This window comes from Spermophilus citellus (genome assembly GCF_964194105.1).
Source record: "Spermophilus citellus genome assembly, chromosome: 6".
NCBI classification, from domain to species: Eukaryota; Metazoa; Chordata; class Mammalia; order Rodentia; family Sciuridae; genus Spermophilus; species Spermophilus citellus.
Genome location: NC_138187.1, coordinates 32,445,862 through 32,567,757, shown reverse-complemented (window position 1 = coordinate 32,567,757; position 121,896 = coordinate 32,445,862). Strand labels below are relative to the sequence as shown.

Below are 121,896 nucleotides of genomic sequence, written 5' to 3'. Positions count from 1 at the left end.
ATGCTGTTTTCCCAACTGCTTGCTTTATTTATTGGTACTGGGGATTGAATCCAGGGGTGCTTCACCACTGAGCCACATCCCCAGCCCATTTTAAAATATTTTATTTAGAGACAGGGTCTCACTGAGTTGCTTAGGCCCTCACTAAATTGCTAAGGCTGGCTTTGAACTTGTGATCCTCCTGCCTAAGCCTCCCAAGCTGCTGAGATTACAGGTGTGGGACACTGCACCCTTACCCACTTCAAAACCAGCCTTCACAGTTACTTCCTTCTCACGTCTGTGAATTCATTCCTACTCGTGTTTCTTCTTTAATATTTCTTAAATAAGGACAATGGCTTCTCAACTCTGCCTGTGCTTTCTGTTTAACAGCCAGAATGCGCTCTCTCTCTCTCTCTCTCTCTCTCTCTCTCTATATATATATATATATATGGCAGCACTGGCATAGTTTACAGACATTGGACTTTATTATAAGATAGGATGGAGACCCACGTGCGGTGGTGCAGGTCTGTAATCCCACCTATGCTGAGGGAGGAGGATCACAAATTTGAGGTCAGTCTGGGCAGTTTAGCAAGACTCTCTGTCTCGAAAAATAAAAAGGGCTGGGCATGTAGCTTAGTGGTAGAGAGTTTGCCTAGCAAAGACCCCGGGTTCAATCCCCCTAGGGATCAGAGACAGAATATGGAGAAATATCGGACATGTTTTATAAGTCTCCGCTCCCCCCGGGTTAATAACACACACTAAAATCATGTGGCTTGTTTTGGCGACAGCTTCTCATTCAACCCAGACAGGAGATAAGGTGGGGCCTTATCTCCGCTCCGAGGCTGAATGACAGGCCCGCACTCCTCTCTCCGCTCACTCTGCAGACAACCCCCCCCCCCCCCAGGACCGGCGCCGGTGTCCCCAAGCCCTCTGGGAAGTGGAGTCCTTCCGCCCGGACCCCCAACCCGGCGCTGTCGCCTCCAAGTGCGCAGATGCGACTCCAGGCGGAGCGGCGTCGAGCTCGAGCCTTTTGTGTCCCCGCGCTCCGTGGTTCTGGCCGGCGGCCCCGTCCGCTCCTTCAGCCGTCCGGGAGAGCGCAGCCCATGAGGACCCAGCCCCGTGGCCAGAGCGGGGCCCGGAGCAGGTCCGGGGGTAAGTGAACTCGGGGGTGCCACCCGTTTATGCGCGCGGCTCTAACGCTCCTGCCGTAGCCCCAGAGGCTTTTCAGGTTCCAGCCGGGGTAAAGCTGGGCCGCCCCAGCTTCCCGCCCAACCGCGGGGGCCGGGCGCGCACCTCCGGGGTCTCCATCCCGGGCGCGCAGGAATATCCGGGCTCCGCTAGGAGCTTGGGGCCCGCTGGGGCGGGGCTGCCGCTAAGGCCTCTGGGAAGTGGAGTCAGCTCTCGGAGGATTCTGGGAGCCAGCGTGTGGTGGGCGGAGCCCTCAGGCTGGCGTAGCGGGGGACCGCGAGCACCTGTCTCTGCTCTTGGACCGGAGCGGCGGCGTTCTGCACCTAGGCGGCCTGTGTCTTGCCCATCCCCCTTCTGTGCTCTGCTTTGTCAGAGTTTTGGGGTCTCCCTGTACTGGGGGACCATTGTCAGCAGCCGTTTGGCTCTGAATGTTCAAGGAGTCCTCAGCTTGTACTTATCAGGATCTTAAATTAAAAAGCGAGTGAGAAATCTGAACTATAAGGATCCCATTTACTGCTTCGTGTTGGTGAATATGAAGGATGAACCAACTGTAGCGCCATAGAGATATTGCTACCATAATGACAGGCCACCTTCTTGCTGCTTCTGTGCTTTAGAGTCTTGTAGGAGGTATTTTTGTGCTTTTTTTTTTTTTTAAATTCTTTCTTGTTTTTTGTGATGCTGGGGATAATCGAACCCAGGGCCTTCAGCGTGCTAGGCAGGTGCGCCACCATTGAGCGATACCCTTAGCTCTCATAGGCATTTCTGAAGGTTTTGGAAATAGGTGTGTGACTGAGGCTCACTGCCCTGATCCCTCCTGGTATTGTCTTGATACTCCAGAGGATGGTTTTCCCAACCGTGGAGATTAATTTCCTCCAATAATAAAGATTCCAAGCAAAGTTGAAGTACGTATTAGGCATTAGGACTTAAATGCATAGGAACGAATTTACCGGGACTGGAAATAGAGTATCTCCCTCTGTTCCACAGGGAGCAGGAATGAGTTCTAGAGGAAGGCAAACCTGACCTCAAAAATCTCTCTGTAGAGTTTCACAGCGGAGTTGGGTGATTTACAGGAAGAAGAAGGTTATGTGTTGCTGAAAAGTCCATTTTCATCTCATCAGAAACAGTATATACTGAGAAAGAAATATCAGGACAAGGAAGAAAAGCTGATCATGGATTATCTTACCATTGAAGTTGAGCCAACAGGTAAGAACTATGGAAAAAAAACATGAAGTTGAAAGTGAGAAGTGGGAGAACTACCTCTTATGCAATGAGAAGGCCCCACATGATAGAAAAGAGAAGCAGATATCTGTCAGAGAAGGCTCCAGAGTAAATATTATCACAATTAGAAATAATTAGTAGGGCTAGTCATGGTGCCTATATCTGTAATCACAGCTTCTTGGGAGGCTGAGGCAGGAAGATCACAGGTTCATGACGAGTGTAGGTAATTTAGCAAGACCTTGTCTCAAAATTAAAAAAAATGAAAAGGGCTGGGGACATAGCTCAGTGGTAGAGAGCCCCTGAGTTCAATTCCCAGTAACACACACATGCGCAAAATAAATCATTGATTGGCTCCTGTAGCATGTTCTCCAGTCCCCTCCTCCTCTTTCTGCACTGCTGGACTCATCCACATCCCCTCTAAAAGCTGTAGAAGGGAGAATATTCCATAGTGTTTGCATTCATGAAAAGCACAGGTAGCACTTTTCTACCCCTGATAGGCTCTTCCAAAAAGATGATATGTTTGGGTACTGTGAGTTTAATTTTTTTTTTGGGGGGGATTGAACTCTGGGGTGCTTAACCACTGAGTTCCCTCCCCAACCACTTTTTTTTTGGCTGGTTTCACTGCTGAGGCTAGTCTTGAACTTGGGATCCTCCTTCCTCAGCACCCTGAGTTGCTGGGATTACAGGTGTGCACCACCATACCTGGGAAATTTAACCTTTTTTTTTTTTTATTAAAGGACTTTCACTTTGTTGTCCTACACTATCCCAAACTGAGAATTTTTAGTTAACAAGAATAGTCTTATTATATAGTTAGCTTTTTTTCTAGTGAATTTGGGAAAATGGATGTTATCTCCTTCATGGTTTGTTTGCTGTTCCTTCCAGCCATGACTACTGATGCTTCTCTAACCCCAAAACAGAGCACAGAAGAAATGGAACCTACTGTTGAACTTCTTCCTGTTGAGTTCCAGGTGAATTTGAGTTTAATTTCATTTTGCTAAAATCTTGGTACAATGTGTCCTTGTTCCTTTCTTTCATGTTTCAGAGATCAAAGGAAATCCTATTTAGAGAATAGCACAAAAATAATTTTTTCTTAAAAACTTGAAGCTCTGGGGAGAGCTCAGGTTGGAGGTTTGAATTTGAGTAATCTATATGGACCATATTTAAAACTATGAAACTGTGATCATTAAGAGAATGAGTATAGAAAGAAAAGAGGCAAGATATCGTGACTGACTGCTTAGCTCTCCAACATTAGAGGTCAGAAAGATGGAGGGAAGCAGCAAAGGAGACTGAGAAGATGTGACCACTGAGGTGGAGGGAAAGTATGGCATCCCGGTCACCAATTGAAGAGAGTGTTGTAAGGAGGAAGGAGTGTTAAATCAGCTGTGTTAAATGCTGCTTCTCAATCAAGAAAGACAAGGCCTGGGAATTGGATTTAAAGATAGGAAGATTACTGGTGATTTCGAATGGCAATTTCATGGAATGATAGCGTGGGAATAAGTTAAAAAAATAATGGAGAGATATTAGAGCCACAGACGATATACAACTATTTTAGAGAGTTCTACTTTAAATGAAAAGAGTTGGGGTGATAATTGAAGACTAAAGCGGTGTTTGATCATTTGTGAGAGTTTTTGATACGGAGGGTTGAACTCAGGGGCACTTGACCTCTGAGCCACATCCCCAGTCCTATTTTGAATTCTATTTAGAGATAGGATCTCCCTGAGTTGCTTAGTGCCTCATGATCATTTGTTCTTTAAAGATAGGAAAAATATATTATTTATAGGTACATGAAAGTAGGTGGAGAAGAAAAGATGCTTCAGGATTGAGCCCTGAGAACTCAAAATTTAGAGCCATTTTTCAAATATTACTAAATTTTTTTAAAAATAAGTAATTGGGAGAGTTAGGGAAAATACTTACAGATGAAGAAACTGAGACTCCTTGTAACTTGTTCAGAACCATCAAATAGTGGATCAGAATTGAGATATGTCTCGTTCTCAATTCTGTTCCTCTAGCCAGTATAATCTATTTTTAAAGAAAATTTTTTTCATAATACCTTTATTCTACTTATTTATTTTTATGTGGTGTTGAGGATTGACCCCAGGGCCTCACATGTGCTAGGCAAGTGCTCTACCACTGAGCTATAGCCCAGCCCCAGTCTAATCTGTTGAGTGACTTTTCCAGAAAGAATTCTGCAGGTAAGTCTGGTTAATAAAGTACATGTATGACTATCAGCATACATAGAATTTGAATCTTAGCCAGGCTCAGTGGTGCAGGCCTGTAATCTCAGCAGCTCAGAAGGCTGAGGCAGGAGAATCACAAGTTCAAAGCCAGCCTGGGCAAAAGTGAGGCACTAAGCAACTCAGTGAGACCCTATCTCTAAACGAAATACAAAATAGGATGAGGATGTAGCTCAGTGGTTGAGTGCCCCTGAGTTCAATCTCTAGTACCTCCTCCCCACCAAAAAGAAGAATATGAAACTTACCTTGGAACAGTAGATAATTTTCAACTTAAGTTAGTAAATTCACTCACTCAGAGAAAGTTTAACTACCAAAGTATAACTGAATAAATCTAAAAGTCATGACCCCAAATCCAGAGCAAAAAGAGGCCTGCCTGTTAGAATAGCACTACTATCTACATACATTCAAAATATCAACTTGAATTTCTTTAAAATCTCAGAATATACTTGGGATCAGTGTAAGTTCCATATTTGAGCCTTATCTCATCAACAACAGTGATTAACATTGGGTTATCATTCAGTGATTAATTTACATTAGATCATTTAGTAAAATATAAGAGGCAGAAGACTATAGTTAGAGGAGTATAGCTTTGGAGTCATTATTGCCTGGTCCAAATCTCAGATCTGACCCTAACATCTGTAGATGATATTAATAATAGTACTTAATATTGTATTATATGATTGTTCTTATGAGATAGTGCAAAGGACTTAGTCCAAGTAAGTAAATTTTTATAAATCTTAGGTTTTTATTATTATGTTTCTTAACAGACTAATATTTAGTAATTTGGTAAAGTTTAACCTTCAGATTGAAAAGGATTTTCTCTTCTAGATTATTTCCTCCCCTCAGGATTAACAACCCCTGATTTAATGTGCTTGATCTTCCAGGAATTGATGACAGTCAAAGATGAGGAAATAGACTTCACGCATGAAGAGCTGGAAGAGCTGAATTCTGCCCACAGGTACATGGGCATGGATATGAAGGTGGATAATTATGGAAGCCTAGTATTTTGGGGTAAGGAAATATAATTTTGTGTTGCAAACTGCTTTTTAGGACACCAGTATCTCAGCCAATTTGAGCTGCTATAACAAAATAGGATAAACTGGGTGGCTGATAAACAACAAAAGTTTACTTCTATGTTTCTGGAGGCTAGGAATTCTGGGATCAAGGTGCTAGCATGTCTGGTATTTGGACCCACTTTCTGGTTCATAGATGGTGCCTTTTCATTGTTCATATAGCAGAAGGGTCTTTCTGGGGCCTTTTTTTTTCCTGTTGAAGATGGAAACAATACATTTATTTTGTTTATTTATTTTTATGTGGTGCTGAGGATTGAACCCAGTGCCTCACAGGTGCAAGGCAAGCATTCTACCGATGAGCCACAACCCCAGCCCCTAGGGCCTTTTTTTATAAGGCCTTTTAATTGTATTCCTGAGGGCTGTTTTCTCATTATATAATCATCTACCAAAGTCCCCACTTTGGAATACTATCAATGTGGGGGTTAAGATTTCAATACATGGGGCTGGAGTTGTGGCTCAGCGGTAGAGCGCTTGCCTAGCATGCATGAGGTGCTGGGTTCTATCCACAGCACCACATAAAAATAAATGAAGAAAGGTATTATGTCCAACTAAAATATTAAAAAAAAAAGATTTCAATACATGAATTTTGGGGGGATGCAAACATTCAGACCATGACTGAAAGCTTCCTCAATAATTAACAGAATATAAAATGCCATAGTTTTGCACAAGATTCAAAGACCCCCTCATCCTCTAGGGGATCTCTGGCCATTCTGGGCTTCTCTCTCTCTCTCTCTTTCTCTCTCTCTTTAATATTTTTAGTTGTAGATGGATATAATACCTTTATTTATTTATTTTTATATGGTGCTGAGGATCAAACCCAGAGCCTCATATGTGTGAGGCAAGCGCTCTACCACTGTGCCACAACCCCAGCCCCAAAGTTTTCTCTTTTGAAAAGTAAAAGTTCTTTCTAGTGAAACTGAAAAAGGATAGCTTTATTATATTGATATTAAGACTTACAGGGCTGGGGATATAGCTCAGTTGGTAGAGTGCTTGCCTCTTATGCACAGAGCCCTGGGTTCAATTCCCAGCACCACACACACACACACACACACACACACACACACACACAGAAAAGACTTGTAAAGCTACAATAATCATAATGGTATGATACTGATGAAAGCATATATATAAATAATGGAACAAAATAGTCCAGAAATAGACATACATATATATAGTCAATTTCTGGCAAAAGTTCAAAAGTAATTTAGTGGAGAAAGGAGAGTGTATTTTTTTATGCTTTTTATTTTTTGGTGCTGGGGATTGAACCCAGGGCCTTGTGCATGTGAAGCAAGCACTCTACCAACTGAGCTGTATCCCCAGCCTCTTTTTTATGCTTTTTTTAAAAAAAAATTTTTATTAGTGCATTGTAGTTATGCATAATAGTGGGGTTCATTTTGACCCAGCCATACATGCATATATGGGCTGGGGTTGTGGTGCAATGGTAGAGTGCTTGCCTAGCATGCATGAGGCACTGGGTTCAATCCTCAGCACCATATAAATATAAAATAAAGATATTGTGTTCACCTAAAACTTAAGAATATTTAAAAAATATATATGTATACCATAGTGAATTTCATATATATTTATATATAAAGTTTCCATTTAAAAAACAGTAAATAAATAGGAAGATCAAGTATTGAGTCGAGGAAGGAGAACCAGGGTTTGGGAAAGAAGGAGACTCTTCTTTCCAATTGTTCAGCTGGATATTGATAAGAAAGAAAGAAAGAAAGAAAGAAAGAAAGAAAGAAAGAAAGAAGAGGGAGAGAGAGAGAGAGGGGGGGGAGGGAGGGAGGGAGGGAGGGAGGGAGGGAAGGAAAGAAATAAAATAAAAATAAAAAACCTTCATGGGCTGGGGATGTGGCTCAAGCGGTAGTGTGCTTGCCTGGCATCCGCAGGGTACTGAGTTTGATCCTCAACACCACATAAAAATAAAATAAAGATATTGTGTCCACCTCAAACTAAAATAAATATTTAAAAAAACCCTTCAATCCATACCTCCTGCCATATTTAATAAATATAAAAACTCTACAAGAAAACTTTTAAGAACGGTCTTTGTGACTTTTTGTAAGGCAAACTTCGATTAGCTATAACTCTAAATGCTTGGTCCAGTAAAGCCATCTGAGCCTGGCATTTGCTTTGTTGGAAAATTTCTGTCTTTTTTTTTTAAATAGAGGGATTAAAAAATATTTTTAGTTGTAGATGGACACAGTAACATTATTTTGTTTATTTAGTTTTTTTTATGTGGTGTTGGGGATTAAACCCAGGGCCTCACACATGCTAGGCTCTGAGCTACAACCCCAGTACCTCCCTGCTCCCATTTTTTTTAATTGGTCCTAGGGATTGATCCCCAGGGGTGCTTAACTATTGAGCTACATCCCTAGCCCTCTTTATTTTTTTATTTTGAGACAAGATCTAAGTTGCTTAGGGCCTCACTAAGTTGCTGAGGCTGGCATTGAAATTGTGATCCTTCTGCCTCATCCTCCCAAATTGCTAGGATTACAGGTGTGCATCACCATGCCTGGCTCTATAGTTGAATTTAAGACTTGTCCTTTATCTTTGGTTTTCAGTGGTTTGAATGTGATCATCTGGGTAGGGGTGTGTGTTTCTGTGTGTGTGTGTTTTCATCCTACACTGGGATTCTTTGAGCTTCCTTGCATCTTCAATTTGATGTCTTTCATTAGTTTAGTAAATTTCTCAGTTGCTAACTCATCAGATACTGTTTCTTCCAATTCTACCAATTCTTGTCTCATCTCTTTCTAGGATTTTAGGTACATGTATGTTAGAGCATTTGGTTTTGTCCCACAGTTTTTAGGTGCGCTGTTCTGATTTGCTAGTTTGTTTTTCACTCTTTTTTCTTCTTTGTATTTAGTTTGGTGATTTCTGTTGACCTATTTGCAAGTTTATTCTTTTTCTTAACTATGTCAAGTACATAGTTAGAAAGACATTGTTCATCTCTGTTACCATGTTTCTTTATTTCTGGTATTTCCATTTTACTTTTTCTTATACTTTCCATCTCTCTGCTAAAATTCCCCAACTGTTCATGCATGTTGTCCACCACTTTATGTAACAATCATAGTAATTTTCAATTTCTCACAGTTCTACTCTCTGGGTAATCATTCATTTTTATCTGTTGATTACTCTATGGTGCACTCAATCTTGAGTAGTGTTGAGAAGTGGTGCATGGAGCATGGTTGCAAGCTGATCCATACTCATATGTATACATAATTTGGTGTGATCAGTTTCATTCCAGAGTTGAAATTGAGGCTGTTGCATTAGTGTAGGTGAGAGAGGATGGTGGCTGAATTGGGGTGACAATCATGGGGAGGGAGAGTTCATAATGGATCTGAGAGAGCTTTGGGAGGTATGATCCATAAAACTTGGTGATTTATATTTTGTGGTTGGTAGGATGTAGGGAAGAATCCAGTGGGATTCTCAGTTCTCTGACTTTCAGCTTCAACAACTTCATGGTTTTGTATTTGTATATTTAACCCTTTAGAATAGCAGAATAGCAGCTTATGGGGCTGGGGGTGTAGCTCTGTGGTAGAGTCTTTCTTAGTGTGTGCAAGGTCCTATTTTGATCCCTATCACCACACACACACACACACACATGCACACACACACACACACACACAGGATAGCAGCTTACACATAATGAATAGTGTTTTAGTCAGTTTTTTTAATACTGTGATGAAAGGACCCAACTAGAACAACTATAGAGGAGGAAAAATTTATTTGGGGGCTCAGAGTTTCAGAGGTCTCAATCCACAGGTAGCAGGCTCCATTCCTTGGGGCTCTAGGTGAGGCACAACATCATGGTGAAAGAGCATAGTGGAGGAAAACAGCTCACATGATGATCAGAAAGCAGAGAAAGAGAGAGGGGGAGAGAGAGAGAGAGAGAGAGAGAGAGAGAGAGAGAGAGAGAGAGACATTCCACTTGCCAGATAGAAATATATACCCCAAAGCTATGCCTCCAATGCCCACCTCCTTCAGCCACACCCCACTTGCCTTCAGTGTTCACTCAATTAATCCCATCATGTAATTAATTTACTAATTGGGTTAAGGCTTTCATGACTGTCATTTCTTCTTTGAACTTTCTTGCATTGTTTCACACATGAGCTTTTGGGGGACACCTCACATCCAAACCATAACAAATACCATGAGAGTGTTTAATCTAAATTTAAGTTCATATTATATGTTGAATTTCATTTATTCTGATATTGTCAATTTCTGAAACTTATGACAACATTAAGAATATATTTGCCTGAAATATCAGGTATGTTTTCATAATGGGATAAAAGAATCTTAAGAATTGCCCTCCAGAGTTGCTTCATTACTTATATTATTTGTGTCCACTTCATACGAGCTATTAATGCATGCTTTCTCTCTACCAGCACTGTAATAGGCCCTGGGTAATATCAGTGAACAAGAGAGGTGTTATTCCTTCCCTAACATAACTTGCCTTTTGGTGACAAAGTTTATATTCTTATATTAAAATCTTTTTGTTAACAAGAATGATGGCATTGTTATTTTCTTAGATGGGAAAATATATAGTGGAATGTATATATTTATAAATGTATAAAGTTGAGAGAGGAGATGAATCAAGGTATAAGTAATTTTAAGTTTGTGGTACAGGTAACATTAAACTCGAGATTTTCAAATGCATACATAATATAGATAGTTGAATATATGGATGTGGGAGAGAGAGAATTAATGTGGTAATTAATTCTGGAAAAATGGATTTGGAATCATTGGTCTATAGCAGGTTATTAAAACCATGGTGTAGATAGGTCTTTAAAGTAGAGAAAGTAGGTAGAGGGGCAAGAAGAAGGGAACTGAGACTGATTGCTAAGAATTATTAACATTTAAGAAGAAGAAACACCAGGAAAAGTTCCAAAGAAGTAGCAGAGATTAGGAAGGCTGGATGCAGTGACTGCAGGAGGCCGAAGTGAGAGAATCTCAAGTTCAAGACCAGCCACAGCAATTTAGTGAGACCCTGTCTCAAAATCAAAAAGAAAAAGAGCTAGGGGTGGGGCTCATGGATAAAGCTGCCTTGGGTTTAATGTCCAGTACTGAAAAAAAAAAGTTTAGGAGAAAACCCTGGAGAGCATTTATGTTATGTTAGTCAGCATTCCATTACTGTAACACATACCTGAGATAATACATTTATAAAGAAAAAAGATTTATTTTGATTCACAGTTTTGGAGGTTACAGTCCACGGTCAGTTGGCCCGATAGTTTTTGGGCTTGTGGTTACACAGTGCCTCATGACAGGTAGCATGTGGCTGAGCAGAACTGTTCACCTCATGACTGGGATGCAAAAGTTGAGAGAGAAAGAGACTAGAGTCCCACAGCACCTTTGAAGGCACATACACAGTGACCTAAAACCTAACAGTAAGCCTCACCTCTTAGAGTTTCCATCCCCCTAATAGTGCCAAGATGGGGAACCAAGCCTTTAACCCTTTGGCCTCTGAGGGATATTCCAGATCCAGACTGTAGCAGCATAGAATCAAGAATGTCAGGAGAGAGAGTCAGGAGAGGAGGGCTTGGCCCCAGTGTCAAGTGCTGCCTAGATACCACACTACACAGGACTGAAAAGGATCCTCTGGATTTATGCACGGTAGAAATGGTTAGTGACTTCAGTGAGAGAACTTTCAACTGAATGGTCGGGAGAGAAGCCAGAATGCAGCAAGCACAGGAGCAAGCTTGTGATGAAAAGAAGGTGCAGAATCTGCTTGAGAAGTTTGGCTGTGACAAAAGGAAGGAAAAGAAGGAAGGGAGGAAGGGAGGGAGGGAGGAGAAGGAGACTCAAAATCATATGTAAAACAGATAGAAAACAAACAAAAATTCTGTGTCTTTATAAAGGGACTTGAGAGGGCTGGGGTTGTGGCCCAGCGGTAGAGTGCTCATATAGCATGTGTGAGGCCCTACATTCGATCCTCAGCACCACATAAAAATAAATAAACAAAATAGAGATATTGTGTCCAACTGCAACTAAAAAATAAATATTAAAAAAAAAAAATAAAAGGACTTGAAAGCCACAGTGGCACATGTCTGTAGTCCTAGCTACTGAGGAGGCTGAGACTGGAGGATTAGTTGAGCCCGAAAGTTCAAGACCAGCCTGATAACAGAGCAAAATATCAATACACACACACACACACACACACACACACACATCAGGTGGGGAGGGCGGAAGAGAGCTATATAAAAAGCCACATGTGCTGGTCTTCAGGTAGTATCATTTTGAGTGATTTATTTTTAAAAACCTTCAAGTCTCAATCTGTGTTGTAATCTTTCCATCTTTCCTCAGTTCTTTTATGTTAGCATTTATTCTCATTCCTCTGTTCATCCTCTTCCCTGGTTTCTATGTACAGTTTTCTATTCTATTAGATACAGCATCCTCATCGTCTGACCTTTTATTAGTATAATGCCTTTTATTAGTCATTCAAATATGTTTTTCCCCCATATTTTTTATTGGTGCATTATAATTATACATGGTAGTGGGATTCCTTACTACACATTTATACATGTACCTGATATACATATATGTTTTTATAGGCATCGTTTTAATTTTTCCTTAGCAGTTTTTGTTTCCTCAACACAGAAATCACACACATTTTTTATTTTTATTTATTTCAGATTCTGAATCTATGCCTAAAACTAAAGAGTTTTTTTCAAAGCAGGAAGTTTATGAAGAGGAATCACCTGAAAGGGAACTGGTAATAGAAAGACTTGAAAAGGATGATTCCTGGGGCTCCACATTGTTAGAAGCCTGGGAATGTGAACACTCATTAGAAAGGCATCCAGGAAATCTGAAGAAAGATTTAAGGCCAGTTATAATCAAACGTAAGAGAAAAACTGCAGAGCATTATCATGAAATTGGGGAGAGCTCCAACCCAATTAAACATCAGAAAGTTTACCGGGCGAAAAAGCGATGGGAATGCAATGTATGTGGGAAGTGCTTCAGCTACTGCTCAGCCTTTGTCTTACATCAGAGGATTCATACTGGAGAGAAGCCCTTTGAGTGTAGTGAGTGTGGAAAGGCCTTTAGCCGGAGCTCATCACTTATTCAGCACCAGAGGACTCACACTGGAGAGAAGCCTTATGAGTGCAGTGAATGTGGGAAAGCCTTCAGTCACCGGTCTGCCCTTATTCAACATCATATCATTCACACTGGAGAAAAGCCCTATGAGTGCAATGAGTGTGGGAAGGCCTTCAACCAAAGCACATACCTCATTCAGCACCATAGAATACATACTGGCGAGAAACCCTACAAGTGTAAGGAATGTGGGAAAGCTTTCAATGACACTTCTTCCCTCATTAAACATCAAAGGGTTCATACTGGAGAAAAACCCTATGACTGTAAAGAGTGTGGGAAAGCCTTCAGTGACCGGTCAGGTCTTATTCAACATCAGAGAACTCATACGGGGGAAAAGCCATATGAATGTAGTGAATGTGGAAAAGCATTTAGTTATTGCTCAGCTCTCATTCAACACCAAGGAACACACACTGGGGAGAAACCTTACAAATGTATTGAGTGTGGGAAAGCTTTCAGTGACCGGTCAGCTCTTGTGAGACATCAGAGAATTCATACTGGAGAGAGACCTTACAAATGTCAAGAATGTGAGAAAGCCTTCAGCCAGAGCTCATCCCTTACAAAGCACCTGAGAACACACACTGGAGAGAAACCATATAAATGCAACAATTGTGAGAAAGCCTTCAGCCAGAGTTCATCTCTTATTCAACACCAGAAAATTCACACAGGAGAAAAGTCCTACAAATGTAAGAAATGTGAGAAAACCTTCAGTGTCCGTTCAGCCTTCCATCAACATAAAAAAATTCATGATGGATAGAATGTACTCAATTCACAAAACATTCATTTTCTCCTGATTGTATAGATTTGTTTAAAATATTCCACGGCATATTAAAAAACATAATGAGGCTTCTCTGGAGGCTGAGGCAGGAGGACCACGAATTTGGGGTGAGCCTCAGAAATTTAGCAAGAGACCCTGAGTCAAAATTTTAAAAAGGGATAGAGTTGTAGCTTAGTGGTAGAGTCCTGTTGGGTTCAATCCTCAGTATCACAAACGAACAAAATACAAAAAAAAAAAAAAAAAAATCAAAGAAAACAAACAAGGGCTGTGTTGCATAGTCACTAGCCCTCTTCCTTGAAATGTTGCTATGTATGGAAAAGACCAAGAAGGAGTAAATGTGAATATCTATGATCTTTTTAAAGAATACTATTAGAGGAGCTGGGGATATAGCTCAGTTGGTAGAGTCTTGCCTTGCATGTACAAGGTCCTGGGTTCAATCCCTGGCACCACACACACACACACACACACACACACACAGCCATTAGAAAATGGAACATCTGAGCATGAGATGAATGCCATTACCTAGAAAGAGGACAGTGATTAGGTGGCAACAAGGCCAAGGTATTTTTGGTACAGTTGGAGGATTGTTGGTTTTGCTGAGGCAGGGGAACATGAAGTTGTGAAAAGCTGAAGATACTTCCCATTAAAATTGTGGGGCATGCCAGGCATTTGTTAACCTAGACTTCCTAACCTCAGGAAGGAAGACCATGAGTTCAAGGCCAGCCTCAGCAACTTAGCAAGCCTTGTGTCAAAATAAAAAGGGCTGGGAAGTAGCTTAGGTGTAGAGTGCCCCAGTACCAAAAAAAAAAAAAAAATGTAAATGCTGGGGATGTGGCTCAGTGGTTGAGCACTCCTGAGTTCAATTCCTGGTACCCCCCACCTCCAAAAAAAAAGCAGATTGAAAAATCCTTACAAAAATTTGGAAAAGTGAAATTGCACCAGAAATTTTAAAAGATACCTGATTTCCAGCTCCAGTTTGCAAATGAAACCTGATATGTTAGTACAACCTGGGCACCAGGAATTTTTAAACTCCTCGGGTAATTCTAATAAATAGCCAAGATTAAGAACCATTGATTTAGACTATGCACAAGGATTAGATGCAGCTGAACAAATAACACTCAACATAAGCTCTTAAGATTCTTTTGCCTCCTTGTTTCTGTTTTTGCTTCTTTTTGCTAATTACATAACATCTCTGACCTGGTTTTTTGATCCCGTCACTTGGATCTTTTTTTGTTCTGACTTCACAGGGACTGACCTACTTGAAACTAACTTTGTTTCTGCCCCGTACTGACTATCGCCAATATGCTCTTTCAAACCTGTTTATAGCCCTCAACCACATCTGTGTACCAAACTGGGCTTGCTACACATGATCTAGTGGTGGCAAATGTTAACCATGAAAAACAGCTTAGAGGGAGACCTACAAACTAGAAATCAGTAAAGAAGACAAAGTGACTGGAAGGGACTTTTGGAGTTAAAAATTTGATTCCAGCTACATAGTTTTTGTTGTAGCATTCCATGAAATTATAATAAAATTTAGTTGTGTACACAAATGAATATAGGATTTCAAGGAAGGCATGTGGTAGGAAGGGCAAATCAAGAAAACAATGGAGCTAGACACGATAGTTCATGCCTGTAATCCCTGTGGCTAGGGAGTATTGCAAGTTCAAAGCCAGCCTTAGCAACTTGGGAGACCCTAAGCAACTGAATGAGAACTTCTCTCTAAATAAAATACAAAATAGGGCCTGGGATGTGCTCAGTGGCTGAGTACCCCTGAGTTCAATCCCCAGTACCAAAAAAATGAGAAGAAAAAAATGGAAAAGGTCAACATCTATTTTTATAATCTTACAGGAATGAGCAAAATCTTACTTCAAATCGTTTTACTCACACAGCTGCTCTGCTAGACACGGGGGAGTGGAGTAATTTTTTTTTTTTTTTTTTTGCATGGCTCCTACACTCAGGGAACTTGCAGTTGGTTTCATTGTAAACCTACCATCATATTCCAACATCAGAGGGTGTGTTGGTAAGAGCCCTTCTGGGTCCATCATTCTGTCTCCCATGGTTTCTCTGCAGTGCAGGAAATTCTTTTTAAACAGAATGTTTTTCTTCAACAATACTCATTATGTTCAAATTATTCCTTAACAGGACTGGGGATATAGCTTAGTTGGTAGAGTGCTTGCCTCACATGCACAGGGTCCAGGGTTCAATTCCCCAGCACCACAATAAAAAAAAAAAATTCAAGCCATAACAATTCCTGGGGCCACCCTTTCATAACAATATAAGAGCAGACCCTGGAGTCCATAGACCTTAGTAAACCATGATGGTTCTATATCTTATAAAGTTAGCATCATAATACTGTCAATTTAGGTAATAGATGGAAGTGTCTGTTTTGAAGGAGAATGATGAAATCCAGTACAGTGTAGATAGTGACGTGAGTGTTAAAGAATTATCTCAATTGAAAAAGTTCTAATTTGGTAGAAGCCTCAAGGTAGGTGTGGAGGGTAACCTTAGTATTCTTCTACTGAAGCCCTTGGGGTGATTTTTATCTGTCCTAGATTATTTCATCATGTTTATTTTCCCTTAGATCCTCAAAGATTCAGCTTGCTTTCCTTTTTTTAATTTGTTCTAATTAGTTATACATGACAGTAGAATGCATTTTGATGCATCATATGTATATGGAGCATAATTTCTCATTCTTCTGGTTGTACATAATGCAGAATCACATAGGTCATGTAGTCATATGTTGCTTTTCTTTATACAGCCATCTTCTGGGAAGGTTTCCTTCCTCCATTGGAGTAGAATGATACCACCTTAGCTCCTCTACTCTCTTTGCTAACTGATTGTCAAATAACTATGCAGGCCCCTTTTAAGTTTTATGGCTAAGTGGGAAAACAGTGTTGGGTTTGGGTACTGGGGACTGAACACAAGGGTACGCAACCACTGAGCCACATCCCCAGCCTTTTTTATATTTTACTTAGAGTCAGGGTCCCACTAAGTTGCTCAGGGCCTAGCTAAGTTGCTGAGGCAGTCTTTGAACTCATGATCTTCTGCTTTAGCCTTCTGAGTTGCTGGGATTATAGGCATGTGCCACTGTACCCCTCTTGTTAGTTTGTTTTAATAGTATCTTAGGTTCTTTAATGTACATGGTGATATGGCTCAAAACTGCAAAGAGCTTGGGGTTCCTATCATGAAGCCTGGACTAAACTGAGATCGACTCCAGAATGGGCTGGTGGGATTCTCAGCTTCTGAGAGTAGTGCAAAAAGGGAAGCAAAATTGTTTAGCAGATGTTGTGCATTGCCTGGAAATGTCAGTTGCCTTTTTAAAAACATTTTATTCTTTAGTACTTCAGACTAAACCCAGAGCCACTCCACCACTGAGCTACATCTTCAGCCTTTTTTATTTTGAGACAAGGTCTCACTGATTTGCTGAGGCTGGACTCAAGCTTGCAATCCTCCTGTCTCAGCCTCCTGAGTTGCTGGAATTACAGGTATACACCAGCACACCTGGATGTCTCTCTTTTTTTCTTTTCAGTGGTACTGGAGAACCCAGGGGTGTTCCATCACTGAACCACATTCCCAGCCCGTTTTGATTATTATTTTGAGATAGGGTCTCACTAAGTTGCCCAGTTTGGCCTTCAACTCATAATCTTCTTCCTTCAGCCTTGTGAGTTGCTGGGAGTATGGGTGTTTGCCACTGTGTCTGACTTGTCAGCTGCCTTTCTATACTCATTTAAAATGTCTTCATATGCCAAGAATATTCACATTTTCTAAAAGGGGAAGTTACGGCTCCAAGGGTTCTACAGTTCACATAAGATTGCACAGCTAGTAAATGACAGGATAAGGATTGGCTCCCAGGCTTGACTCTTCTCATTCCTTTTGCAGGATGGATTATCTGGCTTCCCTGATTATGCCCAGAGCTACCTCCATGCCATGGAAGCCCCTAGGTGGCAAAGATATTGATAACTTCTGATCAGGACCATGAGAATTATATTATATTTGAGGTGACAGTGAGAATTTAAGTATCAATTGGTGAAGGCTAAGAAAACAACCTAAGCAAATGTAAAAACCAAAAATAGAAATTGAAAAACCAAGCGTAGTTTATCTAGAGGCAAAGCAAATGGATGTCAGTGTCTATGTCAATGGAATGTGGACCTCATTGTCTTTTAGAAGAAATCTCTGCTTGGAATATAAGGGCAACAACAGAAGATAAATGCCAGATTGAGGCAGATTTGGCCTTTGATAGCATACTAGGAAATTAAAAGAATACAAACAGAAATGTTAATACAATATACAGGGGATCTGGTAGCGTTGGTCCATAGTATCAGGGAGCTACTAGGTATCCCTAGGCACTTTGTGTTAAGAGACGAGGGTGCGAGGGTTGCAATGTCAGCCACTGAGAGGCTGGTCTGAAACACAGGGTAATAATGACAGCCAGAATATATCAACAGTTTACTGTGTACCCAATATCATTGTACCACTTCACGTATGTAAACTCATTTATTCTCACAAAAATATAAAGTTTTCTGGGTGCAGTGGCATACGCCTGTAATCTCAGTAGCTTGGGAGGCTGAGGCATGAGGATCTTGAGTTCAAGTCCAGTCTCAGCAACTTAGCAAGACCCTAAGCAATTCAGTGAGACCCTGTCTATAAATAAAATGTCAAAAGCAGCTGGGAATGTGGTTCAGTGGTGAAAGTACCCCTGGGTTCAATCCCTGGTACCAAAAAAATTTACAAATTAGATACCTTTATCACCTTTATTTTATAGATGAAGAAATTGAGGTTGACATGCAAAACCTGTTTTGTATGGACATATACAAAAGTTGATTGTTCATAGAATGGCTAAGACTTATAAATATTATAGAAATGAAGAAAGAGACAACTCATGTAGATTTCTTATATTTTCTTTCCAGCTGTTTCTTCCACAGAACATCGGGATCATTGTACTGTTGTAGTGATGATGGTTTTCTGTGAGTGGCAGGGAGGATATATAGTGTTAGCTGAGCACATCTATCCAGATTACGGTAGTATAGCTCTAGAGAGATTTGTAACTTTGATCTATCACTGTGTCTGCTTTTGGAACCTTTGTAATTACCAGGAGAGTAAATATTTATCCTTTGACCAACTGAAGGGATCATTGTTTCTGGTGAGCCATGATTTTGCCTTCAACCTAAAAATATGACTAGTCAAAGAACCAAACAAAAAACAAAACAAAACATGGGGATGGGGTTGTGGCTCAGTTGTTGAGCATTTGCCTAGCATGTGTGAAGCACTGGGTTCAATTCTCAGCACCATATAAACAAATAAAAGTAAAAAACAAACATTTAAAAAAATTAACACTAAGAAAAAGGAACTTTTTCGAGGTCACGGAATCAAGAATAGTGTGAAATATTTGGATTTGAGCAATGATGGAGACTAAATGTAACCATATAACCCAAATGTGTGGATAGCCTCCAGAGGGCTTTAGGGGAGGGACACATGTCAGGGATTTGCCTTTATTTCTTCCTGGGAAAGGAACCACTTTTGGCTACTAGGAGAGGGGTTCAGTAGGAGGTATGACAGTAGGTCACATAAATTGTAGAACCCAATTTATATATATATATATATATATATATAATTTCAGTCTACTATCCATTTATAGAATACCTTAGCAACAAAGAACAAAACAACCTCCACCTGATCTCCTCCTCTAGCCAAATAGTTCTCGAGGTATTGCTATTCTTCTGGCTTATGCCTTTATCTGCTCGACCAAGAAGACTCTTAGATTTCTGGACAGTTCTAACAGAAAATTCTCCCTAATACTGTATGTACAGTTTTCTCTATAATGTCCACTTACTGTTCTTGGCTTTGTCCTCTGATGCCAAACGACAAATCATCCTTCCACGTGAAAAAATCTTTTTTGTTTTGATAGTGGGTGACTAGGGATTGAACCAGGGGCACTTTAGCGCTGAGCTACGTACCCAGCCCTTTTTTTATTCTGAGATAGGGTCTTGCTAAGTTACTGAAAGCCTTGCTAAGTTGCTGAGGTTGGCCTCAAAATTGCAATCCTTCTGCCTCAGGCTCCCAAGTTGCTGGGTTTTTAGGCATGCACACTGTGCCGGCATCCCTCTTCTTCCCCTGGTACTGGGATTGAAGGTAGATGTGCTCTACCGCTGAGCAACTTCCCAGCTCTTTTTAAATTTCAAGACAAGTTCTCACTAAATTGCCCAGGCTGGTTTGGAATTTGCAGTCTTCCTGCCTTATTCTCCAGAGTCTCTGTAGTTTCAGGTGTGTGCCACCATGTCCAGCCCACATGAGAAATCATTAAACATTTAAGGACTGATATGCTGATTCCCCTAAATATCTCCTCAGAGGAAATGTCTCCAGTTCCATAACCATCATTTGTGTAGTCCTTTGTAAAAGCCAATTAGCAAGGTATAATTCATAAAAATTAGACTAATAGATTAATGATATCAATTCCTATTTTGATCAGATGCTTTAATTCTTCTCTTGGTTATTATTATTTAACTCAGTACTGAGGAATTTTTCAGTGTTCCTTTAAACTGATTAAAATGTTCCAGATGTAGTGTTATAAATTTAAAAATTAATATGATTATTAAATATTATAAGTGTAATAAATGTGGTATATTAGAACATTAATACCTTAATTAATAAAAACTATTTAATCTGTATTATTAGAAAGCTAGTTCTTTACCATTTGTGTTTGTGGGATTGATTTAAACTAAGTCATGTTATTGGTTTTGGTGGATAACTGAATACTTGTCTCACCTGTGTCTGTGTCAAATTCAATACTGACTTTCATTATATATCAATTTATAATCACCTACTTCTTTCAAGATGCCTCTATGAATACAGAAAAGTTCTACTTGTAGCTCTGATCAGCTACATGATAGCATAGGCTAGTTAATCATTAATAACTATATTGATTTAAAAAGATTTTTTAATCGTAGATGGACACAGTGCCTTTATTTAATTTATTTTTATATGGTGCCTCACACATGCTAGGCAAGTGCTCCACCACTGAGCTATAACCTCAGCTCACTACATTGATATTTTGCTTCTAATACCAATTATTATTTCTTTAGGGACATCTCTGACTGTCCTGTCTGATCATAAATAGTTACTTCTGCTGACTGGGCAAAGATTAAGAATCTTATGTTTATAAATCTTAGCTCAGGTGCTCTAGAAGTATGTTTTTGTTGTCAGAGATCAGCTGATGTACACTGCCTTCTGGATGGGAGGCAGAAAATCCACAGGAGATATTGGCTTGGGTGTGTAGCTCAGTACAGCACTTGCCTGGTGTGTGTGAATCCATGGGTTCATGCCACAGCAGCACAGACAAAACTTTAGGTTAGCATTGTTCATGCTCAGGAAAGGAGATTAAGTCTCTGATTTTATGTTTCCTGTTCTAGGTTTTATCAGGATTAGACTAGGCCAGAATTTGTGCATGTCCAGAGTATCTGCAGGCAATTTTTAATGCCCATGGTGTTCCAGGGATTATGTCCTATTCTTCCTCTAAGCATAGGAACTTGCGCCATATTGTAGAGGCTGAATTTACTGAGACTCATTTATCATCTCTCAGTAAGGAGTAAACTCAAGTTCTGAGATATATTCTACAATTTGTAACTGGAAAGTATGAGTTTGAAAGAATTGGAAGTATAGGTTTCCATATAAAGAAAGCATGCTTTGCAGACACACACCCATTTTTGTGACATTATCTTGTTCTCTTGGCTAATGTAGAACATGACATCTATAATGGTTCCATCCTCCTGTTTCCTTAAAGTATATAAACTAAAATTTTGCTCTAGAGTGTTTATAATGATTTTTTCTTTTTTTCTTTCTTTTTTTTTATTTTTATTTTTTGGTAAACTACCCTGCAGCACCAAATGGTTGCAATAACTGGTGGTAAGAATTGGGTTGTAATGGGAGGGTATAAGACTGGAGAGATTTGAGAGTAGCCTGTGGATGTGGTTTCTATCCACATGTAATTTCCCCCATAGCCTTACTGTATAATGCAGACTCAAATTCAATTAAAAAGAGGCTACTGATAGAGATTCTAGCATTTGTGGTCTAAGAAAAGATAATACATTGATCAAGAAGTCAAGTATAAGACAGAGACAGGGAAGAGAGATATTGAGGAATGGAATCCAAGAGGGTAGCCTAGTTACCATCCAAGACTTTTATGTTCACATGAAGAATGACATGATAGTAGGGTAAGAGATATTTTTCAACAGAGCTCCTAGGAGAGTTCAGGCTTCCAGTAGTAATGGAATAGCTCATTCAGACTAACATCCATAGCAATTACTACACAACCTGGATAATCTCTTGAGGTGGGCACAACCACTTAAAGGCATCCTAGAATAAACAAAAGAAAGCAAAAACTAGAAGGAAGTCAATAAGTGAAAGATGAGAAATGCACTAAGTGGAATTTTGTGCTTATGAATTTTTGTGTAAAACGAAACCTTCCAGTATCTGTGACATGAGGTAGCAGAAAACTGAAGTCACATTGACCAGAAGGGTAAGAGGACAGAACTGAAACCTGGCAGAACAGCTAGAAAACCAATGAGGGTCATCCTGGGAAGAGGGAGATTCAGAGGGGGAAAGTCTCTAAACTGCATATGAAATCTGTCCTGATGTATACTGGTCACTGGACTATGCAAGCTGGGGTTGGGGAGACTCCAGAGGATGTCAGGAAAACGGCCGTTGGATGCTAAAAGAACTGATTGAATATTTCTCCTGCCACAGGAGAAATAGAATTAGTGTGAATATAGCCAAATTAATTTTCTGCTAGAACACAAATCTCTCCAGATTATAACTCAATCCAGAGTCTCTACAATGTGAAATTAATAATTCCCAGCATACAATAAAAAATCTAAATATACAAAGAAACAGGAAAATATGACCTATTTCAAAGGGAAAAATCCCTGAATTAAACCGACTTTAAAATGTTGGAGTAAGCAGATAAAAACTTTCAAACAACTATTATAAAAAATAAGATGTCCAAAGATTTGAAGGAAAATATTCTCATAATGAATGGGCAGAAGAGTAATCTCAGCCAAAAAAATTACTATAGCAAAAGAAACAAGCTGGTGACCCACACCTATAATCCCAGGTAATTGGGAGGTTGAAGCAGGAGAATTGCAAGTTCAAGGTCAGCCTGGTGAAGTTAGTGAGATCCTGTCATGAAATAAAAAATTAAGAGAACTGGAGATGTGGCTCAGTGGTAGAGTGATCCTGTATTCAATTGCCAGTAACACACACACTGTGCACGCACAGACAGGAACCACATGAAAATGTAAGAACTGAAAGATAAAATAACTGAGAATATTCTCCACTACAATTGACTTCCAGTAGAGGTCAATAAAATATGACAAGAAGCTGGATATGTTGGCTCATGTCTGTAATCCCAGCTTCTCACGAGGCTGAGGCAGGAGGAACACAAGTTCAAGGCCAACCACAGCTACTTAGTGAGACCCTGGTTCAAAATAATAAAAAAAAGCTGGTGATGTGGCTTAGTGGTAGAGTGACCCTGGGTTCAATCCCCAGTCCCACAAAACTTTTAAAATTAAAAAACAAAGATAGGAAACTCCCAAATATTTGAAAATTAAATGTAATTAATTAATCTATAATCAATCCATGGGTTGACTAAAAAATCTAAAAGGAAAATTTGAAAATATCAATTTTTATTTTTTAGTTTGAGTTGGACACTATTTATTTATTTATTTTTATGTGATGCTGAGGATTGAACCCAGGGCCCCACATGTGCTCGGTGAGCACTCTACCACTGAGCCACAATCCTAGCCCTTGAAAATAGTTTTGATTGGATGATGTGGAAAATACCTCCAGTTCAGAACATTTTCTAATTGTATGCAAGATTCAGTGAGGCAGTGCTTAGAAGGGAATGTAAAGCTTTAAATGATGATGTTAGAAAAGGAGTGTAAAATCCATAATCTAAGTTTCTACCATATGGAGATAGAAAAAGATACCAATCCAAGCCAAAATGAATGGAAGGATATAATAGAGGGAATAAGTTAAAAGCACAAATAACTAGAAAAAGTTAATAAAAGCCAAAAGATGCCTCTTTGAAAATATTAATAAAATTGATGAACATTGGCACGGTTTCTGAAGGAAAACAACAACAACAAAAAACAACCCCAAACTGTCAAAATTAAAAACAAGCCAAGCAGTGATGCATGCCTGTACTCCCAGGGACTGAGACTAGGAAAGAGAAAGAGATAAGGCTAGAGGTTTGCAAATTCAAGGGCAGTATGGGCAATTTAGACCCTGTGTTAAAATAAAATTATAAAAAGAGGCAAGGGTTATAACTCAGTGGTAGAGTGCTCCTGGTTTAATACCAGTACTGCAAAAAAAGTTACTACTTTTTCTAAGAATTCAACTGCAACATGGGAATATTATGAACATCTTTATGTCAGTAGATTTGATAACATTAGTTAATAAAGAATACCAATTTTAGGGTGGGTTGTGGCTCAGAGATAGAGCATGCGCCTAGGATGTGTGAGGCTCTGGGTTCAATCCTCAGCACCCACCACATAAAATAAAATAAAGACATTGTGTCCACCGATAACTAAAAAATAAATAAATAAAAAAGAATGCCAATTTTTAATAGTCTTTCAGGAAAGAGTGTGTTCTGTGAGACCAGCTTCACTCTCCTAGCAAAACCTGATAAAAGCATTTGCTCTTTTCTCTCCATTTCTTAAAAAGAATATTATAAACCATATGCCTCCAAAAGGTAGATGCAAGCCAGGCATGGTAGCACACACCTGTAATCCCAGTAATTTAGGATGCTGAGACAGGAGAATCACAAGTTCAAGTTCAGCCTCAACAATTTAGCAAGTACAAAAAGAAAAAAAAAAGAGAAAAAAAATCCTTATGAAAAACTGGGAAAATGAATCCCAGAAATATATAAAAGGGAAAATATATCATTATAAAATGAGAGCATACCAAAAATGCAAGGATGGCTTAACTGTTGAGTATCAGTTAATATAACTAACCACATTAAAAGGATGCAGGAGGGGGCTGGGGATATAGCTCAGTTGATAGAGTGCTTGCCCGAAATGCACAAGGCACTGGGTTCAATCCCCAGCACTACAAAAAGAGGGAAAAAAAAGATAGAGGAGGAAAAAAACCCTATGGCCATATTAATAGATGCATAAAAGCACTCAAAACTATTCATCATTAAAGTGCTCAGCAAAATTCAGGAATAAAAGAAACCTTCCACAATCTGAAAAAAGACAGCTGTGCACACTCCACATAACATAATACTTAAAGATGAAATACTAACTGATTTTCCTATAAGATTAGGGACAAGACAAAGATCTCCACTTTCACTATTTTCATTCATCATTATATTGGCAGACCTGGAAATAAAGACAGAAAACAAGAAAATGGCAAAAATCTGAAAGGCAGAAATAAAACTATCTCCATTTGCAGAGAATATGGTTACCTGGAAAATCTTAAGAAATCTACTAAGTATTTGAATTAATCTGTATATCTATGGAGATCAGAGGACCAATTCCTCTTCTATTAACCAGATCAAACACCTGGAAATGAAAAATTTTAAAAAACCCACTTACAATGAATAATACTTTGGAATAAGTTTATCAAGTATATGCAAGAACTCCTCACTAAAAATTACTGGGCTGAGGTTGTAGCTCAGTTGTAGAGCACTTGCCTGGCACATGTGAGGTACTGGATTCCATCCTCAGCACCATATAAAATAAACAAATAAAACAAAGGTATTGTGTCCATCTATAAATAAAAATATATATAAACATTACTATTTCTTTTTTGAAAAAATATTTTGTTAGTTGTAGATGGACACAATAGCTTTATTTTATTTATTTATTTTTATGTAGTGTTGAGGATTGAACTGAGTGCTCAATAGTGCAAGGTAAGCTCTTTGCCACTGAGCCACAATCCCAGCCCTTAAGTGTTTCTTAGAGAACACTGAAATGTCCTAAATAGAAACATACTATATTTATGGATTGGAAGCCTCAACATTTGTTAAGAAGTCTCTCCTGGCAAATGAATCTATAGTGTCAAAATAATCCCAATAATAATTTAAGCAGTTGACACGATGATTCTGAAACATACAGAAATGCAATAGTTCCAAATAAGCCTAAATAATCTTCAAAAAGAAGAGCAACATTGGAGGACTTAACTCTACCTGATTATAAAAATTAGTATATAGTTATGATAATTAAGAGTGTAGTATTAGTTCAGTCTAAATAAATAATCAATGAAACAAGACACAATCCTGAAATAGACCCACACATTTATGTGGTTAATTGATTTTTAACAGAGGTATCAAAACATCAGAAGGTGCTTAAAAATGAATTTTGTCCTCTATTTCATACTACTTTATAGGCAAAATTAATTAGAGATGGATGAGTCTTAAATGTAAAAAGTAAACTATAAAGCACCAAAGCATCTAGAAGAAAAATTGATTTCAGCCTTGTAAGCAGAATGCTAAATGAGTCCACTTGAACATCTGTTCTACAAAAGAGAGAATAAATTTGTGGTGTTTTTAGCTGCTAAATTTGTGATAATTTGTCATGGCAACAATAGAAAACACATACATGAATTATAGTGAAAAAGTAGAATTATTATTGTCTACATTAGTAGGAATTGAATGGGAAGGGACACTGAGGTGTTTTCTGGAATGAGGAAAATATATCTTGACATGAGTGTGAGTTATATGGATGTATCCTCCTATTGAGAGCTATCAAATAGGGTGCAGTGGCCCACACCTGTAATCCCAGCAATTTAAGAGGTTAAGGCAGGAAGACTTCGAGTTTGAGGCCAGCCTCAGCAACTTAGCAACAGCCTGTCTTAAACCAAAAATTGTGGATATTAGTTTTCGTAAATGCTACCTTATCAAAACCCCTATAAATTAATGCTGAACTATCTTTAAAACAGTTTTTCTTTTTTGGTCTCAGGGATTGAACACAGGGGTGCTTATCCACTGAGCTACATCCCCAGCCTTTTAAAATATTTTATGTAGAGACAGGATCTTGCTGAGTTGCTTAGGGCTTTGCTAAATTGCTGAGGCTGGCTTTGTACTTGTGATCTTCCTGCCTCAGTATCCCCAACCGCTAGGATTACAAGCAACAATAATTTGTTATGGCAACAAAAGAAAACTTATTAATGATTACAGGCGTGCATCATTAAGAGTGACACGGTTAACAACTTGGAAACATATGTGAACATTAAGTACATTAGTTAGAATAAGATCAGAGAAGCAGAACCACTAAGGAATTTATAGCTGGAAACTAGATAAGCAATATAAGTCTGTTGACATTGCTTTGGTGCTAGGCCTTAAGTCAGCTAGGCTGACAGTTGATAAGAGAAGATGGATGTGGAGTGGAGAAGAACAAGGACAAAGTGAATCTCGCATCTGTCTCTTGCTAGACCCACATTGTTTTCTCACCACCTCCAAATTCCTACATTGATGATACAGGTAACCTAAAAAACGAACGCCATGCTTCGCTATAAAGCTGCAAATGAACCTGACTCAGGATTCAGAAAAGTTTAAGGAGATCCTATAAGATCTAGAGGAGCTGGATTTCAGCTTCTACCCTTCTCCTAAATTTGGAGAAAGCTGAAGCCGCTGCTCACTAGGCTGCAGCCCCAAATCAACAATGAGCCCCGGGTAATGACGTGCATGAACTTCAACAGCTATGATCTTACACTCAACTTCTTTTATTTTTTCTTAAACCCAACTTCTAAGCTCAAATATGCTTGACGCTAGACGTCTCATGCAAATTTATGTGGCCAATCCTAAAAAATTTAGCAGTTTGGCAATTCTGGAAAATGAAGTTTTCAGCCAGGCGTGGTTTGCACCCTTTATTCTTGTAATCCCAGGTACTCCAAAGGCTGAGGCAGGAGGATCCCAAGTTGGAGCCAGTCTCAGCAATTTAGCGAGACCCTCGGTAATTTAGGAAGATTCTGTTTCCAAAATAAAAAGAACTAGGGATTCGGCTCCGTGGTAAAACATCCCTGGGTTCCCCAGACCAAAAAGATACCCAGCAACACGTAGGAGCCAGCCACCCCGCGCGATCAAAGAAGCCGAAAACCCGTTGCTGGACCCCGAGATAGACAGAGGAAGTGGGGCGGGGCCTTGCAGTCACATGACCGAATTGGGGCTTCTTCTGCTGTTGATTGGTCCTGGCAAACGCAAGGCCACGGCGCTCCTCTCCGGACCAGAGAGCTGCAAACCGCAGTCCTAGAGTGGACGCTGGTGGGGACTCGGAGCCCGGCCCGTGCGCGTGAGTGGGCGAAAGCGCCCAGGACGGTCCTGAGGCCGGGTCGGGGGACCTTTTTCTCTGGTGGGGCTCGCCAAGGGAGGGGACTCCTGGTCAGGCCTGGGAACCCGAAGAGACGGAGCCCAGGTTTCATGGCCGCAGCAGGTGGACCCGAGCACTGCACGGAGGACTTCCTGGAGGAGGCGGCGGGGTGGAATGTCGGAGGCGTGGAGGTTTGGGAGAAACTAGTGTGAGGAGAGCTATGGGTGCCGCTGAGCGAAGACCCCCGGCCGTCAGGGAAAGCTCCAGGGCGTTTGCGCAGGGTCTCTGAGGTCTGTGGCGCCAGCTTTCAGCAGCTTTCCTGCAGAAAAGGAGGAACAAAATCCGATCAATGACTGCCTCTTGCACACAGTGGTTTTCTTATGGGGAAAAGCGAAACGCGATTTTAAATCCAAGGTGCTCACATCATGATGCAGTAGCATTTTAGAGTCTGCCCAAAGTTAACACCAGCTCAAAGTTCATTGTGCACACAAAGGAACAGTACGCGGATGCAGCTTCTGAAGCATCAACAAGCAGGTGCAGTGATCTTGTTGTTAAGTGGCTGTTACAAACTCGCACTGCTTAGGGCAGGTAGAGAAGCCTACCCTCTGAAGTTGATTGATTGGCCTTTTCACGCGGACAAAAAAGCGGGTTTTGTTCATGTAGTGCTAGCATCTTGTGTGGGAAGCCATTCTGACACGTGATTGGGTGACTCCCGTTAAGGGCCTGAGGCGCTCTGGCTGTGTGGAAGCTTTCCTGACCCTTTCCTGATGAGAGAGCCCATCCATGTGGGGGTGTGCCTGACCACTGACCCCGGGGACCCAATCACTGACCCTGACCTTGGAGTGCAGCCCCCCCTCAACCTTCATTGGATGGAATTCTCCCCTGAATCTCTTGTTCCCCAAATAAAAGGCTACTCCCCGGCGTGTTCACTCTCTCTCTCTCCTGCTAGCCCTGAGTAATCCTCGCTGCCCTGCTGGGCGGCTAGAGGTGGGAACCAGAGAGGTGAGCCGTCTCGGACCTAGCAATAGAAATAAGGTACTGTCTGTGTGTTTTATTTCGATCTCTTCTAACCAACTTTATGCCTAGAACCTCATTAATGAAACCACTGCACAGGCCGCGTGGTAGAATTGGCGCCCACGAGGGGGGCTTTCTAGATTAGTTAGATTGAGTGGGAGCACACGCTAAAAAGATAAGAATAAAAATAAAGATAAAGGAAGATAAGGAATAAAAATAAAGATAAAGAAAAGGTGACAATTGGGTCACAAAAGTACCTGGAGATATTGAAGGAAAGAGACGTTAAATTACTTAAAATGGGAAATTCTACTTCTACGGATAAGGAAATGTATCTGACTATTTTAGACAGTATAATTAATCAGAAAGGAAAACAGATAAAGAAAACTCAGTTATTACAATTCTTAAAGATTGTAGGTGAATATTGTCCTTGGTTTTGTGACCAAGAGTCTCCAAATTTACTTACTTGGGAGAAATTAGGAAGGAAGTTACAGAGAGTCTGTCTTTCTAATGAACTACCTGGAGGCATAGAAAATATTCAGAAAACTTGGACGGCCCTAGAAGTTTGTCTTTTTGAATATATGGGCCAAAGTTCGTGGCCCCCTGAAGACCTTTTAAAAGGCATTCAAAGAGCTGTTAAGTCTATTCAAATGGAAAATCAGCCCGAGGCTAAGTTAATTCCCTTTCCCTTGAGCCGTTTAAAAACAAAGGCACTAGGGGCCAAGCCAAAGGTTAAAAATGCTAGCCTGCAGGCAGATTGTACAGAACAGCATAATACAGGAGAAACATCCCTAATCTTAGAGAGCCCTCTAGAAGAGGTAAACGATCTTCCTAGAGAGGAAAATACGGAAGAGACTCCTAGAGGGGCTCAGGGTTCTTCTCAACCACATGGTTTAGAAACCCAAATTCGAAATGGCGATAGTGCAGAGTCTGACCGCGGCTCACGGTCTGAGGAAGAAGAATCAGACATTGAAATGCAGAACTTAGAGAGAAATTTTAATAGGCTGCGTTTAACACCACCTGCCCAAGCTATTCGAATTCGGCCGGTACCTGCTAAAAGGACCAAATTTAACAGGTATGCTGAATTAAAGATGACTTTTCTTACCCCAGTCCAGCAAGGTATTAAGAAGGCTCAAGAAATGGGAGAGGATACTACTGATTTTCACCTCTTTCCAGTTTTTGAGCAAACTAATGAGCAAGATCAGAGAGTTAGAGTTCATGCTGTAATCCCATTTAAAACTATTAAAGAATTAAAAAGTGCATGTGAGACGTATGGTCCAAATTCGCCTTTTGTACAGAGTCTGATAGAAAATATTTGCTTACAACCCCTTCCTCCTAGCGATTGGATTTTTTTAGCCAGATCTTGTCTGAGCGGGGGAGATTACTTGCTTTGGAAGACTTATTGGACTGATTTTTGTAATGAACAGGCAGAAAGAAACAGAAGACAGGGCATAGAAACACCAGTAACGATGTTTTTAGGGACTGGAGATTTCGCTGATTTAGAAAGACAGTTAAATTATGATTTTGTAGTATACAATCAAATAACTGATTGTGCAAAATGCGCTTGGAGACAAATCGTCCCCAAGGACCAGTCCAATTTAGTTCTTACCAAAATCAGACAAGGTGCCAGTGAGACTTATTCAGATTTCATAGCCCGACTGTATCAGGCTGCGAACAGGTCCATCGGGGAGCCAAGAGCTAGCGAATTTATCGTTAGGCAATTGGCTTTTGAGAACACAAATAAAATTTGTCAGGATGTTCTCTGACCACATCGTAAAAAAGGAACAGTTTCTGAGTATATTCGCCTGTGTTCTGACTTAGATTCCACTCAGTTGCAAACGGTGGCCTTAGTGACAGCATTAAAAGAAACTTTGGGGCCGCAAAAATTAGGTCAAAAGTCCCGCGGTAGATGTTATATTTGTGGAAAAAACAATCATTATGCCCGCGAGTGTCACATGCGCAATTTTAGGTTTAGGGCTCCATCTACTGGCGATAATAGATATTGCAGGACTCAGCACCACGCGGTGGATTCAGATGGCGCGGATGAGCCCGCCTTCTCGCCGCAGGCATTTCCTCCTAGCGAGAGGACAAAAAACTTCCGTTCGGCCCCTCCCCGGACCCAGCAACAATACGGGGAAGTTGCGGGAAGGTCGCACAGTGTGACGTCACTGGCGCCGACCAGGACAGTCCGCGATTTTTACCGGGACAGGGACAGAGATCACAGACAGTTTTCTTAGGACCTTCAAAGACAGTTGAATTAGATCCTGAAATGGGGCCGGAACAAATCCCTACTGGGATTTTCGGGCCGCTTCCTGATAATACTGTAGGTTTGATTTTGGGGCGTAATAGTTTAAATGGGGCCATTGAGGTAATACCTGGTGTGATAGATTCAGAATTTAAAGGACAGTTATATGTTACTGTAAAATCTAATTATGCCTTAAGGCTCATCCCAAGGGATATTTTTGCTCAATTAATATTATTGCCTTGTGTCTCAGAAAGGCACCTGCCGGTAGATTCAGTTTCTAAACTGCCAGACAGAGTATACTGGTCCCAGTTAGTACAGCAAGAACGCCCTTTATTAAAACTTAGAATTAATAATAAAAATTTCCTAGGAATAATTGACACAGGGGCTGATATCTCGGTATTGTCCAGTCGGTTTTGGCCTAGGAACTGGCCTTTGCATGTAGCACCAGCTAACCTAGAGGGAATAGGACAGGTTTCACAGCCTGCTCAAAGTGCCAACTATCTCCGTTGGGAAGATTCCGATGGGAACAGTGGAGTATTTAAACCTTATGTATTAGAGTCTTTACCAGCTAACCTGTGGGGAAGAGATATTTTAGCCAAAATGGGATTGTTATTAGTTACTCCAAATTCTATAAGGTCAGTTGAGGAAGTTAATCAGAGGTATTTTCCTGGAGATGATAAGGAGACCCTTTAGGAAGAGTATCTGTTTACAAGCCAGTCTCCACGACAAAGATTAGTAAATGCTCCAAACCAAAATTTTTACTAGGGGCCCTGAGTACTTCCCCGATCCCTAAGACAGCTGACAAAATCACGTGGCTCACAGAGGAGCCTATATGGATTTCTCAGTGGCCCATCTCAGGGGAAAAGCTTAAAATAATTCATAGATTAGTTGAGGAACAACTTCAGGCTGGTCATATTGAACCAACACTTAGTCCTCGGAACACCCCTATTTTTGTTATTAATGAAAAGTCAGGAAATTGGAGACTACTACAGGATTTAAGGGCAATAAATCAAGCAATTCAGCCTATGGGATCATTACAGCCAGGACTTCCCTCCCCCACAGCCATTCCTTTAGATTATAGCTTGATGGTAATAGATTTAAAAGACTGTTTTTTCTCTATAAGGTTACATCCTGAAGATTGTGAAAGATTTGCTTTCACTGTCCCAGCAATTAATTTTAAGGAACCTGTTAAAAGATATTGCTGGAAGGTACTTCCCCAGGGAATGCGTAATAGTCCTACACTGTGCCAAAAATATGTTGACCAAGCGATAGATCCCATAAGAAATAGCTTTCCTGGTGCATATATTATTCATTTTATGGATGATATATTATTGGCTCATGCTAATCCAGAAGTACTTTCAAAAATTTTTACTCAGAGACTTCGCTTACAGCAATGGGTTTATGTATAGCTCCTCAAAAAATTCAAAAAGTATCTCCTTTTCAATATCTAGGTCAGATAATTCAAGGAAGTACAGTCCGTCCTCAAAATCTTCGGATAAGAATTAAAGAGTTACGTACCCTTAATGATTTTCAAAAACTATTAGGAGATATTAACTGGCTAAGACCATCCTTAAAACTAACTACTTCTGAGTTAAGTCCTTTATTTCAGATATTACAAGGAAATCCTTCTCCAACCTCTCCACGTCAACTAACTTTAGAAGCTAAGGCAGCCTTAAGGAAAGTAGAAATTGCAATTAAAAATGCACAGCTTACTAGAATAGATCCTAAAGAAATAGTGTATTTATTAATATTTCCAACTGAACATACCCCAACAGGAGCCATATGGCAAAGATTAGGAGTTATTGAATGGATTTATTTATCCCACTCCCCTCAAAAAACATTAATTCCTTTTCATGATTCTATAGCTCAATTAGTAATTAAAGGTAGAACTAGGATTTTACAATTAATTGGATCTGAGCCTGATATCATAATTATTCCATTTTCTGTTCAACAGACTAATTGGCTTTTTCAAACTTCTAGCTCATGGCAGATAGCCTTTGCTGATTTTCCCGGACAGATAGATAGCCATTATCCTCGTGATAAGATTGTATAATTTACATCATTAACGTCACTTATTTTTCCAAAAATTGTACGTTCTCATCCAATAGAGGAAGCTTTATCAGTGTTCACGGATGGTTCCAACTCCGGTAAGGCAGGTTTCTTCAGCCGTGTTCACACAGAGGTAATACAAACTTCTTATACTTCTGCCCAAAGAGCAGAGCTTCAAGCTCTGATTTGTGCCTTAGATTACTTTTCAAATGAGCCTATTAATATCTATTCTGACAGCTTATATGCAGTCGGAGTTACCAAAAATATTGAAACCTCAGTTATTGGGTTTACTTAATCACAGGAGTTATTTGAATTATTTCATAATTTACAAAAGACAGTACTAATGCGAAAATACCCATGTTTCATAGGACACATCCGTGCCCATACTAATCTTCCTGGACCTCTAGTTTCAGGTAATGACAAAATTGATAAGTTAGTAGCTTTTTGTCAACAAATGTCTTTGTATGACTGTGCACTAGCTTCCCATTCCTTACATCATCAAAATGCTTCTAGCTTACATAAAAAATTTAGTATTACTAGAGAACAAGCTCGTCAGATTGTAAGCCAATGCCCTAAGTGTGTTATCCACACTCCATCTCTGCCATCAGGGGTAAATCCCCGTGGATTAAAACCAAATCAAATATGGCAAATGGATGTAACTCATATTCCTCAATTTGGTAAGCAATGTTATGTGCATGTCATAGTGGACACTTATTCTAAATTTATTTTTGCCACAGCACGTACTAAGGAAAATACTCAACATGTAATTTCTCATTGCTTAGCAGCTTTTTCCGTTTTAGGGTGCCCTATGCAAATTAAAACAGATAATGCTCCAGCTTACGTAAGCTCTTCTTTTCAACAGTTTTGCCAAGAGTTTAAAATTAATCATAAAACAGGAATTCCTTATAACCCCCAAGGTCAAGCCATTGTGGAACGAGCTCATTTATCTATTAAGCTTCAATTACAAAAATTAAAAGGGGGGAATAGGATAGTGACTCCCCAAAATAGCCTTAATCATGCCTTATTTGTTTTAAATTTTTTAAACTGTGACTCAGAAGGTCACACTGCTGCTGAGAGGCAAATGTCTCCCTCAGTAACAGGCCCCTTAGGCAGAGTTCTGTGGAAAGATTTACAGACTGGTCAGTGGAAGGGCCCAGACCCGGTAATAATGTGGGGAAAGGGTCATGCCTGTATCTTCCCAGAAGGTGCTTTCCGTCCTATTTGGGTGCCTGAACGTGCTATCAGACATGGAGGAGATAGAACCCAGATTCAAGCGACTGAGGATCGACCCAGAGGAGCCACTACCCAGAAGGAGGAGATATTGGAAAAAGATGAAGAAAAACCAGATTGAACCAGCCGAAAAGCTGATTTCGTGGAAAGATGTGAAGAAGCTAACAACCCAGGCTTCCCATATACTTCGACGCCTAGGAAAGAACAGGACCCCAGTCTTGATGGTAACAACAGTAATTGCCCTACTGGGCTGTCAGGTAAAAGGGAATCAAGTAGACACTTTTTGGACATATTTCCCAGATCCACCCCTGGTACACCCAGCTGTGTGGACTGGAGAATCTATTCCAGTATTTACTAATGACTCATTCATGATGGGAGGATTTACAGATACTCATATTATTCCCAATCATGTGACTAAATTTAATTATTCTGGCTACAGTGCCCAATTACCTTTGTGTTGGTCACATGATAAACATGCTGGCTGTCTGAAAGTATCATTCGAAGAAAAGACAGCGATCGGTAAACCTAGACTGACAAATAATTCTATTTATGGGGACTTAAAACCTAATACTAGATCAGTAATTAAGATGGGACTTTCCCATAACAAGCCAGTCATTTCTGCAAAACCTCCACAGATACCCCACTGTCCAAATAGTTCTACAATTGAAATTGGCACCTTTCCTAAATGGATGGATTGTGTAAATACCTTTCCTGTACAACATAAGGTGTCTAAAGATAGTGGGTATATTTTAGACTGGTCTCCAAAAATTGATAAGAGACAATTACGAAGAAATTCTGCTATGACACCTGCAGGATTTGTTAGTAATATTTTGACTTATAGTGAAGGAGGTATTCAAAGAGATATTTGGCGTTTAATCGCTGCCTCAGAATATTTACATTTTACAGATAAACCTTTACCAAAATTTGTCGGCAAGAACTGTAAAGAGGGATCTTGCTATGGCTTAAGAGCCTGTGTCCAATCTCCTTATGTTTTAATTATTGGAAATGTAAAAGTTAAATGGATAGATGATAGATATTTTGTTACTTGTAATAAGTGCAACCTAACCAATTGTATTACTAGGTATAATAGAGGAAAAGGAGTGCTGATACTTCATCAGCCCTCTTTTGTTTTATTACCTGCTAATATTTCAGAGCCATGGTATGCTGATGCTGGTTTACAAGTCTTGCAGCAAATTCATGCCCAGCTAACAAGACCTAAACGTGCTATTGGAGTCATAATTATTGGTGTTTTAGCACTGGTCTCTTTTATTGCCTCAACTGTCTCTGCATCTCTGACATTGTCTCAGAATATTCAGCATGCAAAATTTCTTAATAATTTAGCTCAAAATACTTCCAAGGCTCTGCGTAATCAAGTAAATATTGATGAAGGATTGAGACTAAATTAAACGCCTTAGAGGTGACTGTTATAAACATAGGTAATGAACTTTCAGCCTTAAAATTTAAGGAAAGGCTTAAATGCCATGCTAATTATAAGTATGTATGTGTTACAGCTGCCAAGTACAATGCTTCTCTCTGGGATTGGGAGAAGGTTAAAAACCATTTATTAGGTATTTGGCAAAATAGTAATAATAGCTTGGATATTCTGGAACTTCATCACCATATCCAAGACATTCAAAATAATAGAGCTGATTTTTCATATCCTTCTTCTTTGGCTAACCAAATATTGAAGGAGTTAAATGGATTCAGCCCTGGAAATATTCTTAAACACTCCGCTTGGTACATTATTGGATTATTCTCTTTGCTGTTAATTCTCTTTTGTATTGTAACCATAGGATGGCGATTCTTCCAATCAAGAATCCAGGAACTCCAGAGAGTGAACCGCCGCCTCATTGTTAAGAAAAGAAAGGGGGAATATGTGGGAAGCCATTCTGACACGTGATTGGGTGACTCCCGTTAAGGGCCTGAGGCGCTTTGGCTGTGTGGAAGCTTTCCCGACCCTTTCCTGATGAGAGAGCCCATCCGTGTGGGGGTGTGCCTGACCACTGACCCCGGGGACCCAATCACTGACCCTGACCTTGGAGTGCAGCCCCCCCTCAACCTTCATTGGATGGAATTCTCCCCTGAATCTCTTGTTCCCCAAATAAAAGGCTACTCCCCGGCGTGTTCACTCTCTCTCCTGCTAGCCCTGAGTAATCCTCGCTGCCCTGCTGGGCGGCTAGAGGTGGGAACCAGAGAGGTGAGCCGTCTTGGACCTAGCAATATAAATAAGGTAACTGGTCTGTGTGTTTTATTTCGATCTCTTCTAACTTTATGCCTAGAACCTCATTAATGAAACCACTTTGCAGGCCGCGTGGTAGAATCTTGGGGAAGTCAGGGTGATTCTAAGTTTTGGTTCCGTGGTGTTTGGGTGGTTGGCCGAGGATTGTACACAAACCGTGCGTCTATTTAATTTTTCTTGAGCACCGTCTTCACAGTAGCTATTCAGCAAATGCAGTTTAGATGATGCAAGGGAGGAGGCCTCTATCCCAGTCTTGGAGCCACAGATCAGGACAGTTTTGAAATGGCTTTGTTTAAGGGGATGGGGAAAGGGTGAGGGTATGTGTGGGGTCTTCCAAACAACGCTTTTAGGGTACGTGGGCTGTGTGAGCGGCTTTAAGAAGAATTTATATCGTTACCTGTGGTGCAGGCTAGTCGGTTACTTCTGTTGTGGAGTTCTCAGTTCCTTCTAGCAAATCACTACACTAGCGGGAATGTGGGTACCCCCAATATCACCATGGTTGGCTTCCCCGTCCCTAATTTCTCATGTTTTTCCAGTTTCGCTTGAAATTGACTTAAGTAACAAAGTGATAATCATGGGTGCCAACGCACCCAGCACAAGGGGGAATTTTATTGACCAATTCATTTTCTTTCTCTTTTTATTTTGTGATAAGGATAGAAAGTTTTTTTTTCCCTCACTTTATTTATTTTAGCATTTGTATGCTGGCACTGGTGGTTTTAGTGGCTAGAGTTGGCAGTGGGAACGTGGTTGGGAATACATAACTACATGTAGAAAAACAAATACAAATATGATGTTACCAGATGTGATCTTACTTCCTGGAGAGCTAGATGGCTAGATTTGGTGAAGAGTCCAGCTAAACTTGTGACTAAAGAAAAAAAATGATAAAACATTTCTTATCTAAGTGTATTTATTTGATGAAAGTAACATTAAGTTCACCGAGGAATTCTGAAAATACAGAAAAAACACAAAAAAATTAGAATCATTTGTATCCCTGAGAGTAACAATACTGAATTATGATTCAATATTGAGCAAACAATATAGAATACTGTAATAGTCTTGTTGTTTATATGCAGCCTGGACTCTTCGATGATCTCCTGAAATTGTTTATGTGATGTGGAAGTAAATAAATATCACTCAAATGAGAGCAAGCAATGGCTCTTTATTCAAAACTTCCTCCAACAAGGAAGTCAACCACTAGCACTGTGTGGGCAGAGCCCCAAAGACAGCAGAGGAAAGCTTTATAGTGAAAAAAAAAAAGAATGCTCAAATAGCCTTGTTTGGGTTTTTTATCTTGGGGATGCTGGTTATCTAGATTACCTATTTGATTTTTAGGTTAAGTCGAAGTAAGTCATCCCATGTAAATAGAAGAGCATATTTACTTCCTCTTGTTCCTTTACTTCATCCCCTTCAATTTAAGACCTCTTGTTGGTCTTAAATTGAAGGGGATGGAGTAAAGTTGTCTTTACCCAAATGCATCCACCAAGTCAAACCCTAGCAAAATGGAGCAGGGAGGCCATGACTGATAAGTGCCCATGCTGCTGTATGTGCCTATAATAAGAACCTTTAGGAGTCTCTGAAACTTTTTAGGAATTTCATATAAGCCTCTTCTATTGAGACAGTTACCCAGCAGCAATCACCAACTCCTGTGATAAATCCCTGAACTAATGGTACTTGTTTCAAAACAGCTTATACTTCTATTTTCTTTTAAAAGATCCCTCCCACCCTGCCCTGACCCCTGAATGTGCTAGTGGTACACCAGAACATGCATATCCCAGACTGCAGTCTTTTTTTTTTTATTCCTGAATAAACTCTTTGCTTTGGAGGGTTGGTTTCCCTGTTGCTCATTTTAGGTTAACAGGGCCAAAAATTTGGGTAAAGATGGCAGTTATTGACCAAGTTCTGGATTGGTTCCAATCACTGCAGATGTTGTGGTTTGGCTTCTATTTGTTTTGTCTGGCTGTTGTCCCTTTGTATGTGCCTTGTTTCAAGTAGGTGCTGGGGAACTTATCCTAGGGAGAAGGGGAGGGCAGGGCTACAGTTTCCCTTGGATAAAGCTTTGGAAATTGAAATCAGAAATCTCCCAGATGACTATTCTAGCAGCTCATTCACAAGCACAGTGACTTGGTGTGGACTAAGTTTAGTTTGTTGGCCCATTGGAGTACCCTGTCCCAGGTCTGCCTAGCAAGAGATCTTCAAATTAGGGCTAGCCTTGTTTTCTCTTTCTCTTCTTCAGCCTACCCTGACAGGCCAGCTCCTCCCCCTTGTGCAAGATCAGGCCAGCGAAGTGATGGTCCCAACAGCCCCGTGAAAGGTGAGCTCTGGTTTCTCCTGTTTCCTCATCCTCACTGCTGTGAACAACTCCTTCATTCACACTGAACCCTCTTTAGCAATTTCAGGAATTTTCTTTTACTCTGAAGCCAGATGGATTCAAATCCAGACTGTTTCAGATGTGTTTCTTACAGCAAGTTACATAAGCACTCTAGGCTGTAGTTTCCTTACCTGTAAAAGGGGAAGATAGGAGACTGAAGGACCAAACGGGGTGGGCAGGGCGCGTGGGGAAGCTTCCGCGCTTGCGCAGTAAGGCCTGTCTGCCTGACGTTCAAGCAAGGCCGGTACCATCACCATGTTCTCTCGGGCGAGCGTCGCTGGGCTGTCTGGCCGCGCCTTGCAGTCGCAATGGATCCAAGTTCGAAATATGGCAACTCTTTGAAAGATATTACCAGGCGACTAAAGTCAATCAAAAACATCCAGAAAATTACCAAGTCTATGAAAATGGTAGCAGCAGCAAAATATGCCCGAGCTGAGAGGGAACTGAAACCAGCTCGAGTGTATGGAATAGGATCTTTGGCTCTGTATGAGAAAGCTGATATTAAGATACCTGAAGACAAGAAGAAACACCTCCTTATTGGTGTATCCTCAGATCGAGGACTTTGTGGTGCTATTCATTCCTCGGTTGCCAAACAGATGAAAAGTGAGGTGGCTACACTCACGGCAGCTGGAAAAGAAGTTATGCTTGTTGGAGTTGGTGATAAAATCAGAGGCATACTTCATAGGACGCGTTCGGATCAGTTTTTGGTGACATTCAAAGACGTGGGAAGAAAGCCCCCTACTTTTGGAGATGCATCGGTCATTGCTCTTGAATTACTAAATTCTGGATATGAGTTTGATGAAGGCTCTATCATCTTTAATCGATTCAGGTCTGTAATCTCCTATAAGACAGAAGAAAAGCCCATCTTTTCTCTTAATACTATTGCAAGTGCTGAGAGCATGAGCATCTATGATGATATTGATGCTGATGTGCTGCAAAATTACCAAGAATACAATCTGGCCAACATCATCTACTACTCCCTGAAGGAGTCTACCACCAGCCAGCAAAGTGCTAGAATGACAGCTATGGACAATGCCAGCAAAAACGCTTCTGAGATGATTGATAAATTGACTTTGACATTCAACCGCACCCGACAAGCTGTCATCACAAAAGAGTTGATTGAAATTATCTCTGGTGCTGCAGCTCTGGATTAATGATCAAGTTCCATCCCCAGATGAGAGATAAAGAAGGAAAATTCTGTGAGCTGATTTTATTTTTAGCTTACTGCTGTCTGTCAGAAGAAATATGGTTCATTGTTTGAATTACTAAAGACAGCAGGATGTTTGTAAATTATCTTACAATAAACAACTTAAGAAAAAAAAGGGGAAAATAGTAGTGCCAATCATAAAAAGTGTGTGGATGACTACAGGCATGTGCAGTACTTTGCATAATACCAATTACATGTTAAGTGCTCCACAGGCTTTAGCTGATATTATCAGAGTTCCTGACTTTTTTTCTGTCAGTGAGCAATCTTATGTACTTAGTATAAAAACAGACACTGTGTTGTTCTGGGAGATAACAATCTGCTTGGAGAGGCAAATATGTAAGAAAATTCTTATAATAGGAATCAATTATGAACTGTTAGCATTAAAGGGTACATGGCAGCTAGGCACAGTGGCACATGCCTGAAATCCTAGCACCTTGTGAGGCTGAGGCAGGAGGATTGCAAGTTTGAAGCCAGCCTGGGCAACTTAGTAAGACCCTGTCTTAAAAAAATTTTAACAAGCACTGGGGATGTTGATTAGTGGTAGCGAACCCCCTGGCTTCAACTTCCAATGCCAGGTCAAAAAGATTTGAGCATGGTAGCAAATGCTTATAATCCTAGTGGCCCAGGAGGTTGAGCCAAGAGTATCAGAAGTTCATGGGCAGCCTCAGCAATTTAGGGAAACCCTTAGCAATTCAGTGAGACCCTGTCTCAAAATAAAAAGGACTGGTGGGTTGTGGAGTCAAAGTCTTGAGTGTTGAATCAAGACATTGGAGGAGATGAGAGTGGAATCAAAGGCAGAGGAGAGGGGATTACTAGGAGGGGACCTCCTCCTCCTGACAAAAGAGAGTAAGAAAGGTAAAAATTTAGGTAGTGTTTGAGGGGAGTGAGGAGAGTTAAAGAGTAAGTAGCCTATGGGCTGATCTCTGGGATAGGGTTGGCAGTGTTTTCTGAGAGTGGGGCTTAGTCAGGAGGCCCCCATGGATTACCCTTGGTCGGGTAAGGATCCAGGGTATTGATGATGGATGGCTACTGTGTACCATGTTGACTTTTCCACTCAAGCCTTCATTCCCTGAGACAGGGACCAGGGCTGCCATGGGGTCGTGTAGCTGGTGCATCTAGCACCTTGAGGGGACTCATTCATGGCTGATAGGAGCTGCTCTGGAGCTGAGCAGGGCACAGCCTGAGCAGCTACATGCTGTGGTAAGTGCTTCCTGAAGGAATGAGTGCGAGGAAGGCGAGAGCAAGCCCTGTGCAGCAATGTGCAGGGCCAACTCAATATGTGGAGAGGACCTGTTAAGCCATGTCACTTCCCAGCTCTTGTTCACCCTCGCGTAGGTGCAGAGCATAGACGGTGAGTGGCTCAGGCTGAGGAGACTGCAGGGTTGCTCTGGTGGAAGGAGGGGCATCCAGGATGGTGGTTAAACTGTAGATGTGAACTTTAGGTTTAATAGGGAAGAAAGACAGGCCACATGATTTGGAAGATTCCAGTATTTGTCTGCAGAGGGGAGCTCTGTGATGCTTCCCAGGATGAAGGTATTTCCTGTTACTGGTTAGTTATAATGATAGAGAATGTAAACCCAGTGTACCTTGTAGAGGAAGGAGTGTTGAGGATAGTGCCCATACTCTGCTCCAGGGGCTGTATAAGTGCATACACAAGGGTGAGGCGCCCTGCGTTCTCAGTCCATGAGTTGAACTCCAGTGAAAACTTCTGTGTCCACTGGGCTGAAGGGTCTGTTTGCCTTCTCTGGATATACTCCTTTGCACATTGGTCTATACCTTTTATATTCACTAGCAATGTGTTCCCTTACTGTTTGACTTTGGGCAATGGGATGGAGTGGGGACAAGGGACCAGAGGCCTGGAGGAAACTGAGGTTGGATGTCTATTCCTACAGTTCTCCCCGGGCCAGGATGTGGAATGGTGATGGCTACCTTTCTGTGAGGCCCTTGCCTTGCTCCTACTCCACCAGCTTTCTGGAATCTGGTGGCCCTTCGTCTAACTTACCCCTTCAGACCTAGTGGGTGTTGGTCTTCATTAGGCCTGTCCATTCCTTTGTAAGTAGTCTATGTACTAACCACAACCTCGGCTCTTTCCTAAGGGCACCAGGGGCAGGAGTCAGGAGAATGACCTGGACCTGTTAGTAAAGTGCTTCTGGGATGCAGCCACACCCATTTGCTTATTGTAGTTTGTGATTGCTTTTGTGCTCTAACAAGAATTGAATAGCTGCCCTAGAGACCAAATAACTTGAAAAACCCAAAATATTTGCCGCAGAGTCCTTTTGAGAACAAGTTTATTAACCCATGGCACAGAAGGAAGAACATGCCTGGTCTGAGGGCTAGCAGTCTGATTGGAGTCCTGAATCTATCATTTACTGAGTGACCAGGGCACTTGACCTCACCTTTGTCAGCAGAAGAACAATAATAGTTGCAACTGATTTTAAGAACTGAAGTTACAATGGTCGTTTCTTTTTTCAGGAGTTGCTCTCATTTGAGGATGTGGCAATGTACTTCACCAGAGATGAGTAGGCTCACCTTGACTGGACTCATAAGAACCTCTATAGAGATGTGATGCTGGGGAACCACAGGAACATGATCTTGCTGGGTAATGGCTGTTTGTATATTCCATGTCTACGCAAGTGCACAGTTTCTCCATCCCTTATCTGCAATTCCAAAATGCAAGAGTGCTGGAAACCACCTGTTTTTCATGACTTATTTGACTACAGAGCCTTAGTTGAAGTCACCAGTTAGTGAAGCCACTGCCTTCTGTGATTTTCCCACCTCTTAGGCATATCTGTATACTTAGCTTTGGAAATGTCCATGTGTTTGGTCGAGGGCACAGCTCTAAAACCTATTGGGGATGGTTCATAATACCATACACACACACACACACACACACACACACACACACACACACACACCAAATCACCTTCCTGATGTCTGGACTGAATCCCTAAACACACGTGGCCCCAAGGGTTTCAGATAAGGACCTGTGGACAGTGAATAGCTGTGTTTTATTTTAGGGGTCAGAGCATGAATCTATGCTCCACTCTTACTCCCTTCTTTCACATCTTTTAAGAACTTGAAGAGCTAGAAAAATTACGGTTAATTTAATTAATTAAATTTCCTAAGGCTCATTTCTTATTCTCTTGAAATCTTTTTCTTTCTTCTCTGAAAAAGGGAAGCTTCCTTGTCTCTGACATTATTGAGTGCCCAGGAAATGATTTTCAACTCCATTTCTGAATCATGTGACCTCCATCTTTCCAGCAGTCTGCCCTGGTCTTGTGCAGCAAAGTCTCTGAAACACAAGTGGCCTTGATAGTTCCCCTTCTCAGGCAATATGCTTGGCTCCTGGCACTGATAGAAAGGTCTTGATTACCTCTTGTAGGTACAACCAAACACCCTGAATTTTTAAAAATTGATTATTCTTTTAAAAAAGTATTACAGCCAGGCACAGTGGCACATACTTGTAATTCTAGTGGCTCAAGAGACTGAGGCAGGAGGATTGCAAATTCAGAGTCAGCTTCAGCAACTTCAGCAACAGTACACTATTTTCAGTGTACTCCATTGGTGATTTTACTAGTTCTAAAAATAACAATGCTCATTATAGAAATTTTGGAAAATACATTAATGAATAGATAATAAAAAAGTCTACCAACCCACTGGAAATAACTCTTAATAGTTTGGTTTACTTCTTTCTAGTCAGTCCGTCTTGCTATCTACTAACATATTCACTTACTTTATGGACATATATATGTAGGTTTTTTAAAAAATAATATTTGAAAATAATGTGCTCAAGTTTTGTATTCTGCTTTATTGTTGTTTTCTTGCCATACTGGGAATTGAACCTAGAACCTAGGTGCTCTATGTCTGAACTACATTCCTTTTTTATTTTGAGACAGGGTCTCACTGAGTTACAAAAAATCTATCTTGAACTTCATAATTCTTCTGCCTCAGCCTTCTAAGTAGCTGGGATTACTAGTGTATGCCACCTGGCTGAATTATCTTTAAATTATATAACTAGCCAGGAATGGTGGTTCATGCCTGTAATCCCAGTGACTTGGAAGGCTGGGGTAGGAGGATCACCAAGATTGAGGTCAGCCTCAGCAACTTAGTGAGACTCTGTCTCAAAAAATAAAAAGGACTAGGGTTGTGACATGTGACTCAGTGGTTAAGTGCCCCTGGTTTAATCTCTGGGGGATTAATAAAGAAATAATACCAAAATAAATAAATACACACACAGAGCAAACATTTTCCTATGTTAGTAAGGGAACACATGGATTTTTAATATCTGCCTAATACTTAGGACTTCATTGTATTAACATGCTATACTTTATTTATATTCAGTCTCTCTATTAAATAAACACAGTTAATTTGTAGTTTTACACTGCTGGAGCACTATGTCAAACAGCTCTGGTATGTTCATCTTTTCCCTAATAATTCTTTAGGGTGTATTTCTTTTCTTTCTTTTTTTTAGAGAGAGAGAGAGAGAGAGAGAGAGAGAGAGAGAGAGAGAGAGAGAGAGGGGGAGGGAGGGAGGGAGGGGGGAGAGGAGAGAATTTTTTAATATTTATTTTTTAGTTTTCAGTGGACACAGCATCTTTTATTTTTATGTGGTGCTGAGGATCGAACCCAGTGCCCTGCGCATGCCAGGCAAGCACGTTACCGCTTGAGCCACATCCCCAGCCCCCCTTAGGGTGTATTTCTAAGAGTGAATTATTGCTATCTAAGGGCATGAATGTTGTTCAGGCTTTCAATAAAGATTGCCAGTCTTCACAAAGATTGCATTAATTTATGTTCTCATTAGCACTTTTAATTATTATTCTTATTTCTGCTTGTCATTGTGGACTCAGAGGGGCGAGACTGAGCCCTGGGACATCTCTCTGCAGTTTATTAACAGCCACCTCCCATTTACTTCTCCATGAGTAGGATTTTGGTTTCCTAAACCTGAGGTGATCTGTCAGCTGGAAAACTGGGACAAGCCATGGATCTTGGATCTGCAGAGTGCTGGGATCAGGAAAGCTTCTAGTAGTGCTTGCCCAGGTGGGTGAGGAGGATACCCAGGCAAGAGAAGTCGTGAAGAGAAAGGGAAGGCATGTTAAAGAGCTGCTTCTGTGTGCCAAATGTGCAGCATATAATATACCCACTTCCTCATTGCAACTGCCCTGGGAAGGTGGTAGGATGATCATCATCCACCTCTTCCAGATAAAGAAATGGGAAAGAGAAGATGTCTCTCACATAGTGAGAAGGTTCACAGTTGAGATTTGAGTTCCAAGTCTGAGAAGCTCATCCTCTTTCTGCTGCAGTATGGAATGGCTTCTCTGAAGCAGCTGCCTGGTGTTTGCTAAGTGGCAGCGCTCATGCTCCTCCCAGAGACCTTCACCCCCCCCATCCATTCCCTATACCGTTTCCTGCTCTCTTGCTGTAGTATTGTTTTCCTATTCCCTCAGTATTTCTTGAAACATTTCCTTTCTGCTTCTGCCTTCTGCTTCAAGCTTTCTCACTCTCAACATTGTTGCCATTTTTAGCTGGTCAGTTCTTTGTGGAAGGCTGCTTGTTAAGCAGTGTCCCTGGTCTCTATCCACTGCATGCTAATTATAGCCCCTACCCCTGTTGTGACAACCAAAGAGGCTCCAGATGGAGTTCCATCCAGAAGTATTAAAAGCATGCCTATCTAGAATATAAGGTGCTGCCTCTCAAAACTACATTTATGAGACACTACTGAGTACCCAGAATGTTGCTTCCTGTCATCTTGATGGACTTTTTTTTCTTTTTGATGGTACTAGAGATCGAACCCAGGGCTTTGTGCATGCAAGGCAAGCACTTTATCAACTGATCTATAGCCCCAGTTCATGTGGACTTTTTTGTTCACACATTCTTTGGCATATACTTATGTGTTTTTTAGTGGGTCTGCTGATACCAAGAGCTCTTTCTAACAGCAGAGTCCTATGGAATTTAGAATTTTGTCCTCTTGGGTGGAATGACGTAAACAAATGAGCACTTCTCAGCATCATTTGCTTGTCTATTATCCCAAACTGTTGGCTGCTTTTCCTTCTGTCTCTTCAGTGGTAGAAAACATCATTTGTCTTTCCTTGTATTTGGCTAGGTCCCGGAGCCAGTTACAAGATGAAAAAGCCAACTACACAGCGAAAATTTCTGAAGATTTAGAGTCATATGAGCCATCACTGGTAATGCAGGATATAACCAAGAAATTTTCAGAAAAGTTATATAGATGTAATGAAGTTGTGGACAGTAGCAAGTTTGTACTCCCCAGTAGTAGCAATGGATATTAAGACTTTCTTGAAAACCTGGATCTTATTCAACATCAGAATGCTCGAACATGGAAGAAACAGGGCAGATGTGGGAAACTCAACCCAAGGTCATTATTTTTGAGGTATGAGCATATTCTTAAAAGAGCAAAGCCTTATGAATGATGTGGAAAAAACATTAGGCATCAGGCAAATTTTGATAAACAGCAAAGAATTCACTTTTTAGAGAATCCCTTTGAGTGTTCCATATGTGGGCAAACCTTCAAACAACGGTCAACTCTTATTGACCATAAACAATGTTACCTGCAAAAAATCCCACGTAACTGTCATGACTGTGGAATGTGTTTCCGTCAGCTTGCATATCTTGTTGAACACATGAGGATTCATACCAAAGAAAAACCTTATAAATGTGGAGAATGTGAAAAAACTTTTAGCTAGAATTCAATCCTTATTCGACATCAGTTAATCCATAGTGGAGAAAAGCCACATAAAAGCCTTGAATGTGGAAAAGCCTTTGGTCGGTTTTCCACCCTTAGGAGCCATCAACAGATTTATAGTAAACAGAACTCTATAAGTGCAGTGAATGTGGATTCCTCCAGCACCAGAGAATCCATACCAAGGAGGCATTCTTTGAATGTACAGAATGTGGAAAAACTTTTAGTTTCAAGACAAATCTTAATGAACATGAGATCATTCACACTGGAAAGAGACCTTATAGATGTGACATGTGTGGTAAATCTTTCATTTGGCGAATAAGTTTTATTAAGCATCAGGGTACACACAAAGGACAGGGATGTACATAATGGTATCAGAAGAGCTGTCATTTAAAGACTAGAACTTATCATCTACTGCAAGTATATATAACAAGTTTCATGAAAAGTAATAAACAGAACTGAAGTGGTTTTCCTATGTGTACCTTATTTTCCTGCTGTAGCCATGATTTACAGCCAGGCATAGTGGTGCATGCCTATAATCCCAGCAGCTAGGGAGTCTGAGGCAGGAGAATTACAGGTTTAAAGCCAGCCATGGCAACATAGCAAGGCCCTAAGAAACTTAGTGAGACCCTGACTCAAACTAAAAAAAAAAAAAAAAAAGTAGCAGAGTTGGGGCCTAGCTCAGGATGTGTGTTTACTTACTTAGCATGTGTGGGGCTGTAGGTTCAATCCCCAGCACTAAAAAAAAAAAAAAAAAAAAAAAAAAAAAAAAAAAAAAAAAGCTAAAGTTTATAATCTATAAAAAATTAGCAGGGCTGTGGTTGTGGCTCAGTGGTAGAGCGTAGGCCTACCACGTGTGAGGCACTGGGATCAGTCCCCAGCACCACATAAAAATAAATAACAAAATAAAAGTATTAGGGGCTGGGGATGTGGCTCAAGCGGTAGCGCGCTCGCCTGGCAAGCGTGCAGCCCGGGGTTTGATCCTCAATACCACATACAAACAAAGATGTTGTGTCCGCCGAAAACTAAAAAATAAATTAAAAAAAAACACTATTAAAAAATAAAATAAAAGTATTAAAAAATGACACCATAAAAAATTAGCATGTTACTAGATTCTACTGAATTTTTTTTTTTTTGGTACTAGTAATTGAAGCCAGGGGTGCTTAACCACTCAGCCACATCCTCATCTCTTTTTATATTTTATTTAGAGATAGGGTCTTCCTGAGTTGCTTAAGGCCTCACTAAGTTGCTGAGGCTGTCTTTGAACTGCCAATCCTCCTGCATCAGCCTCCTGAGCTGCTGGGGTTACAGGCATGTGCCACTGCACCAGGCTCAGTCTATTGAGTTCTAAGTTGGTGTTTGTATCAGATGCTTTTCGTGTCCCATCCCTGCCCTTCTGGCTTCACCCCTTCTGTGTGCTTCATATGACACTGCAGTGTCTGCATCTTCTTGCCTGGAGGGCATAATGCATCCTGCATGCAACCCTCAACTAGTCACTGATGGAAATGTAAATATCAGGCTCATCCTCTTCCCTTGGGTGGAATATCACTGGAGGATTTGTTTTGTTTCAAGTTTCCCCATGGAAGTACACTCAGCTACTCCTGTGGTAGCTGCCTTATTATCTGCTGTCCCCTTTCCGTCTTGTACCGTCTTCACCAGTTTTAACACCTCTTCCACAAGTAATTTGCTATACTCAAAATTTGTTGTTTCCACATTTGCTCCCAGCACATTCTGACAAGATAAATAAGTGTTGACTGTAGAGTTCTCCCTAGAGCTCAGCCATGAAAAAAATCCTTTTGAAAAATTTTATTTTATATCCTATTATTTTGATATCCTAAACAGACCTTGTTGCTGTTTAGATCCTCTTATAGTACATAATCCTTAGTTTCTGCTTGATTTTATTTTCTTGCTTCTACCAATTCCATAACTTCTTTTAAAAAATATTTATGTTTTAGCTTTAGGTGGACACAATATCTTTATTTTACATTTATGTGGTGCTGAGGATCGAACCCAGTGCCTCGTGCATACTAGGCGAGCGCTCTACCACTGAGCCACAACCCCAGCCCCCCACAACTTCTTATCTAGCATATAAAATAAAAATTTTAAAAAGTTCTAGTGAGAATGAGCATTAAAAATATACCACTCCAAAACAAACAAACAAACAAAAAAATATACCACTCTGGAACATTTAACTATTTAAGCGAATGGCTTTTGAAATCAGCAGATGCAAAAAGATCACTCTGATCTTTATGCTGTTTTTTAAAAAGAGATTAAATTCCTATATAGAAGCTGTCCTTTCTGTACATCTTGTCATCAAGATGGAAAGTCAAGACTGAGAATTCTGTGCAGCTCTTACTAAAATAACTATATGTAACCACTCCCCCCATATCTTATTTGCCTCTTGACAACTTAGTACTCTAATTGAGTATAAAAGTAACTGCTTCTTTGGGTCATTTACTTATGAAAGTTCTTGTACTATGTAAAATTTGTAGTAAATGAATTTGTATCCTGTTAATCTGTCACTACTTCTTGGGCCCAGCAGGGACCCTAAGAGGATGCAGGTGGAATTTTGCTACACTTTCACAAGCAAGTGGCACCCCATATTCTTGGGAACTCTTACTTCTTTGTGGGAGGAAAATTATGACTGTATATTGGGCTCAAAAATACCTAACCAGTATATTTATGCTGGCCAGCATGAACCGCAAGAGGAAAGATTTGCCACAATGAACATCCCTAAGCAGAATAAGGTTGAGATGTCAGACGGAGGAGGTAGTAAGCCAATGAGGAGTAAACAAGCTCCCTTTGTCACCACCTTGGGAGATGGGGGCCTAATGAAAGCATTCCCGAGCCTGAGCACACAGCAGGCTGGTCCAAGCTGCTAAGTCCATTCTGATCAGGTGCATGAGCCACCAGCTTTAAGCAGAGAGGTATAACACAGGATGCTGGGAAAACATGAGACAGGCTTAGTGCCAGCTCTGTCACAAGGATATGCAGAGCTGCACTGTTCCGTATGCTAGCCATTAGCCATATGAGGCTGTTTAGTCATTAAAATTAAATAAAACTAAAACTAGACTTCTCAATAGCCACATTTTAAGGTCAGCACAGATACAGAATATTCCTGCTGCAGAAAGGTTTACTTGATAGCAGTGGCAGAGAGGACCCAAGGACTTCTTGTGGGCAAACAGTAGGAAAATGGGAGCTTTTTTGTGCTATTTCTTACAATTAAGTTACATGGACCTTTGTAAATGGTCCCTGTAAAATTAGAACATTTAGCAGAATTCCCTGGACACAGGAGGGAGGGATAAGGATGGTCAGAAGCCTTGCTGAACTAACTTGCTTGGGAGAAGAGAATTCCATCTCAAGAGGGCTTAGAGTGGGGTTAGCCTTACCACCCCACCACCCGCCGCCCCAAGAAGCTAGAAAGATGCCAACTAAAAGTTTAGGTTGGCAGCAGCGTGTGGTAATAGCTGTTATTTAGTCACTTAGGAGGATCACAAGTTTGAGGTCAGCCTGGGCAACTCAGTGAGACTCTGTCTCAAAAAAAGGGCTGGGTGGCTTAGGTCACTTGTAGAGTATCCCTGGGTTCAATCCCCAGAACTGAAGGTGGGTGCAGGGGAAGAGTTCCAATTGGCGATGGGAAAGACAGTAGATGTTTGTGTTTTTTTACCATTTGTCAATATGACTAGAGCTCAAAAGTAGCCCCCCTGAGAACAGGGAAGAAATGGTCAAATTTTGGCATTCTTGTTTGGGTGTTGGGCTGAACCCACTGTCCTCCAGGCCTAGAGAGACTGGGCAACTGTCAGCTCAGTCAGTGAAGGTGTCTAACCCTGGGCAAAGAAGCCTGGAATCCATGATGGACCATTCCACTGAATAGAAAGGCATGTTTTCTTGAAAAGACCAGTGAAGCGTTTTTTTTTTTTTTTTTTTTTTTTTTTTTTTTTTGTGTGTGTGTGTGTGTGTGTGTTTGCCATATTTGTCTTAAACAGTTAAAAATAAAGATAAAATTTGGTAGATGCTTTCATTTCATCAGACTTTTTATATATTAGGGTTGACTAAAATGTCCCATGTTGTCACCTGGTCTTGACTAGTACTCAGCTCACACCATGTCAATTACCAGGTGAGCTTTGGCCATACCCATAGTGGCCAAGGCCTTGCTCCCTACCATTCTCAAATATAGTTTTCTTCTCAAAGTTGGATTCTCCACTCGCCAGTGCTTCTCAGCTGGAGGAAATGAAGGGGGAATGACAAGGCAGGCAATTATGAGACAAAAATACTTGGTGGTACACCCTGTAATTCCAGCAGCTTGGGAAGCTGAGGCAGGAGGATGGAAAGTTCAAAAACAGACTCAGCAACTTAGTGAGGCTCTAAGCAACTTAGCGAGACCCTGTCTCAAAATAAAAAATATGAAAAAGGCTGGGGATGTGGCTCAGTGGCTAAGTGCCCCTGGGTTCAATCACTGGTACCAAAACAAACATACACAAAACCCCAAAATACTAAGAGAAAATCGAAAGTAAATTTTACAGTATAAATAGCTGACTTCTGGGAAAGATGTAAACTTTTGGGCAAGTCATTGATCTATTTTCAGTAAGGTATGCACTTTGCATATCAACAACAAAAACTGAGAAATGCCTGAACTATTTAATAAAATTTCAATTGTTATATTCCCTAATTGGAAAATAACACAGCCATTAAACATAAAGATTATGAAAACCTGAAGACAAGATCCTTAAGAAAAAATGTTAAGGATATAAATGCACTATGGTTTTTATCATCCAAAATACACAGAAAAAAAATCACAGGCAAATACCACCAAATGCCAATAATAGGTTGATCATATGGGATTTGTCCTTTATTATTTTCCCCAAAACCCAGAAAGGTGCTTATATTCTTAAATATATTTAAGAGTCAAGGTTCTCAAAGAATTTGAAAAAAAAAATTGATGCAGTATTTGTTTTGAGTACACAGAGCTAGAAAGATGATTAGATACATTTGTATAAGCTGGGCAAATGCTCTAGTACTGATCTACATTTCCAGGCCTTTTTGAGACAGGGTCTTGATATGTTGCTAGGATGGCCTTGAACTTGTCATCCTCCTGCTTCAGCCTCTTGAGTGGCTGTGATTTCAGGTGTGTGCCACCATGCCTAGCTATTACCTTTCTCTCACTAAATACTTGTGTGCTTCAAGTTGAACCTAACAGGTATGTTAAAGCCAACCCAATGTCCTTCCTCCATCTGGATACAGGGGTAAAAAAAGTGCTGGGAAGTGAAGGAGCAATCAAGTTTGAAAACTTGCAGCTCATATTCTCTGTCACGATGGGGGTGCATGCGCTCACTGATCCTCTGCTGCTACTCCTGGGGTCCACAGCCCACCACTGCAGAGGATCCAGCTGGAGTAAAGGGCAGAACTCAGGGGCAGAGTAAGTCAATTATGGGATGGAGGACACATACTCAGGTACAGATATAACCTTGCACTGACTGGGCAAGCCTTGAGACCTCCTGAGTTCTCAAGTGTTGATGTGAACCTACCTTTCTTTCTTCCTTTGTAAATGGGATGAAGTAGGTTCTTTTTTTTTCTTTTTAACTGTTGATTGATATTTGTTTGTTTATTTACTTGCAGTGCTGAAAACTGAACCCAGTGCCTCATACATGCTAGGCAAATGCTCTACCAGTGAGGTACAGCCCCAGCCCAAGGTAAGTTCTTAATTCCTTGGAGGGGTGCTTGGAAATTGATGGAGAAATGCAGAGTATTACATAATGCCAATGAATACTCCTGTTAACAAAATAAGCAGCTCTGTCCTCAGGGCCCTCTCTTTTTGAAGACCCCAAGGAAAACCACAGGAACACTTCTTTATGTTCCACACTATAAGAAGCCTCCTCAGGAAAAATGCTTTAGGCTTTTTGGTATTATAAGAGCCCATACATGTACAGTTCAGTGATGGTTTACTGAAAACCTTTTTCAGAAACCAAAAGTTATCAAATAATGAACCCTATTCAATAAGCTGTTAAAAGGATACTGTGCCAGAAGCGTGTGTGTTTGTATGATTTTTTTTTCTTGTTTTAAAAGAAATCAAGACTCCTAGAATGGGAAAGAGGGCTATACACAATCTTAAAATGTAAAAACTAGTGTCTCATGTATGTGTTGAAATTTACCAAGTATTTTTAGAATTATGAAGTGGTTGAAATTCTTTCACTATCTAAAGAGCAAGACAATTCCAAGGGCCTAAATTCCTAGGGAAGTAGAGAAGTAATTGAAACGGGAAAGATTTTGTCCAAAAGTAGTAGTGGAAAGAGTGATGACAAGGACAGAAGTTTGTCACATATTGCTCTTGCTCTTATCAGATGTCATATCTAGTACAGATCTTTTGGAGGGTTTATATTCATTCCTCCTTCACAGAAGTTCTCCATCATAAAGTATTTCTTGAGACTCAAGCTGGACTGAATGTACCCTGTGTGGGATGCCTGCAGAAACAGGATTCATGAATGACTGAATGCTCCAAATGCCAAAGAATATAGTTTCTGGACACGAAAATAAATCCAAGTGAGCAAAACATTTCAAAGTGATGGGACTTTACTTTGATGGATCCTTTGGTGTCGGACAAGGTGTGTACTTTGTCTAAAGCTTTCCCCACATTCAACACATTTATAAGGTTTTTCTCCAGTGTGAGTTCTCTGGTGTTTAATGAGGGTTGCACTCTGACTGAAGCTTTTCCCACAGTCAGAACATCCATAAGGCTTCTCCCCAGTGTGGATTCTCTGATGCTTAAAGAGGTCCGAGCGCTGTTTGAAGCTCTTCTCACACTCTTCACATTTATAGGGTCTCTCCCCTTTATGGAGTCTCTGATGTCTAAAAAGGTTAGAAACATGGCAGGTCTCCCCACATTCCTCACATTTACAGAACTTCTCTCCAGCATGGGTTCTCTGATGCCGATTGAGATGCGAGCTCTGTCTGAAGTGTTCCCCGCACTTCAAGCATGTATATGGCTTCTCGCCTGTGTGTGTCCTCTGGTGTTTAATCAGGGCAGCACTCTGACTGAAGCTTTTCTCACATTCTTGGCATTCATAGGGTTTCTCACCTGTGTGAATCCTCTGGTGTTTCAGGAGGTCTGAGCGCTGTTTGAACCTCTTCTCGCAGTGATCACATTTATAAGGTCTTTCTTCATGGTGCCATCTCGGGGTCTCACTGTCAACAGAATTGTGAGGTTTCGCTATGTGATGTTTCACCTCATCAAAACTTTCTTTGCACTTGTTCCCTTGTTCCTCACCATCAACTGGCCTCAGTGATTTCTGGATGTGCTGACCAAGGACAAAGCTGGAACTTTTAGCACTATTCCCAAATTCATTATTTTTGGAGACTCCCTCTTCTGTGGAACCATTGCTGTTGAGATCTGAGATGGTAGTTCTTGATCTGAGTCCTTGTTCTTCAGAATTTTTGAGTTTCAATGACACAGGGTCTCTTGGGTGCTTTTCTACTCTTTCCTTACACACATTGTAACACTTAGAAAAGAGGGAGGCCTTCCCCTGGGAAACTTCTTGTAGCCACACCTGTGGCTCTGCTTCTTCTAAAATTTCTTCTTTTGGAATCAACCCTTTGTTCTCAGCTTTAGTTTCCAAACCTGAAACATTAAAGTACAAACTACTACCATTCATTTCATCTCTGTGCAATATAGCAAAACAAGCAAGTACTAGCAAAAAAAGCAACCCCAGCCCCCTTTTAAGTATTCTCCATTAAATTCCTTAGGTGAAGTTATTTAGTTAACCTGTCTGATATGCTCATATTTGCCAGTGCAAACCCCATATCTTTCCTTTTATACTCATGCCTATGTCAACCAACCCAGCTCTTCTTCCCTAGCCCCACTCCACTGCAGTGATAGGTCATTATTTGTGAAAGGTACATTTCACAAGGGCTGACAAGATAGGATTGAATCTGAAGTACTGGGGGCAGAGGTGGGGCAACAAAAGAAAATTCAGAAAAGGAAAAGAAAAAGTTGATATAAAAATAAATAGATAAAAGACATATAATGTTTCTCACAATTCAAAGACATGAGCTTCTATATTATTTTTTAAAATATTTATTTTTTAGTTGTAGTTGGACACAACACCTTTATTTCACTTATTTATTTTTTATGTGGTGCTGAGGATAGAACCCAGGGTCTCACATGTGCAAGGCAAGTGCTCTACCTCCAGCCCCAACCCGAGCCCCAGAGCTTCTGTTATAAGGGCCCACCAACTACTCAGAATAATGAATTAAAAAAATACACCTTGGGCTGGGGTTGTAGCTCAGTGGTAGAGCGTTTGCCTAGCATGTGTGAGGCACTGGATTCAATCCTCAGCACTACATAAAAATAAATAAAATAAAGGTATTGTGTCCATCTACATCTAAAAATATTTTTAAAAAATACATCTCACACTGAGGCATACAAAGAAAACACCTAAATGTCTCCACCCAGGACAGATCACACACTGTGCTATGTTCTTTTATATGCTTGTCAGGTGCGGCCACAAGAGAAGACTGAGGAGAGGCTCTAGGAAACAGTTTATTATACTCACAGTCTTAAGGACAGGAGGCACACCATGCCACGTAAGGCCACATAGGAAAGCAGCAGTGGCAGAGGCAGAAGAGACAGGAGTAAGGGAGAACCTAAACCATGACTTATTGGACAAGAATGGTAAGAAAGGCAGGGTGAACTGGCAAGGGCTGGCTGTTCTGAATAATTTAGCGGGGCTCCAAGCCATAAAGGTGATCCTTTATTGCCTGGTACCAGACTCTGGGACGATTGAGGCACTGGAATACTGCTGTCTAGACTGTGTGGACCACATGGAGGGGGATCTGGGTTGGAGTTCAGCGTTGGTTAATTTGCACAGCAAAGGCATGCTCCTGGCTGAATTCTTTGCTGTCTTTCAGAATGGCTAGCCCTTGGCAATCTCTTTCCCAGTCAGAAAGATTTTAAGATGTCAAAATGTCATAATATACAAAAAGATGAAAAACATGAAGAAAATACACATCAAAGATAAAATACTATAATGGCATAAGAGTTTCTCAAAAGCAACGTGACAAACTAGATAGAAAATTAACTGTCTTCAAAATTATTTCTAACCTGAAATACCTAGCCATATATCTACCTGAGATGGGTAGTTTACAAAAAGCAAAGACTCATTTAACTCAAAGTTCTTAAGGGTGGGAACTGAAGAGTATTGTGCAGGCATCTAGCAAGGCCTTCTTACTGCATCATTACATGGCAGAGGGATCACATGGCGAGACAGCAAGTATGTTGTCAGCTCAGGTCTCTCTTCCCCTACTTATAAAGCCACCAGTCTCACCAATGGGGGCCCCACCCTCTTGACTTTTATCTATTCCTAATCACCTCCCAAAGGTCCCACTTTAAAATACTACCAAGCTGAGTTTGTGGATTAAATTTCCAACTGTAATATTTGGGAAACATGTTCAACCAAAGCATCACACTCTGATCCAAATGTGTGAGAGAGATAAAAATATCTGCAGACATGCCAAGTTTCAAAAGATTTAGTTCCCAAGTATATGTTCTCTGGCAGATGTTCTCTACCAAATCAAGGGGATATACTAAGGAAGAAACTATTAAAGAATCCAGTAAAGAGAAAAGGAATTTCCAGGGTAATGACGAAGGGAATCCTAGGACAAAAGCTGTGTAACAGGCCTGGGAAAGAAGCATTCTGTTCATACCAGAGCAGAGGAAGCTTTGAGGAGGATCTCTGCAAGGGGAAAAATAAAACTGGGAGCACATCCATGATCTAATGATCAATAGAAAACTAGGCAAATGTGGGGCTGGGATTGTGGCTCAGTGATAGAGCGCTCACTTAGCATGTGCAAGGCCCTGGGTTCGATCCTCAGCACCATATAAAAATAAATAAATAAAATAAAGATATTGTGTCCAACAACAACTAAACAATAAATATATAAAAAAGATGGGCTGGGGATGTGGCTCAAGTGGTAACGCGCTCACCTGGCATGCACGGGGTGCTGGGTTCGATCCTCAGCACCACATAAAATAAAATAAAGATGTTGTGTCCACCAAAAACTGAAAAATAAATATTAAAAAAATTATCTTTCTCCTCTCTCTCTTAAAAAATTAAAAAAAAAAAAGGAAAACTAGGCAAATGCAAAATGAGGCATTATTAACTCCAGGGAAACAAAAAATTGCAATAGAAAAGACATATAGGTGAATATAGATAATACTGAAGTATGGTATACTAATTTAACTATAATTATAAACTATAAAAGGCTAATTTAACTGTAGAGAATTATGGACCACTAAATATATATATGCAGGGGAAACAAAATTCTTCATTTTCCCCAGTAGGCAGCCAAGAGACAATAATCGAAATTGGTGTGGGGGGGTGGGTTAGTAGTACAAGCATCTTATTTAGAAATTTAAAAATAAATAGCTGAGTGGCTAGCTGAAAGTTTTTTTTTTTTTTAATTTTTGCAGGACTGGGGATTGGATGCAGGGCCTTGGGCATGTTAGGCAAGTACTCTACCATCAATCTACACCCTCAGCAATAGTTAAAAGATTTGAAAATAGTTGCCTATGAGAAGCTAAAATCTGGATTCAGAAGGGTCTGATATTTATCTAAAAGACTCAATAACACAAAGCACAGAATAAAACATTGAAAGATTTCCCTATATTAAAAATTTAAAATTCTATATAATAAAAGATGCCACAGTAAAAAGACAAGCCACCTTATACAGCCAAGATGAGAAAGGATTAGTATAAAAAAATATCAGGCACAATGGTACATGCCTGTAATCCCAGCAGCTCAGGAGGCTGAGGCAGAAGGCCCACACGTTTAAAAAGCCAGCCTTATAAACTTAGCAAGACACTGTCTCAAGGAAAAAAAAATACGGGGTGGGGAGGGGCTGGGGATGTTGCGCAGTGGTTAAGCAAGCACCTCTGGGTTCAATCCCTGATACCAAAAACAAAAACAAAAACAAAAATAAAAAAAAGGCTGAGGGATCAGCAGTATCAGCAGTGTGGGAAGAGAGGGCTTGATAGGCAAAGTGCAGCATTAAACAAAGCAGTCAGGATCAGGCTTCATTGAAAAGGAGTTATTTAAGCAAATTCCTGAAGCTGAGTCAGTGTGTGCTTTACTGAAAATCCAGAGGAGGGACATTCAAGGCAATGAAGTCAATTAGTGCAATCATTACACAGACCAGGAGGCAGGATGTCTGGTACATTCAAGTTCAGCCAGGCAGTGTGGTCAGAGCAGAGTAGATTGCAGACAGTGGGGAGACCAAAGGATGGATGCTCGGAGGAAGGTTCCCAGCATCAAAGGACAATCAATAGCTCTCACCCTGCATGAAATGAAAGCCACTGAGGGTCCTGAGTGACATGACCCAACATCTGAAAAGGAACAATCAGGCTGCTGTGTGAAGATGTCATGCCACCAGCCGATTACACCAAATGTTAAGAAGAATGCAGAGAATGAAAAATTCTCATAAGTGGCTTACAGGCATATAAATTGGTGATAAGCTCTGTGGACAGCAAGAGGGGCATACATCTCTGCATACTGTATATTCTCTTTGGAATCACCCATATATGAATACAGGGAGGTAACAAGAATGTTCAGTGTCACATTGTAATGGTGAAAAACTAGACACCTAAATGCCCATTGGCAGAATGGAAGGTTAATTTTGGAGTTTTCGCACAGCAAATAAGGTATTAAAAGAAAGCTTAATTATATCTGATCTGTGACTGCATGTATATAAAGAATATAAAACATGCGTGGAAAGGATAAATACCACCATCAGGATATTGGTTACCTCTGGAGAAAGAGCATGGGGAATAGCTTCAAGGAGGGTACATGAGGCTTCACTTTAGCTATGACTTCTTATTTTTTGGGGGAATAGAAAACAAAATCAATATGGCCAAATATTAAGATTTGATAAGCCTGGGTGGTAAATAAACAGTTGCTCATTATCTTTTTATATTTTCTCTTAAGTGTAAAGTATTAAAAATAACAAAAATAAAAAGCTGAATCAAGCCAGGAATGGTGGCACACGCCAGTAATCCCAGTGGCTTGGGAAGCTGAGGCAGGAAGATATCAAGTTCAAAGCCAGCCTCAGCAAAAGCGAGGCACTAAGCAACTCAGTGAGACCCTGTCTCTAAATAAAATACAAAAATAGGGCTGGGGATGTGGCTCAGTTGTCAAGTATCCCTGAATTCAATCCCCAGTACCCACCACCCCAAAAAGCTGAATCTGTCACTTAGCAACAGAGAATAGAAAGGTCCTGCTTGGGTCACAGAAGAAACTCTAAAGCTCTTGGCTCACATCTGTACATGGTAGAATGGCTTGGGAAATGCAGTGAACTGAGCCCTTCACAAATTACATACATTATAAATCAGCAGAGTAATAGCACTCACTAGGCAGGACTGTGCTCCCATTATCTTTCTGCACATTCTCCCTGCAGAAGTCCCTCTGAGCTGTGTTCAGCTGCTCCCACTCCTCCCAGGGTAGAGACACGGCCACATCCTTGAGTGTCACCAATCCCTGGAACAACATGAGATTCCTATTCAATACCTGCTGTCCCTGGACAGCACTGTCACTAGTCTGAATATGAGGTCAAACTCCAGAGAGTACTGAGAAGAGGAAGTACTGAGAACCAACCACAGCTATTCAGTTTTGGCCAATGAATCTTGTACTGAGCGGGGAGATTTGAAGGGACTGACATTGTCTTGTAATCCTAAAAAGCTTTTCTGTGTACTGCCTACACTAATTTGGGGTAGGCAGGAGCAAATACTTAATGCATGTTATATCACTGTGGTTTATCAAAACGGAAACTTGATATAGATGAGAAATATATAACCAGAAAGTTTCACATTCCAGTGCTGACACTCTGAGATGCTGTTTCCTTATGAGCAAAAGACACACCCCAGCCAGAGGGTGCTAAGTCCTTTCTGTTCTGGCTTATTAAATGTAAGCTGACTACTTCTGTGGGTGAATGCCACAATATATAGAAAGGGAAGATTCTAAAAGTGGTGAGGGAGATGTTTTTCCAGTTCTAGTGTGGGTAATAAATTAACTCCAAGGCTCTTCCACTCACTGTACTGTGTGTATGTACATATATGTCGACCCATGCCTATGTGTATTTACAGGTTAAGTATCCTGTATCTGAAATGCTTGGGAGCAAAAATGTCAGAGTTTAGAGTTCAGATTTTGAAATATTTGCATAAATTTTACTGGCTGAGCAATCTTAATCTAAAAATTCAAAATCTGAAACTTTTTATTTTTTTTTGGTGCTAGTAATTGAACCCAGGGGTGTTTAACCACTGAGCCACATCTCTAGCAGTTTTCACTTTTTGCTTTGAGGCAGAGTCTTGCTAAGTTGCTTAGGGCCTTGCTAAATTGCTGAGGCTGGCTTTGAACTTGGAATCCTCCTGCCTCAGCCTCCTGAGTCACTGGGATTACAGGTGTGTGCCACTGCACCTGGCTAAAATCTAAAAATTCTTGAGTTTCAAGCTCCTACAACAAATAAGTATTGCAACAAATGTCAATAGTGCTGAAGTTAAGAAACTCTGCCTGTTATCATGCTAAAATATGAAATGGCCATCTTTTTTCTTTTTTGTCTATAGTCTCCAAATTATATTTCAAAACCAGTAATGGAGTACCTTTCAGAATATTAGTACTATTTTTTTCTAGTATTCTTCTGAAGAGTCTACCACACAGTTGTATTTTAACATCTGAAAAACCAAAAATAATTAGGATTGTAAATAGAATGTACATAGGTATGCAGCTGAGGACCAGGAATTAATGGCAGGAGACACTGTTAAATAAACCTGTAGAGAACGGTGACTTGGATCATGGTCTCCGACTGCCTTGTGGCTGTGGATGCACTTGTACTGGGAACTTTCTGTGCAAAGATGCAGGTCAGGATTGCCCAGTTGTTACAGCAACATCCTGCCTGAGGAAGCTCTGTGTAAAGGCACAGAACTATATCAGTCTTGACCCTGATCTCAGACACCAGCTGCCAGGGATAAATAATTCTGGACATAATAAGATAACCACAATGCCTTGTAAGTGCCATGACTTTCAGGCTTTGCAGAAACTTTCCCATAAATCACCTTTTTGTGGTTTGTGTACTGGGGATTGAACTGAGGGGCACTTGACCACTGAACCACATCTCCAGCTCTATTTTTTGTATTTTATTTAGAGACAGGATTTCACTGAGTTGCTTAGCACCTTGCCATTGCTGAGGCTGGCTTTGAACTTGTGATCCTCCAGAACCACTGAGATTAAGGGTGTGTGCCACCACACCCAGTTCACAAATAACCTTTTGATGATAAAACCTGCATAATAAACATGCTGTACTAGCTCTGGGTCACTGTTCCTCCAGCAGAGGATGGTGTCCCACCTGGTCGCAGCTTGCTTTCTAAAAGTGTTATTGTATTTTTCTTAACACTCCACTGGTCCTTGCCAGTTTCTAAGGTTCGGCCCTGCAGGTTGTGGCATGAACCCTCACATTTTAAACAGATAGATATGGTTACGGAATCTGGATCTCCTCTTTCCCAGAAGGACACTTTTTCTATTTTACACAGTTGTTTGACCCTAAACGTCTGTGCCTCATATTTATCTCTGAAATGAGAGAGGACGACACCGCCATGGTATTTTTTAGCTACAAGATTTTATTTGTCTTCAATTGCTGCAAAAGGCCATATGCTAGGGGCTGGAGTTGTAGCTCAGTGGTAGAGCACTTGCCTGGCACATGTGAGGCACTGGGTTTGATCCTCAGTACCACATAAAAATAAATAAAGATATGGTGTCCATCTATACAACTAAAAAGTATTTTTTTAAAAAAGGCCATATGCTAAAACCAAATATTAATGACTTTTGGCTACTACTTTCATTTTTGTGGATAATTACAAACAAAATAAAACCTAATAGCAAGCTGCCATGACACAGATGATCACTTATTTTCAGAGTGGGCAGTGTTCAAAAACTACCTAAGAGATATAGATGGAAACTTCAGAGAATGCTTTGCAAACACAGTACTGGAAATCTTCAGATTCTAAGGATTGGGAAACCCAGTACTGTGTAATAAAGTCAATCTCCTGCTGATTTCAATGACATTCCTTTTTTTCTACCTTTAAAGCTAAAGCTGTAGGGCTGAGGTTGTGGCTCTGTGGTAAAGCGTTTGGCTAGCATGTATGAGGCACTGGATTCTATCCCAAGCACCTCATTAAAAAGAAAACAAAACAACCACCATCAAAAAAACTAAACTAAGCTAAATAAACAAAATAAAGGTATTTTGTCCATCTACAACTAGTAATATTGAATTAAAAAAACCCCAAAGCTGGAGTGTTCTGGTTTGTTGTTCAATAGTGTCAATACTCATACAACAAAATACCCTTTATCATTTTTTGCTTTTAGTGGAAAAGCAATATGGAGTAATGTGCAGAAGAATGTATGGTCATTCATAAAATTCTGACATAGAGCAATGAACAAAGATCTGCTAATGTTATGACACCTTATCACAAAATATTTGATTCTAGGGCCGGTTGCAGCTCAGTGGTAGAGCACTTGCCTTGCATGCATGAGGCATCCTCAGCACCACATAAAATAAATAAATAAATAAAGATATTGTGTACATCTACAACTGAAAAAATATTTAAAAAAATTTGATTCTCAACTGCTGCATTTTTCTTTCTCTCTCTCTCTTTCTTTTTTTCTTTCTTTCCTGGGAATTGAACCCAAGGGAGCTTTACCACTGAGGTACAGTCCCCAGTCCTTTTTATTTTTAGACAGGGTCTCTCTAAATTGCCAAAAGGGCTTGGAATTTATGATTCTCCTGCCTCAGCCTCCAGAATCACTAGAATCACAGGCAAGTGATTTGTGCCAGGCTGCACTGTATGTCTATGATGACTAGAACTAGTTAGCTTTGGCTTTAGTCCTGCAGCAGCAAAATGGAATTCAATGGCAAGTACCATAAAGGTACAGAATTAGGTCCAGTGAATCCCTCAATGCAACAAGGCTCATTTTAAGTCCAACAGTAGCCAAGGACTGTGGCACCCTATAATCCCAGCAACTCAAGGGGAGGTTGAGGCAGGAGGATTGCTCAAGTTTGAGACAACACAGCAAGGTCCTAAGCAATTTATGAGACTAAAGTAAAAAAACAAAAAGGGCTAAGGATAAACTTAGTGGTAAAGAATCTCTGGGTTCAATCAGCTACCCCCCCCAAAAAAAAAAAAAATCCAACAGTAATCCACAAATCATTATTACATCAAATATACTTTCGCTAAAAACCCACCAGTGGGCTGGGGTGTAGCTCAGTGGTAGAACACTTGGCTGGCATGTGTGAGGCATGGGTTTGATCATCAGCACTATAAACAAACAAACAAACATTTTTGTGTTCATCTACAAAAAAAAAAAAAAAAAAAAAGCCCACCAGTGCTGCAGCTTCCGATTCCCCAACTGATATCAAGTAATGTCTGCAAATTGAAAAATAAAAAAGTACAACCAACCTCACTGTGGGAGGCGGGGATCACCAAGCTGTTAAAAAGCAAAACGGGATGTTCACATTCAAGATGCTGAGAAATTTCTGTTCTAAGTTGTTTAAGGACATAAGCCCGCTTTTCATCCTGACATCATTCTTTTCCAGTCAGTAAAAGAACAGGGTGTCTTGCAATGGATAACCAGCAATTTGCTTGATGCTAAGTCCTTACTAGGCCCTGCTTGCTACGGAATAAAACAAAGTTCACACAAAATGTAACAAGGGAGAAAGAATGTCGGCCACTCGGAGCATCCCTCACACTCCCACCACCCAGAACAGGCCTTTCCCCTTCTCACCGGGGGTGAGGTCCCGCCCAGCGCTCTCTGGAGAGCCCGCGCCACAGCCGCAGCCTCTTCCCCGCTCTCTGGGCAGTGGTCACGCACCCAGGCCTGGAGTTCGTCGGGTAGGATGGTCAGGAACTGCTCCAGCACCAGCAGTTCCAGGATCTGCTCCTTTGAGCGCATCTCAGGCCTAAGCCACCGACGACAGAGTTCCCTAAGCCGACTCAGCGCCTCTTCGGGTCCATCCACCTCCTGGTAACGCAACTGCCTAAACTGCTGTCGAGAAGTTTCGGGGTCCTGCCAGGCCCGGGGCGGGTCGGACTCCCGACCTCCGAGTGAGTCCTCCTCCACCTTCACTATGAAAAGCCCCTCAGGCAGGGGCTGCGCGGCGACCCTGGATCTCGCGGCCATCCGCGCCTTTGGGCAGACAAGCTCGAACCCATCTTTTTCCGGCACTTGCTGACTTTCCCAGAGTCTTGCCTTCAGATGAGAAGACAGCAAACCCAAGGAACTCATGGGCCCTCCTCAAAGCGAGGGCTCACGGCGGTCGTGTCCCACACACCCGACTCCACGCAGCCCGCCGCCCACTAGGCACTGGCCTAGCACCGGGGATACCCCGGCATCCTCTAGGTCCTTTGATAGGAAAAAAAAAAAAAAAAACCAGCCTACGCAGGAAGTGCGTCACCGATCCCTGCGGTGCCCGCCCCAGCATTTCCGGGGCCTCTCCAGGCGGCCCGGAGGACTGAGATGCATCTCGGTGGTTTACCATCCTTCTCACTCCCGCCACCCCGAGGCGGCGACTCCTGTGCTGATTTCTGCAGCTGGAGAAAATAACCGGTTTAGGAGCAGATGGTAGAGCAAGGAACTGTCAGAGTTGGGAGAAAACAAAAAAGAACTTTAACTGCTTCTGTGAACGTCACATGTTATGGCCTTTGATTCTCTCAGAGATGAGGAAACTGTGGCTGGAAGAAGTCGTGTCTTGCCTGATAATCAACAGGCTTGTGGCTCGATGAATGAGACCAACATGCCCATTTCAAACTCCAGAACTGAGCACTTTCCACTGATACATGTTCAGTTATTGTAATTTTTCTCCCCCAAAAGCGATTTCTTCGCCCAAGCTATTTGGTTAATTTATTCATTCATCTATTCAAGAAACCTATCCAAGGACTGAAAATGTAGCTCAGTGGCAGGGCGTTTGCCTAGCATGTGCAAGGCCCTGGGTTCAGTCCCCTGAACCAGTGGGTGGTGGCGAGTTGACTGCTGTGCTTCTGCTCTCCGGAAAGTGACAAGTTGACCTGGCCTGTTATTATTGGTACATGTCACTGCACCTCCTAACAGTACAGGGCACACTGTGGCCCTTCAGTCACCAAGTGCCCAGTGAATATTTCCTGAGCATTTAAGACCTTTGAAGCTCTAGCAGAGTAACAGAACTCCTCCCTCCTTCAGGGTGCTGTATGAAGTGAGAGCAGGGGATGGAATAGGGGGTGATGGGGATGTCTTAACAATTCCTACAAACTGGGTGGTTTAAGAAATTTATCATCTCAGTTCTGGAATCTAGAAGTGTGATATCAAGTTGTTGGCGGAGTGTTTCCTTCCAAGGGCTGAGAGGAAGAATCTGCTCTTAGTTCACCCCAGCTTCTAGTGGTTGGTGTCACTCTTCCGTGTTCTTTGGCTAAATGCAAAGGCATCATCCCACTCTGACTCCATCTTCACATGTCGTTCTACCTGCAGGCATGGGTCTGTCTCCAAATTTCCCTTTTATAAGACAACAGTTATAACCAATTAGGACCCCACCCTAATGACCTCATTTTCAACTTGGTAAAGACCCTATCTCCAAATAGGGTCATCTTCTTAGTTACTGTGAGTTAAGACTCCAACATGTGAATTTTGGGGGACACAATTCAATCCATAAGAATATCTAAATTTCTGAGAAGGCTCCAGGTTCAAAAGGAGCAAATGTGAGATGATAATCTAGGGTAAAAGAAGAAAGAATTTAGAACAGTCAGTAATTTGCCCTCCTATCCCAGAGAATGATCACTGGAAAACTCCCCAGACTTCCTCATTTCTATGTCATGGAGCCTTTGTGTACTGCTATTTATATGATTCATGATGACCCCAACACTTATCAAGTGCTTATTATGTGCTAAGAAGTTTGAAGAGCTATATCTCAATCCTCACAATGAAACACTCTGGGTTAGTGCAGTTAACTGAGAACCAGAGAAAAATAATTTACCCAAAGTTTTCAGTTACTAAGTGGCAGAACTGGTATTAGAACAGGATAGCAATACCTAATGCTCTAGTCTTTTCTTCCATTATTTTTACTTTTCTTTAAAATATCTTTTAGTTGTTGATGGATCTTTTATTTTATTTATATGTGGTGCTGAGAATCAAACCCAATACCTCACACATGCTAAGCAAGCACTCAATCACTGAGCCACAATCCTAACCCTTACTTTTCCTTTTTCCTATTTATATTGATTTGAACTTTTTACACCAAATCTTTACCTTAGGAGCAACTTGTAGATGTATTTTCTTCAACTGTGAGTAACTTAGTACAGTAAACCTTGGGCTAGAACTGAGACAACTTGGATCTTCTTTGGCCAAAAGGTCCAGATATGGTTTTGGAAAAGTCCTCTAAGGATTATAAGCCTTATTGTTCTAATATCTAAAACAAGTATGGAACAGGATTATAATTATTCAAAATAATGTTTGATTTTGGAGGATCATACAAAAGAGTGTCTCAAAATGAAAAATTAAAAGGGCTGCGGATGTGGCTCACTGGTTAAGCAACCCCTGGGTTCAATCCCCGGTACAAAAACAAACAAACAAACAAACAAACAAACAATGACTTGAATTTTGGCTCATGCAAATCCATTCCCTACTTTAAGAAATAAATGACATTTTAAAAATGTAAAGGTCAGCAGAGCGCGGTGGCACACTCCTGCAATCCCAGCCGGGCAGGAGAATCACGAGTTCAAGGCCAGCCTCACCAAAAGCCAGGTGCTAAGCAAGTCAATGAGACCCTGTCTATAAATAAAATACAAAATAGGGCTGGGGATGTGGCTCAGTGGCGGAATGCTCCTGCCCCCGCCCCGCAAAAAGGGGAGAACATTTGGAAGCCACTCAAATTGAGGTAGGTTTCTTGGAAAAAATGGATATCCATCTTAGACAAATTTTACATACATTAAGTCAACTGAATAAAAGCACCAAAATTAAGCCCCAGCTGCAAAATCCTACACCACACTCCTTCGTAGATTCTATTTTTATTTTTAAATGTCAACTTACACGCAAAATACATTGCGGACTTTCACCAGGGTCTTGGTCTTAAATAGGAAGCAACCTATCATGCATGAGATTTTGAGTGGTCTGGAAAGCGTCCTTTAACTTCTAAATATCCTCTCCATCTGTTGGCAGAAGCTGCAGTTCCGGAGCCGTTTGAGCCCCAAAGAGTGGCGATAAGTGAATCTGTCGTGTCTGTCCGACAGCTTTGAAAACGGGCAAACTTAAAAGTGAGAGATTATTAAATCTCCTGAGCTCGAGCTAGGGAACTCCTGAGTAAACAACGGCCTTTGCAAGTTTTGCTCTCCCGACCCCTAAGGCCAATAGGCACCCGGCGCCCCCACTAGTCTTCCAGACCGGCGCCAGCGGACACGCCACCCGCCCTACTGCTTTCTGATAGGCCCGCGAGAACGAGGCTAGAAGTAGAGTCGTGGCCCTATTGGTTAGCTGGTGTAGCCCGCGCGGGGCTTCCTGGGAGATGTAGTCCCAAGAGCCTCTCGCGCTGGCGAATTGCGGGTGTGACGTTGGAGACTTCGGCCCAGTGAGCCGACTGTGGCAGTAAAGAGGTGGGTGTGTTTGGAAAGGGAGGGATGAGAATTTGGGTGAATAAAACCTAAAGTGCTCAAAGTATAAGATGTCCGAGGCTTACGGACTCGCAGATAGATAGATACGGATCTACTTCGAATTGGGGCGCAGAGCGTTGGGGGTGGGGAGGCGCCAGGACCGCGGCCAATCAGGCGCCGGCAACTGTTGCCTAACCCTTGATGCCCCGCCTCTTGTCCTCACTCCAAGAAAGGGGGAGGAGCTCGGCTGTTTCTTGGCTGTGCTGTGGGGTGGGAAAGAGGGTGATTGGGTTTCTTGGCTGACTCTGGTAACTTTGTATTTGCACCCCAGAGGCCTAGGGACGTCCAGGTTGTGGGCGGTGGGCTGGGGGTCCGGCCGCACCCTATCTCGGTGTCGATTGGTCATCTCTCCCTCTGGGGCGGAGCCAGGGGCGGCACCCCCCACCCCACCCGCTGCGAGGCGAGGACCTCCGGGATTCCTAGAGAGGCCTCGGAAGTGCTCTCGTGGGTGGGATTTATGGCTTAAGCTTGGACTTGCTTACTTCCGGTGAGGAAGTGTCAGCATCAGTGTTCTCCCGTTTTGTACGATTCCCGGTCTTCCTAATCTTGGCTGCCGGGAGAATGATCTTCCTGGAGAGCTAATTGGGACTGGGGACTTGAGGGGAGGGAGTAGGGCTTTTGTATTCGGACGGGGGATCTGTCCCTAACCTTAACCGGGCTGTCTCTGTGTCGTGGGGTCAGGAGCGTTTCAGAGGAATTTAGGTCCAAATCTTTACCTTATACCATATCTCTTCTGGACCAATGAAGTCTTCAGTTGTCTGTCAAGCTCTTGTGGCTTGATGGACAGAACCAGTTATGAACATTTTAATGTTTTTCACCCCCATTCTGACTTAAGTTTGATTTATGGTAGAGAGAAGGAAGGGCTCCATCTGTAATAGTAAGTTTTGTCTCATTATTTATAGGAACTGTCAAGTATTTTTGCCTCTAAAATTGTGTCTTAGATTGAGACTGATGTGAAATTTTTATGAGTGTTCATTACTTTTTTTAAATCTTGGAGGTAATCTCTTGATAATCTTATTATGGATGGAGTGGCGGCTGCCTTGCAGTCCTTATTTTTAAGTAAATTACTTCGTTGAGTGGTCATCTTTAGTTTTTGTATAGAACGTCTTTGCCGTCTCTCTTTGCTAATAATGATTCCCGATATATATCAGTAGGTTGTACACTACTGAAAGTGCTCCTCAGAAGACAAATTGGGTCAGAGTAACACAGCCAGCCTCGTGAGAATTCCCTCTGAGTTGGAATGATAATGACAGAATCCCGGGAAGTTATAGACTTAGATCCTCCAGCTGAGACTTCACCGGAACAGGAAGACCTTCTAATAGTGAAGGTGGAAGAAGAAGACTGCACTTGGATGCAGGAGTACAATCCGCCACCGTTTGAGACTTTTTACCAGCGGTTCAGGCATTTCCAGTACCATGAGGCATCAGGTCCACGCGAGGCTCTCAGTCAACTCCGGGTACTCTGCTGTGAGTGGCTGAGGCCCGAGTTGCACACCAAGGAGCAGATCCTGGAGCTGTTGGTGCTGGAGCAGTTCCTGACCATCTTGCCAGAAGAGTTCCAGGCCTGGGTGAGAGAACATCATCCTGAAAGTGGCGAAGAGGCTGTGGCTGTGATAGAAAGTATACAGAGAGAGCTTGAGGAACGCAGGCAACAGGTGAGTGGAAGAAGAGGCAGGAGCAGTGAGGAAGGAGAGGAAAGAGTTAAGGAACTGCTAAGCAGGGGTGAGATTTTTAGCCCTGTGGTGCTTCATTCATATTCTTTTGTTCTCCTGGGATTAGGTACACTGTGGAGATTTCCTGCCACTCCAGCAAAGAGAAGCAATATCCAGTGTGTTAACCTGTAGAAGACAATCAGCGATTTTATTTATTTTTAAGATTGTATTTATTTTTTGAGTGACATGATACAAAATCCAAAAAGGTACATAAGGTTATAATGAAAAGTAAGTTTTCCTCCCACCCCTAATTTCCCAACTGCCTAGTTCTCTCCAGAGGCAGCCATTGTTACATGAAACTTGTATATCCTTACAGAGATATACCATATTCATTTATATTTTGGCATATATGTATATAATGTGCTTTAAAAACACACACAAATGTTAAGTCTATACACTTCTTCCTCTTTCTTTTTTCCTATATCTTAATTTGTGCAAATACATCTGCCTTACTCTTTTTATATTCCATTGTATGGATGTATCATAATTTATTTAACTCCTGTTCAAGGAGTTTAAGTTGTTCCATTTAAGTTGTTCCTTTAGATTAATTTTTAATGTTTACTGTGACAAACTTTTCTGAAATGAGTATCCTATATATTTTATTATATATATTATATATGTCAATTATAGAATGGATACTTTGAAGTCAAATTTTTGACTTGGTGGTATGTTTGAAATTTGGATAGCTGTTGCAGATTGCCCCTCATAAAGGTTATACCAATTTATATTCCCACCAGCCATGTATGAGTTTTTTTTTTAAGGGTTAATCATACATCATAATCGCTTTTTGTTTTTGCAAATTATCTGTTTATGTTTCTTACATGTTCCTTACTTGTTAGAAATAATAAGCATTGTGTCTATCATATGATTTCCACATATTATCTTTCCACTTTGTTGTTTGTCTTTGCTTGAGGAGATTTAAGATTTTTATGCAATCAGAATAAGTCTATTTTATGGTTTCTGGGTTTCATGTCATACTTAAAAAGATGTTCTTCACTACAATATTATGAAAACATTTTCTTTTCCACTATTTTTTATGCTTTTAAATGATTATTTCATCTTGAATTTATTTTTGTGTAGGTTGTATGACATGGTTGCAGCTTAATTTTTTCCTAGATAAGTTTTTCCCACCAACTTATAATCTTTTTTTTTTTTTTTTTTGTACTGGAAATTGAACCAGGGACGCTGTGCCACTGAGCTACATCCCCAGTCCTTTTCACTTTTTGAGACAGGGTCTCACTAAGTTTTTGAGACTGGCCTCAAAACTCGTGATCCTCCTGTCCTCAGTCTCCCAGGAATTATAGGCATGCACTGCTGCATCTTTCTTATAGTAATCCTTTTTTTCTTAACTAACTAAAATGCCACCTTTATCACATATCAAATTTCTGCTTGTGTTTGGGGTCCTTTTCAGGTCTTTCAATCATTTTTTTAATGATCTTGGCTGTTCATGTTTTGATATTTTAATTATTTGAGTTCTGTATAAAATGCTCGGCTTTGATAGGACTACTCTTATCCCTCCGCTTTTTTTTTTCAATGTTTTCTTTTCCCCTTATGGACTTAAGAATTACTTAGTTTCCACCAAACCCAAAAACCTGTTGGTATTATTGTTGGTGTTCCATTATATCATGGTTAATTCAAGGAGAACGGATTATTTTATCTTCTTTTCCTTTCCTAATTTATAAAGTAACTCTATTCCTTTATCTTGCTGCTAGCCTCATGATCTAAACTTTAATTTTTGTTTTTTGTTTTCCATAGCAAACAAACAAAAATCTTAATCTTGGGGTCATGTTTATAAGAGTTGAAAGCTAGCTAAAGAATTTCCTTCATTCCTTAGAGCCACTGCAATTAAGCATAAGGTACTAGTTCATTGTTCCTACCCTCTGGGTAAGGAATACTTAAGAGTTCCAGAATATCTTTGGGCTTATGGATTAGTTTAGCTCCCTCTGTGATTCAGGTAACAGCAGAAGGATGGCTGCAGCCAGACCCTGCAGCTGTCCTGCAAGATTAACCTTCAGATGGGAACGTTTAGACCTTTCTGTTGCTTAGTCTCGACATGAAGTAAAGGTTCATGGTGACATTCAGTTATTCTTTTTCTGAACCTAACTTGGGACACTAATGGACAACTTCCATTAGTGTGTTTTGCAGAAATAGATATTAAAAGGTACAATTTAAAAGGATTTTTTAAAAATAGAGAATTTATAGCACATATTGCATGTTTACCCTTCTTGTTGTGATATGTGCAGCTTATCTTTGGAAGGGACACAGAGAAAAATCTGTTCTTAGTGGTAGTCAGTACTTTTAGGTCCATAGATGAAATTTTCCCAAGGACCTCCAGAGCTCACTTTGCCTTTCCCTTTACCTGCCTTGTTGTATCCCAACTTTGTTCCTCAGCTTTATTTCTTACTCCATCCTTACTCCTTTGGGTTCCTTTCTCCTGTTCTCAGTGGATCTCAAGGGCTACTTTGGTTTTTTTGGAGCTCAGATGCCCATTGACATACTTGGAACCATCTGAACTTTTGTTCTGAGTGGACTCACAGGAATGCACAAACTTTCAGAGTGGGTATTTGCCATAGGTATGTTGCAGCTACCTCTTAATGTAAAACCCATGACATATTTGCTGGGAGGGTTAAAATTTAAAGTGCTCTGAAACCTAAGGAAGGGGAAAAGGGAGATAGCAATTCAATTTTAGTGCAAGATCCTGTTACCTTCCAGTATACTGGGACTGAGCTGGTATTTTTCAGAACAGGTAGATTCTAGAGAGTGGTTGTGGCAGAGTAATTGTGTATACCCTAGGATTGAGCAAGGGCCAAGAGCAGAAAGGTGGAGGCCTGTAGTACACTGGATAGGAACTAGTTTTAAGTCTTAGTGGTGGTCTGTCCAAGTGTGATTTCCTGTGTCCTATAATGATCTTTCCAACTTCCTTTCTCATCTCTCCCCTTCACTAACCTTTTACCCACACTGGACTCCTTATGGTTTCTGGATTGTACCAAAGATCCTCTTTCTGCCTGAGGTGTTTTCTAGTCTTCTGACTGCCTGGGTCATTTCTCTGTGCTTTTCCCTGGATGCCTTCTTCTCATCCTTGAGATGTTTCCTCAGAAAAACCTTCCTTGGCCGCCCAGTCTCATCTGTTGTGTCTCATAGCACCATGTTTCTCCCCTTGTGTGACATATACACAACTAGTAATTAAGTATTTGTGTGTTGACATATTCCTTGAAAGTTTTCTACAAGTAAACTGTGTTATACCATTGTATAATTAATGTCCGACTCACTGTGGATACACATTAAATACCTGGTAAGGGAACAAATGAAAATCCAATGGAATTTTATTGTGTTTGTTCACATGTAACTGTGCTGATTGGTTGTGGTTGTTAGATTGTTGCATGTCCTGAAGTGCTTCCTCAGAAGATGGTCCCACCTGGAGCAGTGCAGGAGTCCTTCAATTCCCAGTTCCTGGCCATGGACACACAGCCTGAACAGGAGCCACAGAAGCCTCATGTTCTGGAGGAAAATGGTGAGGCTCAGAGGTTCAGTGGAACAGACATGGCTGGAGCTTGGGTACCCTGGCCACATGGGCAGGTGGCATTGTAAAAGACTAGAGGTTGGATAGCTTCTCTGCAACCAGCAGGGTCTGAGGTTGGGAAGGTCTGGAAACCTGGGGTGGGCTGGTATTGAGAAAGCACAGCTTCTAGGATAGCTAGGACTGTAGCACTTCTATTCAGAAACAATAATGGGGCTTGAGAGTGTGGCTCAGTAGTAGAGCCTGTGCTTAGCATGTGTGAGGCTCTGAATTCAGTTCCTAGCTCCCGCCCCCAACATCCCCCAAAAAGGAGTTATCGCAAAAGCTATAACACATATTATTATAATGCAGATGATAAGTAAGTACAGGTACTGTTCAAAGATCTACTAAGTTTGTTAAAAAAGTACCATCCTCTTGCTGCAGCTTTTTACCACTGCTTCATAGATTTTGTTGTCATATGCTTATGAAAAGGCTCTGCAGTTCCCAATTATGTTCATTTTTGTCTGCAAATTTGCTTGGAAATCTTATTTGAAGTAGCTTTCTCAAAAACCTTTAGAACATTTGTTTTCCTTTTCCCTTCTTCTGTCTCCCATCTCAATTTTATCTACTTGCATTAGATATATCAAGGAAGAAAAATGAACAGATGAATGTCATTTTTTTATAATTAAATTTTTTTTTTTAGTTGTGGATGGATACAAAATATTTATTTATTTTTATGTGGTGCTGAGGATCAAACCCAGTGCCTCACACATGCGATGCAGTGCCCTACCACTGAGCTACAGCCCCATGCCCTGATTGTCATACTTATTATGATGTTTGTCCACAAATCCATATTCCCTAATCAGAAACCCTTGCTGTGAAATATATTTTAGGATTCAGAATTTTTCAGATTTGGCAAGGTAATATGATTTATATCATATGTTACACTATCAGCAGGATTAATATTTTTGCAGTGAAATGTGTGCATGTTTACATTAAGTTGATTAAATAGACTTGAAATAGCTTCACATCAGGTCAGGTTTTGCTGTCAAATTAATTTGATGCCTACCTTATTGAAAAAACATTCCTTTGGAGGTGGGCATGATGGAGCATGTTTGTAGTCCCAGCTACTTTGGGAGGCTGAAGCAGGAGGATCCTTGAACTCATGATTCAAGATGAGCCTGGACAACATAGCAAGATCCTGTCAGAGAAACATAGCAAAACAATCCTTAGGTATTTAGAGTTATATTTCTGAGTTGTGAATAAGGGATTGTGTTTTCTCTGTTTGACCTTAGACTTTCTTCTGTGCTCCTACAGGTGGTCAGGTATTTCCTTTGACATACCTCACTGCCCTAATCTCTTCCAGCTTTAATTCCATGCTGGTTAAACTGCAGCAGCAGCAGCAATAGCTCTTCCTTATGTAGTGTGTACGTTGTGTAGAAACTGTTCTAAGTATTTTTCACCTTTTGGACTTCATTTAGCCTTCAGAGGCTCAGGAAAAATGGTCCTATTTGGGGTCAATACCTTTTTGGTTTTTATATTTTAAGTCATTTCATGAATAATTTACGTAAAATGCAAAAGATAGCAAGAAATAATCTTTTAGAAATTTTATTGAATCAGTATCAAGTACATTTTGACATAAAAATCTTATAAAAGATGAAAGAATACTATCACACAATACTGTCCTTTTAGCAAAATGGGATGGTCCAAGATCTTGTTGCAAAATACCACATGGTGGGGCTGGGGCTATAGCTCAGTGGCAGAGCATTTGCCTAGCACTTAGTTCTATCTTTAGCACCACATAAAAATAAACAAATAAAATAGAAAGGCATGTTGTCCATCTACAACTGCAAAAAAAAGAAAAAAAAAAGAAAGAAAAAGACATGGTGGTGTCCTTCCTTTTGAAGGATTTGCTAGATGAAAATGCTATAGTTCCTTTTTGAAATTAGAAATACATTTATCATTGATTTTTTTAAAGTTGTTGGTAGACTTTTATTTTTTTGGTAGACCTTAATTCATTCATTAATTAATTTACCAGCCCCTGAATTGCTTAATAATAGTGACTGTCTTTTGCAAATTTCTTCTCTTTGCTGATATGGGCAGCAAATGAAACTCAAATGAAACTATGGATATCAACAGTCTTCTTTTCTACCTTCTTGAAGAATGATGCAACGTGTAATATTTTGAGAAAAATGAAGAATGATTTATTTTGCTATTGTGATCCAAAATATTTTCTTTATTTTTTCCATTCTCATTATTTCAGTCTTATGTGGCATTGTTGAGAATAATTAGTAATGATCAGTAACAATGAGTTAATTCTTAGGATGATAAAATGAAACAGTATTTGAAGGTATAACAAAACTAAGGTCACACAGATTCTAAACTGTATCTTAGGTTTGTACAAGTATCCAATGGATCTCTAAAGAGTTTTATCCTAGTTAAAGAAAATAAATTTCTTTTTGTACTTCAGAAGACTTAAAAATAATAAATATAGACCTGTACAGAGGTGCACCATGTAATTGCAGCCATTTGAGGGGCTGAGGCGGGAGGATCGCAGGTTTCAGGTTACCCTAGGTACCTTAACAAGACCCCATCCCAAAATAAAAAATAGAAAGGACTGGTGATGTATACCTCAGTGGTAAAATTTGCCCTTGGGTTCAATCTCCAATATTACACACACACAACACACACAAAGGTAAAAATTTTCGAAGGCAAGAATTGTTTTTCCACTTATTTCTATAACACAGAATAGACCACATGCATACTTCCTGACTGAATATAAACTAACTGTGGATATTCCTTGAGGGGAGAGACTGAACTGAAGCCTTGCTAATCCAAGTGTAGTCCAAGAGACAGCAGCACTGGCATCACATGGGAGCTTGTTAGAAATGCAAAATCTCAGGCCCCACCCAGGACTCTAGAGTTAGAATTTGCCATGTATTGGGGTCCCCTGTGAAGCCCTGGACACTAGGAAATGCTGTGAGCATGGAAGATGTGGAACTCTGATTATTCTTGGAGATCAATAGGGTCAACCTAAGCAGAGTGGAAAACATCCTTTACAGGGGAATGGCCAGCAGGGATTACCCTGATCAGAGCAAGAAGTCTGTTTTGAGGGGAAAGGAGGAAAAAAAAGGTAAATGTGAATGGGCCCGGAATGTAGAGAGTCTTGAGAGCAAAGCATAAGAATTTGGCCTGGTGTGGCAGGGGTCATTGTAGATTCATGAGCAAAGGAGGCACATGATGGTTTTGAGAACGAAACAGAGATTCTCACACCTTTTTCTCCTCCTTCAGCCCTTCCTGTTCTCCAAGTTCCTTCCCTTCCCCTGAAGGACAGCCAGGAGCTGACAGCCTCACTTCTCTCAGCTGGGTCCCAGGTGAGCTGGAGCCCCCTCTCCCTCTGTGAGGACCCATATCTCTTCTCTAAAGACTAGCTGCCTTGTTCCCAAATCTTTATCAGGAGGTTTGTTTCTTTAATCAGCAACCAGACCCATCTGGGGTTGGTATCTTCATTCCCTTTGTCTTTTTCTTTCTTCCCAGTACTTTCCAATCCTTTCTGAAGCAGAATCCCTCCCCTGACTTCTTTCCTTAATGCTCCCAGTTTTTCCCCTCGCTCCAGATTTGAACATAGGGACTGGGAATTTAGCAGAGATCTCCTGTTTCAGAAGTTGGTGAAAATTGAAGACGTGGCTGATGTGGCTGTGTCCTTCATCCTGGAGGAATGGGAACATTTGGACCAGTCCCAGAAGTCTCTTTATAGGGAAGGCAGGAAGGAGAATTATGGGAGTATTACTTCTATGGGTAAGACTTATTTCCACCTGCATGGATTAGGAAATTTTAATTTTGTTGTCTTGTAAAGAATATTTCTAGCACGTCCTATAAAAGCATATGTGGCCGGTTGTAGTGGCATAAGCCTGTAATCCCAGCTACTTGGGAGGCTGAGGCAGGAGAACCTCAAGTTTGAGGCCAGCCTGGACAACTTATTGAGATCTTGCCTCAAGATCTATTTTAAAAAAAGAAAGAAAAAAAGGAAAAGGGCTGGGGATGTAGCTAAGTGGAACAGCACTTGCCTAGCATGCATGAGACCTTGGGTTCTACCCCCAGTAACAACAACAAAAAAAAGAAATACGTATGTTTGTATGTTTTAGTTGCTGTTGGTTTTCTTTTTCTTTTTCCCGGAGAGTAAACCTCCTTTTTTCTTATTCAGTTTATTCTGGTTATTTCTGCCTTCATAAGGGTACAGTTGAAACTGATAGTACTTAGGGGAATAGTGTTTACCATCCAGCAAATCCTTTTTGCTTTTTTTAAAATAAAAAAGAGCTTACTGGGCATGTTGGTGCACACCTGTCATTCTGTAACCATACTGACTATGGAGGCTGAGACCCGAGAATCTGCAAGTTTGAGGCCAGCCTTGGCAACTTCATGAGTTCTTGTCTTAAAAAAATCAAAAATAACTTTTTAAAAAAGGGTTGGGGGTGTAGCTTAGTAGTGGAGTTCCCTAGGTTGTATCCCCAGTACACTACACACACACACACACATATACATACAAGATAAAGTTTAAACTAATAGGTTTAAATTTAAGTAAAATTTTGGTAGTTTTATTCTTTGATAAATTGGGTAGTTCTTAACAGAATATCTCTTTTTTTTTAATATTTATTTTTTAGTTTTCGGCGGACACAATATCTTTGTTTGTATGTGGTGCTGAGGATCGAACCCGGGCCACACGAATGCCAGGCGAGCACGCTACTGCTTGAGCCACATCCCCAGCCCAGAATATTTCTAATTTATGAAAATTTCTCATACTTTGTTGATTAACTTATAATGGTTTTTATGATTCTTTAGTAACACTGTTTCCTTCCCTTTCATATGTGGATGGTTAGTTGTTCACCCCATGACCATCCTCAGACCATCAACCCCTATTCTGTGATATTTACCTTGGGATCTGCATTTTACCCATCATATCACTTCTTGGTTTCTAAGGTCCTATTTGTAACTAGGTTTTGATCCTGAAAGCTAACATTCAGTTAGCTGTCTAGGGCAGTGATAAATTGTAGCTAAATACTATTGCAAACATTTTAGAGATTGTGGTTTTTCACTTTTTAAAAATTCATTCTTCTAGAAGAACCACTCTATATCAGGCACGCTGGTGAACTTCAGATCAAACACATATACAAGGCCAGATTTCTTTTGAGAAACATTATGTCAGTCTACATTGTCTAAGGATTTTTAGTTCACTCACATGCTTTTATCAAAAAGGTATAAAAATGACTTCTCTTTTTAACAGTTTTTTGGTTGCTGTTAATATGTTTGTATTTCCTTTTGTTTGATTTATTTTTATGTGTCCTTTGTTCATTAATCTATTCGGATCTTAGTAGTAGTCTTTTATGTCAATGAATTTATATAATAAAAATGTTGTATTTAATGCCTTTTTAAATTCTCTTTTAATTTCTGATAGCTCACTTGTCTAATTTTCTAATTTGAGTCTATTCATATTGCTTTATGTTTTTCAGTTACTGTATCAGTACTTCATGGGTTCCAGAGTTTGAGGTGCTTAGTGTATTTCTTTCCTGTATCATTCTCCAAGCAGTTCTCACTTCTTACCATCTGCTTTTTCTCATTGGCTTCATTACAACATATTTACAGCTTCAGTATTCTTCTCCACATTAAAATTAGATTCAGTAGTTTCCGTCTTAACTTTTCTTTATTTTTAAATTTTTTTTTAATTTAGTTTTGAGTTGTAGTTGGACATGATACCTTTATTTTATTTTTATGTGGTGCTGAGGATCGAACCCAGGGCCTCTCGCACGTGCTAGGTGAGCACTCTACCACTGAGTCACAACCCCAACCCCTTAACTTTTCTTAGAAGACCACATTTGATTATTTTCATGCCTGTGGCTTTCTAACAGTATCACAGAAAGTCAGAATTTTAAAAGATGTTTATTGTGTTTGGAAATGAGATTTTTAAAAATAAATGAATGTATCTTGGAAACAATAGTTTCCATGGTGTAGATCGGGGAAACAGTAGTTTCCATGGTGTAGATCGGGGAACATAAGACAGTGTCTGTGAAGACTACAACGGAGAAGGATTTGAAAGAGCTATTACGATATATACTTCAAGAACAATGTCTCTAAAAAGGAAGAGAAAGAGACCTAATCACTAAAAGAGTACATGGGTTGAGTGGATGGATATTTTGTATGGAGAAGTTTTAAGCATATTTCAATGCTCCTGAGAAAGAACTCATTGTTTAATACAGGGGTGAGAGCAGAAATGTGCTGTAGGGAGGACTAAAGAAAGCATGAAGTCCGGGGTATAGGAAGGAGCACGGGGTGGCTTTGGCTAGGGAGAGAGAGATCTCTCTATTATGAGACGAGGGAGGAGGAAAGAAGAGACTACCAGTAAGTTCAGAGATGTGGGTAAAGGACATTTAAAGGAGTTCTTGGCTGGGTAGCTTTGACTTTCCCTGAAATAGGAGAAAAAATCCCTGTTCAGAGATGACATCATAGGCTGTAAGTAGGTGGTAGAGTAGTGGTTTCAATGCAGTAGAGAACGTTGATTTTTATTTTAAAAGGTCATACTGCACCATAGTAAAAAATTCAAATAGTAAAATGGATATAAAGTGAAAAATAGTTTTCCTTTCAGAGGCAAAACTATTATCAGATCTGGACATATTCTATACGTATGTAGGTTCATATGCACTATTCGTGTTTTGGTTTTTTTTGTGTGTTTGAGATGGGGTTTCACAGTGCTGCCCAAGTTGACTTCAAACTCATGTCCTACTTTAGCCTCTCCTGAGTTACTGGGCTTCTAGGCACATGTCACCATGCCCAGCTTTCATTGTTTATTCTTTTTTGAACCCAGCGGTGCTTGACCGCTGAGCCACATCCCCAACCTGTTTTATATTTTGTGTTGAGACACACTTTCACTAAGTCGCTAAAACTGACTTTGAACTTGCAATCCTTCTGCCTCACCCTTTAATCCCGAGCTACTGGGATTATAGGCATGCACCATTGTGCCTGGCCCAGCTTCCTTTATTTACTACAGTGATATAACTGGAAGTTTATGATGGAATGTTTTGATATAGCTGCTAAGAACAATGAGTGAGGAGAGAAGTCAGCCTTAGAAAACAACCTGCCAAACAGGACACTGTGGGGTTGAAGATGATGATTTCGTAAAGCACCAGGTCTGTCTGATTGGATGTGTTCATATACCTACAGCCCCCAACTACATTACTCAGTAGCCTGGGATTGCATTGAACAAGGAAAGTTCTATGTTTCATATGCAGATAAGCCAGGGAAATCATCAGAAAGCTTGTCCTGCACACTAAGAAGAGGCTGGGGAAGAGGCAAGAAGCTGGTGTGTAAGCCAGGTGGTGTAGCAACCTGTGTCATCCCTCTCCCTGGAAAGGGACTGTTGTTAATAGCCCCAAGGAGGTACATGCACTGTGGATTTTTTTTTTTTCAAATTCAGTCCTGCAAAAAGAAAGCCATGTATATATTTGATTTTTGGAACATGAGAATTCTAAGAATAAAATATGTGAGCCAGGCGTGGTGGTGCACACCTGTAATCCCAGCAACTCAGGAGGCTGAGGCTGAAAGATTGCAAGTTCAAAACCAGCCTCAGCAATTTAGTGAGGCCCTGAGCAATTTAGTGAGACTCTGTCTCAAAATAAAAAATAAAATGGGCTGGGGATGTGGCTCAGTGGCTAAGCACCCCTGGGTTCAACCCTTGGAACCAAAAAAAAAAAAAAAAAAAACAAAAAACCCCAAACAAATATGTAATATGAATAAAAGAGAAAGAATATTGTGGTACCTGGGATCATCTCATTAGTTAATTGGGGGAGAGAAAAACATGTGAAAAGTCTAGTTTGGGCCTTGGGACATAGTTCATTGGTAGATCACTTGCCTAGCATGTGCAAGAACCCTGAATTCAATCTCTAGTACTGCCAAAAAAAAAAAAAAAAAAAAAAGTCTGGTTTTATGAGAGTGTTTTTTGTTTTTATATTTGTTTATACTGCTAAAATATCCTTAGAAAGAGAAATTAAATAAACATAGCTCTATGGTAAATTAAAATGTCTTCATAGTACAAGAGTTATAACTCCTGACTATGTCAAAAAAATAGTAATAGTGTCTACCTCAAAATATCATTATGAGGATTAACTATGCCATAAATTGTAAAACACTCAGGGTAGTGCCTGGCTCACAGCAAGCACTCAATAAGTTAAATGTTAGCTTTTGGGGGGGGGTACTGGGGATTGAACCCAGGGGTGCCTTATCACTGAATTACATCTCCAGCCCTTTAAAATTTTTTTTAAGACAGGGTCTTGCCTAGTTGATTAGGCTTTGCTGAGTTGCTGAGGCTGGCTTGAAACTCCTGCCTCAGCCTCTCAAGTCGCTGCAATACCGTGTGTGCCTCTGTGCCTAGCTAAATGTTACCTCTTATTACCATTATTATGTAATATTGAAAATTCTTTTCACAAGAAATTTTATTAGAAAATTCTCAATAGGCCATGATCTCCCTAGCATTTAAAAAATAATATTGCCTGATTTTTGTTATTTACTAAAGATTTGTCTTTGCCAACTATATTAATCTTCAGTCTTTTGAGTAAAATATCAGTTGCTGATACAATGTCACAAGGGAACAGGCTGTAGTCGTTTAAACATGATATATTTATCAGTGACTACTGTATGTTAACCTAGCTCTTAAAAGCAGTAGGTACTTAATTATAGAAAGAATTTCTTTTTTTCTTTAGACTAATTCCTACCACACTGAAATCCTTTGGAAATTGGAAAAACTAGAAAGTTCACCTTTCTTCTTCAAGCTGTGAATTCAAAGGAAGAGGAAAGTAAAGACTGGATTAGCTGCATAACCCAAGTCAAATCTTTATTAAGACTATTTTACTTAGTAGTGCACATGTGTTCACAAATAGTTCCTCTGTGTATCATACCAAGAAGCTCTCCTCTTCATTAATGACTAGAACGACTGCTCTCCAGTCTCATCTTTGAACCATTCTTGCCAACTCTTTGGTTTACTCCCCTGTCTCAGTTTTCTGCTTGGCTATTCTTTATTCCGTCCTTTATTGGCAGGTCATTTTACAAAGTCATGCATTTCTAGATGTATGGGTTTCACTTAATTATCCAGTATCCCTCAGTCATTTCTTCTAATGCAAGGAATAGCTAATCTCCCCCATTTTCCTTGTCTTATTTCAGATTATGAGTCCAGGGACAATGATATGGAGCTCATAGTAAAGCAGATTTCTGATGAAGCAGACACCCATTGGATGGCACCAGGAAGCCCTGAAAGGAATGCACCCCAGAGTCAAGAGTTTGCCGAAGTTAGTGACCTTAAAGGAATGGTACAGAGGTGGCAGGTAAACCCCACTGTGGGGAAATCCAGACAGAATCCTTCCCAGAACAGAGATCTTGGTGTCAGCACAGCCATTAACCGTAAGCAGAACACAAATGGTGAGAGGGGCCACAGATGTACCGATTGTGGGAAATTTTTCCTTCAAGCTTCAAACTTTATTCAGCATCGACGAATCCACACTGGAGAAAAACCATTTAAGTGTGGTGAATGTGGGAAAAGCTATAATCAGCGCGTGCACCTCACGCAGCACCAGAGGGTCCACACTGGCGAGAAACCCTATAAGTGTCAGGTGTGCGGCAAGGCTTTCCGGGTGAGCTCCCATCTCGTGCAGCACCACAGCGTCCACAGTGGAGAGAGGCCCTATGGGTGTAACGAATGCGGGAAGAACTTCGGCCGCCATTCACACCTGATCGAACACCTGAAACGCCACTTCAGAGAGAAATCCCAAAGATGTATGTGTGAGGATTTTGTACTTGGGGAATAAATGGAGGCAAAAATTGTTTTATGAACTTGTTACCACAGGGCAGATAGGTTGTGATACTGGGAGCAGTAGGAAGGGGCAAAGGTGAATAGTTTTTTATTCTTATTTAAACTTAAATTATCAAGTTGACAGGCAAAACCCACTACTGAATAACTCACCTTTCCCTACATTTATCTGCTCCAGGTCTTACCTGTTTCTTTGATAATTCCATTTTGCATACTAATACCGCTATCGCTTGACTCATGCACAGACATTATCTGTGGACTTTATATTGTAGTAAATGAGGATTTTGGTTCTCTTACATGATTCTTTGTTGGTTTCCCCTTCTTGCAGTTTAGTCATTTCACTCATTTTATTTTAAAATGATAAAATAACAGTTGTGTAGGAAGTTTGGAGGAAAGTAGGAGGTAGAAAAAAAATTACCCTCATAATCCCACCATCCTAATCAAGAGAACTGTTATTATTTAGTGTGTTTCCTTCTCTATTTTTCATAGTTGTACTCACAGGATATAATTATTAGACATATACAATATCCAGTGTTGCTTAGCCCTCCTGTTTATTTTTGACAACCTGCCATTGTTGACATTATAATTTACCTAACTGTTCCTCAATAGTTAAACTTCTAATATCTTCTTCTTTGTCCTAATAATTGTGTTATATCTGTGAATTTTCCTGTATTTAGGATTATTTCCTTATTATAGATCATAGACGTAGAATTAGTAATGAAAAGACAAAATATATTTCTATGGCTCTTGATTTGGGAGGCTGGGGTTGTAGCTTAGTGGTAGAGTGCTTGCCTTGTATACGTATCACCAAATTGCTTCTTCCTTTTTTTTTTCCTAAGCAGTGCTGGGAGAGAATCTTGGTCCTTGTACATGCTAAGCAAGCACTCAATGACTGAGCCATATCCCCAGCCCTATTTTTTGTATTTTATTTAGAGACAGGATCTCACTGAGTTGCTTATCGCCTCATTTTTGCTGAGCCTAGCTTTGAACTCGCAATCCTCCTGTCTCAGTCTCCTGAGCCTCTGGGATTATAGGTGTATGCCATAGTGCCCAGCCCCAATTGCTTCTTTTTTTTTTTTTTAAATATATTTTTTAGCTGTAGATGGACACAATATCTTTATTTTTATGTGGTTTTGAGGATCGAATCCAGGGCCTCATGCATACAAGGCAAGCACTCTACCAATGAGCTACAACCCTAGCCTCCCAAATTGCTTCTTAAAACAATTGTACCACATGTGAGTTTCAGTTTTATTAATTTTTTACCATAGTATTATTTTTTGTTTATTTATTTATTTTTTAAATTTTATTTATTTTTTAGGTGTAGATGGACACAACACAATTCTTTTATTTTTATGTGGTGCTGAGGTTCAAACCTGGGTCCTGCCTGTGCTAGGAGAGCGCTCTACTGCTGAGCTACAATCCCAGTCCTATTTGTTAATTTTTTATTGGGGATTGAATCCAGGAATGCCATAACTCTGAGCTATATCCCCAGTTTAATTTTGAGACAGGGTCTCTCTAAGTTGCCCAGTCTGGCCTCTAACTTGTCATCCTACTGTCTTAACCTCCCAGGTTGCTGGTATTATAGGTATGTGCCACCATTCCCAGCCTTAAAATATTTTTTTAACAAGATGAATAAGCAGAAGAGTTTTTTTTTCTTTTTTCTTTTTGTCTGTGTGGTACTGGGCATTGAATCCAGTGGATCCTCTACCTCTGAGCTTTATTCTGAGCCCTTTTATTTTTTCCTTTGAGACAGTGTCTCACTGAGTTGCCCAGTTTAGCCTTGAACTTGCAATCCCCCTGCTTCAGCCTCCTGAGTTGCTGGGATTATAGGCATGTACCATAACATTGAGCAGTTTTCTATTTTTATTCCTATTGGCATTAAGTATCTACATGTACCCCCCTTTGTTACACCTATTACATCATAATTTCATCTGATTATCCTCTTTTTTCCTGTTATTTTTTGTTTTGTAAAAGAATTGATGACGTTTCTGTTTTTTTTTTTTTAAGGTAATGACAAAAGAAATAAGAATACAAAATTGAATGTTAAGAAGAAAATAGAACTTTCAGAAGCAGATATAGAACTATCAGGAAAAATCCAGAGGAATGCCTCTCAAGTTCAAGGTTTTGGAGAAGGCTATGAACACCAAGGCAAGGCAGATAGAAAGCAGGGAATTCCCATGAAAGAAATTTTAGGACAACCGTCTTCAAAGAGGATGAATTGTAGTGACGTCTCCTATGTCCACAAAAAATCCTCTACAGGAGAAAGACCACATAAATGTAATGAATGTGGGAAGAGCTTTATTCAGAGTGCACATCTCATTCAACATCAACGAATACACACTGGGGAGAAACCATTTAGGTGTGACGAATGTGGAAAAAGTTACAATCAGCGTGTGCACCTTACTCAACATCAGCGAGTTCACACTGGTGAAAAACCCTATACTTGTCATTTATGTGGGAAAGCATTTAGAGTGAGGTCCCATCTTGTTCAGCATCAGAGTGTGCACAGTGGAGAGAGGCCCTTCAAGTGTAATGAATGTGGGAAAGGCTTTGGGAGACGGTCACACCTTGCTGGACATCTACGACTTCACTCAAGGGAGAAATCCCATCAGTGTCATGAGTGTGGGGAGATCTTTTTCCAGTATGTTAGCCTAATTGAACATCAAGTGCTCCACATGGGTCAGAAAAATGAAAAAAATGGCATTTGTGAGGAAGCATATAGTTGGAACTTGACAGTGATTGAAGATAAGAAGATTGAGTTACAAGAGCAGCCTTATAAGTGTGATATATGTGGAAGAGCTTTTAATTACAGTTCAGACCTTATTCAGCATTACAGAACTCATACTGCAGAGAAAATCCATAAATGTGATATATGTAGAGAAAACGTTGGCCAGTGTTCTCACACAAAACAACATCAAAAAATCTACTCCACAAAATCCCACCAGTGTAATGAATGTGGAAGAGTCTTCACTTTGAAGTCACATCTTAATCAACATCAGAGAATCCATACTGGTGAAAAACCCTTTCAGTGTAAAGAATGTGGAATGAGTTTCAGTTGGAGTTGCAGCCTCTTTAAACATCTGAGGAGCCATGAGAGGACAGATTCCATAAACAACTTAAGTGTGTAGGTGTTTCTGTTGAAAAACAGCCCAATTTTTGCTGTTTAGCCCAACAGCCTTCCTGAAGAGAAACCTTAACTACTATAATGAGTGTGGTAATGATGTCAAGCATTTCTCCAGTGTAACCATCAAACCTATGGGTGTGTTAAATCCTTCAGTTAGAACTTGGCTTTAGGAACCGGGAGCATCACAATAAAGAAATCCCTGTTTGTTCTTCCCATGGAGAAGCACTTTGATTAGCATCCTCATGCTTGAAAGTAGACAAAAAGAATCTCTGAAGACACCCAATGAAGGATAAGCCTTTAGATGACAGTCTATTTGAGACTCAGAATATTGACACTGGGAAAAGCCTCATGAATGCAGTAGAAATAAGCTTTATTTGTAGTTTTGGCCTTGTTTGACCGTATATCTATTCAGGGAAGAGTGCAGTGAAAGAAAGAACTCTCTAGCATGATATCCGTTTGGTACCTCAGCAATGAACCTTTTCTAGAAATTATTATTCTACCACTAGAATACTCCATTGTTCTCATCTTGAGTATTAAACCCTTTGAAAAGAAATTGATTAAAGTTATCTCTGTTTTGGCAGATTGGGGTTCCGAGGCTGGATGGGATGTGTTCCTACTACCTTATTATAACTTCTCCATGAAACACTAACATTAGTTTTTTTTTTTTTTAAAGAGAGTGAGAGAGAGAGAGAGAATTTTTTTTAATATTTATTATTTTTTAGTTCTCAGCGGACACAACATCTTTGTTGGTATGTGGTGCTGAGGATCGAACCCGGGCCGCATGCATGCCAGGCGAGCGCGCTACCGTTTGAGCCACATCCCCAGCCCCCACTAACATTAGTTTTGATTCTACTGACAACAAGATTAGCTAGAGGAGTTAAATTTTAAGTTTATGAGAGACAGTGCTGGCCAAGAACATATTATGGTATGGGAGAGAAACCTTTGGGTGATTGAGATGACAGAACTATAGATGGTTTATATTATATTACTCACAAGAAAAGGACAGCTAAATCCAAGTTGAATTAAAAACCTTGGCCCAAGCAATGTTTGTGTCAATCCTAGCTACCCTGGGAATAGATCTCCCCTATAGATAGGGTGATGGCACGTAGAATGAGTTTACATTGCAGCTGGAATTGAAAAATAGTAACAAGGAACAGAAAGTAACATGGTTGGTTAGCTCTGCAGTGTGGGAATGTCTTGTTATGACATGGATAAGAACATTGACTTGAACCTGTTTGCCAGAAAGGTCAAGAGTACTTCTGCTGATTTTTCCTGGTGCACAATAAGTGCCCACTAAGTATTGTTAATTGGATGTGTGGCACATGGTGGTGTCCTGTCTAGACCCCTTGGCTACACTGTCACCTACCACTCAGTTGCTCTGTTTATTAGCTGCTAAGTGCTCACAGATCTGCTCCAGATACTGGGGATTTGTCCTCAGAAGATGGGAGCTGCTTCAGTCAGGAGTTCTCCCCTCCACACCCCTAGCCACTGATTGATTGATTTGGGGTACAAAAGGTGGATTCCCTTGCCTGAATAGGGAAACTTAATGGTGTACTTTATGCTCCAGAACCTTCTTTGAGGATCAGACCGAGTCAACTTTAAGCCACATCCATACTTGGCTCTTTTCCTTTCCTATCTTCTCTTTTCCTCCTTCTTCAAGGGCTTTTCTTGAGGAGCATGCCCTCCATTAGTTACTGACTCTGAAGCTCTGTCTCAGGCTGTACTGTAGAGAACTTGAACTTGATCTAAGACATTTGGTGCCATGAGTGGACCTAAAGAAGCTAAGAATGGCCTATAGAGGGCTGGGGGTGTTTGATCTCAAGCACCACCAAATAAAAGGAGTGGCTTGTGGAGCTATTACTGATAGAGTGTGGAGTGTTGCTAGTCCTTGGCATGTGGTACCTCTTCAGTCTCTGAGATGTTCACTTGTGAACTGGGTGGAAAGGGATAAACTAACTTGTATAAAGTTTGGGGAAAACGGGGGGAAAAAAGGATTATAGAATTGGGTAGTTCTGCTGAAAGCCACTGATTCCTTGAGAGAAAACGACAATTGGTTAAATAGCCACCAATTCAAAGTGTATGGGGGCTGGGGATGTGGCTCCTTGGTAGAGCCTTTGCCAGGCATGCATGAGGCTCTGGGTTTGATCCCTAGCACTGCAAAAAGTAAAAACCACAAAGTGTGAGTGACTGGAGGCCTCCTTGGATTTAAAAAGATCCTCATCTGCAAACATAATCACAGAAGTTCAGGTAAAAGGCTTAATTAAGAATGACAGGACATCAACAAAGCCTGAATTCACAACTGAGACAGGTCTAACCAAAGACAGGGCTCTGGTGGGGGGGGGGTGGAAAAGATGGGACTCTGGGTAGCTGTACTTATTTAAATCCATAGAGTCCCTTGATTTATCCCTGCAAAAGTGGCCCACTAATATAGAACTTTCCCCCTGCTTGATAAACCAAGATGCCGCAAATGAGGTGGGTGATCTACAAGACAATGCTGACCTTCACAATCTGCTCCAACCTCCCTACTGGTCTCCCAGACAGGTTAGGAAGATCAAGTCTCACCACAATCCGACATTAATTACTGGGCCTGCTAAAGGAGCACAGAGATTCCACACTGAAGGAGCTGCAAGTCCTGGTTAGCATGTGCTGGCAGGACCAGGAGACCATGCCAGAGAGAGGATCCTGAGGGTGCTGACCAGAGGTCAAAGTTGGAATGGGAACATCTGACAACATGAAGATACTCCCTGTGTGACAGAACTTGGCAATATGACAAGAGGGAGAGGAGTCTAATGTGCTGCTGATTCTTGAAAGCTTACAAAGGCTAATGGCCCACATTAAATGAAATAAAGGTGCCGTAACCCCTGAACAGAGGATTAAAAGTTCATAGAAGATCTAGGATGGGACTACCACCATCAGCTACATTTCTTGGGAGGGTCTGGGGAGCACTCCTTGTACACAGGTAATAAAGACCACAGTGGTGGTAGGGCCGTCAGTATCAATGTGAAGCCTAGTAGTGGTTGTCCTCATTTGCTGGGCCTGATAGTAAGAAATGCTCTTAACAGTGCTGGGCTCCGTAGTAGCAAAGGGGGTGATGGATCCTGGAATAGCAGAAGCCAGGTGGCAGTATGTAACTGTTAGAAACTGAGTGGGTGTAATTACTATAATGGGCAGCAAGGTCTGAATGGACAGATGGGAAGCTGACTTCAGGGCTACATGGAGATGGTTAATGAAACAAGAATGTTGCTTAACATAGTTAGAAGAGATAAGAGTGAACAGAAGTCTGGAGCCAACCACTCCATTGAAAACTGGCTCAGTTTGTAGGTTTAAACCTATTCGCAGAACCCATGGATTAAAAGTAAGTCTAATTCCTGCCGAGCATGGTGGTGCATATCTGCAATCCCAGTGATTCAAGAGGCTAAAGCAAGAGGAACACAAGTTTGAGGCCATCCTTAGCAGTTTAGCAAGTCCTGTCTCAAAAAACAAGAGTCCTGTCCTCAAAAAGGACAAATTAAAAAATGTTCTTCCAACAGTGATTCAATAACATCACCTTTGAATACAGGGCAAGGTCATTGATCAATGGGCATGTTTTTATGTCAGCTCAATATCTTTAATTAATGAAGGACAAACATCAAGATATTGAATTAGTTTATTATAAATCAAATCTGATGAGAATTTTGAGTTTTTCCCTACCCTTATTATTAATTAGTTAAGTCAAGATTGAAAATCTGCAAAATTGCAATGGCTTTAAATATTATTTCTCACCAATAAAATAAAAAGAACTGGGGTTGGGATTCCAACATGGCGGCGGGCGCGGAGAGATCAAGTCTCTGACCTCTTCAGCTGTGCAGGCATAGGGAGTCGTAAACAACCTAAATCTGTTTGCTCAGGATCACTAGGCAATGCTGAGCTGACGTGGATCTGGGGCGAACAGTCTGGGCCTCTCAGAACACACACTGAGCCCGGATCGGCTGAATTCAAGCTCCAGTTCGCCTGCTTCCCACAGACAAACAGCTGTGACTCAGCACTAATCCATCCCGCTGAAACAACTGGTCAGCCCTTCTGATCCTACAGAGGTAAATGCCAACCGAGCCTTCATAGGTAGTGGCTACAGGTTTGAAACGGGGCTTGGGAGAGACAGTAAGGACCCACCCGTTGCATTGGTCACCCCGCAAAGGGAAACGAACTGTCGCCATTTGCAAGAGATACCACCATGGCAGAGAACTGACGTCATCAGACTGTGGCGGAGGAGATAACTTCATTGAATCCTGCGGCTACAGGTGTGTAATTCCCTAGCCTTCCCTCTCCACACATCGGGGAAACCTTAAGGGCCCCTCCCAGCTCTCCTGTAAGGGCCCCTCCCAGCTCTCCCGTGAGCGCGATAGCCAGACCGAGGGAATCAGACGTGGCGCGGGACCTGTGGCGCAGAACTCCCGGCTACCGCTCCCACCAGTGCTGACAGCTGAGGTCTCTTGCACCAGCTACCGGGGGTGTGGCTACCGGAGGGCAAGTAAAATTCGCTGAGGATTCTCAGCCCCAAGCTCTACAAACTTAGGGTCTGAGGGAATGGCAAACTGGAAGAGTGTGCCCAGTCGTTCATGAAAACAGGGCTCCTGGGAGCAGCAGACCTGGCGTGTAGCCAGTATTGTGGTGAGCGTCACCCGTGAGAGGGGCCTGGCTAGAGGAAAAGTGGGGAAGTGACTAGACACAAGAGGAGGCCCTAGATACTCAGGATTGGAGACTCGCCCAGTCTGGGAGGAGGAGCTGCTGCACAGTGATTGGTTCCCGCGTACTGACAGGAGAAACTTGGCCTGGTGGGCACAGCGCCACCTACTGGAAGAGAAGTTAATCAAACTCTAAGACTGCATTTATTAGTTTTTTTTTTCTTTTCTCTCTCTTTTTTTTTTTGATTTGGGTTTTTCTTTCATTTTCATTTTTCTTTCTTGTTGTTTTTTAAATTTTTTTTACAATTTTTTAAAATTTTTTTCTTCTAATTTTAATTTTAACATTATTTTTTTATTATTTTTTAAAAATTTTTTTATTTCCTATTTTTTCTTCTTTTGTCTTTTCATTCCTTTCAATTACCTTATCCCCCCTTCCTTGAATTCTACCTGCTTACTCTCATTCTCTTTAGTGACTTCTTCCCTTCCCTTCTAATACCTTTCCTCCCAAGCATCAAATAAATTTATAGGAGTAAACAGTAACTCAGTAGTCAAACAGAACAAGAAGTAACATGAGCAGCATGAAAAAGCAAGGAAGAAAAGGAGTACAAACAATGCAGGACAGCCTAAATATTGAGGAGGACCTAGAGTCATCAGAAAAATGGTCATATAAAGAACTCAAGGAACACCTTAGACAGATGGAATGGAACCTTAAAGAGGATACGAGACAGCAAATTCAAGCAGCGAAAGAACACATTAAGAATGAATTACATAAACAGATAACAGAAGAAGTTAAGCATCTTTATCAGGAGATAGAGATTATAAAAAATAATCAAACAATAATTCTAGAAATGAAGGAAACGATAAACCAAATTAAAAACTCAATTGAGAGTATCACTAAGAGAGTGGAGCAAGTAGAAGCCAGAACGTCAGATAATGAAGACAAAATATATCATCTTGAAAAGAGTCTAGCCAACTCAGAAAGGCTGGTAAAAAATCATGAGAAAAACATCCAAGAGTTATGGGATAACATAAAAAAACCAAACTTATGAGTCATCGGGATAGAAGACGGTACAGAGATTCAAACCAAGGGAATGAGTAACCTGCTGAATGAAATAATTACAGAAAACTTTCCAGAAATAAAAAAGGAAACAGATATACAAATCGAAGATTCATACAGGACACCGAGCACACAAAATCACAGTAGACCAACGCCAAGACACATTGTTATGAAGATATCCAATATACAGAACAAAGAGAAAATATTAAAAGCTACAAGAGAAAGGAGACAGATTACATTCAGGGGTAAACCAATAAGGTTAACAACGTTTTTTTCATCACAGACACTGAAAGCAAGAAGGTCATGGAACAATGTATTTCAAACACTGAAAGACAATGGATGCCAACCAAGAATTCTGTATCCAGCAAAATTAAGCTTCAGGTATGACAACGAAATAAAAATCTTTCATGATAACCAAAAGTTAAAAGAATTTGCAGCCAGAAAACCAGCATTGCAAAGCATATTGAGCAAAACACTACACGAGGAAGAAATGAAAAACAATAACCAAAACCATCAGTGGGAAGTGCCTCGGTAAAGAGAGAGGGCGAGGGGAAAGATAATCATGGAGAAACAAACTAAATTTTTTTTAAAAAAGGATAAATAATCAAACATGGATGGAAGTACAAACCATATATCAATAGTAACTCTGAATGTTAATGGCTTAAACTCTCCAATAAAGCGACATAGGCTGGTATCATGGATTAAAAAAACAAATCCAACAATATGCTGCCTCCAGGGGACACATCTGATTGGAAAAGACATACACAGGCTGAAGGTGAAAGGATGGGAAAAAATATACCACGCACATGGTCCTCGTAAGCAAGCAGAGGTGGCCATCCTCATATTGAATAAAATCGACTTCAAGACTAAGTTAATCAAAAGGGATAAAGAAGGACATTATATACTGTTAAAAGGAACCATTCACCAACAAGACATAACAATTGTCAATATTTATGCACCAAATAATGGTGCTGTGACATACATAAAACAAATTCTCCTCAAGTTCAAGAATCAAATAGACCACAACACAATAATTATGGGTGACTTCAACACACCTCTCTCACCATTGGACAGATCCTCCAAACAAAAGTTGAATAAAGAAACTGTAGAACTCAATACCACAATCAATAACCTAAACTTAACTGACATATATAGAATATATCAACCATCATCAAATGGATATACTTTTTTCTCAGCAGCACATGGATCCTTCTCAAAAATAGACCATATATTATGCCACAGGGCAACCCTCAGTAAATATAAAGGGGTGGAGATAATACCATGCATTTTATCTGATCATAATGGAATGAAACTGGAAATCAAAAGAAGGAAGGAAAAATCCTACATCATATGGAAAATGAACAATATGTTACTGAATGATCAATGGGTTACAGAAGATATAAAGGAGGAAATCAAAAAATTCTTAGAGATAAATGAAAATACAGACACAACATATCGGAATCTATGGGACACAATGAAAGCAGTTTTAAGAGGAAAATTCATTGCCTGGTGGTCATTCCTCAAAAAAAGAAAAAAACAACAAATAAATGAGCTCACACTTCATCTCAAAGCCCTAGAAAAGGAAGAGCAAAGCAACAGCAAATGTAGCAGAAGGCAAGAAATAATTAAAATCAGAGCGGAAATCAATGAAATTGAAACAAAAGAAACTATTGAAAAAATTAACAAAACTAAAAGTTGGTTCTTTGAAAAAATAAATAAGATCGACAGACCTTTAGCCATGCTAACGAAGAGAAGAAGAGAGAGAACTCAAATTACTAACATACGGGATGTAAAAGGCAATATCACAACAGATGCTACAGAAATACAGAAGACAATTAGAAATTATTTTGAAAACCTATATTCCAATAAAATAGAAGATAGTGAAGACATCGATAAATTTTTTAAGTCATATGATTTGCCCAGACTGAGTCAGGAGGATACACACAATTTGAACAGACCAATATCAATGGATGAAATTGAAGAAGCCATCAAAAGACTACCAACCAAGAAAAGCCCAGGACCGGATGGGTATACAGCGGAGTTTTACAAAACCTTTAAAGAAGAATTAATACCAATACTTTTCAAGTTATTTCAGGAAATAGAAAAAGAGGGAGCTCTTCCAAATTCATTCTATGAGGCCAACATCACCCTGATTCCGAAACCAGACAAGGACACCTCAAAGAAAGAAAACTACAGACCAATATCTCTAATGAACCTAGATGCAAAAATCCTCAATAAAATTCTGGCAAATCGAATACAAAAACACATCAAAAAAATTGTGCACCATGATCAAGTAGGATTCATCCCTGGGATGCAAGGATGGTTCAATATACGGAAATCAATAAATGTTATTCACCACATCAATAGACTTAAAGATAAGAACCATATGATCATCTCGATAGACGCAGAAAAAGCATTTGACAAAGTACAGCATCCCTTTATGTTCAAAACATTAGAAAAACTAGGGATAACAGGAACTTACCTCGACTTTGTAAAAGCTATCTATGCTAAGCCTCAGGCTAGCATCATTCTGAATGGAGAAAAATTGAAGGCATTCCCTCTAAAATCTGGAACAAGACAGGGATGCCCTCTATCACCACTTCTATTCAATATACTTCTCGAAACACTGGCCAGAGCAATTAGACAGACGAAAGAAATTAAAGGCATAAAAATAGAAAAGAAAAACTTAAATTATCACTATTTGCTGATGATATGATCCTATACCTAGAAGACACAAAAGGGTCTACAGAGAAACTACTAGAACTATTGAATGAATTCAGCAAAGTGGCAGGATATAAAATCAACACACATAAATCAAAGGCATTTCTGTATATCAGCGACAAAACTTCTGAAACGGAAATGAGGAAAAACACTCCATTCACAATATCCTCCAAAAAAATAAAATACTTGGGAATCAACCTAACAAAAGAGGTGAAAGATTTATACAATGAAAACTACAGAACCCTAAAGAGAGAAGTAGAAGAAGATCTTAGAAGATGGAAAAATATACCCTGTTCATGGATAGGCAGAACTAACATTATCAAAATGGCGATATTACCAAAAGTTCTCTATAGGTTTAATGCAATGCCAATCAAAATCCCAACAGCATTTCTTGTAGAAATAGATAAAGCAATCATGAAATTCATATGGAAAAATAAAAGACCCAGAATAGCAAAAGCAATTCTAAGCAGGAAGTGTGAATCAGGCGGTATAGCGATACCAGATTTCAAACTATATTACAGAGCAATAGTGACAAAAACAGCATGGTACTGGTACCAAAACAGGCGGGTGGACCAATGGTATAGAATAGAGGACACAGAGACTAATCCACAAAGCTACAACTATCTTATATTTGATAAAGGGGCTAAAAGCATGCAATGGAGGAAGGATAGCATCTTCAACAAATGGTGTTGGGAAAACTGGAAATCCATATGCAACAAAATGAAACTGAATCCCTTTCTCTCGCCATGCACAAAAGTTAACTCAAAATGGATCAAGGAGCTTGATATCACATCAGAGACTCTGCGTCTGATAGAAGAAAAAGTTGGCTCCGATCTACATATTGTGGGGTCGGGCTCCAAATTCCTTAATAGGACACCCATAGCACAAGAGTTAATAACAAGAATCAACAAATGGGACTTACTTAAACTAAAAAGTTTTTTCTCAGCAAGAGAAACAATAAGAGAGGTAAATAGGGAGCCTACATCCTGGGAACAAATTTTTACTCCTCACACTTCAGATAGAGCCCTAATATCCAGAGTATACATAGAACTCAAAAAATTAGACAATAAGATAACAAATAACCCAATCAACAAATGGGCCAAGGACCTGAACAGACACTTCTCAGAGGAGGATGTACAATCAATCAATAAGTACATGAAAAAATGCTCACCATCTCTAGCAGTCAGAGAAATGCAAATCAAAACCACCCTAAGATAGCATCTCACTCCAAGATTGGCAGCCATTATAAAGTCAAACAACAACAAGTGCTGGCGAGGATGTGGAGAAAAGGGTACTCTTGTACATTGCTGGTGGGACTGCAAATTGGTGTGGCCTATTTGGAAAGCAGTTTGGAGATTCCTGGGAAAGCTGGGAATGGAACCACCATTTGACCCTGCTATTGCCCTTCTCGGACTATTCCCTGAAGACCTTAAAAGAGCATGCTACAGGGATACTGCCACATCGATGTTCATAGCAGCACAATTCACAATAGCTAGACTGTGGAACCAACCCAGATGCCCTTCAATAGATGAATGGATTAAAAAATGTGGCATCTATAAACAATGGAATACTATGCAGCAATAAAAAAATGACAAAATCATGGCATTTGCAGGGAAATGGATGGCACTAGAGCAGATTATGCTTAGTGAAGCTTGTCAATCCCTTAAAAACAAATACCAAATGTCTTCTTTGATATAATGAGAGCAACTATGAACAGAGCAGGGAGGAAGAGCATGAAGAAAAGATTAACATTAAACAGAGACATGAGATGGGAGGGAAAGGGAGAGAAAAGGGAAATTGCATGGAAATGAAGGGAGACCCTCATTGCTATACAAAATTACATATAAGAGGTTGTGAGGGGAATGGGAAAATAAACAAGGAGAGAAATGAATTACAGTAGATGGGGTAGAGAGAGAAGATGGGAGGGGAGGGGGGGGATAGTAGGGGTAGGATAGATAGCAGAATACAACAGTTACTAATAGGGCATTATGTAAAATTGTGGATGTGTAACTGACGTGATTCTGCAGTCTGCATTTGGGGTAAAATTGGGAGTTCATAACCCACTTCAATCTAATGTATGAAATATGATATGTCAAGAGCTTTGTAATGTTGTGAACAACCAATAAAAAAAATAATAAAATTATAAAAAAAAAAAGAACTGGGAATGTGATTCAGTAGCAAAGCACTCTTGGGTTCAATACCCAGTACCCTCCACACTAAAAAAGAGGTGAGTCTAGTTGCCTTGAGGAAAGATCCTGCAACATGATGGCAGTACGTACAGAGTGATTTCCCTGTTTCTCCTAAAAAGGCCCATGGTCATTTCCTGAACATGAGGAATTAGGAGAATACCCGAAGCTCCATCATTTCCTCTCTCTGTTTCCCCCTTTGTTTTCTTAGAGGGTCAGATAATAAATGGAGTCCTACCCCCGGTTTATATCCCATTAGATCCCCTGGGTGCACACTTGATGGTGTTTTTCTAGGTTTCTTGGTATGTGAGTGGAATGGACAAGCTTACATGGTAGAGCCTTCATCTTGGTACCTACACCTGTAGATAAGAGCTACTGTAGTAGAAAAGTAATCCCTTGGTTAACATCTTTATGCTTGAAAATCTTCACAAGAAAAAGGCTAGGAATATGGTAGGATGTGGCAGAAGCCCTTGAAACTACCCCAACCAAGTCAAATTAGTTAAGCAAAAAATTGTATTTCATCTTGGGAATGGCAGACTAGTGCTATCTTTACATATTTAATAGATGGAAGGGAGTAAGTGGTCCCTTTTGTGTTTCCATTTGATTTTCCAGTCATGTCCCTATAAAACCAAGCTCATGGATCATGGCAGATGACAATAGACTACAACAAACTTGACCAAGTATTAACCCCAGTTACAGCTGTTGTCCCATGTGAGAGGTGTCCTTAGGACTGATTAACACCTTCAGATATGTAGTATGTGATTATTGATCTGGTGAATGCATTTTTTTAATATCCACAAGGAAAAACTGATCAGAAATAGTGACATTTCTGTGAGATCGATGATAGTATATATTTACCTCCATACCTCAAGGTTATATTAATTATTGTCCTAAGGGCTCTGAATTGTCTGAACATTCTGTAGAATATCACACTGGTCATTATAACAGTGCTATCCTTTGAATTAAACCCAAATGAGAAAGAGGTGGCAAGTTGTGTGTGTATGTTATGTTTTTGACAGGAACCTTGTTGCCCAGACTGGCCTAGAACTTGGCAACCATCCTGTCACAATCTCTTGAGTAGCTGCCACTAGACCCAGATAATTCTGCTAAATTCTTGACTAGGACCAGCCAGGGTCCCACAAGGCAGTCTTTTGACATCTTACTCTTTTAAGGAAAGAGACGGGAATAGTCTCCATTTTGAGTTGAAATTTTTTAGCTATTTAAAGTCTTCAGAGTGGTTGAGAATGTGTGTTAGGAAATTACCCCTAGCCACTATACCCAGATAATTCTGCTAAATTTTTCCGTTGAAGTTTTTCCAAAGATACTGGGGCCATCTGCGTGTGATCAGACTCTGGAGAATGAGGTTGGAGCCCTTTTCTTGCAGAGGAAACAATTAGAAATAGATGTCATGTGCTAGTTCTCAAATTTGGTTACCTGTACCTTTCACTCAGGGTAAATTCTTCATCAGTCCCTACTTACAAGTATTCTACTTTTCTGCAAGTTACATATTTCATGCTTTGTGTCAACTGATACATGGATTTAAAGAATAAAGAGGGGGCATTACACATTCTGATGTTACCTGAATGTCACAAGATGATCTGGGTCTTGTAAATCTAAAAGACCATTTAGAAGTTAATATCAAGCATTTAGGTGTGGGAGACCAACCTTGCAGGTGACTGGGTCACACTCCCTGGCTGGGTGCTGAGGCACTCAGTCACAGAAATGTGGCAGAGCTTTCCTCACCCTTCTTGGGTTCGAGGGTCGGTGTCTCGTGCATGGTTGTATCTTGCTATAGCCCCACGGGTGAAGCTGTGCTCACCTGTTCCTTTTTAATATAACCCCTTGCCCTGTTTAGGATAGAATCTTCCATGTAAGTGCCTTTGTGTGTCCCCTTCTCTTACTGTGCCCTTGGGTATGTCCTACCCAGGTGTCAGTCAACCTGCTGACAGTGGACATCATGAAGATAGACTCAGCCCCCTGAAACCTGACCCCTTGCCTCATTTGAATAGCTTCTCCTCAATAAAAGGGGTCAGCACGTGCTCTCGATCTCTCTCTTTCTGTGGACCCTTAAGGTCAGAGGAGCCGTCACAGCGACCCCAAAGAAAAAGGTATTTGTGTCTCTCGTGTGGTTATTTTGCTCAGCCCAGTCAGCCCAGTTCATCTGGAGTAACCCCTGAGTCTTTTAGTTGCGAGAACAGAAACCCGGCATTTAGGTGTGGCTTTTCTTTAGGATTTAGAATGCTGGGCAAAGAAGAGAAGAAAAAGTAATTGCCAAAGTCAGTTCTCAAAGGAGTGGCCCTTGTTAAAAGAGTTGGAATTAGGATTGAAACTCTGAGATGCTCATCTCTGAAGCCCGAATTCTTTCTTTCTCTGCAGCATATGTAATATCTTTTCTCTAATATATGAGATTTATACACTATGTTCATATAAGTGCTTTACATTTCTGAAGCATTGTCTTATGATCTTCAGAAGCTATGCTGGGAAAGCAGGAGGTATAGTACCCGTCTTGTTGCAGAAGAAGAGATGTCTCAGAGAAGGGTCTGCAGAGCTCCCAGAGAGAAGGGGGAACTGGACTCAGGACCAACAGGTTTCTTGATAAATGTGATTGAAAACAATTTCAGCACATGCCAGTTAAAGGCATAAAGGCAGGCTTACTTAGGAAGGAAGATACACATTCAAGGGAGAATGGGTGCAAGGCGGATCATCTCCAGCGGGAGAGAGAGCAACCTACTGGTGTGGAGTGTTAATATTTATAGAGGGCCAGTGCTAAGGGCTGGATGAGAAGTGGAGGCGGGGCAGAGATACACAATTTTTCACCAGTTTTTCTGTTGATTTGTATTTCCCTCATTTCACAAGGGCATGGTCTGAGAGCTTGTGGCTCAAGCTCAAGGTTTGTAAAGTGCTTTCTGCATTTCAGTAGCTAGGGGGTAAGAGTAATTGTATATCTCTCTTTATCCTAAGTCGTTATCTCAGTCTCACAGATGAAGAAATGGAAGCACAAAGATATGACGATCATAACTAGTTATTTTCTAAATGAAGCCCAAAACCCCAGGTTTCCTAAATCCTAACCTAGATAATGCTCTGCACTATGCAGCTGATGTTTTTACAGCTTTCTAATTCTTTCATTCTGGCAGCAAAATACTAGAGCTCACCTCCCCATTCCAACATCTGGATGAGGAGGGTGAGAGGAATGTGGAGACTTGGGGTCATTTCTTTACACATTCTCAGCCTCCCCAGGAGCCTTTAAGTTGGCAAAAGTTTTCATCTCAAAATGGAGAATATTTCCATCACTCTTCCTTTAAGAGTGAGATGAGCTGGGTGTAGTGGTGCACACCTATAACCCTAGTGGCTAGGGAGGCTGAGGCAGGAAGATTGTAAGTTCAAAGTCAGTCTCGCAACATAGCAAGACCCTGCTTCTAAATAAAAAATAAAAAGGGATGGGGTTGTAACATGGTGGTAGAGCACTTGCCTAGAATATGTGAAGCACTTCATTTAATCCTCAGCACCACATCAAATTAAATACATAAAAGGTATTGTGTTCATCTACAGTTGGAAATATTTTTTAAATTTTATTTATTTAAAATATTTATTTTTTAATTATAGTTGGACACAATACCTTTATTTATTTATTTTTATGTGGTGCTAAGGATCGAACCCAGGCCTTGCACATGATAGGCAAGCATTCTACTGTTGACCACAACCCCAGCCCTAGAAATATTTTTTTAAAAAATAAGAAGGGCTGGGTATCTAGCTCAGTGGTAAAGCCTCCCTGGGTTCAATCCCCAGTACTGCCACGCCCCCCACTGAGAGAGAGAGAGAGAGAGAGAGAGAGAGAGAGAGAGAGAGAGAGAGAGAGAGAGAGAGGGAGGAGGAGAGGAGAGGAGAGGAGAGGAGAGGAGAGGAGAGGAGAGGAGAGGAGAGGAGAGGGATATCGATCAAACGACTATCTTCTATTCTGGGACCCTAGCTGGTTCTTTCTAGTCCAGGGATGGGAAGCCTGGGCATGTTCTCATAAAATTTATGATAGCTCCCCAGAATCATTTCAAACACCTGGAGCAACCCCGGGCAAGAATAGCTGTAAAAAGTGGGATATCAGTGCATTGTTCAAAGCCTCTAGAATCATGGAACAACTTATCTTTCTTTATCACCTTTGATCTTGAGAATGAATCTTCTAATTAGGGGATTTAATAGCTTTGAAGGGCTATTTCCCTGGTTTTTATATTCCCAAAACCTGAGTAGCAGTGATAGGAAGTTAGCAGGTGGTGAGCTAACTTTGACATCAGTTCTTCTCTGTGTTCTTATAACTCGTCAGGGAAGTTCCTGTGTTATGCATTAAGAGTATTTGTTTTACTGTAAAATGCTTTAAGGGGTTGGGAATGTAATTCAGTGGTACAGTGCTTGCCTAGCATGAATAAGACCCTCGCACTACACACATACATACAGGCCTTTACATCTCACAATTCTTAGTTTCCCAGCCTAAGATGGAGCAGGAATTATAAAATAGGGCCATAACAGCAAAAGAACTAATCTGAGATTATTACATCTATTATCAGAGCTGGGACTAAATAACTAAGCTGGGCACACTGGTGCACACCTGTATTCCCAGCAAATCAGATGGTTGAGGCAGGAGGATCACAAGTTCAAAGCTAGCCTCAGCACTTAGCAAGACCTTAAGCTTCTAGTGAGACCCTGTCTCTAAAGCTCTAGAGCACCCCTGGATCCTATTCCCAGTACCAAACCAAACCAAACCAAACCAAACAAACAAACAACAACAACAAAAAAAACACAACAAAAAACTCCTCAGAACCAGCTTTGGTTTAATAGCCATACAATTAAGAAGTCAGAACTCATTAAATCCTGAAGTCTAGAAACCAAGGAGATCATGTCTCCTATATTAACAAAATGATCTCTTTCAGAGAGACAAAAGGGTAATATTTTGGTTTCTTCTCCTTTTCTTTAAAGCACTTTTCAAAAACAATCTCATCTATGTAAAGTTTTTCCCCAAAATGCCCATTGCCATTCTAGTATATCCCTGGCAAAACTGCTACTGAGACACATACTTGTTATGTTATGGTGAGAAAACGTGAAGGCAGGCAAGTATTTGACCCAGAAAGGGCAGGAGTTCAATTGAGAAGATCTACAACACTGCTATGATCCTTAGGGGTGGTGCTTGTGCAGATTTATCCAAGAACTTGGTCAAAGGCTATCATCAACCAGCAAGACAGGCAAATCTTAAAATTGTAGAGGAAAAAAGAGAGATCAACTGACATTCCATCAAGATAAGGCTTTTAGGGGCTGGGGTTGTGGCTCAGCAGTAGAGCATTCGCCTAGCTCGTGTGAGGCCCTGGGTTCCATCCTCAGCACCACATATAAATAAATGCAGTAAAGGTATTGTGTCTAACTACAACTAAAAAATATTTTTAAAAAGGTAAGGCTTTTACTTGCTTTCTTTTGTTCCTATCTTGGTCAAGTTGGATTCTGTTTCACAGGGCCCACCCACACAATTTCCAGACCATCACCAACCTCTAGCACTTTCCTTCCACCAAAGTGTCCACACACTATTTGCTTTAACTATATAAAAGTTAGTGTAAAATTGGTATAAAATTGGTACAAGGGATTGAACCAGGAGCACTTAATTACTGAACCACATCCCAGCCCTTTTCATGTTTTGAGACAGGGTCTCATTAGTTGCTAACAGCCTTGCTAAATTGCTGAGACTGGCTTTGAACCTGTGATCTTCCTGTTTCAGCCTCCTGAGTGCTGGGATTACAGGCATGCACCACTGTGCCCAGCTTTATTTTAAAAAATTGAAAGCCAAACATGGTAGCATATGCCTGTAATTCTAGCAACTCAGGAGGCTGAGGCAGGAACAATCGCAAGTTTGGGGCCAGCTTCAGCAACTTAGTGAGGCCCTAAGCAACTTGGTTAGACCCTTTCTTTTTCTTTAAAAAAATTTTTTTTTAGTTATACATGGACACAATATCTTTTTTTGTTTATTTTTATATGGTGCTGAGGATCGAACCCAGTGTCTCCAACGTGCGAGGTGAGCGCTCTACCACTGAGCCACAACACCAGCCCCTGGTTAGACCCTTTCTGAAAAAAAAATAACAAGGACTGGAATGTTGCATAGTGGTTAAGCACCCCTGGGTTCAATCCCCAGTACAAAAAAAAAAAAAAATTGATGCAGGGTCTCTCTGTTGCCCAGCTCAGCCTCAAACTATTGGGCTCAAGCAGTCATCCTGCCTCAGCCTCTCAGTTGGAGCTCCAGTGTGTACACCATGCCTGGCCACCTGTTGATCACTCTGCCATTCTCAGGTCTGTCCAATGCTTGTTTCGATTCCTCTTACACAACGGCTTGAAGTCGTCAGTTCTGTATCCTTGGTGATACACTGTCATTTGGTTTTGTTGTAGATTCAGTTCAGTTTTCCTGTCCTAATTGCTGTGCATTTTAAAGGAGGTATTTGGGGAAGTTTACAAACTATGCCATTGTCATCCTTTTCTTCTCTTGTATGTCCTTTTTGAGAGCAATGGAAACCTCCACAGATGTTTACCAATAGACCACCTCCACATCTCTCTAACTAGAGTTATAACGAATCCCTACCTAAGTAACCTGGGGACGGTGACAAGGAGCATGGAATTACAATAAAAAGGGAAGAGCAAGACACTCCCTGGAATTACAATAAAAAGGGAAGAGTGCATAACATATGGATAGTGGATAACTAATTGAGTGCAACTGGGATTCTGCTGGAACTTTTTTTTTTTTTTTTGTACTGGGATTGAACCCAGGGGCACTTTACCCCCTCCCCTTTTTAGTTTTCATTTTGAGACAGGTGTCAGTAAGTTGCCCAGGCTGGCCTCAAATTTATGATCCTCCTGCCTCAACCTCCTGAATCACTGGTGTGCCCCACTGCACCTGGCTACTTCTCAACATTATTTTTTTAAAATATTTTTTTAGTTGTAGATGAACAGAATACCTTTATTTTATGTATTTATTTTTATGTGGTGCTGAGGATTGAATCCAGTGCCTCACACTTGCCAGGCAAGTGCTCTATCACTGAGCCTCTATCACTGAGCCACAACCCCAGCCCCATCATTCTTGACAGTAACTAACAGAAGATATTTTATTTCACACACAGTTTTTTTTGTTGTTGTTTGTTTGTTTTGTTTTTGGGTACTAGGGATTGAACTCGGGAGCACTCAACCACTGAGCCACATCCCCAGCCCTGTTTTGTATTTTATTTAGAGACAGGGTCTCACTGAGTTGCTTAGGGCCTAGCTTTTGCTAAGGCTGGCTTTGAACTTGTGATCCTCCTGCCTCAGCCTCCTGAGCTGCTGGGATTACAGGTGTGTGCCACTGTGCTTGGCTATGTCACACTGTATATATACAAAAATTCATGTAACCGAAACAAGGTTTATGAAACAATACTTACTGCAAGAAAAGAAAATTCTAGTTAATTCTAAATAAATATAATTTTATTAACATTTAAGTGCAACATATGAAAAATACCTTAAAAAGTACAAAAGCAAAGTTTTGTAAAGATTTTCTTTAATGTGATGGTCTGCTTGTCTGTTCATAAGTTCCTTGTCAGGAACATAAAGAAAATGCTACTCACATGTCAGGTGCACTGTTGAGCCTGTTTCTTTTCTTTGTTTTAAATCATATCAAGATTGAAAATCCTAGTTCACATAAATAAGTAGTTGTGAATGGCAATAATTGTAATGTATTCTTTCTACTCAGCAATGGAAACTCATCTTTAATCTTAATCCAAAAGGCTGATAATTATTATAACATCTTATAATAATTCTTCAGTGTGAATGATGAACCGAGTTGCAATAGTTTATTTTCTAGGAATCAAGTTTAACTCAATTATTGAGTCTAGGTTTTGAAAAGCAAATGGGTCTTTCACCCAAATATTTTCTTTAAAAATTTCAAATTTCATTTCTGGAAAGTAACAAAGGTTTCAGACAAAGAAGGGACATGCAACAATCTCTCTTATATCCTTTAAGTCACCTTCCTTAATGTCTTTTCAATGTATTGCAACAATGTTGGGAACATATAAAGGCTTGCTTGCCACACAATAATGTCTTTTGGAATCCTAGGATAGGTTCAAGATATTCAAATATGTTATTGCTTTCCCCCTGTATCTTCATAATTAATTCTAAGAATACCAAAGATCACTTAAATATGCCAATTTCGTTATCCAAATGTTATCTTCAAAATGTAAATTTCATTCCAGAGTTCATATTCTCTGCTCAGTATCTTGCCCTGAACAACCAATGAACTTCTATATGAAATAGTAAATGTATATGGTTAACTCCAATCTCTGAACAAAATATTCAAGAAATTGTGTAACATCTTCTGCTCCCAGTTTTATCTCTTAAAATTGTACTTTTTATTGAAACCCATTAAACCTTTCTGACAGCTGTACACTTTAGTCCCATTTTACAGCATTTTTATTCTGTCATAATTTGTGTTGCTATTCTTCTCCCCTTTCTTTTTCTTTATTAAATTATTTACTTATTCTAATTTGTTATATATGACAGCAGAGTGAAATTAATTTCATAATAAATTTATTTCATAATACACATATAATGCATAATTTAAGTCACTGGTTGTACACAAAGTATTTTCACAACATTCGTGTCTTCTTACATGTACTTATGATAATGATGTCTAACTCATTCCATCATCTTTTCTACCCTCATGTTCTCTCCTTTTCCCTCCTTCCCCTTTGTCCCATCTAAAGTTCCTCTATTCCTCCCATGCCCCCTCTATCGCCATTATGAATCAGCATCCTCATATCAAAGAAAACATTTGACTTTTGTTTTTTTGGGATTGGCTAACTTCACTTCCCATTATATTCTCTAACTCCATCCATTTATCTGCAAATGCCATGATTTTATTCTCTTTTTATCCTGGTAATATCCCATTATGTATATATACCAAAGTTTCCCTATCCATTCATCTACTGAAGGGCATCTGGGTTGGTTCCACAATTTAGCTATTGTGAATTGTGCTGCTACAAACATTGATGTGGCTGTGTCCCTGCAGTATGCTGTTTTTAAGTCCTTTGGGTATAAACTGAGGAGTGGGATAGCTGGGTCAAATGGTGGTTCCATTCCAAGTTTTCTAAGTAATCGCCATACTGCTTTCCAGATTGACTGCACTAATTAGCAATCCCACCAGCAATGTATGAGTGTGCTACCAGCTTCACTCTTCTTGGTAAGAATTGCTTTCCCTACATCCTTGCCAACACTTATTGTTGTTTGTATTCTTGATTCCTGCCATTCTGACAGGAGTTAGATGAAATCTTAGAGTAGTTTTGATTTGCATTTCTCTAATTGCTAGAGAAGTTGAACATTTTTTCATATATTTGTTGATTGATTGTATATCCTCTTCAGAGAAGTCTCTTTTCAGTTCCTTGACCCATTTATTGATTAAGTTATTATTACTATTTTTTGGTGTTAAGGTTTTTGAGTGCTTTTTTTTTAAAAGAGAGAGAATTTTAAAATTTATTTTTTAGTTATCGGCAGACACAACATCTTTGTTTGTATGTGGTGCTGAGGATCGAACCCGGGCTGCACGCATGCCAGGCGAGCGTGCTACCGCTTGAGCCACATCCCCAGCCCTTGAGTGCTTTATATATCCTGGAGATTAGTGCTCTGATGTGCTTGCAGTAAAGATATGCTCCCATTCTGTAGGCTCTCTATTCACCTCACTGTTTGTTTTGTTGAGAAGAATCTTTTTAGTTTGAATCCATCCCATTTATTGATTCTTGGTTTTAATTCTTGCACTATAGGTTTTGTTATGGAAGTTGGGACCTAACCTGACATGATGGAGATTTGGGCCTAGGCGCAAGGTCTCTGGTTTATTTCCTAGGTCCTTGATCCACTTTGAGTTGAGTTTTATGAATGGTGAGAGAGAGAGGGGTTTAATTTCATTTTGTTACATGTGGATTTCCAGTTTTTCCAGCACCATTTGTTGAAGAGGCTGTCTTTTCTCCAATATATGTTTTTGGTGCCTTTGTCTAATTTGAGGTAACTGTAATTATGTGAGTTTGTCTCTGTGTCCTCTATTCTGTACCATTGGTTTACAGGTCTCTTTTGGTGCCAATACCATACTATTTTTGTAATGATTGCTCTGTAGTATAGTTTAAGGTCTAGAATTGTAATGCTACCAGCTTCACTCTTCTGGTAGCATTACAATAGCTTTGGCTATTCTGGGTCTCTTATTTTTTGAGATGAATTTCATGATTGTTTTTTCTATTTCTGTGAGAAATGTCATTGGGATTTTGATTGGGATTGCATTGAATCTGCTTTTGGTAGTATGGTCGTTTTGATGATATTAATTTTGCCTATCCAAGAACAAGGGAGATCTTTTCATCTTCTAAGGTCTTCTTTAATATCTTTCTTTAGTGTTCTGTAGTTTTCATTTCAGAGGTCTTTCACCTCTATCATTAAGTTGATTCCCAAGTATTTTATTTTTTTGAGGCTATTGTAAATGGGGTGGTTTTTCTAGTTTCTCTTTCTGAGGATTTGTCACTGATGTATACAGAAATGCCTTTGATTTATGGGTGTTGAATTTATATCCTGCTACTTTGCTGAATTCACTTATTAGTTCTAGAAGATTTCTGTTGGAATTTTTTGGGTTTTCTAGGTATAGAATCATATCGTTATCAAATAGTGATAATTTGAGTCCTTCTTTTTCTATCCATATCCCTTTAATTTCTTTCATCTGTCTGATGGCGCTGGCTAGAGTTTCAATAACCATGTTAAATAGAAGTGGTGAAATAGGGCATCCTGGCCTTGTTCCAGTTTTTAGAGGGAATACTTTCAAATTTTCTCCATTTAGGATGATGTTGGCCTGGGACTTAGCATAGATAGCTTTTACAATGTTGAGATATGTTCCTGATATCCCTAGTTTTTCTAGTGTTTTGAACATGAAGGGGTGCTATATTTTGTCAAAAGCTTTTTCTGCATCTATTGGGATGATCAAATGATTTTTATCTTTGAGTCTATTAATGTGACAAATTACATTTTTTGATTTCCGTATGTTGAATCAACCTTGCATCCCTGGGATGAACCCTACTTGATGATCATGGTGCACCATCTTTTTGATATGTTTTTGTATTCGATTTACCAGATTTTATTGAGACTTTTTGCATCTATATTCATTAGAGATATTGGTTTCAAGTTTTCTTTCTTTTATGTGTCTTTGTCTGGTTTTGCAATCAGGATGATATTGGCTTCATAGAATGTGTTTGAACATGTTCCCTCTTTTTTTATTTCATGAAATAATTTGAGGAGTATTGGTGTTAGTTCTTCTTTAAAGAAGAAGATCTTGTAGAACTCAGCTGTGTATCCATCTGGTCCTGGGCTTTTCTTGGTTTGTAGGCTTCTGATGTTGTCCTTTTTTTCCTTGCTTGAAATTGATCTGTTTAAATTGTGTATATAATCCTGATTTAGTTTGGGCATATCATATGCTTCTAGAAATTTGTTGATGCCTTTGGTGTTTTCTATTTTATTGGAGTACAAATTTTCAAAATAATTTCTAATTATCTTCTGTATCTCTGTAGAGTCCATCGTGATATTTCCTTTTTCATCATGGATGTTAGTAATTTGAGTTTTCGCTCTCCTCTTCAGTTGCATGGCTAATAGTTTATCATTTTTATTTACTTTTTTAAAGAACCAACTTTTTGTTTTGTCATTTTTTTCAGTTGTTTCAATTTCATTGATTTCAGCTCTGATTTTAATTATTTCCTGTCTTCTACTGCTTTTGGGGTTGATTTATTCTTCTATTTCTAGGGTTTTGAGATGTAAGGTTAGGTCGTTTATTTTTATTTATTTATTTTTAAATATTTATTTATTTATTTATTTTAGTTTTCAGCGGACACAACATCTTTGTTTGTATGTGGTGCTGAGAATCAAACCCGGGCCACACGCATGTCAGGTGAGTGTGCTACTGCTTGAGCCACATCCCCAGTCCCTAGGTTATTTATTTTTTGACATTTTCTTCTTTGAAGGAATGAACTCCATGTAATGAACTTTCCTTTTAGCCTTCATTGTGTCCCAGAGATTTCAATATGTTGTATCAGTGTTCTCATTTACCTCTAAGAATTTTTAAATCTCCTCCTTGATATCTTTTGAAACCCATTGTTCATTCAATAGGATATTATTTAGTCTCCAGAATAGCTGGAGAGTAAATAATAGAGTAGTAAATAATATTTATTTAGAGTAGCTTTTATTTTTTATTTTGTCATTGATTTCTAGTTTCATTCCATTGTGGTCTGATAGAATGCAGGGTAGTATATCTACTTTTTTGTATTTACTAAGAGTTACTCTGTGGCATAATATATGCTCTGTTTTAGAGAAGTATCCATGTGCTGCTGAGAAGAAAGTGTATTCACTAGTTGATGGATAATACATTTTATGTATGTCAGTTAAGTCTAAGTTATTGATTCTATTACTGAGTTCTATAGTTTCTTTGTTTAGCTTTTGTCTGGAAGATTTTTCCAGTGGTGAAAGAGGTGTGTTAAAGTCACCTAAAGTTATTGTGTTGTGGTCTATTTGACTTTTGAACTTGATAAGAGTTTGTTTGATGAACGTAGATGCTCCATTGTTTGGGGCATACATGTTTATAACTGTTATGTCTTCTTGAGGTATGTTTCCCTTAAGCAGTATGAAATGTCCATCTTTATCCTTTTTGATTAACTTTGGCTTGAAGCCTACTTTTCTTGATATGAGGATGGAAATCCCTGCTTATTTATGCAGACCATGTGAATATTTTATCCCAACCTTTCATCTTTAGTCTGTGGACGTTTTTTTTTTCCTATGATAATTTCCATAGTTTTTCCCATAATTCCCATAATTATTTTCCATAATTCTTGGATATTCTGTTCATGGTTTATTACAATCTTCATTGTGATGTCAACTTTATTTTCAAGATTGTATGTTTTGTCTTCAATTTTTCTCTCTTGAAGGAAGCATATTGTTGGTTTTTTTTTTTTTTAAATCCAGTCTACCAGTCTTTGTCTTTTGATTGGTGAATTTAGGCCATTAACATTCAGGGTTATTATTGAGACATGATTTGTATTTCTGATATTTAACTTGACTTGGTTTCTCCTTTGGTTGGCTTTTACTTTATTGTAGTTGTTCCTTTTGCAGATTTTCATTTCCTCCTTGTAGAATATTTTGCCAAGAATGTTCTGTAGTGTAGGCTTTCTTGCTGTAAATTCTTTTAGCTTTTGTTTATCATGGAAGGTTTTTATTTCATTGTCAAATCTGATGCTTAATTTTGCTGGATATAAGATTTTTACTTGGCATCCATTATCTTTCAGAGCTTGTTTTATGTTGTTCCAGGATCTCCTGGCATTGAGGGTTTGGGTTGAAAAATCTTTATATGTAATTTGATTTTTCTCTCTTGTGGCCTTTGAAATTCTATTCTTATTCTGGATGCTAGGCATTTTCATTATAATGTGCCTTGGTGTAGATCTGTTGTAATTTTGTATATTTGGTGTCCTATAGGCCTCTTGTATTTGATTTTCCAATTAATTATTCATGCTTGGGAAAAATTTTTTTCCTTCATAACATTCTGGCTTTATTTTTATTTTTGTTAGGTTTGACACGAGTAACTCTTTCAATTCTGATCACTTTCACAAATGCTATAAGGTAGAAATCTGATAGCATATAGGTAGCAGTATTCTTTTTTTTTAAAATGGAGACAGAAAAAAACAGAAAATTTGCAGTTTATTTCTTTTTCACAAAATGAACACTTTTTGGAATAAATTTGACATTGCTGTGAAGGGTGATGGTATCAATTTTATGAAAAGAAATTGTATTTCTAAAAAGAAAAAAGAAATAATTTTGATAAAGGGTTCCAATTGATTGTATTGGTATCCATGTACCTATAAATTAAGGAAAAAAATTTGACAATAAGATAATTTATTTATGTTTTAAAGAAACTCACAAATAAATGCTTACTTTTGAAAACCAAATTTTATGTTGATAATTTTGCAACCTTATGAGCAAACAAGCACACAAATCTTTTTTTTAAATAGCAAGCATCTATTTTTCTCCCTGATCTCCAACTTTTAAAAAAATTGATGAATAAATTTAAATAAAGCAAAAAAAAAAAACAAATAAAATATATTAAACTGTAGCTCAACTAATTTGAATATGACTTTTTCAAACACAGTGAGTGTTTTGTTGATTTTATACCATCCCATATGACTATTTTTTATTTTTTTTATTGGTTGTTCACATTACAAAGCTCTTGACATATCATATTTCATACATTAGATTCAAGTGGATTATGAACTCCCAATTTTTACCCCAAATGCAGATTGCAGAATCACATCGGTTACACATCCACAATTTTACATAATGCCCTATTAGTAACTGTTGTATTCTGATACCTTTCCTATCCTCTACTATCCCCCCTCCCCTTCCCTCCCATCTTCTCTTTCTACCCCATCTACTGTAATTCATTTCTCTCCTTGTTTATTTTCCCATTCCCCTCACAACCTCTTATATGTAATTTTGTATAGCAATGAGGGTCTCCCTTCATTTCCACGCAATTTCCCTTTTTTCTCCCTTTCCCTCTCATCTCATGTCTCTGTTTAATGTTAATCTTTTCTTCCTGCTCTTCCTCCCTGCTCTGTTCATAGTTGCTCTCATTATATCAAAGAAGACATTTGGTATTTGTTTTTTAGGGATTGGCTAGCTTCACTAAGCATAATCTGCTCTAGTGCCATCGATTTTGTCATTTTTTAGTGCTGCATAATACTCCATGGTGTATAAACGCCACATTTCTTTTTATCCATTCATCTATTGAAGGGCATCTGGGTTGGTTCCACAGTCTAACTATTGTGAATTGTGCTGCTATGAACATCGATGTGGCAGTATCCCTGTAGTATGCTCTTTTAAGGTCTTCAGGGAATAGTCCGAGAAGGGCAATAGCTGGGTCAAATGGTGGTTCTATTCCCATCTTTCCCAGGAATCTCCATACTGCTTTCCAAATTGGCCGCACCAATTTGCAGTCCCACCAGCAATGTACAAGTGTACCCTTTTCCCCACATCCTCGCCAGCACTTGTTGTTTAACTTCATAATGGCTGTTAATCTTACTGGAGTGAGATGGTATCTTAGGGTGGTTTTGATTTGCATTTCTCTGACTGCTAGAGATGGTGAGCATTTTTTCATGTACTTGTTGATTGATTGTACATCCTCCTCTGAGAAGTGTCTGTTCAGGTCCTTGGCCCATTTGTTGATTGGGTTATTTGTTATCTTATTGTCTAATTTTTGGAGTTCTTTGTATACTCTGGATATTAGGGCTCTATCTGAAGTGTGAGGAGTAAAAATTTGTTCCCAGGATGTAGGCTCCCTATTTACCTCTCTTATTGTTTCTCTTGCTGAGAAAAAACTTTTTAGTTTAAGTAAGTCCCATTTGTTGATTCTTGTTATTAACTCTTGTGCTATGGGTGTCCTATTAAGGAATTTGGAGCCCGACCCCACAATATGTAGATCAGAGCCAACTTTATCTTCTATCAGACGCAGAGTCTCTGATGTGATATCAAGCTCCTTGATCCATTTTGAGTTAACTTTTGTGCATGGCGAGAGAAAGGGATTCAGTTTCATTTTGTTGCATATGGATTTCCAGTTTTCCCAACACCATTTGTTGAAGATGCTATCCTTCCTCCATTGCATGCTTTTAGCCCCTTTATCAAATATAAGATAGTTGTAGCTTTGTGGATTAGTCTCTGTGTCCTCTATTCTATACCATTGGTCCACCCGCCTGTTTTGGTACCAGTACCATGCTGTTTTTGTCACTATTGCTCTGTAATATAGTTTGAAATCTGGTATCGCTATACCGCCTGATTCACACTTCCTGCTTAGAATTGCTTTTGCTATTCTGGGTCTTTTATTTTTCCGTATGAATTTCATGATTGCTTTATCTATTTCTACAAGAAATGCTGTTGGGATTTTGATTGGCATTGCATTAAACCTATAGAGAACTTTTGGTAATATCGCCATTTTGATAATGTTAGTTCTGCCTATCCATGAACAGGGTATATTTTTCCATCTTCTAAGATCTTCTTCTACTTCTCTCTTTAGGGTTCTGTAGTTTTCATTGTATAAATCTTTCACCTCTTTTGTTAGGTTGATTCCCAAGTATTTTGTTTTTTTTGGAGGATATTGTGAATGGAGTGTTTTTCCTCATTTCCGTTTCAGAAGTTTTGTCGCTGATATACAGAAATGCCTTTGATTTATGTGTGTTGATTTTATATCCTGCCACTTTGCTGAATTCATTCAATAGTTCTAGTAGTTTCTCTGTAGACCCTTTTGTGTCTTCTAGGTATAGGATCATATCATCAGCAAATAGTGATAATTTAAGTTTTTCTTTTCCTATTTTTATGCCTTTAATTTCTTTCGTCTGTCTAATTGCTCTGGCCAGTGTTTCGAGAAGTATATTGAATAGAAGTGGTGATAGAGGGCATCCCTGTCTTGTTCCAGATTTTAGAGGGAATGCCTTCAATTTTTCTCCATTCAGAATGATGCTAGCCTGAGGCTTAGCATAGATAGCTTTTACAAAGTCGAGGTAAGTTCCTGTTATCCCTAGTTTTTCTAATGTTTTGAACATAAAGGGATGCTGTACTTTGTCGAATGCTTTTTCTGCGCCTATTGAGATGATCATATGGTTCTTATCTTTAAGTCTATTGATGTGGTGAATAACATTTATTGATTTCCGTATATTGAACCATCCTTGCATCCCAGGGATGAATCCTACTTGATCATGGTGCACAATTTTTTTGATGTGTTTTTGTATTCGATTCGCCAGAATTTTATTGAGGATTTTTGCATCTAGGTTCATTAGAGATATTGGTCTGTAGTTTTCTTTCTTTGAGGTGTCTTTGTCTGGTTTCGGAATCAGGGTGATGTTGGCCTCATAGAATGAATTTGGAAGAGCTCCCTCCTTTTCTATTTCCTGAAATAACTTGAAAAGTATTGGTATTAATTCTTCTTTAAAGGTTTTGTAAAACTACGCTGTATACCCATCTGGTCCTGGGCTTTTCTTGGTTGGTAGTCTTTTGATGGCTTCTTCAATTTCATCCATTTATATTGGTCTGTTCAAATTGTGTGTATCCTCCTGACTCAGTCTGGGCAAATTATATGACTTAAGAAAATTATCGATGTCTTCAGTATCTTCTATTTTATTGGAATATAGGTTTTCAAAATAATTTCTAATTGTCTTCTGTATTTCTGTAGCATCTGTTGTGATATTGCCTTTTTCATCCCGTATGTTAGTAATTTGAGTTCTCTCTCTTCTTCTCTTCATTAGCATAGCTAAAAGTCTGTCGATCTTATTTATTTTTTCGAAGAACCAACTTTTAGTTTTGTTAATTTTTTCAATAGTTTCTTTTGTTTCAATTTCATTGATTTCCGCTCTGATTTTAATTATTCTTGCCTTCTGCTACAGTTGCTGTTGTTTTGCTCTTCCTTTTCTAGGGCTTTGAGATGAAGTGTGAGCTCATTCATTTGTTGGTTTTTTCTTTTTTTGAGGAATGACCTCCAGGCAATTAATTTCCCTCTTAAAACTGCTTTCATTGTGTCCCATAGATTCTGATATGTTGTGTCTGTATTTTCATTTATCTCTAAGAATTTTTTGATTTCCTCCTTTATGTCTTCTGTAACCCATTGATCATTCAGTAACATATTGTTCATTTTCCATATGATGTAGGATTTTTCCTTCCTTCTTTTATCATTGATTTCCAGTTTCATTCCATTATGATCAGATAAAATGCATGGTATTATCTCCACCCCTTTATATTTACTGAGGGTTGCCCTGTGGCATAATATATGGTCTATTTTTGAGAAGGATCTATGTGCTGCTGAGAAAAAAGTATATCCATTTGATGATGGTTGATATATTCTATATATGTCAGTTAAGTTTAGGTTATTGATTGTGGTATTGAGTTCTACAGTTTCTTTATTCAACTTTTGTTTGGAGGATCTGTCCAATGGTGAGAGAGGTGTGTTGAAGTCACCCATAATTATTGTGTTGTGGTCTATTTGATTCTTGAACTTGAGGAGAGTTTGTTTTATGAATGTCGCAGCACCATTATTTGGTGCATAAATATTGATAATTGTTATGTCTTGTTGGTGAATGGTTCCTTTTAACAGTATATAATGTCCTTCCTTATCCCTTTTGATTAACTTAGTTTTGAAGTCAATTTTATTCGATATGAGGATGGCCACCCATGCTTGCTTACGAGGACCGTGTGCGTGGTATATTTTTTCCCATCCTTTCACCTTCAGCCTGTGTATGTCTTTTCCAATCAGATGTGTCTCCTGGAGGCAGCATATTGTTGGATTTGTTTTTTTAATCCATGATACCAGCCTATGTCGCTTTATTGTAGAGTTTAAGCCATTAATATTTAGAGTTACTATTGATATATGGTTTGTACTTGCAGCCATGTTTGATTATTTATCCCTTTTTTAAAAAAATTTAGTTTGTTTCTCCATGATTATCTTTCCCCCCTCTCTCTGTTTTTACTGAGGCACTTCCCACTGATGGTTTTGGTTATTGTTTTTCATTTCTTCCTCGTGTAGTGTTTTGCTCAAGATGCTTTGCAATGCTGGTTTTCTGGCTGCAAATTCTTTTAAGTTTTGGTTATCATGAAAGATTTTTATTTCGTTGTCATACCTGAAGCTTAATTTTGCTGGATACAGAATTCTTGGTTGGCATCCATTGTCTTTCAGTGTTTGAAATACTTTGTTCCAGGATCGTCTCGCTTTGAGCGTCTGTGATGAAAAATCCGTTGTTAACCTTATTGGTTTACCCCTGAATGTAATCTGTCTCCTTTCTCTTGTAGCTTTTAATATTTTCTCTTTGTTCTGTATATTGGATATCTTCATAACAATGTGTCTTGGCATTGGTCTACTGTGATTTTGTATGCTTGGTGTCCTTTATGCATCTACAATTTGTATATCCGTTTCCTTTTTTATTTCTGGAAAGTTTTCTGTAATTATTTCATTCAGCAGGTTAGTCATTCCCTTGGTTTGAATATCTATACCTTCCTCTATCCTGATGACTCTTAAGTTTGTTTTTTTTATGTTATCTCTGCCTTTCTGAGTTGGCTAGACTCTTTTGAAGATGATATACTTCATCTTCATTATCTCACGTTCTGGCTTCTACTTGCTCCACTCTGTTAGTAATACTCTCATTTGAGTTTTTAATTTGGTTGATAGTTTCCTTCATTTCTAGAATTATTGTTTGATTTTTTTTATAATCTCTATCTCCTGATAAAGATGCTTAACTTCTTCTTTTATCTGTTTATGTAATTCGTTTTCAATGTGTTCTTTCACTGTTTGAATTTGTTGTCTCATATCCTCTTAAGGTTCCATTCCATCTGTCTAAGGTGTTCCTTGAGTTCTTTATATGACCATTTTTCTGATGACTCTAGGTCCTCCTGAATATTTAGGCTGTCATGCATTGTTTGTACTCCTTTTCTTCCTTGCTTTTTCATGCTGCTCATGTTACTTCTTGTTCTGTTTGACTGCTGAGTTACTGTTTACTCCTATAAATTTATTTGATGCTTGGGAGGAAAGGTTTTAGAAGGGAAGGGAAGAAGTCACTAAAGAGAATGAGAGTAAGTGGGTAGAATTCAAGGAAGGGGGAATAAGAAAATTGAAAAGAAATGAAAAGACAAAAGAAGAAAAAAAAGGAAATAAAAAAAGAAAAAAATTAAAAAAAATAATAATACAAAAATAAAAATTAAAATTAGAAGAAAAAAATTAAAAATTTAAAAAATAACAAGAAAGAAAAATGAAAATGAAAAAAAAAAAACCAAATTAAAAAAAAACAACTATTAAATGCAGTCTTAGAGTTTGATTAACTTCTTTTCCAGTAGTTGGAGCTGTGCCCACCAGGCCAAGCATCTCCTGTCAATATGCGGGAACCAATCACTGTGCAGTTGCTCCTCCTCCCAGACTGGGCGAGTCTCCAATCGTGTCTAGGGCCTCCTCTTGTGTCTAGTCACTTCTCCACTTTTCCTCTAGCGAGGCCCCTCTCACCGGTGATGCTCACCACAATACTGGCTACACGCCAGGTCTGCTGCTCCCGGAGCCCTGTTTTCATGAACGACTGGGCACACTCTCCCTGTTTGCCATTCCCTCAGACCCTAAGTTTGTAGAGCTTGGGGCTGAGAATCCTCAGGGAATTTTACTTGCCCTCCGGTAGCCACGCCCCCAGTAGCTGGTGCAAGAGACCTCAGTTGTCAGCACTGGTGGGAGTGGTAGCCGGGAGTTCCCTGCCGCGGGTCCTGCGCCACTCCTGATTCCCTCGGTCTGGCTATCACGCTCTCGGGAGAGCTGGGAGGGGCCCTTACAGGAGAGCTGGGATGGCCCTTAAGGTTTCCCCGATGTGTGGGGAAGGAAGGCTAGGGGATTACACACCTGTAGCCACTGCTTTCAATGAGGTTATCTCCTCCGACGGAGTCTGGTGACGTCAGTTCTCTGCCATGGTGGTGTCTCTTGCAAATGGCGACAGTTCGTTTCCCTTTGCCGGGTGACCAATGCAATGGATGGGTCCTGACTGTCTCTCCTACGCCCCGTTTCAATCCTGTGGCCACTGCCTATGAAGGCTCCGTTGGCATTTACCTCCGTAGGATCAGAAGGGCCGACCAGTTGTTTCAGCGGGATGGATTAGTGCTGAGTCACAGCTGTTTGTCTGCGGGAAGCAGGTGAACGGGATCTTGAATTCAGCCGATCCGGGCTCAGTGTGTCTTCTGAGAGGCCCAGACTGTTTGCCCCAGATCCACGTCAGCTCAGCATTGCCTAGTGATCCTGAGAAAACAGCATTTAGACGGTTTACGACTCCCTATGCCCGCGCAGCTGAAGAGGTCAGAGACTTGATCTCTCTGTGCCCGCCACCATGTTGGATCTCCCCTTGGGAAATTTTCTGATATTATTTCATTGAAGAGATTGTGCATTCTTTTGGTTTGAATCTCTGAACCTTCCTCTATCCCAATAAATCTTAAAATTGGTCTTTAATGGTATCCTATAATTCTTGGATATTCTGTTCATGGTTTCTTCCAATCTTCACTGTGAGGTCAACTTTATTTTCAAGATTGTATATTTTGTCTGAGGTTCTGTCTTACAAGTGATCTAGTCTGTTGGCGATGTTTTCTATTGAGTTTTTTTTTTTGGTGGGGGCTTATTGTTTCTTTCATTTCAAGGATTTCTATTTGTTTTTTCAGAATCTCTATCTCTTTCTTGAAGTAATCTCTTGCTACCCTTATTTGTTCTCTTATCTCTTTGTTGGAGTGATCAGTTTTTGCCTGTATCTGTTCACTTAGGTCATTCTTTAAGTCCCAGATCCTTTTAGTTATGTATATTCTGAACTCCTTCTCTGACATTTCATCTACTTTTCTATCTATGGATTCTATTGTTGTATTTTGGTTTGTTTGGGGCACTTTCTTCCCTCGTATTTTCATGATGTCATGTGTCTTCTTCTCTTGAAGTGTAGATTTGAGGTATTACAGCTTCTTCCCTATTGTCTTATAGTGTCCCTGCAGGTCACTAATAACTCACCTTTAAGGGGGAGATCAGTATTACAGCACTCAAGTACCCAATGTGCAGCCATAGATCAGTTAGCTTCTATTTTTACATTTACAGTTTTGTTTCTGTAATTAGAAAGAATGATTTCGGTTATCTTCTATCATATAGTCAATAGGTTTGCATAATGGTTTACAGTTTCTAATGGTGTGTGTGTGGGGTACTGGGGGTTGGCTGAGATGTTTATGACATAGAATGTGAGAATATAGACGTATTAGATTATATGACTAGTGAAAGGGTAATCATAAGAAATTGGCTGTCAGTAGGCGAAACGAGAATGGGAACCCCATGCAAGACTCCCTGTTATCTTAGCAACAGGATAACTTTTAGCACCCCTATTAGAGATGCCTCTGGTGTAGCCAGGCCCACAGGGACCTTGGTGATGTCTTACCAGGTCCTTATTGTTGTCCCTTGATAGAAGCAGTGATATCCCAGTTTTGTTGCAGCAGCACCCTCAAGCCTATATGTACCCTGATATAGGGCTGTAGAACCATGCTTTGGTGAATAAGGAAACCCAGCATTGGGTGCCTCTCCACACAGGTGTGGGACAGGCCTCTCCCCAGGTTCCTGGACTGCAGCAGGGTGGGGCGGGCCTCCTCTTTCAACTATATATATATTTTTTTTTTAAAAAAAATATTTATTTATTTATTTTAGCTTTTCGGTGGACACAACATCTTTGTTTGTATGTGGTACTGAGGATCGAACCTGGGCCACACGCATGCCAGGCGAGCGCGCTACCACTTGAGCCACATCCCCAGCCCCTTTCAACTATATTTTATTTGTTGATTTTCCTTCAATTTTAGCGATAGATCTCCTGAAATCCCATTCAGTCTTAGGTATTTTAAAATGGAGGAAATATTTTTGAAATCGGAGTCAATTTCTAATAGTGAGGAAGGAGAAAACAGTCCTACAAACCTTTGCTCATAGTGGTAGTATGAATCAAAATGAATGCACTCCAACAAGGTGGCGAAACTGAGAGCCAGGACTGCTGTCAGGATCAGTCACTTATCCCTGATTTGGACAGGTCCTTGTGGGAATATTTTCCTGCTCCAATTCAGTTCTGGCAAAAGTAGAAAGATAGGGTTTTACTTTACATTTCTCAAATGATCCCAGCACCTAGTTAATCCTTTCTTGACTTCAGACTGTCTCCACCACTGTATACCAATTACTATGTAAGAGTCTGATAACTCTATTCTTAAAATTTAATTTTTTAAAAAATATTTTTTAGTTGCCTGTGGACCTTTATTTTATTATTTATATGTGCTGCTGAGAATTGAATCCAGTGCCTCATTCACACATGCTAGGCAAGTGCTGTACCACTGAGCCACAACCCCAACCCCTCTGAAATTTAATTCTTAATGCTTTCCTACTTTATATCAACTAGGCTACTCAAGAATAAAGACTTTCTGGGTGCAGTGGCATTCCTGTAATCCCAGTGATTTAGGACGCTGAGACAGGAGGATGGCAAGTTCAAAACCAGTCTCAGCAACTTAGAGAGGCCCTAAATAACTTAGCAAGACTCTGTCTCAAAAAATAAAAAGGGCTGGGAATGTGGCTCAGTGGTAGAGTGCTTTCCTGGCATGCATAAAACCTGTGTTAGATTCCCAGCATCACAGGAAAAAAAAAGTGTAAAAACTGGCTGAAGCCAGGTGCAGTGGTGTATGCCTGTATTCCCAATGGTTCAGGAGGCTTAGGCAGGAGGATCACCAAGTTCAAAGCCATCCTCAGCAATGGCAAAATGCTAAGCAACTCAGTAAGACCCTGTATATAAATAAAATACAAAATAGGGCTGGGGATGTGGTTCAGTTGCCTAGTGCTCCTGAGTTCAATCTTCCATACCCTCCTCAACCCCCCAAAACCTGGATGAGTGAAGTAGTGTTCTTTTGTACTGCCAATGACCCATGAGGCTGAAGCAGGAGGATCCCAAGTTTTAGGCCAGACTCAGCAAATTAGAGACCCTGTCTCAAAGTAAAAACTGAAAATGGCTGGTGATATAATTCAGTGGTAAAGTACTCATGGGCTCAATCCCCAGTATAAAAAACAGAAAATAAAATTTTTATTTTTTAACATAACATTTAACATGGTTCTTCATAAAGCAGTTGACATTTAAAAAAATATTTGTTCAAATGGGTACAGTATCAATGTTTTTTTTTTTTTTGCTCACTGGTAGAAAGTATAAAGTTCAATAAAGTTCATTCTAGGCCTGCTATTTCAATTCTTGCAAGGGCATGTCTTATATAAGTTAAAGAGATTTCACTATATTACAAATGCAAGGTTATTTATGAAAGACCCAATGAGAAAGAAAACAGTATTATTTAAAATACACATTTCCCTGTGTAATAAACCTATTGCTCCAGCAAATTCTAAGATTTCATTGATCTGTTTACAGTGTATTCTATACAATTCATTTATTGCTTACTTCTGGTCTACTTAGCACTGACCTGTATAATGAAGTTTTTATTTGGTCCTCTCTCATTTAGTAGCTCTCAGTAAAAGAAACATCTTTCATGTGCTAGTGGCACAACAAGAAATCGAGGTGGGCATTAGGTTTTAGCTAGCTGAATTTTTCACAGTGAAGTTCAGTCTATCATTGAATTTCAAAATTGAAGAGCCTTTAACATAGCTTATTTTATTTAGGGAAAATTTCAGACCTGGTGGGCTTACAGTTTTCACCCAAGACCACCCTGGTAACCAGACTCCTAATGGCCCAACTCACATTCTATACAAACCCCCTTCACTAGGAACCTTTGTAAGTTGAAGAGTTATCCCCCCATAACTGAAAAAATCCACTTATGGTCTACAGTTTCTCGTTTAAAAGACTCACAAAGCCCTAAAACTGAAAGGAAAATGGTTTTATATGCACAATCTTTCCTATTGCATCCAAAACGTTTTTTTAATTCAATAGGCTTCATTCTATAATTACCATTAGTGGTCGTGGGTTCTGGGAGGAACTGATGATGTACAACACTTTTGATATGTAATAAACCTGGGTACTTAAAAAAACTGGGGTCCTATGGAACTCCAGAAATTAGGGTGATTTCATCCAAGTCGCTGATACCGCCAGTTATGGGTGATGAGTCCTGGTTCCCCACCTGTTGAAGTTTTAACATTAGAGAAGCATGCTGAGGCAAGCATATAAAGCAGGGTTTGCTTTATTTTATTTTTTTTCTTTGTTTTATTTTTATGTGGTGCTGAGGATCGAACCCAGGACCTCACACAGGCTAGGCAAGTCCTCTACCTCTGAGCCACAACCCCAGCCCCAAGCAGGGTTTATTTAAAAAGGGGTAACAGACTTCTCCCAGGAGGGAGAAGGGGGCCATAGCTGGTATCCTGGTATCCCAAGAAGCAGGTGTTCTGCCCTTTTTATATGCCCCGGGCTTACTTTGTTCTCCTTCCTGTGTATGTCACTAGGCCCAGGAATGCTCAGTGGGAGGGCCCAAAGGTGGGAAAAAAGTGGGCTGAAGGGAGAAGGGCAGGATGGAGTAGCCAAGGGCTTGTTAACAATAAAAGGGGCAATTCCTGGGACAGGTTACCTTGACAACTGGTTGGAGCTGGGGCAGGTTCCTGATAAGGGTGGAGGAAGGGCTCTGAAGGAATTAACATGTCAGTCCTCAGGGCACAGTCTCCAACTTCCCAGACTCACTCAAAATTGGCCTCTTTGACCCGAACTGACTCGATTTATCTATCTATACTGACTGCCTAATTCTGGCTTCAACCCCACAGCGGGGAGACCACGAGCAAGTGGGCCCCAGAAGGGTGCGCAGACTCCTCTATCTGGTCTCTGAAACATCTCACCCCAGCCCCTTATCCAAACTTTGCACCCTTCTGGCCAGGATCCAGTGTGTCCCCAAAGGGAGCAGGGGCTTCTGGGGCC

At 40.0% G+C, this 121,896-nt stretch overlaps 4 protein-coding genes and 1 long non-coding RNA gene across 12 annotated transcripts; 4 read left to right on the top strand and 1 right to left on the bottom strand.

Moving 5' to 3' along the window:
* Nucleotides 1-481: 481 nt before the first annotated feature.
* On the top strand, nt 482-19,162 carry LOC308652458 (uncharacterized protein). Of its 3 annotated transcripts, none has more exons than XM_081300306.1 (5): nt 482-1,128; nt 2,283-2,367; nt 3,265-3,350; nt 5,501-5,627; nt 12,325-19,162. In XM_081300306.1, exons 2-5 carry the CDS (start codon nt 2,334-2,336, stop codon nt 13,536-13,538), a joined length of 1,461 nt encoding a protein of 486 aa, XP_081156432.1. In that variant the 5' UTR covers nt 482-1,128; nt 2,283-2,333; the 3' UTR covers nt 13,539-19,162. The 3 variants fall into 3 exon arrangements, with proteins under 3 accessions (XP_081156432.1, XP_081156430.1, XP_081156431.1); XM_081300304.1 differs by having other exon boundaries at nt 2,235-2,367; XM_081300305.1 differs by having other exon boundaries at nt 2,205-2,367.
* Nucleotides 19,163-27,301: 8,139 nt separating this feature from the next.
* Nucleotides 27,302-46,594, top strand: LOC308652460. Its single transcript, XR_014022796.1, has 3 exons — nt 27,302-27,841; nt 42,681-42,807; nt 46,309-46,594. It is a non-coding gene; the product is annotated as an uncharacterized lncRNA (long non-coding RNA).
* LOC308652459 (ATP synthase subunit gamma, mitochondrial-like) lies at nt 39,172-40,336 on the top strand. Its single transcript, XM_081300307.1, has one exon. The coding sequence runs from the start codon at nt 39,310-39,312 to the stop codon at nt 40,153-40,155; it is 846 nt and encodes a 281-aa protein (XP_081156433.1). The 5' UTR covers nt 39,172-39,309; the 3' UTR covers nt 40,156-40,336.
* A 344-nt stretch (nt 46,595-46,938) lies between the features above and the next one.
* ZNF394 (zinc finger protein 394) lies at nt 46,939-64,347 on the bottom strand. The gene is made up of 3 exons (XM_081300303.1): nt 63,720-64,347; nt 59,300-59,426; nt 46,939-54,517 (listed from the first exon to the last, which is right to left on the bottom strand). Exons 1-3 carry the CDS (start codon nt 64,218-64,220, stop codon nt 53,457-53,459), a joined length of 1,689 nt encoding a protein of 562 aa, XP_081156429.1. The 5' UTR covers nt 64,221-64,347; the 3' UTR covers nt 46,939-53,456.
* A 3,107-nt stretch (nt 64,348-67,454) lies between these two features.
* ZKSCAN5 (zinc finger with KRAB and SCAN domains 5) lies at nt 67,455-86,353 on the top strand. 6 transcript variants are annotated; one of them, XM_081297646.1, is made up of 7 exons: nt 67,455-67,549; nt 68,761-69,260; nt 72,690-72,828; nt 76,105-76,187; nt 76,479-76,611; nt 82,018-82,626; nt 84,668-86,353. In XM_081297646.1, the coding sequence occupies exons 2-7, from the start codon at nt 68,847-68,849 to the stop codon at nt 85,786-85,788; spliced, it is 2,499 nt and encodes an 832-aa protein (XP_081153772.1). In that variant the 5' UTR covers nt 67,455-67,549; nt 68,761-68,846; the 3' UTR covers nt 85,789-86,353. The 6 variants fall into 6 exon arrangements, with proteins under 6 accessions (XP_081153772.1, XP_081153769.1, XP_081153770.1 ...); XM_081297643.1 differs by having other exon boundaries at nt 76,476-76,611; XM_081297644.1 differs by having other exon boundaries at nt 67,472-67,549; nt 68,758-69,260; nt 76,476-76,611.
* Nucleotides 86,354-121,896: the final 35,543 nt, after the last annotated feature.

Bases quoted from the DNA above. Each gene is read 5' to 3' on its own strand.
- LOC308652458 (XM_081300306.1), top strand. From the start codon at position 2,334: ATGGATTATCTTACCATTGAAGTTGAGCCAACAG. The intron at 2,368-3,264 runs GTAAGAACTATG...TGTTCCTTCCAG, and splicing joins CATTGAAGTTGAGCCAACAG to CCATGACTACTGATGCTTCT. The intron at 3,351-5,500 runs GTGAATTTGAGT...TTGATCTTCCAG, and splicing joins TTCTTCCTGTTGAGTTCCAG to GAATTGATGACAGTCAAAGA.
- ZKSCAN5 (XM_081297643.1), top strand. From the start codon at position 68,847: ATGATAATGACAGAATCCCGGGAAGTTATAGACTTAGATCCTCCAGCT. The intron at 72,829-76,104 runs GTGAGGCTCAGA...CTCCTCCTTCAG, and splicing joins TCATGTTCTGGAGGAAAATG to CCCTTCCTGTTCTCCAAGTT. The intron at 76,612-82,017 runs GTAAGACTTATT...GTCTTATTTCAG, and splicing joins TGGGAGTATTACTTCTATGG to ATTATGAGTCCAGGGACAAT.
- LOC308652459 (XM_081300307.1), top strand. From the start codon at position 39,310: ATGGATCCAAGTTCGAAATATGGCAACTCTTTGAAAGATATTACCAGG.
- ZNF394 (XM_081300303.1), bottom strand. From the start codon at position 64,220: ATGAGTTCCTTGGGTTTGCTGTCTTCTCATCTGAAGGCAAGACTCTGG. The intron at 59,427-63,719 runs GTGAGAAGGGGA...ATGTTGTTCCAG, and splicing joins TGGGCGGGACCTCACCCCCG to GGATTGGTGACACTCAAGGA. The intron at 54,518-59,299 runs GTGAGTGCTATT...TTAATGTTTCAG, and splicing joins TGGGAGCACAGTCCTGCCTA to GTTTGGAAACTAAAGCTGAG.